The sequence below is a fragment of the Rhinoderma darwinii genome, chromosome 3 (assembly GCF_050947455.1).
Source record: "Rhinoderma darwinii isolate aRhiDar2 chromosome 3, aRhiDar2.hap1, whole genome shotgun sequence".
NCBI lineage: Eukaryota > Metazoa > Chordata > Amphibia > Anura > Rhinodermatidae > Rhinoderma > Rhinoderma darwinii.
The window spans coordinates 383,312,680-383,424,559 of record NC_134689.1 but is presented as its reverse complement, the minus strand read 5'-3'; the positions used below and the strand labels follow the sequence as shown (position 1 = coordinate 383,424,559).

General features: G+C 44.3%; 4 protein-coding genes across 6 annotated transcripts; 2 read left to right on the top strand and 2 right to left on the bottom strand.

The window, feature by feature from the left end:
* Positions 1-2,227: 2,227 nt before the first annotated feature.
* SFTPC (surfactant protein C) lies at positions 2,228-8,808 on the bottom strand. The gene is made up of 5 exons (XM_075855415.1): positions 8,668-8,808; positions 7,673-7,825; positions 6,700-6,819; positions 5,493-5,600; positions 2,228-2,905 (listed from the first exon to the last, which is right to left on the bottom strand). Exons 1-5 carry the CDS (start codon positions 8,704-8,706, stop codon positions 2,789-2,791), a joined length of 537 nt encoding a protein of 178 aa, XP_075711530.1. The 5' UTR covers positions 8,707-8,808; the 3' UTR covers positions 2,228-2,788.
* A 20,005-nt stretch (positions 8,809-28,813) lies between these two features.
* On the top strand, positions 28,814-54,075 carry REEP4 (receptor accessory protein 4). The gene is made up of 8 exons (XM_075858860.1): positions 28,814-28,998; positions 42,704-42,776; positions 43,348-43,424; positions 44,495-44,615; positions 47,730-47,843; positions 48,079-48,208; positions 48,290-48,450; positions 50,937-54,075. The coding sequence occupies exons 1-8, from the start codon at positions 28,967-28,969 to the stop codon at positions 51,000-51,002; spliced, it is 774 nt and encodes a 257-aa protein (XP_075714975.1). The 5' UTR covers positions 28,814-28,966; the 3' UTR covers positions 51,003-54,075.
* A 5,418-nt stretch (positions 54,076-59,493) lies between these two features.
* Positions 59,494-65,367, top strand: NUDT18 (nudix hydrolase 18). Of its 3 annotated transcripts, none has more exons than XM_075858858.1 (4): positions 59,494-59,771; positions 61,384-61,541; positions 62,812-63,025; positions 64,269-65,367. In XM_075858858.1, exons 2-4 carry the CDS (start codon positions 61,386-61,388, stop codon positions 64,808-64,810), a joined length of 912 nt encoding a protein of 303 aa, XP_075714973.1. In that variant the 5' UTR covers positions 59,494-59,771; positions 61,384-61,385; the 3' UTR covers positions 64,811-65,367. The 3 variants fall into 3 exon arrangements, with proteins under 3 accessions (XP_075714973.1, XP_075714972.1, XP_075714974.1); XM_075858857.1 differs by lacking the exon at positions 59,494-59,771 and adding an exon at positions 60,573-60,629; XM_075858859.1 differs by lacking the exon at positions 59,494-59,771 and adding an exon at positions 60,641-60,802.
* A 10,137-nt stretch (positions 65,368-75,504) lies between these two features.
* FHIP2B (FHF complex subunit HOOK interacting protein 2B) lies at positions 75,505-100,361 on the bottom strand. Its single transcript, XM_075858856.1, has 17 exons — positions 100,155-100,361; positions 97,698-97,776; positions 95,015-95,223; positions 91,440-91,544; positions 88,049-88,171; positions 87,135-87,254; positions 86,066-86,268; positions 85,870-85,981; positions 85,707-85,783; positions 85,336-85,525; positions 84,054-84,214; positions 83,794-83,910; positions 83,624-83,702; positions 81,574-81,720; positions 81,000-81,140; positions 79,990-80,090; positions 75,505-79,253 (listed from the first exon to the last, which is right to left on the bottom strand). The coding sequence occupies exons 1-17, from the start codon at positions 100,197-100,199 to the stop codon at positions 79,151-79,153; spliced, it is 2,112 nt and encodes a 703-aa protein (XP_075714971.1). The 5' UTR covers positions 100,200-100,361; the 3' UTR covers positions 75,505-79,150.
* Positions 100,362-111,880: the final 11,519 nt, after the last annotated feature.

Sequence of the window (111,880 nt, the reverse complement as noted above, 5' to 3'; positions counted from 1 at the left end):
ACCAAATATTGCCACCCACTGTGCCCCTGAATATAATTCTGCCATACACTTTGTCCCTTAATATAATACATCCATATATATGAATGAATATAATACCTGCACAATTTGTATTTTCCCAGAAACGGCATTTACCTCAGTCGCAAATTTTATCATATTTGCAGGACAAATAATGCAGCGTGTACTCTATTTTGTCCAGCAAAATTACGGAAACCTGATGGAACCCATTAAAGTTGGACGCTGTTGGCGTCCGTTATTTAATGGATCCAGCACTTTTGTTATTTTCGTTATTCTGTTCCTATGACAGAACAGGATAATGGAAATTCCAGTGCAGATGTGAACAGAGCCTAAGCAGTAAACAGGGACCGCAGCTCTGCCTGGTACTGTGAACCAATGTTGCTCCTTTCTTATCAAGGAACGGTATTTTCACCATTTAACACAAGGGAAGCTGAAATAGGAAACCAATAACACAAATGTTGTGAATCTGCAAAAATTTGGGGGGTTCACCTTATTTCTAACGGTGAGGAATCGAAACACAAAGGGCCAGATGTACTAAGACTCGTGTTTCAGAGGAACGTAGCATTAAGTTACGAGTCATTTAATAAATTAGTTTATTCCTGCAGATAGGTCATTAGTATGAAAAACCACCCCATGTCCTGACAACTCCTTTAAGCCACGCCCCCTTTTGTAAAGTGTCATGCGAAATGAGCTATGTGGGGCGACTGGTGGTCCCTTCCCCTTCTGTTAAGCCCCATTCACTTTTTGCTGAGCAGCGTAAATGCATCAAAAGTCAAATTTTATTCTTTTGCGCAAATTGCGATTTTACTACGCCATAAAACTGTCATAAACCATTTAATACATTCCCCCTCAAATCCTTTTATAATAAAATAATTAGGTTTTATTTACATAAAACATTTAATACCTTTCGGAAAAAAACTTTTACTGTAAATAAATTACCAACGGATCCTTGTATTCTACAATGTACATGGAGGAAATAAATAAATACATTTACATGAACAAGGCAGACATATCTATAGTCTATAATGAAATCATTTATCTAGTGCTAATGCATGATGGGACAATTAGATCAGCCGTCAGTATTAATCAAGTCTCGGAGGGCTGGCAATGGAAATTCCTCCTCTCAGGGTTTGCCATAATTTTAATAGGGTTTGGTTGGTTTGCATTGGGTTACTATTATGTCCCATATTTCTAATGTAACTGTATTGATTTGCATTCACACAGCTTTGTATACAGCCATACATAACTAATTGCTTCTCGGCCTTTTGGCGAAGATAAATCGTAGCATCTGTTCGTATCAGTGGTTCAGTCCACCATTTCTATGGAGCAGGTACGATATACATGGAGTGTAAGCTTCTTGGTTTACGCAGATTGGCCCACCGGCTACCTGTAGGTGACCCAATCAAAGCCATGAGGTTGGGTTGTTTGACAGCCCAAATGCAGAAGTGCCCCCGGAGTGGTGACCCTGTGGTGCTCGAACTCACGCGGGGTGGGATTCCACTGAGAGATGGCACATTTGCACGCATTTCACTTTCTCACATACGAACCCACTCGCCCTATTTGCCTGGGCCTTCTGGCTAAAGACAGTATGAAGAATTTTTATAATTCCGGCCAGATGTCCGGGGTGTATTCACGGCATACATTCTTATTAATTTAACTTTTTGTCACTGTGTGTTCACTGTCCATGTTTGTTTGTCACAATGACTTTTCAGGATGTGGTGCCCTTATAGAATATTCCTCATGTGGTTTAGAGGGACGGTGTGTGTGGGCATCAGCTTCCTCACTCCACTGCAACCATGGCTCCCCCTTTTGGGGGACCCAAACCTCAAATTTGGCTCCTGGTGGACACTGGCGTGGCAGCCCAGGTGGAAGCCAGGAGCAAGAAGGGCTCCTCTTAAGCTTCGGAGAAGGAAGACCATCGTTCCCGACTCTGGCGCAGAAAGTTGGGGATGGTTTGTTGGGCCCTACTCCTTTTGGAGAGGGCTGGTGTTACACCGCGTACTTGTGCACCTTTTCGTGTGACACGCTGCACGTTTTTTGCACTTGGAAGAGAAAGCACGTTCTCGGGCTTTCAAAAAAAATAAAATACAGCCATACATTACTGCACGTATACAGATTCACATCATAATGTATCAAGTCAGTCCGAGCTGAATGCTGAAAAATTTATTTAGCAAAAATCTGATTTAAATGTAATTTTCCATAATAAGTTTCAGACATGAGAAAAGACATATTAAACGTACAGGATTATATCTAGCATCCAGGAATGGAGCTTCTAACAGAAGAAAGCAGGCACATGCAGGGATACAATGTGTATACTCTTACTAGATGATGTGCCATAGCTCAGTGCAACCAATCAGATAACCATTTATACCAGTACCATGTACTTAGACCTAAAAGAACTCAGATAGTATTGGTTGCTATGGGTTACAACATATCATGCCTCATTACTGAATGGGTAGTGGTGACAATATGGCAGTCTATATTTATGTAGTAAGATGTGTGGTACCGAGGGCATCAATCAGCTGTGGAAGTCATTTTACAAGGGACCATATGCATAAGTATAGTGTACAGTACACATGCAAACGTGGATATATATATATATATATATATATATATATATGTATATATATATATATATGTATAACTTGAATGAACATTCGTACAGGTCTCTAGGTTACGTAGCATATGTGGACGTGGCAGGTAGAGGTATGTGGACAACACAGATGTTCATGATGTACAGGAGAATGACTGGGTCACAAAATTTTGAGGGCATCTATGATGTCCAGTAGACTGGCAGATCTCCACACAGCACTCGGATGGCAGTGCCCAGGAAGGCAGGATCACTCACTAGCTTAAGGGGGTCATTTTGTTTGACAGCCTCAGAGCCCACCTAAGTATAAAAAAAAACAATGTAGGGTGATGCAAAAAGCATATTACTTATAGGATGACACAGTTATCAATAGCTTATAGGAGCTCAACTAAGATGTAGAGAAGGGGGCGGTGTCTGTCAGCACAGTGCTGACTGATTCTAATAACAACTAGTAGAGGATTGAAGTTGCAATTATAATACAAATCTTTCCCCACATTGTGTATTTTACCCCCCTGCTCTTTTCTTTGTGCTTACTTGGATTAGTCCACATTTATAATGAGAACATCCGCATGGCAGCCCACATAAACTCTTGAAGTTATTATTAATTTCATTGTTAAATAAGAAAATATGGTGTTTTAAAGGGTGCACTGAGGAACATCTGTTGAAGAAATAATTTAAAATATATATCAAGGGCTAGGAATTTATACTTAATAAAGGGGTTGGCCACTAACCTAAGAGGGAGTTCACACAGAGTTTTCTGATGAGTTTTGACGCGGAAACCGCGCCGCAAAATGCGCCAAAAAACTGCCAAAAATGCCTCCCATTGATTTCAATGGGAGGCGGAGGCGTTTTTTTCCTGCGAGAGGCAAAACCGCCTCGCAGGAAAAAGAAAGGACATGCCTTATCTTCGGGCGTTTACGCCTCTGACCTCCCATTGACATCAATGGGAGGCAGAGAAAGCGTATTTCGCAGCGTTTTATGCCCACGGCGCTCAATGGCGTGCAGGCAGAGGAAAATCTGCCTCAAAGTTCCAGACGGAATTTTGAGGCAGATTTTCCGCCTGCAAAAAACTCCATGTGAACCCAGCCTTATGAGAACCAACACAACCTTTTTATGTAAAACTTAAATATAAACTTTATTGTTAAACATAGTTAAAAAATACAAAAATACATTTAAAATAGAGCATACAGCCTTCACAAAAAGAGAGGGAGTCAGAAAAAGCACGGTAGATGAAATGGATATACAGACTGTGTCAAGGTCTTTCATGACGGGCATACAATGATATAGATTGCTGGTACATAACAATATAAATAAATCTAAGTAGCCATAAACAATAATCAAGTACACAGGTATGAATACATAGTATAATGAATAAATGTGTGTCGTTAATCCTAAATAGGAAATACATACATGGTACACTAAAAGAATGCCAACACCAAAGAAAAGAACCGGAGCCAAATACACCAACGCGCACCCGACACGCATTTCGCAAGTTTTATTTAATTTTTTTTTTTGTGTTCACTAGAGGCCACTGTTGCATCTTATTTATATTATCTTTACTAAATGATTTACGCTTGTTGGTTACACCTGTCAATACTCTGGCTTCCCTAAAGTCAATTGTAATGTGTATGACCTCACATCATGGTTCTTTATTTACTTTTTTTGCAATATTCATCCTGGCCTGTGGTTAGCCAAGAACTCTATGTGCCCGCCCCTTTTCTCGGTCACCTGGTCTTCCGGTTGGCAATAGCAGTTCGGGTTTCTTTGACCTATCTCGTTAGGTCTTGTGTATCTATTCATGATGCGGAGGCCTTACCTTCATGTGAGTACATATCCGGTTCGTGTAAACTTTTTCAACCAGGTGTTTGGAGTATAGTGGGAGGTCGTTGGGGTATTTAGGGGGGTTTACATTTGCTATGACGTCATTCCATGATGAAGCTTCGGCGAAACGCACGTCGGGTGCGCGGTGGTGTATTTAGCTCCGGTTCTTTTCTTTGGCATGTATGTACCATGTATGTATTTCCTATTTAGGATTAACTACATACATTTGTTCATTATACTATGTATTCATACCTGTGTACTTAATTATTGTTTATGGCTACTAAGATTCATTTATATTGTTATGTACCAGCAATCTATATTATATGTCTGTCATGAAAGACCTTGACACAGTTTGTATATCCATTTCATCTACCAGTGACATCAGGGGCCACCCCTGGAGTGGAATCCCCATCCACAGTGTTGCCGACGCTGTGACGGGATTCCATTCCAGGAGAAAACCCCTGACGTCTCTGTCCATTTATGGATAGTGACGTGAGGGGCTTCTCCTACAGCCGAATCACCGGCCACCACGCCGGAAACGCTGTGAACGGGGATTCCGCTTCAGGAGTTGCCTCTGATGTCACTGTCCATATATGGACAGAGACATCGAGCGATCCGTCCAGGAGCGGAATCCCCAGCCACAGGGGGGATTCCGCTCCTTCAGGCAGCCATGGTGGTGCTACGTATCTACAGAGGTGGAGGTGCCAACTACAAGTTGGCTGCAAAAAAATCTCCTTCTCATATGCACTTTGTGTGAGGAAGAGGAGGAGAAAAAGCATGGCCACAGTGGTTCAGAGGAGTGTCGCGGCACCCCTGGAGGGTTCTCAAGGCACCCCAGTTGGGAACCACTGAACTACAGCAACACAATTGTTAGTTACGCGTGCGATCATCCTGAGCTGGAACCGGAGAAGAAGGCCGAAGATCTGAATACTTTATATTAGTAAATATGTTATTTTTCCCCCAGACACAATTTAAAACCATTTTATAGAAAACTGGCCAACCCCTTTAAATCTTAAGAAAGAGCTTAATAATTCTGCCCTGTGATATCTGTCGTATAGCATTTTACCTTGCTCAGCACATTTTCACCAATGCTCTGAAGACTCTGTATGCGTTCTGGTTCCATAGGCGTAATGTAACATGCGTGTCCAGGGCGTGGGCGAGTGCAGATCAACAGCTGGAAATAAAGACACAATTTATAAAACCTCAATATATGCCACTTCATCATCTACCTATTTGTTAAGCCTAGATTGAAGCTCTTGGACCCCAGTGAAAAATCTATACCTAGGACCATGACTATAGGACAATTTAACCTTTTTTATTCCATCATACAATACAGTGTATGGGACCTATATACAATGGAAAAAAACCCTCTGAGCAGTTTATGATTGTAGGCGGCTTTACCGCTGGGACCCACACCGATCGTGAGAACAGGGCTTAAACTCCTAGATCCTCCTCACTGTACCCTCCGGATTGAGGAGGAGCATATATGGAGCAGGGGTCGAGCATGTTTCCGCCGCTGTATTCAATGTCTACCAGAATGACGGAAACAGCCAAGCGATGTATTCGGCTGTTTCCCATAATCATTGAATGGACTGGCAGTGCACATGCTCAACCGCCGCTCCATTCAATGTACTCCTAACTGCGGTCGAGCAGTGAGGAGGATCTGGGGGTTCAGGACTCCCTTTTTCACGATCGGTAGGGGTCCCAATGGTGGGGCCCCTAGTGATCAGAAAAATATCACCTATACTGTGGATAGCTGATAATTTATGATTTTGGGAATACCCCTTTAACTAATAACTTTTCCAGATCAGCATGGATAACTCTATTCACCCTATTATCGATCTAGACCTCTAGAGATACTAGGAACTAACAATTAAGCCACTCTAGACCTCCAGGTATATTACAAGAATACTATAACTGACCCCTTAACCACCATTTGTATACATTTGCACTTTATTACATGTAAAAAGTTGGAAAAGTAAGTATAATTGGGGGAGGGAAAGAGGAGAATTTTGCACCTCTCTGTCGTGGGTACCAACACACTTGGAATCTCCCCTTTTAAAAATCCTGTATTTTGTCCTGTATACAATATAAGGTATTCAGTGAAATTGCTCTGTATAGCAGGAATAAACTTGATAAGTCATTGTGCCTAGATAATGCTGCTGTTCACTTGTAAAATGAGGACCTCCACCCCCTACCTCTCCCGAGTAAGTGCACCGTTGTGACTGCTACTTCTGAACCCCCTAGAAATACATCAGTAATGGCCACAGTACCTTGCTGAAGTCATACACAACACTAGCTGAAGTGTTAATTCCAGTGTCAAGGTGAAAGGTCGCCACGCCGCCACTTTTTAGCTTGGCATCCGCTCCATCATGCAGAGACATCTCGAATATCTAATATCATAGAGAGACAAAACCTGAAATTATTGTGCCACATATTCATCCTGTAGAACTGAACTGTGAAACTTACTAATAGCGAAAGAGGGATATAGTAAATGGGTCATTCCTAGTGACCTGAACAAAAGTAAAATGATTGATACACCTATTAAGATCAAGGGCAGACCAACTAGAGTAGTGGACATAGCAGATGAAGCCTCAGAGTTGTTGGATAGTTGGTAATCAATATCTCTGGAAAAGTGGGCCAGTAACCCGGGCTATGTGGGTATTAGGCCAGTTTAGAGAGGGTATTTATATGTATATGTCTGGCGCAGTGTTACTATCCGATGGGGATTATAAATTCCCATTCACATACTGCAAAAGTACATTGTTTTAGTTGGATGTGATAGTAGGTGTATTCTCAACTACACTCATTGCTCCCCATGTGAGTAGAGGAGAGTACGGTAATTCAGTAGAGAACTTTATAGATAAATGCTCAGTTGACTAGATTAGATAGAGAATCAATAGCGTATGTAACACTACTGTAATATCACTGTATCATATGGCATTGAGTGTTTACAAGATAATATGGATCATTCATTGAGTCATTGAGCGATAACTTTATACAAGTTATACCAGAGCTTAGTTATTTGTATCAGAGTTTGATATGACCCATCCTGCTCTGCTACATCTATACATTTGGTAACCAGCTTATAATAATGTAAGAGTAGTATAGCATAGTATAATGCAAGAATAGTCATAGGAAGCACCTGCAGTTATAGCATTCTATGGTAGTTGTTTATCTGTTGCTATTAATTTTGGTTAGTTATTTATAAAATTGTTCCATTAAAAGCTCCCCATCAATTCTAACCGTTTCTGTATGTTTCTGGCTCATATGTAGACCCATCAAGAGGACCCCAAGAAGAACCACGACCAGGACTACCACAACCAGCACCACACACAGGAGCTTCTTAAAACCGCCAAGACATGGGATTCGTGGGATGGGAAGCAGCTCTGAGTATACCTGGAAAAAAGAGAGGATATTAAATGAAGATATATAGATCAGCAAAAAAATATTTTGATATCAAGAGATCATTCTCCACTATGAGCATAGAAGAGCATTCTAAACCATGATACCAGTAAATTATTCTCCACTATGATTTTAGAAGAGCATTCAAACCATATCAATAGATTATTTTCCACTATGAACATAGAAGCGCATGCTATTAGTAGATTATTCTCCACTATGAGTTTAGAAGAACATTCTAAACCATGATATTAGTAGATTATGCTCGACTATGATTTTAGGAGAGCATTCTAAACCATGATATCAGTAGATTATTCTTCACTATGAACATAGAAGAGCATTCTGTTAGTAGATTATTCTCCACTATGAGTTTAGAAGAGCATTCTAAGACATCATATCAGTACAATATTCTCCACTATGAACATAGAGGAGCACTCTAATCCATGATATTAGTAGATTATTATACAACATGAGCATAGAAGAGCATTCTAAACCATGATATTTGTAGATTATTAGTTACTATTAGTTTAAAAGAGCATTCTAAACTATGATATCAGTAGATTATTCTCCACTATGATCTTAGAAGAGCATTCTAAGCCATGACATAGGACAATCATGCTTTACTATAGGCTCCACAGAGCATTCTAAACCATAAACTCAACCTAAATAATAAAAAAGAGAATTCTAAACCATGAGATCAGGAGAACTTTCTAAATCAACGGGAGAACATTTTCTACTATAAAATTTGCAGATTATGGTCCGAGCCCTATCACAGATACCCATAGAAGCTATATTACTAATCTGAGCATCACAGTGATTAGTCTACTAGGTTCACTCACCGGTGGTGTGTCCATCAACACAGTCTTGCTTTGCTCCATGGCTGTCTGTTCCTTCTTTGTTATCAGCAGGCTGTATCTTTATTCTAGGTCTTAATCCGTTATATATACCTGGACATGTAGTAGCGTCATTACTGTAAAGTGCTCCTCAACTGCCTTTGAGAGTGTTTACTTATCCATAAAAAATATTTAAGGAACAGACATACTTCTAACATTTCAAGAGGTTTCATTAAAACATTTTCTGCCAGGTACACTTGGGTAATCGTTATCGTTCTGCAACCAACACAGTATTAATTTATTAACCCCTTGTTTCACAGTAACCTAAATCAGGTAACGACAACCTTTGTTCCTCTAGCTTTTGCACAGCTACTAGTCCCAGCATTTGGATGGAAAAATTCATTTCTTGACATTCATTTGCCACAGGTATAGTTATCTAGCATATGTTATGGGAAAAATTCATAATTTGGCATCCTAATGTAATATTCAGAGCAATAACTGGTACCAATATTTGTACATACACCGATCAGTCATAACATCAAAACCACTAAGAGGTGAAGTGAATAACATTGATTATCTTGTGACAATGGCGCCTGTCAAGGGGTGTGATATATAAGTGAGCAGTCAGTTCTTGAAGTTGGCAAGCGCAATGAGCGACTTTGTCAAGAGCCAATTTGTGATGTCTAGGCGACTGGGTCAGAGAATCTCCAAAACGGCAGATCTTGTGGGGTGTTCCTGGTATGCAGTGGCCAGTACCTACCAAAAGTGGTCCAAGAAGGGACAACCGGTGTACTGGTGACTGGGACATGAGCGCCCAAGACTCTTTAATTCGTGTTTGTAGTGAAGGCTAGCCCGTCTGGTACAATCGCATAGAAGAACTACTGTACTGCAGAACAAATTGCTAAAAAAAAAGCTACTTCCGGGTGCATGTGCATCTCTTAACTGGAGAAGAGATGTTACCGGGTTGCACTATGGGAAGACAAGGCAGTGAAGGTAGTATTAGGCTCCAGGTAATGTTCTGCTGGGAAATATTGGGTCCTGGCATTCATGTGGCTGTTACTTTGACATGTACCACCTACCTAAACATTGATGCCAACCAAGTTAACCCCTTCATGGCAACGGTTTTCCCTTAGGGCAGTGGTCCCTTTCAGCAAGATATTGTGCCCTGTCACATTGCAAAAATTGTTCCGGAATGGTTTGAGGAACATGACAAAAAGTTCAAGGCGTTTACTTGGCCTCCAAATTCCCCAAATCTCAATCCGATCGAGCATCTGTGGCATGTGCAGGAAAAGCAAATCCGATCCACGAGGCTGTACCTCACAACATACAGTACTTAAAGGATCTGATACTAAAGTCTTAGTGTCAGATACCACAGAACACCTTCAGAGATCTTGTGGAGCCCATGTCTCGATGGGTCAGGGCTGTTTTGGCGACACGGGGGGGAAGGACCTGCTCAATATTAGGCAAGTGGTTTTAATGTTATGGCTGATCAGTGTATAAGGTGTCAAGTCTAATATGCAGTTGTATATGGAGCAGTGGCATAACTACCGCTGTAGCAGCCATAGCAGCTGCTACGGGGCCCGCGACATGAAGGTGCCCGTGCCGCCCGCCGACACGGGCTCCCCCCATGCCCGGTGGCGCCACTAGCAGCCGACACTACGGGGCCTGCACCGCCCGGTCCCTAACATTTATGGGCTGGGTGGCATGGGCCCCCTCATGCCCGGTGGCGTCACTAGCATCGGAGGGGACCCCGTTGCTAGCGACAGCCACATTCACTTGTATCTGCCTCCTCAGGACGCAAATACAATTGATTACTATAGGCTGCAGGCCACGTTAGGCCTGCAGCCTATAAGGCGCTGAGAAGACTCCCTGCGCAGGCCGGCGTGATAATGTCACCGCATTGCGCTGGCCTGTGCAAGCGTCCCGCCCTGAGAATGTGCAGCGCTCCGTCCGTCGTGGGAACGGGGCAAGTTAAGTACAATATATTTTATTGGGGGGCTGTGAGGTAATATACAGATGGGGGGAATTTCTGCATAGTACTATACACAAGGGGGAGCAGGATGGTACTATATACAAGGAAGGGGCGCTGTGTGGCACTATGTTCAAAGGGGGGCGCTGTGTGGCACTATATACAAGGAGGGAGCAGGGTGGCACTATATACAAGGGAGGGACGCTGTGTGGCACTATATACAAGGAAGGGGCGCTGTGTAACACTATATACAAGGGAGGGGGGACTGTGCAGCTATATATACAAGGGGAGGGCTGTGTGATACTATATACAAGGGGGGCTGTGTGGCACTATACACAAGGGGGAGTTGTGTGGCACTATATACAAGGGGGTTGTGTGGCATTACTAAAGGGGGCTGTGTGGCACTACTAAGGGGGGCCTGCGTGGCACTATATACAAGGAAGGGGCGCTGTGTAACACTATATACAAGGGAGGGGGACTTTGTGGCAATATTTACAAGGGGAGGGCTGTGTGGCACTATATACAAGGCCTAATGCATCAATGTACAAAGCCAGGTACATACAGCAAAGTGTATATGACTCAGAGCAGGCTACAGGAGATGCCACAACAGTCACTAAAGACACTCGGGGCTACCTTAACTTGTGCCAGAATTCTATTTTGTTGTTAGATTGAGCTTTTCTACATTCACTACTTCACAAGAAGTGCCGATCTTCCACTAGTTATCATTAGATGTGGCGGCATGCGACATTATTGGTGGTTAGGTGGTAGAACCCAGACATCCAAGCTTTAGCCTTACATTGCTAATCTAATTGCCCCCGAGAGCGAACTCCTCAAATTGCCTGCATGTCCTCTTTAGTTTAACGACAGATTCTGTTGAAAATGTCAGGATCTGCCAACAGCAATCTAAGGGCTTATTCAGACGAACGTATAATACGTCCGTGCTACGCGCGTGATTTTCACGCGCGTCGCACGGACCTATGTTAGTCAATGGGGCCATTCAGACAGTCCGTGATTTTCACGAGCGTATGTCCGCTGAGTAAAACTCACGACATGTCCTATATTTGCCCATTTTTCGTGCATCACGCACCCATTGATGTCAATGGGTGCATGAAAACCTCGCACGGCACACGGACGCACTTCCGTGTGCCGCGCGTGATGCGCGCTACAGTAGTCAAAACTATGAATGAAAACAGAAAAGCACCACGTGCTTTTCTGTTTACAAACATAAAAACAGAGTGCCATAATGATGGCGGCTGCGCCAAAATCACGCAGCCACGCATCATATGCTGCCACAGAGCTTTTATGGACCTTTTGCGCGCGCAAAACTTTTTTGAAATAAAACGACACTGTAGTTATCAGTATCATAGCGCTTATTAGATTATTTAGGAGATAGCGCATTAATAAACTTGTGACAGATCCTTTTTAAGTCTTTGATGACCATTGATAAAACATCTGGTCCACTCAGTGGACGTCCAGGCAGAACAGAAGGATAATTTCCATTGCAAGGAGATTATAAAAACTCCCGGTCAGAACTGAGACATTTCCAAAATACTTGCACAAAATTCTTGGCCAGAACATTATACTCAGTGGCGTCATGAGCACTACGTATCCTGGACTTCTGGCCCCGTGCCCTGGGTGAGTGTCAGTTCTAACTGTATCTGTGTCCTCAGAATGCGGCTACAGTTGAAGCCTATGGTAGAGCATCCTCTGCCTTGTAGGACACAGGCCGTTTTAGACCAGTGTACTACAAGATGCCAGGACCACACATCAGCATCCCGGCACAGGCGGCAAAATTATATCGCTGCATCAAATTGCCTGCGTATGTTTATTGACTTCACAGGCAAGAAGAGGCCTGAACCGCTCCGCTCGTCAGGGGATCGGGGTAAGGTGAGTGAGTATAAGTTTTTTTTCTGGGGGGCACTATTACGTATTATGGGGCACAAATGTGAGCATTTTTATTGTGTGGGGTAACAAGAGGGATAATTATGACTGTTTTGGGGCACAGGGGGCATTATTACTTTCTAGGTGCACACAGGGGGCATTACTTTCTAGGGGGAACACAGCGGCATTATTACTGTGTTTTGGGAGAGAAAAGGGGCATTATTACTGTCAAGAGAGGATTATTATTTCCTAGGGTCACAAAGGGGCATTATTACTTAGGGGCACAAAGGTAAATAATTACTATCTAGGGGAACACGAGGCATGTTAATACTTTCTAGGGAGCCCAAATGTGGGCATTTTTTACTGTCTGGTGTGCACGAGGGGGGTCATTTACTGTGTTGAGGTATTATATGTCGCGATCTGTGGGTATGTGGACCCACTGGGCTGTACCGCCGTAGCGGTATAGCAGCTGGCCTGCAGGATACCAAGTCAATGTCTATAGTTCGAATATGGGTACCTGTGGTAATTCAGAGAGTAGCGATGGTTAGGCTCGGATGGGACCTTGGCAGCAGGCACACACCAGGCGCGGTGTAACACAGCAGATGTAGTAAATGGCACCACACGACTCCAACTCTCTACGACACAGGAACAAGGTAGCACAGGATACAGGAAACAGGTAGCAGGTATGGGAACACTGGGAACTGGAAAACACTAAGGGACCATTTGCAAAGACTAACATGGGTAAACACAACAACGCTCAGGCAATGAAGGAAGGGGCAGGGACCTTCTTACCGTCCAGGATGATCTGGGAGCAATCAGTCAAATCTAAACATGTGTGTGCTCTGGCCCTTTTACGTCTGAGAATGAGCTCAAGCGTGTACCCTAGTGGTCACTGCAGGACAGGATGGCTGTATCTGCTGGCATCTCTGGAGAGGAAGACTAGATGAGCTCCACTAGATCTTTTCTGATTAAGTTTGCTGCAGACCCAGAGTCTAGGTATGCCGAGACTTGGTGCGTCTTCTCCCCCAGACCAAATGGTTACGGGAATGGACAGTTGGAGAACTTCTTATCTAGCGCCATCCCACCCTAGTGTTGCCTCTCCAACCAATGCTAGGCATTGGAGTCTCTTTTGCTTCTGAGTACATGCACGCACTATATGGCCTCCGAGGCCACAATACAGACAAAGTCCAGAAGTGCGTCTGCGGAGTTTCTCCTGGACTGACAGTTTAAGCAGGTCCACGTGCATAAACTCCCCTGGTGTGGATCCTCCCTCCCGACTAACCTCTTGGGATCGCTCCCGGATCCGAATGTCAATACAAGTGGCCAAACATATGAGGTCATCCAGGGTAGGTGGCAGCTCACGAGCAGCAAGTTCGTCCTTAATTTTTAGAGACAGTCCCTGCCAGAAGGTAGCCCCCAAGGCTTCATTGTTCCAGGACAGCTCTGCCACCAGGGTGCGGAACTGAATGGCGTACTCCCTGACAGAGGTGTTCTCCTGGTGAAGGGTTAGGAGAGATGCAGCTGCTGAGGAGACTCGGCCAGGTTCCTCGAACACTGTGCGAAAAGACTGTAGGAAACCCTGGAAGTCGCGGGTCTCTGGTCCCTGTCGTTCCCAGATAGGGTTTGCCCATGCTAGGGCCCTGCCAGTAAGGAGTGATATGATAAAAGCGATCCTTGCGCTCTTCATAGAAAATGCACTGGTGTGGAGACTGAAGTGGATCTGGCACTGGTTCAGAAATCCCCTGCAGGTACTCGCATCTCCCTCATAGCGAGGAGGTAGTGGCAGCGAGAATCGAGGATCAACACTGGTACGGCCAGGAGGTGCAGCAGGAGGAACAGCCAGAGCAACAGGGACAGATGCTGAGATGGCTGTAGCTCGTGCGTCCAGCCGATGCGTTCACCGCCTGGAGGAGTTGGTCCTGACGTAACTGGCAGACTAGCATATCTGCTTGCATGGTTTGTGATGTTGTCATGGTCTTGGATTGACCAGCGGGGTCCATGGCCTAAACGTACTGTCGCGATCTGTGGGTATGTGGACCCACTGGGCCGTACCTCTATAGCGGTATAGCAGCTGGCCAACAGGATACCAAGTCAATGTCTATAGTTCGAATATGCGTACCTGTGGTAATTCAGACAGTAGCGATGGTTAAGCTCGGATGGGACCTTGGCAGCAGGCACACACCAGGCGTGGTGTAACATCAGATGTAGTAAATGGCACCACAGGACTCCAACTCTCTACGACACAGGAACAAGGTAGCACAGGATACAGGAAACAGGTAGCAGGTACGGGAACACTGGGAACTGGAAAACACTAAGGGACCATTTACAAAGACTAACATGGGTAAACACAACAACGCTCAGGCAATGAAGGAAGGGGCAGGGACCTTCTTGTAGTCCAGGGTGATCTGGGAGCAACCAGTCAAATCTAAACATGTGTATGCTCCGGCCCTTTAAGACCGGGAATGAGCTCGAACGCATACCCTAGTGGTCACTGCAGTACAAGACAGCCGCATCTGCTAGCATCTCTGGAGAGGAAGACGTCTGCAGGATCATAGGAGTCTGCGGTCTGCCACCGCGGACATTACATTACAACTGTCGACTGGGCATTATTATTGTCTAGGGGGCACAAATGGGGCATCACTACTTTGTAGGGTCACAACGGTTGGCATTATTACTATGTAGGGGCACAAAAGGGGCATTATTGCTGTGTGGAAGCACAAATTGGGCACTATTACTTTGTTGGACACTAAGAGAGCACTATTACTGTGTAGGGTCTAAAGTGGGTACTATTACTGTTTAGGAATACTGAGAAAATCGCTATTACTATGTAGGCACTATTACTGTGTGTGGAACAAATGATGGCACGTTAAGGCTCTGTCCACATCTCTGATCGTCAATTCCGTTATTCTGCTGCGTCAAAGGAACTGACGGAGTGAGTTTCAGATCCGACCCATGATTGACCCCATTGACTTATAATAGGGGCTGGCAGGTTCCGTTATGGTATCTTTTTATTTATTTTTTAAACTTTTTTATTGAATTTTCATAACTTTTTTTGTGCAGTTACAAGCAACAAGGTATGACATTGCCCATACCCGAGATAAAGTACATAGTTATACATATCCTTTACATTTGGTGATAAGGCAAAACCAATTACAGTGAAATTACATAGTATTTTCAATTGCAGATTATACAAATAAAACTTGTAAACAATTAACACAAAAACTGTGGTAGTCTTTTTTTTTTTTTATCTTTTCCCGTTATGGTATCTTTAATTTTATCAGAAAAATAGCGCTGCATGCTGAGCTACTTTTTAGTCAAATGTGATGGAATCTGCAATGGAGGCTCCATAGCAAGCCCCCAATGCAGATTTGAATAAAGTCTTTGCTGTGTGGGGCACTTTTACCTTCTGGGGCACCACTACTGTATGGGGCACAGTAAGGGGCACTATCTGTTTGGCACTATTACTTTTGGGGGCACTATCTATCTGCCACTATTGTTTTCACGCCTCTGTCTGTGTGCTATTTTTTGGGGGGTAACTACTGTATATTTATGACAACATTATTTTTAAAGTATATTATTTGCAGATATAGTAATAGGCACAAATTCGGCAGCAATTGGCACAGAATTGGAGGTAGCTGCAGGATGGGGAGTTTGTGTATGTTGGGAACAGTTGGGGAGGGTGCTGGAAAGGCAAGGAGCCAGAGATGTCTGGGCAGCAAACTCTGCAGACACAAAGCATGGCAAGTCTTCATGGCGGTCTGAGCGAGATGCAGAAGACTGGGAAAAAAAACGACTCCAATCAGAGTAGACGTCACCATTGGGTCTCTGGATATAACGGTATTTTAACCCCTTAAGAACACGACCTATTTTGGCCTTGAGGACAGAACAATTTTTTTATATTTCCCTCTTTGCATCCCAACGCTCATAACCCTTTTATTTTTTGTACGACGTAGTTGTATGAGACTTTGTTTCTTGCGGGACGAGTTGTACTTTATGTAGGTACCATTTTTTGGTACAAATACATTATCGTTTAATTTCTATACATTTTTATTTTGGCGAAAATGCAGAAAAAAAGCAGTTCCGCAGCAGTTTTAATATATATTTTTTTTACACCATACACCGGTCATTATAAATAATATTATACATTTGTTGTACAGGTTATTATGGTCGTGGCGATACCAAATATGTCTATATTATTTCATGTTTTGGGACTTTAAAAAGTTTAAAAAGTAAAATTTAAAAAGTTTATTTATTATAAAAAATTTGTGTTTGTTTATTTTTTTTACTTTTTATTTATTTATTTATCATTAATTTTTTTTACATTCATTTTACCTTTTTTTTTTAATCCCATAAAGGGATTTATCATTTTGATTTTGTAACTGTAATGTACTGGCATAGATCTATATGCCAGTACATTAGCCTGTTACTGATTGTACACAGGCAGTTGTTAGGGCATATCTCAGTATGCCCTAACAATAGGAAATATGTTCAGACAGCCCTGGGGTCCTTCAATGGACCCTGGGCTGTCTGGCCATACGAGTTATGGGCTTTGTTCCCGTCACAGTTATTTTCTGTGACGCGATCAAACTGCAGTCCCCCCTCCTTGAACGCCGTGATCAGCTTTCATCGCGGCATTCAAGGGTTAACGGCTGAGAGGGGAAGTTTCTCTCTTCTCCGCTGTTAGAGCAGGGCCGTGGCTGTGTATTACAGTCATTGCCCCGCGATCGATCGCGTGCACAGACGGCTGTCACACAGGACGAGAATGCTCATCCTAATGTGCCAAGTACTCGCCGCTCAGGACGAGCATTCTCGTCCTGTGTCGGCAACCAGTTAATCACTTATGTGGTCTGCAGTCATGATGTAGAGGTATTTTTCATTAATAGTATGGTGGTATTATTCAGTCATTATGCAGTAGTAATATGTGGTTAAGGCATGGTGGTATTATTCAGTAACAGTATGGGGGTATTATTCAGTAACAGTATGGGGTTATTATTCAGTCACTATGTGGTTATGGTGTGGTGGTATTATTCAGTAACAGTATGGGGTTATTATTCAGTCACTATGTGGTTATGGTGTGGCGGTACTATTCAGTAACAGTATGGGGGTATTATTCAGTCACTATGTGGTTATGGTGTGGCGGTACTATTCAGTAACAGTATGGGGGTATTATTCAGTCACTATGTGGTTATCGTGTGGTGGTATTATTCAGTAACAGTATGGGGGTATTATTCAGTCACTATGTGGTTATGGTGTGGCGGTATTATTCAGTAACAGTATGGGGGTATTATTCAGTCACTATGTGGTTATGGTTTGGTGGTACTATTCAGTAACAGTATGGGGGTATTATTCAGTCACTATGTGGTTATGGTGTGGCGGTATTATTCAGTAACAGTATGGAGGTATTATTCAGTATCAGTATGGAGGTATTATTCAGTAACAGTATGGGGGTATTATTCAGTCACTATGTGGTTATGGTGTGGTGGTACTATTCAGTAACAGTATGGGGGTATTATTCAGTCACTATGTGGTTATGGTGTGGTGGTATTATTCAGTAACAGTATGGGGGTATTATTCAGTCACTATGTGGTTATGGTGTGGTGGTATTATTCAGTAACAGTATGGGGGTATTATTCAATCACTATGTGGTTATGGTGTGGCGGTATTATTCAGTAACAGTATGGGGGTATTATTCAGTCACTATGTGGTTATGGTGTGGCGGTATTATTCAGTAACAGTATGGGGGTATTATTCAGTCACTATGTGGTTATGGTGTGGCCAGGGCCGCCATCAGGGCTGTACAGCTGGTACTGCAGTCAGGGCCCTGGCCACAAAGCTGGAAGAATGGGGCCCGCCTGCCTCTTAGTAACTGTAAACATTTCTGTCAGCGCCCCAGCGTTAGTTACTTGGAGAAACGAATGGACCCTTCAATGTAATAGGGCCCGTTCCTTCCTCCGAAGTAACTGGCGCTGAGACACTGAGAGGACTTATAGAAGAGGAAGATGCAGCATGAGAAGCAGAAGCTCCGTGTGGAGAGAGCCGCCCTTCAGGCGTATTTTCGTAATCGCAGCAAAAATGGCGCAGTATTGCCGTGATTTTAAAAATCCCCGCAAAACTGCCTCATGTGTGCCACGATTACAGAAATTGCATTAAAAAAATGGCACAAAACATTAAAAAAAAAAAGTGCTTTAAGACTATATTCTCACAGTGCAGTCAAATCATGTTTGCCTGCGATTTTGCAAAAATTGTGGCAAAAAATGGGACTTGACTGCACTGTGTGAATAGACCCTAAGGCTACTTCAGACATGGTGGATTTGTCTCCTATTTTCGGTGCGAATTGCGCACTTAAAATCCACTACAAATTACAATACAACTGACGTGAATGGGATTTTCAAAACCCCATTCACATGCAGCAGAAAAAACTCCTCATGGGCTTTAGGGCATTCTGCTGATTGTTAAATCAGCAACATGCCCATTATGATGCAAAATTGCCACGCATTTCTCCCTTTACAATGCAAAGGGTTAATTTTCTGCAAATCTTTAGCAAAATCTGTAAAGATCAGTTCACACATAGCGTAAACACTACGGATTTTCCACAACGGATTTCGTTGCGGAAAATCTGCAGCATAATACAGTAATACATATTTGAACAAATCTCATCCACACGCTGTGTAATGAAATGCACTAGAAAACCGTTGATAAATTGACCTGCGGTGCGGTTTTTTAATCCGCAGAATGTCAATTTATGTTGCAAAATATGGGGGTATTATAGTGGTATTATTCAGTCACTATGTGGTTATGATGTGATGGTATTATTCAGTAACAGTATGGGGGTGTTATTCAGTCACTATGTGGTTATGGTGTGGGGGTATTATTCAGTAACAGTATGCGGGTATTATTCAGTCACTCTGTGGTTATGGTGTGGCAGTATTATTCAGTAACAGTATTGGAGTTTTATTCAGTCACTATGTGGTTATGGTATGTTGGTATTATTCAGTAACAGTATGGGGTTATTATTCAGTCACTATGTGGTTATGGTGTGGCGGTATGTTTCAGTAACAGTATGGGGGTATTATTCAGTCACTATGTAATAGTAATAAGTGGCCATGGTGTGGCAGTATTATTCAGTAACAGTATGGGGGTATTATTCAGTTACTATGTGTTTATGGTGTGGCAGTATTATTCAGTAACATTATGGGGGTATTATTCAGACACTATGTGGTTATCGTGTGGTGGTATTATTCAGTAACAGTATGGGGTTATTATTCAGTCACTATGTGGTTATGGTGTGGCGGTATTATTCAGTAACAGTATGGGGGTATTATTCAGACACTATGTGGTCATGGTGTGGCGGCATTATTCAGTAACAGTATGGGGGTATTATTCAGTCACTATGTGGTTGTGGTGTGGCTGTATTATTCAGTAACAGTATGGGGGTATTCTTCAGTCACCATGTGGTTATGGTGTGGTGGTATTATTCAGTAACAATATAGGGGTATTATTCAGTCACTATGTGGTCCCAATGTGGAGGTATTATTCAGGGACAGTATGGTGGCATCATGCAGTCACTACGTGGTGGTAAAAAGAGGTCATGGTGTGGAGGTATTATTCAGTAACAGTTTGGTAGTATTATTCAGTCACCATGTGGTGGTAATATGTGGTCATGGTGTGGCAGTATTATTCAGTGACAGTATGGTGGCATATTGCAGTCACTATGTGGTCATGATGTGGAGGTATTATTCAGTAAGAGTATGGTGGTTTTATTCAGTCATTATGCTGTAGTAATATGTGGTCACGATGTGGAAGTATTATTTAGTAACAGTATGGTGGTATTATTCAGTGACTATGTGGTGGTAATTTGTGGTCATGATGTGGAGGTATTATTCAGTAACAGCATGGTGGTATTATTCAGTCACTATGTGGTGGTAATATGTGGTCATGGTGTGGTGGTATTATTCAGTCACTATGTAGTGGTAATATGTAGTTATGGTGTGGCAGTATTATTCAGTAACAGCATGGGGGTACTATTCAGTCACTATGTCTTTATGGTGTGGCGGTATTATTCAGTAACAGTATCGTGGTATTATTCAGTCACTTTGTGGTTATGGTGTGGCGGTATTATTCAGTAACAGTATGGGGGTATTATTCAGTCACTATGTGGTTATGGTGTGGTGATATTATTCAGTAACAGTATGGTTATATTATTCAGTCACTATGTGGTGGTAATATATAGTTATGGTGTGGTAGTATTATACAGTAACAGTAAGGTGGTATTATTCAGTAAGTATGGTTATGGTGTGGTGGCATTGTTCAGTAACAGTATGGGGGTATTATTCAGTTACCATGTGGTTATGGTGTGGCGGTATTATTCAGTAACAGTATGGTGGTTTTATTCAGTCACTATGTGGTTATGGTGTTGTGGTATTATTCAGTAACTGTATGGGGTATTATTCAGTCATTATGTGGTTATGGTGTGGCAGTATTATTCAGTAACAGTATGGGGGTATTATTCAGTCACTATGTGGTTACTGTGTGGTAGTATTATTCAGTAACAGTATGGGGTATTATTCAGTCACTATGTGGTTATCGTGTGGCGGTATTATTCAGTAACTGTATGGGGGTATTATTCAGTCACTATATGGTTATGGTGTGGAAGTATTATTCAGTAACAGTATGGGGGTATTATTCAGTCACTATGTGGTTATGGTGTGGTGGTATTATTCAGTAACTGTATGGGGTATTAATCAGCCACTATGTGGTGGTAATATTCAGTCACTATGTCGTTATGGTGTGACGGTATTATTCAGTAACTGTATGGGGGTATTATTCAGTCACTATGTGATTATGGTGTGGGGGTATTATTCAGTAACAGTATGCGGGTATTATTCAGTCACTCTGTGGTTATGGTGTGGCAGTATTATTCAGTAACAGTATTGGAGTTTTATTCAGTCACTATGTGGTTATGGTATGTTGGTATTATTCAGTAACAGTATGGGGTTATTATTCAGTCACTATGTGGTTATGGTGTGGCGGTATTATTCAGTAACAGTATGGTGGTATTATTCAGACACTATGTGGTCATGGTGTGGCGGCATTATTCAGTAACAGTATGGGGGTATTATTCAGCCACTATGTGGTTGTGGTGTGGCTGTATTATTCAGTAACAGTATGGGGGTATTCTTCAGTTACCATGTGGTTATGGTGTGGTGGTATTATTCAGTAACAATATAGGGGTATTATTCAGTCACTATGTGGTCCCAATGTGGAGGTATTATTCAGTGACAGTATGGTGGCATCATGCAGTCACTACGTGGTGGTAAAAAGAGGTCATGGTGTGGAGGTATTATTCAGTAACAGTTTGGTAGTATTATTCAGTCACCATGTGGTGGTAATATGTGGTCATGGTGTGGCAGTATTATTCAGTGACAGTATGGTGGCATATTGCAGTCACTATGTGGTGGTAATATGTGGTCATGATGTGGAGGTATTATTCAGTAAGAGTATGGTGGTTTTATTCAGTCATTATGCTGTAGTAATATGTGGTCACGATGTGTAAGTATTATTTAGTAACAGTATGGTGGTATTATTCAGTGACTATGTGGTGGTAATTTGTGGTCATGATGTGGAGGTATTATTCAGTAACAGCATGGAGGTATTATTCAGTCACTATGTGGTGGTAATATGTGGTCATGGTGTGGTGGTATTATTCAGTCACTATGTAGTGGTAATATGTAGTTATGGTGTGGCAGTATTATTCAGTAACAGCATGGGGGTACTATTCAGTCACTATGTCTTTATGGTGTGGCGGTATTATTCAGTAACAGTATGGGGGTATTATTCAGTCACTTTGTGGTTATGGTGTGGCGGTATTATTCAGTAACAGTATGGGGGTATTATTCAGTCACTATGTGGTTATGGTGTGGTGATATTATTCAGTAACAGTATGGTTATATTATTCAGTCACTATGTGGTGGTAATATATAGTTATGGTGTGGTAGTATTATACAGTAACAGTAAGGTGGTATTATTCAGTAAGTGTGGTTATGGTGTGGTGGCATTGTTCAGTAACAGTATGGGGGTATTATTCAGTTACCATGTGGTTATGGTGTGGCGGTATTATTCAGTAACCGTATGGTGGTTTTATTCAGTCACTATGTGGTTATGGTGTTGTGGTATTATTCAGTAACTGTATGGGGTATTATTCAGTCATTATGTGGTTATGGTGTGGCAGTATTATTCAGTAACAGTATGGGGGTATTATTCAGTCACTATGTGGTTACTGTGTGGTAGTATTATTCAGTAACAGTATGGGGTATTATTCAGTCACTATGTGGTTATCGTGTGGCGGTATTATTCAGTAACTGTATGGGGGTATTATTCAGTCACTATATGGTTATGGTGTGGAAGTATTATTCAGTAACAGTATGGGGGTATTATTCAGTCACTATGTGGTTACGGTGTGGCGGTATTATTCAGTAACAGTATGGGGGTATTATTCAGTCACTATGTGGTTATGGTGTGGCGGTACTATTCAGTAACAGTATGGTGGTATTATTCAGTCACTATGTGGTTATGGTGTGGTGGTATTATTCAGTAACTGTATGGGGTATTAATCAGCCACTATGTGGTGGTAATATTCAGTCACTATGTCGTTATGGTGTGACGGTATTATTCAGTAACTGTATGGGGGTATTATTCAGTCACTATGTGATTATGGTGTGGTGGTATTATTCAGTAACAGTATGGAGGTATTATTCAGTCACTATGTGGTTATAGTGTGGCAGTATTATTCAGTAACAGTATGGGGTATTATTCAGTCACTATGTGATTATGGTGTGGGGGTATTATTCAGTAACAGTATGCTGATATTATTCAGTCACTATGTGATTATGGTGTGGGGGTATTATTCAGTAACAGTATGCTGATATTATTCAGTCACTATGTGGTTATGGTGTGATGGTATTATTCAGTAACAGTATGGGGGTATTATTCAGTCACTGTGGTTATGGTGTGGGGGTATTATTCAGTAACTGTATGGGGGTATTATTCAGTCACTATGTGATTATGGTGTGATGGTATTATTCAGTAACAGTATGGAGGTATTATTCAGTCACTATGTGGTTATGGTGTGATGGTATTATTCAGTAACTGTATGGGGGTATTATTCAGTCACTATGTGATTATGGTGTGGCAGTATTATTTAGTAACAGTACGGGGTATTAATCAGCCACTATGTGGTGGTAATATTCAGTCACTATATGGCTATGGTGTGGCGGTATCAGTAACAGTATGGGAGTATTATTCAGACACTATGTGGTTAAGGTATGGCTGTATTATTCAGTCACTATGTTGTAGTAAAATATGTTCACGGTTTAGCGGTATAGTTTTGGCCTTGTATAGTGGTATTATTAGTAATATTGGGCTTCTTATAATGTGTTTTTATTAGTAAACCTATGGAGGTAATATTTGGTCCTGGGATAGCAGTATTATTTTAAACTATATATGTATATAAATCATTTTGATTTGAGGGGGGGGGGGGATACGTTTTGGAGCTTGTGCCCCGGATCTTTTCCTAGCAATGTCCCTGATCGTATTAGCTTGTAATATCAGCCACTGGATAGAGAAATATATACTGTACTGCAAACAGAGCTAATAAATACGTAATACTAAGTGCACGGGTGGGCAACTGGTAGTCAATTATTAGCACCGTCCCGCAGACCATGGTCATGCATCTGTGGCTCCAGCATTCCTCCCAGGATCTGGCACGTCTGCAATTGATGGAGATGGAGAGCCACCTGTTGCTTAAGCCTCCTCTAAAGTGTCAAACACTTTCCCAATACTACTCATCGATGATCTTCACTTACACAACACACACAAGTGCTACACAAACAACACACAAGTGTCTTAAATGCACCTGAGTGCAGAGCAAACACACAAGGAGAAGTGAGCGATGTTTACTGACTTCTAGGACCACTCTTCAGCGAGACAACCCCCCCCCCCCCCCAGTTCTAGCCGCTTCTTCTTACCTGGGCGTACCGCACGATGTGCAATTTTTGGTGCGTTTATAATGGCGTTTTTTTGTGTGACCAGATGTTACATTAAAGTCTATAGTAAAATCTAAAATGCATCACACAAAACTCTGTTTTGGTTTCTGAAGTTTTTGGGGCAACTTTGTGGTCAGTGGCGTTTTCTCCCAAGTGCAGCGTGCTCTGGGTATGGAGTTTTTTAGGCATTTTCCACATAGGCTTCTCTATACGATTTCAAAAACACCAGGAAAAAAAGCATGTACAAAATGAGACCAAATTAAACACAAAAAACACCACCAAACATGCCATAAAAAAAACCGCACGTATTTTAATAATGCTAGCTTTTTTAGCAGCGTTTCTTGATGTCGTTTAAATTGCCTGAAAAATTGTGTGTGAAGGCGGCCTCATGTTCACACATAATAGCATTTTACAACCAATATCTCCACAGAAAACCAAAGTAAATTTCTTTTTGAGTGGATGGAAACAGTTACATCCTGTCACCGCCATTTTGTTATCCAAGATGGCTGGAGGAACACTTGCTTGACTGTTTCCATAATGCCTTTGGACTTCAATGGAGAGACACAGCTCTCCCTTTCCTCACCTCCTGTTTGAGACCAAATAGATGGGGGTCCCAGAGGTGGGATATTTATGATATCCTTAGGTATTGTTATTAACCCTTTCCCGACATGCGCAGAGTGCCGATGGTTGACATGGCAGCCTGGGGGCCTAATGAAGGCCCCCAGGCTGCCAACTTTGTGCTCATATAAAGCCCTTTCAAAAAAAGCCCTTTTCCCATTGTCCCTCAAACACAATGTAGAAAAAATAAAACATTAACATAATTGGTATCGCTGCGTTCGTACAAGTCCAAACTTTAACAATATGACATTATTTAACCCCCATAGTCAACGCAGTAAAAAAAAAATGAAAATGCCAGAATCACTGTTTTTTGTTCCAAAATGGTATCAAAAGAAACAACAGCTCACTCCGCAAAAAAAAAAAAAGGCCCTTATACCGCTCAATTGACGGAAAAATAATGAAGTTATGGCTCTCAGAATTTGGCGACACAAAACATTTTATTTTTAACAATTAGTTTTTTCCTTGTAAAAGTAGTAAAACACAAAAAACAATATAAATTTGGTATCGCCGTAATCGTATTGACCCACAGAATAAAGTTAACATGTCGCTTTCACTGTACGATGAACGCCATAAAAGCGAAAAAAAATAAATCTCCAGTTTCCCACTACATTATATGGTACAATAAGGCTGGATTCACACGAGCATGTTCGGTCCGTAATGGACGGACGTATTTCGGCCGCAAGTCCCGGACCGAACACAGTGCAGGGAGCCGGGCTCCTAGCATCATAGTTATGTACGATGCTAGGAGACCCTGCCTCGCTGCAGGACAACTGTCCCGTACTGTAATCATGTTTTCAGTACGGGACAGTAGTTCTACGGAGAGGCAGGGACTCCTAGCGTCGTACATAACTATGATGCTAGGAGCCCGGCTCCCTGCACTGAGTTCGGTCCGGGACTCGCGGTCAAAATACGTTCCGTCCATTACGGACGTAATGTGCTCGTGTGAATCCAGCCTTAATCAGACTAGAGGGTCTGCCCCCAATGATCAATAATGGTCTATCCTAAGTACCACCAGGGACTGGAAGAAATAAACATCTGGATATAAGGAACTGGGGCCCCAAACAATGATTTTTTTCCAGTGTAAATGCACAAAGAGATAAACGCTAAAAATACAAGGGTGTGTTCACACGGGCTATTTTCAGCCGTTTTTCGGGCCGTAAATGCCCCGAAAAATGGCTAAAAATACAGAGGCTGATCGTCTCCGAACATCTGCCCTTTGATTTCAACTGGGGAAACGGGGTTTCGTTTCCACGGGGCATGTTTTTTTACACGGCCATTTGTAAAAACAGCGCGTAAAAAGAAGCCCCGTAAAAAGAAGTGCATGTCACTTCTTGAGCCGTTTTTTGAGTCGTTTTTCAATGTCTCAAAAAATGGCCGTAAAAACGCATCAAAAAAACGCTTGAAGCTTTAAAAATGGCTGAAAATCAGGGGCTGTTTTCCCTTGAAAATAGCTCCGTATTTTACAGCCGTTATTCGTTTGCCATGTGAACATAGCCGAACGGTGAAAATTGGTCGTTCATACAGAAAAATAATTGAAGAGTAACGCCCTTGAAACGGCACTAGCGCAGCGGAGAGACTCACTGGCACCCTGTTCGGTGCGGTTGTCAATTTGTTGTTGTTGCGTGTTAAACGACTGTTTACCTGCAAAATTCATCAATAACAAAGAAATTGATGATTTTGCAGTTAAAAAGGCGGTTTAACCGTAACAACGCGCAGCCATTAACAAGCAATTTTAAAACCTCCCCATGCAGGATGCCGGTGGTCTGTCGGCTGCATTGCTGCCGTATCAATGTTGCTTCGTGGGGCCTTACCCTAAAAAAATAAATGGTTGTCGTCGGGTTTTCACATTAAATTACATTGTTATTACGTTTTTAAATGGCTGTGTATAATACAATAATTGTAATGGTGTAAATGTCCATCGTCAATGCTGTAATCAGGGGCATAACTATAGGGGTGCAGAGATTAAACTGCACACTAGCCCTGGTGACTGATGGGGCTTAAAAGGCCCTTTGGCCCATAGGTCCAGTTAAATGTGCATTTAACCCCTTAACGCCGAAGGACGGATATATCCGTCCTCAGCAGCTGCTAGTTCGCGCAGGACGACGGATATATCCGTCCTGTGATGGCGCGGGTACTGACAGTGTACCCACGCGATCAGCGGCAGGAGCACGGCTGTTATACACAGCCTGGCTCCTGCTGCAACTGCCGAAATCGAAGCGCGCTCCGATTCCGGCAGTTTAACCCATTAAATGCCGCTGTCAATAGTGACAGCGGCATCTAATGTGTTTGACAGAGGGGGGAGCTCCCTCTGTCACCCCATCGGCGCCCCGGCAAAGAAATCGCGGGTCGCCGTCGGGTTTCCATGACAGCCGGGGGTCTAACAAAGACCCCTAGGTCTGTCTTCAGCAAATGCATGTTAGGCGATGCCGGAGGCATGACCTAACAGATTGCCTGTCAGTTTTACACTGACAGGCAATAATGCATTGGTATACTAAGTATACCAAAGCATTATATATGCGATCAACAGATCGCATAGTGAAGTCCCCTGGTGGGACTAAAAAAAAAAATGTCAATCAGTTAAATAAAGTTTCTGGAAAAAAAATAATAATAATTACAGTCAAAATCAAATAAAACTGCCCAAAAAGTGGTATTATTTAGTAAAAGTGTCAAAACAAATAACACATACACACACATATATGGTATCCCCGCGATCGTAACAACTTGACCAATAAAATGAACACATTAATTAAAATGCCGGATGAACGGCGTCCAAAGAAAACGCAAAAGACAACGGCAAAATTCTCTCTTTTCTCCCATTCCCCTCATAAAAAATTAAATAAAAGTTCATCTATAAGTCCTATGTACCCCAAAATAGTACTAATGAAAACGACACCTTGGCCCGCAAAAATCAAGCCCACATACGGCCACATCGACGGAAAAATAAAAAAGTTACGTCTCTTGGAACGCGGCGATGCAAAAACAAGTAATTTTTTTCTAAAAGGCTTTTTATTGTGCAAATGCAGGAAAAAGATATAAAACCTTTACATATTTGGTATCCCCGTAATCGTGCCGACCCGTAGAATAAAGTTAACATGTTATTTACGCTGCATAGTAAACGGCGTAAATTTATAACGTGAAAATTAATGCTGGAATAGCTGCTTATTTTCAATTCTCTCCTAAAATAAAGTTAATAAAAGTTAATCAATATATTATAAGCATCTAAAAATGGTACAATTACAAAATACAACTCGTCCCGCAAAAAACAAGCCATTATACGGCTATGTCGACGGAATAAAAAAAAAGTTACGACTCTTGGAATCTGACCGTGAAAAAAAACAAAAAATAATCCTTGGTCATTAACGCGCAAAATGGCCCGGTCATTGAGGGGTTAAAAGAAACAAATAATAATCCAAAAACCGCATGCGCTTTGGTGCGTTTTTTGATGTTTACAGTTTTTGCATCGTGACCAAATACTAGTGACACTGAACAGTCCATTGTAGGCCAGAAAGGGGGGCGCACTATAACTAGACCGCAAGGATTAATGGGGCTAAACCAATAGACTTCAAAGACAGGGGGAACCTAACCAGCTCTGCCCGCTCCTAACCGACAGTCTATTAATCAGTAACCCACGATGCGTCTCCATGGTGACGGTAGAAAGGGCGTGGACGGTCCCGCCTACTCGTATTTCTGATTGGCTAAACTTTGTTTTCTTCCAAGTTTGAGTTGCTGTGGCCATACACAAGTTCTGCGGAAGCGGAAGTGCTGAGACCTCCGGAGAGAGTGACAACGAGGGAGGATGGTGTCCTGGATTATCTCCCGGGCGGTAGTGTGAGTATCCCGGTCCTTCTCTGTATATACACCGCCATATGCCGGCTACTGGTGTGTCACGTACGTGTCACACCCTATCCTGCTATATAAACCGACGACGCAGCCTGTGAAACTACAAGTCCCAGCATTCCCTTCCAGCATATGACACGTAAAGCGTCCTGGGACCTTTCCTTGTCTCCTCTGTAGTTGTACACGGTGAACTGTCCTGCCTGCCCACTGTGCCCAGCCAGGTGATACGTGGCATGGACGCCCCAGGCATTACTAATGTGTCATATGTTTCACAATGTGAGGGCTGGAAAAGCTGGGTGACAGCCGATATGTCATGTCGTCCATTGCACCTCTCATAGAGGTTGGCCAACTAGGCACATTTGGCTTTCAGCAGCCTGGAAAAGCTGGGTGGGAATCCCTGCGATAGGTGCAGCCTGCAGTGGATGATGTTTTTCACCCAGCTTTCCCAGTTTCCTGAAAGGTGATTGTGACTAGTTAAGTAAAATGTGAGAGCCAGGTGTGTATAGCTTCTATTCAGGAGTCTGGGAAAGCTGGGTGATTATCCAGTACTGGGGGTCTGAGGGATTGCTGGACTATTACTAGGGTTGCCCTCTTACCCATATGTCCTGTTAGGGCTTCTTGATGTCCTGGAGGGATGGACTTGCAGTCTTGGGACCCACCTCTATTAGCCAGAGGGAACTTGTCATGGGTTGAAGACGCAGCGTGACTCTTATTTCATGATCACCTGTCAGCGTCCGTTGAATAATAGAGCATGTCCTATTTTCTTCCGTTTTCACGGGACACACGGCTGCAGCTTGGATGCGAAAAAATGTAGTTTTTCACATCCGATTTTGCACTGGTTTGTGTGAATGTGGCCTAACGGTAAGTTCACACGTAGCATAAACACTGGTGGTTTTCCGCAACGGATTTCACTGTGGAAAATCTGCAACGTATTACAACAGTAGCAAAGTGGACGAGATTTGAATAAATCTGCGGTTGTGGTTTAACCCCTTAATGACCAAGCCATTTTTCAAGTTTTTCCATCGTCGCATTCCAAGAGCTATAACCTTCTTATTTTTGCGTCGATATAGCTGTATAAGGTGTTATTTTTTGCCGGACAAGTTGTACTTTTTAATAGCACCATTTTGAGGTACATATTATTTATTGATTAACTTTTATTTGGGGGGAAATAGAAAAAAACCTGAAATTTCGCCACTCTTTTTCGCGTCTTAAATCTACGCCGTTTACCGTGTGATATAAATAACACAATAACTTTATTCAGCGGGTTGTTACGATTGCCACGATACCAAATTTGTAGAGTTTTTGTATGTTTTACTACTTTTACACAGTAAAAACGCTTTTTTTTCTAAATGATTTGTTTTTGGGTCTCCATATTTGAAGAGCCGTAAAGTTTTTATTTTTTCGCCGATGCGGTTGTATGAGGGCTTTTTTATTGCGGGAAGACTTGTAGTTTTTATTGGTACCATTTTGGAGTAGATGCGACTTTTTGATCACTTTTTATTAAATTTTTTTAAAGTCAGGATTCACAGAAAACAGCAATTTTTCCATATTTTTTTATTTTTTTTACGGCGTTCACCGTGCGGGTTAAATAATGTAATCGATTTATAGTCGGGGTCGTTACGGACGCGGCGATACCAAATATGTGTAACTTTGTAACTTTATTTTGTTTTTTTAATAGTAAAGCATTTTGTAAGGGGAAAAGCTGGGTTTTTCATTTTTTTCACTTTTTTTTTAAATTAACTTTTATTAAACTTTTTTTTTTCACTTTTTTACTAGTCCCACTAGGGGACTATAATATGCGATTCTGCGATCGCATTTATAATACTTCAATACTTTTGTATTGCAGTGTATTACTGCCTGGCCGTTTAACACGGACAGGCATCTGCTAGGTCTAGCAGGCATTCACTCCAGGCAGACCTGGGGGCCTTTATTAGACCCCCGGCTGCCATTGGAGACACAGACACTCGGCGATCGTATCGCCGGGTGTCGGTGGGGGAGAGAGGGAGCTCCCTCCCTCTCTCCAAAACCACTCAGATGCGGTGCTCGCTATTGAGCACCGCATCTGAGGGGTTAAACGGGTGAGATCGATACTAATATCGATCTCACCCGGCAGAGCAGGGACGCTCCCAGCCCTCAGCTGCCTCTGGCAGCTGAGAGCAGGGAGCTTTGACAGCTCCCTGCTCTGTAAACGTATTCCGATGCCGCGACGTAAAAAGTCTATGGCATCGGAATAAGGCCCGTTAGTGACCGACGTAGAAACACCATGGGCCGGTCACTAACGGGTTAATCGGTAGCATGTCCGTTTCTTCTGCAGAATCACTGCACTTCTGTGGCGGGTTTTCCCCATTGAGTTCAATGGGGAGGTAAAACCCGCAACAAAGAGGCACGTGTTGCAACTTCTGTGGCGGGAACGCTGTGAATCTGCCACAAAAAATCACAAATGAGAAAAAAAATCCCACATTTTTTAATTTTAAAATGAATAGAAAAAATATATATTTACTACCTCCAAAGCCCTAGCGTTGCGATCCTGTCTTCTGAGCGCAGCCTGGCCCCCTGGGATCACGTTTTCATCCCATGTGACTGCTGCAGCGTCATCACAGGAGGCTGCAGGGATGTGTTGCTATGGCAGCGCCAGTGAAGGGAAGTATTGGCCTTTTTTCCTGGTCTTCTTTCTGCAGCGGTGATGGCGGATAAAAACTTGCGCCACAATTTGATGTGGTCTGTCGGTCAGAATTCCCTGCGGGTTCCAGGTCAGAGATACTGTGAACTTTTAAGCAGCGTATCCGACCTGTGTGAACATGTCCTATAGATGAGAAAACAATTGTGGGCCATTTCCGATCTTTTAATTGACAGGGTACGAGGCGTGGAATAAGACTACACATTCTCTTGCGACCTACATTTAATGGGGGAATTAGCTTTCAGAACATGCGTTCTACAAGACGTATCTTAACCCCTTAACGCACCATGACGTAACTGCACTCACCCGCTCTATACGCTGTGGGTGTCCACTGTGTTATTATAGCTGAGACGTCGCTCTAACGGCCAGGAACAGCGATCACGATGTTCCTGGCTGTTAAACCACTTGGATGCCGCAGTCCATAGCGACGGTGGCATCAGAGCCATTAGAAAGAGGGGTGAGGCCCCTCTGACAGCCCATCACCCCCCCCCCCCCCCCTAGCTTAATTCCCTGCAGACCGTGGAAACCACAGTTGTGTGCATGAGCCCATAGAAATGAACGGGTCCGCTATTCACCTGCAGATATGCGGGTGAATTGCGGCCACTAAAACGCGTTCGTGTGCGTAACGCACAACTTTCTGTAAAGCCAGGTTCCCGCGGGACGGATACGCTGCGTGAAAACCACGCAGCGTACACGACCTGGAACCTGCCGTACATTCCGTCCGAAAACCGCACCACATTGTGGTGAGTTTTTTCGGACGGAAATTCTGCTGGGAAAGCAGCGGTAAAAACCGCTCATACTTACGTAGGTCGTCGTTATGGCGACACATCCCCCATCGCGGTCTGGTCCGGCCTCCCTGGATGATGCTGCAGCCCGTGTGATTGGCTGCAGCAGTCACATGGGATGCAACGTCATCCCAGGAAGCCGGACTGCAGGGAGGAGGAGGGCGTTCTGGCGAAGTATTTTGTTTTATTTTCTGTAATTGCGAGTTTTGCGGCGTAATCGCTGCGCATGCGCCCGCAAAAGTCGCAACACTTAGTTTCACAATTGAAAATCAACAAAAACGCAGCTTAAATTGACATGCTGCGAAATTAAACTCTGAACCGCAGGTCAATTTATTAATGTTTTCGATACGTGGGCACCCAGCCTAAAAGTTCTGTGAAAAATGCAACAAAATGCTGTGTGTGAATTGAGCCTTAAAGGGGTTTTCCAATAATCACAGGATAGGTGATAAATATCTGATAGGTGGGTGTCCGATTGCCCGAGACCTCCACCGTGCCCGAGAACTGCTTCCCTTGCCGTCCCTGCGAGCCCCATGTGAATGGAGTGGTACTGCGCATGCTCGGCCACCGCTCCATTCGTTTCCTATGGGGCTGCTGGGCGCCATCTCCGGCATCCCCATAGAAAGTGGATAGTTGATAAATACTGATTATGGTAAAACCCCTTTGATATACTTTTTCCCAACTCCGTAAGCAGTTCTTCCTGTTGCCTTATGACGGACATTTATGGCACACCTACTGGATATGCCAAAAATGTCTGATATATGCTGTTCTTCCCTCCTATCTCCTGAATGGGGGGGGGTGGGGGGTTCCCTGACCCGCCTGGCGAGGCAGCTGCCCATTGATACAGAGAATCAGTGCAAAGCAGGACGGGTCTCATTAGTCCGGCTGCTGTAACCCCCAGTGATCAATTATTTCTGATCGAGAAGCTGCGTGGAAAAGTATTACGTGGCACCTGTGTAAATGAACGGGCATTTATGGATGACAGAGCAAGGTCCATATACCCTAATAGGGTGGCATATGGACAGGGCTTGTCCACCTTGGACAACCCCTTTTAACCCCTTCCCTCTTTAGCCACTTTTGACCTTCCTGACCAAGCCTCATTTTTCAAATCTGACATGTTTCACTTTATGTGGTAATAACGTCGGAATGCTTTTACCTATCCAAGCGATTCTGAGATTGTTTTCTCGTGACACATTGGACTTTATGTTACTGGCAAAATTTGCCCGATACATTCAGTATTTAATTGTGAAAAACACCAAAATATAGTGAAAAATTGCAAAAAATAGCATTTTTATCAATTTAAATGTATCTGCTTGTAAGACAGGCAGTTATAACACACAAAATTGTTGCTAATTAACATCCCCCATGTGTCTACTTTAGTTTGGCATCGTTTTTTGAACATCCTTTTATTTTTCTAGGACGTTACAAGGCTTAGAACTTTAGCAGCAATTTCTCACATTTTCAAGAAAATTTCAAAAGGCTATTTTTACAGGGGCCAGTTCAGTTCTGAAGTGGCTTTGAGGGCCTTATATATTAGAAACCCCCAAAAAGTCACCCCATTTTAAAAACTGCACCCCTCAAAGTATTCAAAACAGCATTCAGAAAGTGTTTTAACCCTTTAGACGTTTCACAGGAATGAAAGCAATATAGAGGGGAAATTTATAAATTTCGTTTTTTTTTGCAGAAATTCATTTTGAATCCATTTTTTGTGTAACACAGAAAGTTTCACCAGAAAAATGCAACTCAATATTTATTGCCCAGATTCTGCAGTTTTTAGAAATATCCCACATGTCGCCCTAGCGTGCTTATGGACTGAAACACAGGCCTCCGAAGCAAAGGAGCACCTTGAGGATTTTGGGGCCTTGTTTTTATTACAATATATTTTAGGCACCATATCCGGTTTGAAGGACTCTTGCGGTGCCAAAACAGTGGAAACCGCCCACAAGTGACCCCATTTTGGAAACTACACCCCTTGAGGAAATTATCTAGGGGTATAGTGAGCATTTTGACCCCACAGGTTTTTTGCAGAAATTATTGGAAGTAGGATGTGAAAATGAAAATCTACATTTTTCACAATAAAACGTAGGTTTAGCTCATTTTTTTTTCATTTCCACAAGGACTAAAAGAGAAAAAGCACCACAACATTTGTAGAGCAGTTTGTCCCGAGTAAAACAGTACCCCACATTTGATCATAGACTGCTGTTTGGACACACGGCAGGGCTTAGAAGTGAAGGAACCCCATTTGGCTTTTGGAGCTCAAATTTAGCAGGAATGGTTTGCGGATGCCATGTCGCATTTGCAAAGCCCCTGAGGGCACAAAACAGTGGAAACCCCCCACAAGTGACCCCATTTTGGAAACTACACCCCTTGAGGAAATTATCTAGGGGTATAGTGAGCATTTTGACCCCACAAATTTTTTGCAGAAATTATTGGAAGTAGGATGTGAAAATGAAAATCTACATTTTTCCCAATAAAACGTAGGTTTAGCTCATTTTTTTTCATTTCCACAAGGACTAAAAGAGAAAAAGCACCACAACATTTGTAGAGCAGTTTGTCCCGAGTAAAACAGTACCCCACATTTGATCATAGACTGCTGTTTGGACACACGGCAGGGCTTAGAAGGGAAGGAACCCCATTTGGCTTTTGGAGCTCAAATTTAGCAGGAATGGTTTGCGGATGCCATGTCGCATTTGCAAAGCCCCTGAGGGCACAAAACAGTGGAAACCCCCCACAAGTGACCCCATTTTGGAAACTACACCCCTTGAGGAAATTATCTAGGGGTATAGTGAGCATTTTGACCCCACAAATTTTTTGCAGAAATTATTGGAAGTAGGATGTGAAAATGAAAATCTACATTTTTCCCAATAAAACGTAGGTTTAGCTCATTTTTTTTCATTTCCACAAGGACTAAAAGAGAAAAAGCACCACAACATTTGTAGAGCAGTTTGTCCCGAGTAAAACAGTACCCCACATTTGATCATAGACTGCTGTTTGGACACACGGCAGGGCTTAGAAGGGAAGGAACCCCATTTGGCTTTTGGAGCTCAAATTTAGCAGGAATGGTTTGCGGAGGCCATGTCGCATTTGCAAAGCCCCTGAGGGCACAAAACAGTGGAAACCCCCCACAAGTGACCCCATTTTGGAAACTACACCCCTTGAGGAAATTATCTAGGGGTATAGTGAGCATTTTGACCCCACAGGCTTTTTGCAGAATTTATTGGAAGTAGGCCGTGAAAATGAAAATGTAAATTTTAACCAATAAAACGTAGGTTTAGCAAAATTTTTTTTCATTCCCACAAGGACTAAAGGAGAAAAAGCACCACAACATTTGTAGAGCAGTTTATCCTGAGTAAAACAGTACCCCACATGTGGTCATAAACGGCTGTTTGGACACACGGCAGGGCTCAGAAGGGAAAGAACACCATTTGGAGTTCAAATGTAACTGGAATGGTTTGCGGTGGCCATGTCGCATTTGCAAAGCCCCTGAGGGGTCAAAACAGTAGAACCCCCCCCCCACAAGTGACCCCATTTTAGAAACTACACCCCTTGAGTAAATTATCTAGGGGTATAGTGAGCATTTTGACCCCACAGGCTTTTTGCAGAATTTATTGGAAGTAGGCCGTGAAAATGAAAATGTAAATTTTAACCAATAAAACGTAGGTTTAGCAAAATTTTTTTTCATTCCCACAAGGACTAAAGGAGAAAAAGCACCACAACATTTGTAGAGCAGTTTATCCTGAGTAAAACAGTACCCCACATGTGGTCATAAACGGCTGTTTGGACACACGGCAGGGCTCAGAAGGGAAAGAACACCATTTGGAGTTCAAATGTAACTGGAATGGTTTGCGGTGGCCATGTCGCATTTGCAAAGCCCCTGAGGGGTCAAAACAGTGGAAACCCCCCACAAGTGACCCCATTTTGGAAACTACACCCCTTGAGTAAATTATCTAGGGGTATAGTGAGCATTTAAAAAAATGTTTCAATTAAAATCCATGGATGTGTGATAAACTTTGAAGCACTCTTTTATGCACAGGCCAGGTTTGTCGGGACAGGTTTCACAATGATAAGTTGTGTCTCGTCTTCTCCCTCTGTTGTAACACACTTTACACCTTTTTTGGCTCCTTCCCTTTTTACCAGTGGGGGGGATTTCGCCAGGAAAGTGTTGCCCTGGTACAATACGTGGACCATCGCTTCTAGAAGTACTGGGGCTCTCCCCTTCCTGGTCCCCAAATACAAGGGCCTTGATAACCGCTTCTTGAAACTGAAGGAATGTCCCTGTCCGGCCTGCACATCGGTATAGCACGTAAGCGTTCTACAATGCCATCTGTACCACGTGCACGGCCAGCTTTTTGTACCACGTCTTTGTTTTACGCATGGCACTGTACGGCTTCAGTACTTGATCAGAGAGATCAACACCTCCCATGTACTTATTGTAGCCGAGGATGCAGTCTGGCTTGGGGGTCATTGTGGTGCTACCTCGGACAGGGACAGGGGTGATGCCACTACCGTGTATTGTGGTCAACATAAGGACGTCCCTCTTGTCCTTATACTTGACCAGCAACAAGTTATCGCTGTGTAGTGCCCTGCTTTCTCCTTTTCTTAGGGGTTGCCCAATCAGATTTTTAGAGAGGCCTCTCTGATTTTTGCGCACGGTGCCGCATGCTACAGTACTTCTGGTGGAGAGGCATTTAAATAGTGGGATGCTGGTATAGAAGTTATCCACGTAAAGGTGATAACCCTGGTCCAGCAGTGGGTGCACCAAGTCCCACACTATTTTTCCACTAACTCCCAGGACAGGGGGGCATTCTGGAGGTTCTATCCTGGTGTCCTTCCCTTCATAAACCCGAAACCTGTAGGTGTACCCTGAGCTGCTCTCGCACAGCTTGTACATTTTAATTCCATACCTCGCCCTCTTGCTTGGCAGGTATTGGCGGAATTTTAGTCTCCCCTTAAAATGTACAAGGGACTCGTCTATTGCTATGTTCTTTTCGGGGGTGTACACTTCCTGAAATTTGGTGCAGAAATAATCAATCATTGGCCTGATTTTGAATAGGCGGTCGTATGTGGGGTCATCACGGGGCGGGCACTGTGCATTATCATTATAATGCAAAAATTTCAGAATAATTTCAAATCGTGCCCGGGTCATTGCCATGTGGTATAATGGGGTGCTGTATAAAATGTCCGCACTCCAGTATTGCCTAATCTCTGGTTTTTTTTACTAGGCCCATATGTAGGACAAGGCCCCAAAATTTCATCATCTCCGCTGCCTCTATGGGGGTCCACCTAGCAAATGATGACGTGGGGTTTTGGGCTAAAAATTGTTGGGCATATAAATTTGTTTGGGCCGCCATTACATTAACAAAATCCTCAGTGAAAAACAGATTGAAATAGTGAATTTCTGCGAGGCCTACAGTCTCAAATAGAATTCCAGAGCTCCCTGTGAAATCTGGAATGTGAGGCTCATAATTATCAGGGGGTGGGTTCCACAGGGTATCGCTCATTTGGGGGGTTGCCTCAGCTGATGTCCTGGGGCGTCTTTGCGGGGGTTCCTCATCACTGGATGAGGATGATGAGGTCAAGATGAATGGGGCAATTTCCTCTTCTCGCTCGCTGGCCGATTCAGTGTCAGAGGCCAGGATGGCGTATGCCTCCTCAGCGGAGTAGAGCCTTTGAGATGATTGGGCCATTTTTATTAGGGGGGTATGTAGTGCTTCAACACGTGTAATACTCTTTATAGAGGTGGTTTTGTATGTTGTGCTTTTACACGTGTAATATGAAATTTATAGGAAAAAAAAAAGAAAAAGAAGAGAAGAATAAGAAAAATTTAGGAGAAAGAAATTTATTGAACGTTCAATATAGAACTGTAAAAAAAACTGAGCTACAACTGTGTCGCTACGCTATCAGAAATTTAGTGAACAAATTTCAGTTAAAAAAAACTGAATGTATGTCACTAAATGGACGCTGACTATAAGATGTAAATTTATACTAAAACTGTCGCTACGCTATCAAAAATTTAGTGAACAAACTTCAGTTAAAAAAAACTGAATGTTCGTCACTAAACGGACACTGACTATAACGCTATAAATTTATACTAACTGTCGCTGCGCTATCAAAAATTTAGTGAACGAACTTCAGTTAAAAAAAAACTGAATGTCCGTCACTAAACGGATGCTGACTATAAGATGTAAATTTATACTAACTGTCGCTACGCTATCAAAAATTTAGTGAACGAACTAAATGTCCGTCACTAAATGGACGCTAACTATAAGAAGTCAATTTATTCAAACTGTATAAAAAAATATATAGCTAGAACTTCTGCTATATATCTTTTTTTACAAAACGGACGTCAGTAAACGTCCGCTACTCTAATGCTAGTCTTTTTTTTTTACAGTTTTATAAAATGAAGAAAAAAAGGCCAAAAAAAAACCTGCGTAAACAAATTACCACTGAGGCTGATTATTAGACTCAGCACTCAGTAGCCGCAGGGCGCACGCAAAAAAAAGGTGCAGTAATAAAAAAGGCCAAAAAATAAAAAAAATTACCACGGATGCTGATCAGTGATGGCGGTCACTGATCAGCACTCAGTGGCCGCAGGGCGCACACAGGGAGGTGCAAAATACAAAAAAAAAGGAAGTCCTGTGCCAAAAATTGGCGGTCAGTGATGGCGGTCACTGATCCGCACTCGGCGGCCGCAGGACGTAAAAAGGGAAAGATGGGGAGGGTGGGATGGGGGGGGAGGGTACAGGGATAAGAAGTTTAGGAAAAAAAACAAGTGCTGCTGCTAAAAAAAAAAAAAATCAGCAGCAGCAGCACAGTTGATGATGATGACGGTTCACTCTTCTGCAGGAAGCAGTCGGATGAAGACGTCACAGCAGGATCGCAGCACAGAAGGCCTCAGATTCGGTAAGTTGGCTTCACAGACGGTCACACCAGCTCTGCTCACCGTTCCTAACCGGAATGAGGTGGGCAGGGCTGGTGTAGGGTGTTTCAAACACCCGCCATGGCTGCGATTGGTCGGTCGGTGCTGACCGACCAACCATAGCGATCTGGGGGCTGGCATCACCGCCATTTTTTACATGGAACATGGTAGTCATTGGTGCTGTCCTAGACAGCACCAATCACCACCATATCACTGTGCCCTGTGGCACAGTGATTGGCAAAAGCCGCAAACAGCCGCAATTGGCCGGTCTGAATTGAACGGCCAATGGCGGCGATCGCCGATGCGGGGGGGAGGCGACACCCCCCTGGGCATCGTGTACAGATGTCCTGCTGTTATGAACAGCAGCCATCTTTACTTTAAAACTTTTATTTTTGATACGGTAACCCCTTCTGCATTTGACGTACATGTACGGCAAGATGCGGGAAGTCAATGCTTTCCATGACGTACATGTACGGCAAATGTCGGGAAGGGGTTAAGAGAACTTGCGTGATTACAAAGAAGCGTAGGAGTCCTAGCGTAAAATATGTCAGTTTTCCAGCATTAATTTATATTTGTCTTATTTATTAATAATGGGGTTTTTAAACTAAATTTGTTTAAAAAAAAAAAAAAAAAGACCTCCTACAAAGCGAAGCACCGCTGCGTGTGAACAGTGATCTGCCTGGGCATGGTCTCTCCCAGCCTGTGCAATGTGTAGAAAGGCTTCACCCACTGCTGCCATGTCATACAATGAGGGTCCCTGTGTCCCCCGCACGGACCTGTCAGAGCCTTGGCGCTGCGTACTTTAGGTCTGTTCTATTCTGTTTCTAGTATAAATGCTTATTTTTCTGAAGATGACAAAGTCATAATCTAGGTTAACGGCTGCCATTTCCATTCTAATTCTCCATTAGTGAGTCCGTCAGTCTCATTAATGAATTAGTTTTATGACATGCTGTGTATGCTAGGCAGTTTGGAGTACGTTCTGACTGTTGCCTAGCAACCAGAGCTGCAGTCAGCAGGTGACCACACCGGAGCTCCTATGTCTGTTGTCACCGCCATTCTTCTGACACTTCCTCCCCCCAGAGCTTTATCTCTCTGCTGGAGTTTCCATTCCCTGCCAACCATTCTTATAATTACACTTTCCACCTACAAGTTATATGATTGACTGGTTGGCTTCATATCTCGGCTATCACAGCCTTTTAGGATTAATCTATAGAACACAAAGTGTTAGGGCCGCCAGTGACATCATTGGCGACCATTGTTTTTAGTAGACATTGGTCGTCCTCTAGAGCCAAAAACGGTGTCCGACATGGATATCCTCTTTAGCGAATAAAGGGAAATTACTAGGACGAGCAGATGGCCTTATGATGTCCGCCGTAAGAAACTGTTACATCCCAAAGGTGGACATGCAGATTAGATCAATGCCGGCTGAATATGCCGATTTCGGCATGATCAGCCGACCATCTAATGTGTATGTATATGGGGGCCTCCCGACTGCCTTGACAGCAGATGTCTGGGGTAAGAAGGATCGGGTGGTTGGATTCCAATATGCCCGATCCTTTTGTTCTCAGGGGAGATAAGTCGCCGACAGAGTTGTCTGTGTATGAGGGATCGGGAGGAATGGTTGTCAGCTGTCCAACCAGGAGCTATCTAATGTGTATGATCAGCCTAACTCTCCTTAGGCTACAGTCACACGAGCGTGACAGATTTACGCGTGTAAAAAATGTGCGTTAATCTGGTCTGTGTGCGTTGCGTTATGTATCAGTGTGTTTTGCGAGTGGCACGTGTTTTTCACACACTCACAAAGCACTTCTTTTTTTTTTTTTCAATGGAATTGATGTGCAAATTACGCACTGCACATGGATATGTATCCGTGTCCGGTGCGCGAAAACACCAATATAGGACATGCAGTGAGTTTACACGGCGGACTCTCGCTGCGTGAAAGCTCCTGCATGTGTGAACGGCCGCATTGACATCAATGGGACGTGTTCTGGGAGTGATTTCCACGCGCAGCACACGGACGAGTTTTATGCTCGTCTGAATGAGCCCTTAGACTTCACATAATGACCGTTTTCCACCTCCCTCATGTCACCCTCCAGGAAGCTGAGATATGAGGAGTTGTTTGCTGGGGTGCTCACACTGTAAGCTGTTGTAGCTCTACCATGGTCTCGCTGGGACATAGAGGTGTATCTGTTACAGTGCCCCCCACCTACCATGTGCCATTTATAATACTGGTGTAGCAGAAGGGCCAAATAACCCCCTCAGGTGCCACTTTTAACTATAATTACTCCCTGCTGTGACGTGGAGGGGACGCTGGTCAATTTGGCAGAAGCCCCTTTCCTCGGGCTCAATAGAAAGTCTGAGCCTGTACACCAACTGCCGATCCGATATGAAGCAGCACAGCGCTCATCCTACCGCTTCTGCCGCTTCGTGCTCGGACCCCCACCGATCAAAACTTATGACGTGTCAAAAGTTGTTTTTAAAAGTTTTTAGTTGCTTTTTACATAGTGTTTCTGAAGGGTCAAGGGGCAGAATTTGATGATTTTCTGAAACTAGATCCAACCGGGGGCCACGTCATGGGCAGGAGCAGGGACAACTAAAGCTGCTCTGTAGTGAGGACCATAAAGCCACCCCCGTATCTCTGCCTCCTGGGTGTGTGGCATGGCATATTAAATATTTTGGCACTATGCCAGTTTAAAACAACGGTCTGATGTATATGTGGACATGAGAGGATTGAAAGCGTGCGTCATCGTCTGGAGTACAACTGGGGTCCTGCAGTTCATTGCCAGCCAGCGAGGGGTATAGAGGGTATATATCTCTGGCTATAGATGGGCTCAGCGGCTTGTCTGATCCCCAGAATATCTCATCTGTATACGGCAGTCTGATCCTCTGGATTGTCCATAGCACGAGAGAAATAAATACATGTTTTCTTCTTTCCCTGAGCTGAAGTTGCATATAAATCAGGGGTCGGGGGTGCAGAATGCAGTGGGCAGTGTTCTCTGGGCAGCTGGGTGGATACCAGGCTCGGCGTGTACTCAGTCTGACTAATGCTGGCGCATGTTTAACGACTATTTTGGGTATTTCATTGAGCGTCTTCCTGGGTGTGCAACGTGTTGTGTCTCGTAAACTCTCCCTGTATACAGTACGGTGGGTTAACAATTACACAACCTCACCCATGAAGTAGTCATATGTGCAATGTCTGGTGTGGGTGTTATGTTGTGTTTTTTGTGTTTTTGTTTTTTTTGTTTGTTTTTTTTGGTTTGTTTTTTAGTCCATTGTTTTTATCACGTGTCAAAAGTTGTTTTTTTTTTTCCCCCGTAGGCTTGTCTTTGGTTTATTGTATCCTGCCTATTCATCATACAAAGCTGTGAAAACCAAGAATGTCCGAGAATATGTGAGTATAACAAGAAGGTCACATATACATTAGAGCAGGTTTTGCCCGGGGAAGCTGCAATGATGAGACGTTTTCCCCACAACGGGCATTCGCGTTTATTGATGTGAATGTATTACATGGACGGGCCGAGCACGTGAAAACTGCAGCTTATTAGTGGCTTCTAGAGGGGGATCCCGAACAGAGGACCTCCGACTATGCGGTTCATAGGCCCTAACCAGACGTATGGACGGGGGTGGGCCTGATGGGATAATTTTATAGTTGGCAACTAAAACTTGTTCTCTTGGCCCCGGACATGAAATACCTATATAGTATTGCTGACTCTCCTGTTAACCACATGCAGTATGCAGATTCTGGGGTGGGGAGAAGCAGTTAACCTCCAATCTGGCGCTGCTTATCCCAGCAGGGGGACGACTTGGGGAACAATAGGATCAGAAACATTTACGTTTTTTTTGCAGCCCTTGAGAATTGTACAATCTGACAATGTGGTCCCCGAACCAGAAAAGGTTGTTCACCCCGTCCCTACAGCAAATAATGCAGCACAATGGATGTAACGATCGTTCTGTCTTCTCAGGTGCGCTGGATGATGTACTGGATCGTCTTTGCCCTCTTCATGACTGTAGAAACTTTCACTGACATTTTCCTCTCCTGGTAAGGGGGCTGCCATCGATTATTTTACCATAGACTAAAAAAGGGAACCCTATTTCATAAAGGGAGTCTTATTATCTCAGACTAGTGTATTGGACTTCTAAGATCTTATTATAAGAGTGACTACACTTTCATTAAACTTGTGAAATGTCATAGAGACATATCAAAAGTTTGGATCGGTGGGGTCCGGGTGCCGAGACCCCCACCGTTTCTGAAACGTAGGTGCGGAAGCGCTCAGCTGAGAGATTTTGCTCCTTTTGGCTGTGATCAGCGCTCCTCGTCAGGCTGAAGACGGTGATGATGATGAGCGCTGATCACAGCCGAAGGAGCAAATCGCTGAGCTGAGCACTTCTATACCTTCGTCTCAGCAACAGTTTGAAAGTGAAGTCACTCTTCATACTCTGCCCCGCAAAATTCATCACACCACACGCCTCACATCAGAAAATGGTAGGACCTTTTTTTAAAAATGTTTTTATTGTTGGCAAAGTATCGTTTCGGTGTCGTGAATCGCAATACTACACTAAGTATCGGTATCTAAGTCCAAACTCTGGTATCGTGACATCCCTGATACATTTCTCCTGCATAACGAAACGCAGCTCCTCCCAGAAATCGGCTAAAACTTATTTTTCGGTTGTCTTTATCCTTTTTAACATGACTCCATGGTAGAGTTTCGTCTGAAGGCCAAAATTAGTTGCATCCGGAAGTCGTAAATCGGATTGTCTGGTTTGAACAACAATTTGCTGTGTGTGTGACCGGACCCTCTACAACGAGTTAGGACCCCCCGGTGATCAACTACTATTGTTACACAGCAACTTGTGAAATCAATGGGCTGTGGAGCTGGGTCCTACGGAGGGAAAGCGGCTTTTAGCTCTGGCTAATAATAAGAGGAGTGGGGGATCGCCTTGTATTACATCCAGATGCCCTAATAATACATAGAGGCCTTCCAAAGCAGACATTGCATATAAAATGACATACTGATAACTCGCCTTGAATGCGGTCTCTGCTTTTTACATTTCATCTAGACCTGTCCTATATTATATACTGTTTTCTCCCATCCCGTTTTTCCTGGACAGGTTCCCGTTTTACTATGAGATTAAGATGGCCTTTGTGGTCTGGCTGCTGTCCCCATACACACGAGGAGCCAGCTTACTGTACAGGAAGTGTGTGCATCCTGCCCTGTCCCTACGGGAAAAGGTACTGTATACTATAGATTTTCTCACCACTAACACTGCCGTGCGACCGCCCTGAGGCCGCTTGGTAGGATGTCTGTGCTGCCGGCTGTGTGCGTAGACCAATGGGTTTGGAACAATCATCCACTATAGGTACAGGAATCTACACTTCAAGGACAGGAATATCTGGTCCCAGATAAGATATGACTTTATCTGATGGCAGATTTGCCCACCTGAGAGTTGTGGTCTTTAAAGAGGCTCTGTCACCAGATTTTGCAATCCCTATCTGCTATTGCAGCAGATCGGCGCTGCAATGTAGATTACAGTAACGTTTTTATTTTTAAAAAACGAGCATTTTTGGCCGAGTTATGACCATTTTTGTATTTATGCAAATGAGGCTTGCAAAAGTACAACTGGGCGTGTTGAAAAGTAAAAGTCCAAGTGGGCGTGTATTATGTGCGTACATCGGGGCGTGTTTACTTCTTTTACTAGCTGGGCGTTCTGATGAGAAGTATCATCCACTTCTCTTCAGAACGCCCAGCTTCTGGCAGTGCAGATCTGTGACGTCACTCACAGGTCCTGCATCGTGTCGGCCACATCGGCACCAGAGGCTACAGATGATTCTGCAGCAGCATCGGCGTTTGCAGGTAAGTAGCTACATCGATTTACCTGCAAACGCCGATGCTGCTGCAGAACCATCTGTAGCCTCTGGTGCCGGTGTCCTCGCTCGTCTGACACGATGCAGGACCTGTGAGTGACGTCACAGCGTGATCTCTTGAGAACACGGCTGTGTCTGCACTGCCAGAAGCTGGGCGTTCTGAAGAGAAGTGGATGATACTTCTCGTCAGAACGCCCAGCTAGTAAAAGTAGTAAACACGCCCCGATGTACGCACATAATACACGCCCACTTGGACTTTTACTTTAAACACGCCCAGTTGTACTTTTGCAAGCCTCATTTGCATAAATACAAAAATGGTCATAACTTGGCCAAAAATGCTCGTTGTTTAAAAATAAAAACGTTACTGTAATCTACATTGCAGCGCCGATCTGCTGCAATAGCAGATAGGGGCTGCAAAATCTGGTGACAGAGCCTCTTTAAACAGGCTCTGTCACCAGTTTATAAGTGCCCTATCTCCTACCTAATCTAATCGGTGCTTTAATGTAGAGAACAGTTGTGGTTTATTTTTGACCAAGTTATGATCGTTTTTAGTTTTATGCTAACTTGTTCTGAATGTCCAACTGGGTGTTTTTTTTAACTTTTCACCAAGTGGGCATTGTAAAGAAGAGTGTATGACGCTGACTAATCAGCGTCATACACTTCACCATTTATGCCCACTTGTTTCACTGCACAGCGTGATCTCGCTCCGATGAAGGACCTGCGGGAGGAAGAGTCAACAGACATCGCCTCCAGGACGTTTATCCGAATCTGCATCGGATGGAGGCGATGTCTGTTCCGTCTTCCTCCCACAGGTCCTTCACCAGAGCCATGGAAGTCCCATCACAGCGTGATCTTTACCTCCGACGGAACCCCTCAAAGAAAGGGCAACACTGATGTGAACAGGCCCTTACCCATCTTCTGCTGATGGGTTAGGTAGCATTACATTTTAAGAGAAAAGGACTTTAGATGTGACCTGTTTTTTTCTTTTTGGAGGAATATGCTCTTTTTAAGGGTTGTCTGCTTTGGACAATCATTAGCTTATTGTCAGGGACCCTTCTAACAAATAAACAGTGTCGTCCTGCTCAAGCCCCCTTTGATCAGCTGTAATCTATGGGGAAACCTGGCAGTAAGTGTTTAATTTCCCTGCAGCGCCCCCACAGGGGAAATTAAAGGGGCTGTCCACTACTGGACAACTGATGACCTGTCCACCGAATAGGTCCTCAGTACATGATCTGTGGGTGTCTGACACCCAGACCCCGCACCGTTAAACCGCTCCGGCTGCCTCCGAGCCCCGGACGTACATGCCGGAAGCAGTTGGCACCGGCCACTGAATAGCGACGAGCTGCCGTACTGCAGCTCTTCTCCTATTCAAGTGAATAAGAGCAGAGCTGCAGCAGGGTCGCTATGTTATGTACGGAGCCAACTGCTTCCAGCTCTGTACATGGGATAATGGACCATAACGTCCGGTGCCCGGAGATAGCAGGAGCTGCTTAACAGTGCGGGGTCTGGGTGTCGGACCCGCACCGATGATATACTGATGACCCATCTGGTGCATAACCCCCCTTAAGCCTTACACAGCGGTCCTTCAATGTACTGTACTCCTAAGGCAGGTTCTCCAGTGCGAGAGACACTCTTTGTAACCCCTCTCCTCTCTGGCCAAGTATACTGAACCCCCTTCTTTATTAAATCAGAATTCCCTAATGGACAAGGCCTTCAATTTTTAACTGTAGAAGTTGATTGCTTTATAGCTGCTGATCTCTGGGCTGATCTCTGAAACTCTAGCTCCTCCCACGTTACCGAACTACTGCTCTCAGCATAGCTTGTCAGGTTTCCGATCATTATTGGGAATTGTAGTTCCAGATGAAGAGCTTCATTTTCAAAAAAATCAAGCAGTAAAAGCTCCTGCAATGATGGTCATTAGGGGAAGTATTCCTGCTCAGTTTGGTATATCCCAGAGGGAAGTCCCGTGTAGAACATTCATACTCGAATAGGACTAAACATGGGGTTAGTGGGACTAATTCTGAAATAATGCAACAACTACAGCAGTGCAGGGCAACCCCTGTACAGCCCCCCAAACTCCTTGTAGGAGGGCCGCACTTGATGAAACCCCTGTCAGTTGCTTTCCTTCAATCAGTGGTGACGAGGAGACCCGCTTGCTGGCAAAGCATTCACCAAGTGCTGCCCACGTCCTTTATACAGTGGCTGAGGACGTGGCAAAAAGCATTACCGATCGGCAACCTCTACTACATGTTTGTTAGTGTTCCTCTCACTTCTAGGTCGTGCAGATTCTCTGTGTATCTCAAGTGTTAGAGACACGGCCGTCATCTGTGGCAGCTCTGCCCCCCGGGCTGCGTCTCTTCTGACCTGTTCTTTACCTGACAGAACAGCTGCAGAAGAGTCTGAAGACCAGCGAAATACCTGTGTATTAACCATCTCTCTGCCGCTTCCCTTAGATAACGTAAGTCTTCTTTCTTTCACCAGGAGATAGACACATATATTGTGCAGGCAAAGGAGCGAAGCTACGAATCCGTTGTCACTCTTGGACGAAAAGGTCTAAACATAGCGGCCAGTGCGGCCGTGCAAGCCGCCAGCAAGGTACCTCCGCAAGGGCAATATTTAGAAATATTTATTTACTCCATCACTATTCCGTAAATGTCTATGATCTAAAAATGCCTTTTAGTTAAGGGCCACGCACTGTAAATGTGCAACTTGGGCACCCAACCTGCTCCTGCTAGATTGCAGGTGCAGGGGGATTAAGCTTGAGTCCGCACCACCCCGTTGTAGTAAAAAACTGCTTTATAAAATGTAAGTTTCTGCCTGCTTTTTCCAGGGACAAGGAGCTCTAGTTGGACGTCTACGCAGCTTCAGCATGCAGGATTTGAGGGAGCTCCCAGATGATGCTCCCATACACTACAGAGATCCCCTATATCCAGAAGCTGACCTCCATCGCCGCCCTATTGGTGAGGTTTTTTTTTTTTTTTCCTGTGGCTTGACATATAATTATGTTTTGTCAGCATTGTCTATAAACACTTCTTTTACAGGTTATTCAACTCAGTCCCAAGCCGATAGTGACTCCATGGATGAAAGGTGGTCAGACACTGAAAGCAAATCCTCAGCGAGAACAAGAGGTAGCCTACCACAAAAACCACTGCAGAGGACTCAGAGTCTGAGGGTGTCAAAGAAGAAGGGGCTGTCTAGGGAGGTGAGGAATAGTAATAACCTAACGTGTTCTATACACAGACACACAGCCTACCGTTACCACTGTACAGACAGTGTGTGATCGCACAGCATTCACCTACTACTGTCCTGAATGTGCTGTTATACACAACGCAGAACACTACTATACTGTATGTACCATGTCATACGCGCTGCTACTACACCACCATGTAATACACACTACTACTATACTGTATGTACCATGTCATACACATTGCTTCTACACCACATGTCATACACACTACTACTATACTGTATGTACCATGTCATACACATTGCTTCTACACCACATGTCATACACACTACTACTATACTGTATGTACCATGTCATACACATTGCTTCTACACCACATGTCATACACACTACTACTATACTGTATGTACCATGTCATACACATTGCTTCTACACCACATGTCATACACACTACTACTATACTGTATGTACCATGTCATACACATTGCTTCTACACCACATGTCATACACACTACTACCGTGTTTCCCCGATAGTAAGACACCCCCGATTGTAAGACGTATCGGGGGTTTCAGGGGGGTCGGCTAATATAAGCCGTACCCCGAAAGTAAGACATATGTCTTACTTTCGGGGAAACACGGGGGTATTGCCGCCTCCTGCCCACTTCCACTCCCACTTAACGCCGAAGGACGGATATATCCGTCCTCAGCAGCTGCTAGTTCGCGCAGGAGGACGGATATATCCGTCCTGTGATGGCGCGGGTACTGAGACTGTACCCACGCGATCAGCGGCAGGAGCACGGCTGTTATACACAGCCTGGCTCCTGCTGCAACTGCCGGAATCGAAGCGCGCGCCGATTCCGGCAGTTTAACCCATTAAATGCCGCTGTCAATAGTGACAGCGGCATTTAATGTGTTTGACAGAGGGGGGAGCTCCCTCTGTCACCCGATCGGCGCCCCCGCAAACAAATCGCGGGTCGCCGTCGGGTTTCCATGACAGCCGGGGGTCTAACAAAGACCCCCAGGTCTGCCTTCAGCATCTGCCTGTTAGGCGATGCCGGAGGCATGACCTAATAGGTTGCCTGTCAGTTTTACACTGACAGGCAATAATGCTTCGGTATACTAAGTATACCAAAGCATTATATATGCGATCGGCACATCGCATAGTGAAGTCCCCTGGTGGGACAAAAAAAAAAAAAATGTAAAACAGTTAAATAAAGTTTGTGAAAAAAAAAAAAAATTTTTTTTTTCCAATATAAGACATACCCCGAAAGTAAGACATAGTGGGGCTTTTGGGGATAAAAAGAAAGTAAGACACTGTCTTACTTTCGGGGAAACACGGTACTATACTGTATGTACCATGTCATACACATTGCTACCACACTACTACTACTACTACTACTACACTGTATGTACCATGTCATACACATTGCTACCACACTACTACTACTACTACACTGTATGTACCATGTCATACGTGCTGCTACTACACCACCATGTCATACACACTACTATACTGTATGTACCATGTCATACGTGCTGCTACTACACCACCATGTCATACACACTACTATACTGTATGTACCATGTCATACACCTTGCTACTACACCACACTACTACTATACTGTATGTACCATGTCATACACCTTGCTACTACACCACCATGTCATACACACTACTACTATACTGTATGTACCATGCCATACACCTTGCTACTACACCACCATGTCATACACACTACTACTAAACTGTATGTACCATGTCATACGCGCTGCTACTACACCACCATGTCATACACTACTACTATACCGCATGTACCTTGTCATACACACTACTACTATACTGTATGTACGATGTCATACACGCTGCTACTACACTACACCACACTACTACTACTACTATACTGTATGTACCATGTCATACACATTGCTACTATACTGTATGTACCATGTCATACGCGCTGCTACTACACTACACCACCACACTACTACTACTACTACTATACTGTATGTACCATGTCATACGCGCTGCTTCTACACCACCGTCATACACACTACTATACTGTATGTACCATGTCATACGCGCTGCTACTACACTACACCACCACACTACTACTACTACACTGTATGTACCATGTCATACGCGCTGCTTCTACACCACCGTCATACACACTACTATACTGTATGTACCATGTCATACACCTTGCTACTACACCACCATGTCATACACACTACTACTATACTGTATGTACCATGTCATGGACACTATTACCACTGTACTGTATGTACCATGTCATGGACAATACTACTATACTTAATATATGACATGGTATACATTGCCTAACACTACCACTATATTTTGTGTACTGCTATACTTGTACGTACCATGTCGCACACACTGTATATGTCACAACTTCACATTGCTACTATCCTGTATCGGCTGATCCGGGCACGGTGCACAGAACCACGCCTCACCACTTCTCTATTTCTACGAGTTATAGGCATCTGTCCGGAGCAGCAAACCTCGCGCAAAGAAGAAGACTGCACAGGTCGACTTAGAAGTGTAATTTACAGAACGATCTTGAGACGCCGCACGGCATGATGCCCGTACATCCTTCTTTTTACAAAGCTGAAAACACTGAATTTTAAACTTAATTTAATGTTCACACTGGCTGTGTGTCCGGTTGCAGTTTCACGGCGTGTGTGTATATCTTTTGTAAATATGTGAACGTATGATACCTCTTTCCGCCTGTGGTTTATACATGTCTTGTGTGTGTATATATGAGGGCGGCATTCTGTTTTGTGATTACACTAATTTTCGGTGGTCTTCCTCCTAGTTACCTACCTCATAGGTAAAAGCCATAGATGTCCAGATGCCTCGCTAACCCCGTCTTCCTGTCCCCAGGACCCCTATTTGGTAGTGCTGCAGGGGTCCGGACTGAATACTCAATATGTCCACCTCTGTTAATGGCCCAATCTTGGATGGGGAAAAAATGGCTGTATAGTTTAATGGCCGACACAAACAATCTCCTTTGTCTCTCTATCACACCCATCTGTCTGTCGCTACTGGGACTGGCCGGGTCCTTATGACATCACTTCTTTGTACTTTAATTTTCTCCTTGTTTCCGCCATGTTTTCTACACCGGTGCGTACCTAACTTCTGCCAACGTCTTACTACTACAATACCATATTTGTCGGGCACCCTACTTGAACTGGCCTCTGCTTTGGCGTAATGCAATCTCAGTATCACATTACCATTGCCCTAACTGAGATCCTGGCCTCATGATGCAATGGATTTTTTTGCTGCTGGGCATATGGTAGATGATGATCGTCTATGTGGAGATTGATTTGGGGTACTCCTTGTTCCCCTAAACTCTTGATATTGCCGTAGGCTGTGGGGACATGCTGGGATTTGTAGTTTGTTTTTTTTACAACTGCTGGAGAGCCATAGGTTACAGACCAGTGTCCTATGACATGTCCACCGTTGTCTGCTGGATGAATGACCACACGTACACCGAGCTAGACCTTCGCACGAACCGATGCACTAATTTTCTTTTTAACGTTTTGAATTCTGTCATTTTTACTAGTATTATCTGATCATTGAGATTAAAGGCTAATTTTTTTTTATTGATAAAAATCGATAGGGCTAGGAGAAATGATAGGTTGACATTGTAAAATGTATGCAAATTGATTTCTTAGTTTTTGTTTTTTTTTCCCTCTTGCAAGATTTTTTTCACGGTTTAGAAAAACATGACTACTCTTTTCTTTTCCAAAAAAGGGCGCCACTCTCGTCCATGAGCTGAGCGCAGTATTGCATCTCATCCCCATTCACTCAAATAGGCTAAGCTGCAATACCACAAACAGCCCATAGACAGGAGTGGCGCTGGTCCTGGGAATAAACAGCCATGTTTTCTTCGTCACATACAATCCCTTTTTAAATGTAACTCTGGTTTAAAGGAATATAGGGTAATATATTGAGGCATAATGTAATCCCATGGTATACCTTTGCAACCGTTTTGGGTTTTTTCTTTATTGTTCCAGTACATCTGAAATTTTATTTGTAGCAACTTTGCAGATTGTCTTCATTACACATATAATGCTGTTACTACAGCTCCAGACCTATGTGTCTCCATGGTAACCGGCTACAAACAAACCCTGTGAGGTCTGACCCTGCAGTCCTATTGCTATCTGTCTGTCCCCCCCAAATCTTTACTAAGCTACCAAACGTTAGTAAGAAGTGGAGGACAGATAGAAAGGAGTATGACTGCAGCATCAGACTACACAGGATCTCTTTGTAGTCTGTTACTATGGAAACCTAGGTCTTCATAGTAGCTTTATACACAAAGCGATCGTCTTTAATTAAAAATCTTCTAATTGCACAGTTGCTTCATTTTTTTTATTTCTGATGCATTGAGCAATGTGGACCTCTCGTTTAATATTAGCTTGTACCTCCGGATTGGTCTCCGAATCAGTGGGGGTCTCAGCTGTTCTGTCCTCACCAATCCGTCATTTATGGCCTATCTACGCCATAAATGTCTGTTTTTGTTCATTGAATTGTATGTGTGTCCTTATACAGCTTTTGCCAAATAAATTGAAAGCTCCTATATAGAGCAGGGAACATGAGGGATTTGTTACATCACAGAATGACACAAACAAAATCGAGACGGTGATGCCATCAGGAGACATGCAAACCTTTAGTATCTTCATGTTTGACCAATGCGTTGTCATGTCGCCATTGTAGTCCGGCACCATAAATGTAGCCTTTCTGAATGACTGACCTTCGTCTTAAAGAAAAATTCATGCTATTGTCTTACACTGAAGACCAAAGCTCTATTGGTTGACCAAAAATAGAACGTTCGCCAGTGAATTCAATTCCTTGAGTCGTCCAATTTATTAAAGGAACACTTCAAGCAAAACTACTGTGCAGGATCTTAGGGGGCGGGGCCTGACATAAGAGAAACGGTCTGTTATGCACCACTCCCTAAGACCCTGTACTAGGTAGAACATAAGCTTTGACCAGAGTATCCCTTTAAGGTCTATTATATTTTTCCATGCAGGAGCTCCCATGTCGGTTGTCACGCAGCTTTCACAGACATGTTTAATTAACAGCTGACAACTCATGCACTTAAATTTACTGGGGGTTTTAGAAGAAGATATTTTGGGCTTATTTTCCGGGATCACATGGGTTAAAGAGATTGCACTTTCTTGTGTTACACTATGTTCTTTGTATGGCTGAAATTCTAATCCCACCATGCTGCACAGACGGTTACAATGCCCCTTTGTCTTTGTATGTGTATATATGTATATGTGAGATGTCTATACAAACAGAGCTTGCTCAGGGGTCCACTTAAAGGAACAGCGTGAGCATTCCCCAAAGATGAATTCCATTGCTGGTGAAAACGCAGAGATTTTTTTTTTTTTTTTTTTTACAAGTGCCAAATTGAGTCTCCGCTCACTGCCGATTCTGTTGTCCTTGGTTGAACAAAATGTCCTTATGTCAAGTGTCTGTTCTCAGATTACCCCGGTATATGGGTCGAGGAGCTCTCACCTCAAGTGCCTGATCTTTCTTACCTTTTATATATTTGGCTGTCTGTTTTGTTTTTAATACCCCAGAAAATAAACTTTTTGTTTTTGCTTAAATTGTGTATTTGTGGTCATTGTGGGATGTGATTTATGAAAGGCTTTGTGCGGGGAGACAGGAACCTATATAAAATGACGTATTTGCGCTATATAGTAGCCACCAGCAATGTTTGATCAGTTAAGGTGTGACACAAATAAATGTGGTTTTATTTTGTTTTGTTTTTTGACCCGGAAGTAAACTGAAGTCTCAACCATTTGCATGATCTGCAATTCACTAGTATACATCTATTAAATAAATTGCAGAATTTGTAAGGAGGAGCCGGTTGGAAGACATGAGTCCAGGTGCGGATAACTTGAGTTCCCTATGACTGCTCTTCCTGGCACTGTTGTCTATGGCGCCTGTTGAGAGGTTCATGTGCTGACATTTATAACGTTCTACTTAATGCCCGGAGAAAGGCTCTACTAACTCCAATGTGGATGCAGCTGTAGTGAAAATATTTTGCCCTGGCTGCTCCCCCCCCCCCCCCCCCCCCCCCCCCCCCATTCCCAGCTCATGCCAGCTTCTAAAAGGAGCAATTTGGGTAATAGCGCTGTATCAGAGCTAATGATTCGCTTTTCTGATATACAAACAGGTTCACCAAAGATGGGCTATGGCTATATTCATGTTCATTAAAAATGGACTCCCTGGGGTTTGTGCAATTTGTCTCTAGTCGCCCAGTTCTGTTGCTGGTGGGATAGTTTATACAAATGCATTGCAGCCGATCATTATCTTAAATGTATGGCCGACTTAAAGGGCATCCCGTCTTGGGTCTGTATTTGTTTAGAGGCTCTGTCACCACATTATAAGTGCCCTGTCTCCTACATAATCTGATCGGCGCTGTAATGTAGGTGACCGCAGTGGTTTTTGTTTAGAAAAACTATCTATTTTCACCAAGTTATGACCTATTTTAGCTTTATGCTAATGACTTTCTTAATAGGCAACTGGGCGTGTTTTTAGTTTTGACCAATCAGCGTCATACACTTCTCTCCATGTAATCAGCACATAGTGATCCTGCGTTGTTCACTACGTGCGGTCACATACTCACACATTAACATTACTGAAGTGTCTTGAGCGTTAATAGACATCACCTCCAGCCAGGATGGGATGTCTATTCACAATCCCGACACTTCACTAACGTTTGTGTGGGACTTACAGCAGAGCAAGCGTAATCTCGCTGCAACGTTAATGTGTGAGTAAGTGACCGCACATAGTGAATGACGCTGATTGGTCAGCGTCATACACTTCTCTCCACGATGCCCACTTGGTCAAAAGTGAAAACACGCCCAGTTGGGCATTAAGAAAGTCATTAGCATAAACTAAAATCGCTCATAACTTGGTGAAAATAGTTTTTCTAAATAAAAAAAACACTGCTGTAATCTACATTACAGCGCCCATCTCCTTATGTAGAAGATAGGGCACTTAGATGTGGTGACAGAGCCCCTTTATTCATTTTAAGGTGGATGAAGGAAGACCTGAACTATTTGGGTTTCAAATGCAGTACGTTGGGGGTCGTGTCCTATATAAATGAGCGAGGCATGAGGCCATCAATTTTGCGTGTATTGTGACTGGTCAGTGTGTCCATGTGGGTGGTGAGTGTGCCTCCATGTAAATTGATCTGATGGGTATGAGCCTTACATAGAGGCTTGATGGTACTGTAGTTTGGGCTGCCAGTTTGGGCCCTCTTGCTTCCAGAGGCTTGATCCCTGGGAGTTTGGCCAATCTGTGGGGTAGGGTCGCGGGGAAGTGACAAAAGGTGGCAGGGGCAAAGTAGGGAGGCAGAAAGGTGCAACGGAGCAGGATCTCTGTGTAGGAAAGGAAGCGGAAGCATACCTACCAACTTTTAAGTATCGCAAAGAGGGGTAATGGTTGTGGCGCAGCAAATTGTTTCCCATTTAAGCCACACCTCTAATCCTACTCAATCCCTGCCCATACACACCCGCTTCAGCCCACACAGTATGATGTTCCCATAATGCCTCTCACAGTATAATGCTCACACTCATGCCCACATGGATGCCCCCATACAGTATAATGCCCCCACAGCTGCCCCATACAGTATAATGCACCCACAGTTGCCCCATACAGTATAATGGCCCCATAGCTACCACCATACAGTATAATGCCCATGTAGCTTCCCCCATAGAGTATAATGACCCTGTAGCTTCCCCCATACAGTATAATGTCCCCTTAGCAGCCCCTAGTGCCAGTGACCACAGATAAATTGCCAGTGCTCATGTAGATAGTGCCCATGTAGATTGTGGCACACCCCACTATAGTTATCGGGACTCCCTCTAGGGGTGGAATCCCCAGCCAGAGCTTCGGCAACGCCATGCCTGGGGATTCCGCTCCGAGAGGAGCCACTGACGTCACTGTTCATATATGGACGGTGACGTCCGGGATTCCCTCTAGGAGCGGGTTACCCGGCCATAGCGTCTGCAACACTTTGGCAGGGGATTCCTCTATAGAGGAGCCACTAACATCACTGTCCATATATGGACAGTGATGTCAAGGGCTTCCCTGGGCTCAGCGCTTAATGTAGCTCTGTGCCCGGAGAGTCTTCTGTAATAATGCTGAAGCAGGGAGCTGACGGTTCCCTGCTGCAGCATTGGGCTTAACTATATCTGCGCCATGATGACGCAGGTACAGTTGACACCAGGAGTCTGGGACATACCACCGGCCACCTGGACAGCGCCCGAAATCCAGGACGGTTGGGAGGTCTGATGGGACGGCACAACGTGGTAGGGGAGATGCAGACAAATGATCAGGGCCCCTGTAAGGGAGCAATGGCTTGGGGAGACAAAAGATTGCAGTGGTACTCTGTGGGAATGGGAGGACACGCACAGGCACAGGCACAGGCACACACACGCCTACCTTTATACAGGTAGAAGAATATCACAGACACAGTTGATTCAATGTTCAAACTTTACTGGAGATAAACTCTCTTGGAGAGGCAGAATTCTTGAACATTACAAATGCAATAACACAGTCTCCTAATAAATGCAACTATATCTATTGGCTGACAACCTGGTCATTACCAGCCCTTGATGGCTTGCGCCCCACATGGCAATCCTGCACTGAGGCCTATTCAGAGGCTCCCGCCCCGCATGGCAATCCAGCACTGAGGCCTATTCAGAGGCTCCCGCCCCGCTTGCCAATCCAGCAGTTAGGCCTATTCAGCGGCTCCTACCCCGCTTGGCAATTCGGCAGTTTACAGCCCTCCAGTATGGTGCCATCTAGTGGCCAAAGTAAATTATTACAGCAGACACACATGCAATACATACAAGGCAAAACAAATAGACAATAGAACAGACTTAATAAAAAGCATACACTCAGTTCTTTTACGTAAGGGGAACATATTCATTACATATTCCCCGGGTTTAACGAGTGCAGTTCCCTGCACTCACATTTCTTGTCCACCAGGCATTCAGTCCTTCTGCCACGGATGCTGGGACAATCATCTCCCATCTCTGTGTACCTGACTCCACTTCAGCTTCCTTTATGGGCTCCACCAACTGAGAAGCACTTGTTAAATACTGGGCATGCCCCTCTCTGGGCTGGATACAGAAGCCAAGACCAGAGCCCTTGAGTTGATGGCACTGCACCGCCTTGCCACACACAGGACCATTTTTCAGTGCTGATGTTGGTACCTGACAGGAAGGTCCTCTGCTGGCCCCCGCTTGACTGGGCTTGTCAGGTTCTGGCTGTACTTGTAAAGGAAGTTCTGAAAGAGTCATCTGTTGACTGGACTTGCCGACTACTGCATAACTTTTGGCTCTCAAACTCTCTGCAGCGGCCACTTTCTTCGGCTTATAGGAACACAGACGTGGCCGTTTCTGGTGAGGGTCAAACCCGTTCCCCTTAACTGGAGCCCTTCCTGGAACAGTAACATCAATAGCCAAGACACCCTTTTCTCCTTCGACTAGCACAAACTCTACCGTCTCTCCCTCTACGAGACTGCCAGGGCACGTGGTCATACCGCTTTGCTTCAGAGCCGTTCGGTGGACAAATACATCTTTATCAGCGACACTCCGGCTTATGAATCCATATCCCCTGTGAGCATTAAACCACTTTACTGCCCCTTGCACACGGACAGCTTACCCTTCTCCCAATGCCTGACTGTCCTTTAAGCTTGCCAGCTGACCAGTTTGTCCCATCAAGCAGTGCCTGGCAGGTGCTCCTGTAACTGTCACGTAGCCTTGAGCAAAAGTCTGTGCTGCTAGCCCCACAGCAAGGTGTTTTTGTTCAATTGGAGCAACATGTTTTCTGTGGCCTTTTAGAGACTGACACCTTCTGGCCAAATGTCCAAGCTGACCACTCCTCCAGCCACTACGAGGGCTGACTGTTTCCTCTCTGGGGTCATGGACCCAACCTCCACTGCTTGTACTTGCCTTTATTAGCTGGGCAATCTCTGCTGCAAGTTCTTCTAGCCAGCCCACAGCATCTTCGGCAAATTTCAGGAACACTGTCACAGGGACTGTGGGTACACTCATGGATGATGCAGGGGTTGACCCATGGAGACGGATCCTGCCGACTACGCCAAGTTATGTAGGGGGTTCTTGATAGACTAACGGATATGACAACCAGTCTTATGATAATGCTTTACTTTGATCCCAAACAATACAACAAGACTTCTTGCTTCAGAGAGAAAATGGTCACTTAACAACTGCGAACTTAGTCCATTGACTTTCTGACCCAGTCTCTTGGTTCTTTCACAGTATTAACTTTATACAGGATATTATCCCCAACAATAAATACAGTCACTTTTCCGTTCGCCACAGTGTCATGAGTTTAAGACTTGACTGAACAGCAATTATAGGTCTGGAACGCCCCAATGCCCTTCTGTCCTTATAGGAGAGTAATACCAATCCCCCCTAGCTCTGCTATCAGTCAGCAATTCACCATGGCAGTCTAGATCATGAGTTCATGAGGAAGGGCGCACTTATCTCCTGTTGTGATTTTCTTTACTGAAGTCCTCCTGATCCAGCTCTCCAATCTCTCTCTCTCTGTGCTAATCCTGTCAGGCTCCTCTCTCACTGACATCCTCTGCACTCCCTCCAATGGCGGCTCCCTTCTCTCCTCAGCATTCCCGCTCTCCTCCTACTCACAGGGTACCCTCCTTGTTCCCCCACATTCCCTCTCTTGTAGGGAGAACCTCCATCCTGCAGCTTCTTGCCAGGCTCAGGCACTGGGAAACCAAACTCTCTCCCTACCAAGCTGCAGCAGTTCTCTCTCACTTCCCTGTGGCACACACACACACCTTCCTGTTTCCTGACAGGCAGCTCTATCTCACTTCCCTGTGGCACGCACGCACACACACACCTTCCTGTTTCCTGCCAGGCAGCTCTATCTCACTTCCCTGTGGCAGGCAGGCACGCACGCACGCACGCACGCACGCACGCACGCACGCACGCACGCACGCACGCACGCACGCACGCACACACGCACACACACACCTTCCTGTTTCCTCCAGGCAGCTCTATCTCTATCTCACTCATACTGCAGTGACCCCTAGTGGCTTCACCTAACATGGCAGGCAGGCATGCAACTGATAACACATAGGTGTAAACATCACCTCACACAGGAGGGAACGCAGAACGCAGGTACCAACAAACATGAAGGCTACACTGGCAGACAGTTCAATTTAAAGGGGCAGCATCACCCGCTTACATGATGATGAACTGGTCCTGGGTCCCTGCTGGAACCTCAAAATGACATCAAGGTCAGTGTTTTGTGTGGTAGCCAAGTTCAAGGTCCTCAGGCGCGTCCAATATGTCACTGTGTGTGGCAGTATGCGCTTCTATAACGGAGCGCAGTCTGAAATACGAATACAATGTGTTCCTCCATGTAGAGCACAGCTAAAAAAAATTTTTTTCAATACCGTAAATGCTACTGAACTATAGGCGCTATTTACGCCTTATTTTGCAAACAGAAAAGTGGTAAAAAGTTGCAGCTGGGAGGCTATCCCGCCAGGGCTGTAACTATAAAGGGAAACTGTCACTAGGGCAGACCCCTATGATAAAAAGAAGGCTCCTGCACCATGGGAGCATGAAACCGCATGTACACAGGTTATTCCATACGACCCCTATAGGGTAATCAGATCTCACATCTAATTGGTTGCTATTTCACTCAGCTTTTCCAGTATCCTGAATGGCATGTAAGCCTTTTTATTCAGCTGTATGACAGGTATGAAAAATGTAAGCTATGAAAAAATTCAGGAGTCTGTAGAAGCTGGATGATCACCCCCGTGGGAGCATTAGTAACTGCTCATTTAGTTCTTACCTAGTTTTCCATTAACAGATATAACTGGTTTCGCCTTGTATTTACTGGCGTTTTTTTCTCCTTATATTTAGTAAATGAAAAGTCTAATTTTACATGTAAAGTCCAATAGAATAAAATACACATGCAATTTTCCATTCAGTTATGCAGTTTCTACACAAGTTCATGTCTCTTTAAACTAAGCCACGCCCACTAGTGTGGACATTTAGCAACAGCCAATCAAATGAAAAGTCTAAGTCAGCAGCAACCAATGGGTGCAGGGAGCAGCCCGGCCCAGTACTTCCGGGTTTGGTAAGATGAGGTTAGAGAATGAGACAGCTGAGACGTGAATGAGACAGTCGGGTGTGACTGCTGAGAGCTCTGTGCTGGATCCGCAGTGGCCAGAGGAGAGTCCACATCATTCATATAAGCCTCATTAGAGGGGTCGTCTGCAACCTGTGGCTCTCCTGCTGTTGTGAAACTACAACTCTCAACGTGGGCGTGCTTTCCTAGACATTAAATGGCAACCACCAACAGCGGACGGTCACCCAACTTTCCCAGACTCCTGAATGGCAGATCTGCCTACTTTTACAGCCATTTATAAGCACAGGATGTATCATCGCATAGGCAGATGAGCCATTCAAGTGTGTAGAAAAGCTGGGAGTGGTAGTCACATCGGGTGCCTACCCTACTACATTGGACAGTTATGTAAAGCTGATGACAATCTATTATATATGTGCACAGTTAGACCCGCCGGATGACCATTCTATAGAAGGCAGAGGATTTGTCATTGTTTGTGGAGGGGAGAAGCGGCGCCATGGTGTTGGAAGCCGCTTATCTCTTCATCCTCTCTGTGGCCGATCTTCTTAGCTATTGATGCTGCACTATTTTGACTGACAGCTTGCTAATGTGTATAGGCGCGACAAAACGGGTCCTCTGATCAGCATCCCCCTCTTTTACCCAGAGCAGCCAATCACAGACAAGCGGAGAGTCCCACCGCTCAGGACTGTATTAGTAGAGTCCTTTACTCCCTGGAATATGGGTATCCCAAGTGACGCGTTCTTCATGTGTTTCAGACATGTCTTCTAGTCTGGAGGAAGAGCTGAGGACTCTCTTAGATGGAGGGGCTGTTCCGCTACCAGATAAATATGACGTGGCCCCCGAGAGCCCACAGCCCCGGAAACTGAGGCACAATGTATGTTATATTGTCATGGGGATTCTACTGAATGAGCAGGTGAGAACATGACTTCTGGGGACTGTACGGCACACACAGAGTTAAAGGGGTTCAAATGGATTTAGAAAACCCCTATAAAAGATCTCTACACCACAAACGTCCACATTGTCATATATACCCATATACACTTAGGCCCCATGCGCACGACATTACGGATAATCTGAGCACCCGTTCATTTCTATAGGCCACGGTCACCTTATATTTACGGATGTGTATCCGGGCGGTAGAAATGATCTGCAAAATATAGAACATGTCCTATTCTTGTCCGCAATGGACTTGCCCATAGAAGTCTATGGGTTTGGGCAAAATTGCGGACGGCTACGGATGTGCATCCGTAATTGCGGAAGTGTTGCTATGCGACGGTAAGGCATTCCACAAGGAAATGGCGCCTGAACGATCATGTGACCTTTTCAAGGGGTTGGGTCACGTTAGTGACATCATGTGTAGCCTCCCTTTTTTGTGAATCCAGAAATACGTATGTACTCCTGACCGTATTTGCGGACAGCGTGCCAGATATGCGGATGACTACGGATCTGTATTTGCGGTCAGAAAAAGTCACTACAATCGTGTGCATGGGGCCTAGGGGTACGTTCACACAGAGTTTCTTGGCACTGATTTCAACGCGGAAACCGCACCAAAAAACGGGCAAAAACCGCCTCCCATTCATTTAAATGTGTGGAAAACAAACCAGTAGTGGGAAAAAGAAGCGTCATGCCCTTTCTTCAGGCGTTTTCGTCTCTGACCTTCCATAGAAGGCAGAGAAAGAGGTCTTCGTGGCGTTTTTTTGCCCGCAGCGCTCAATGGCCGCGGGAAAAAAATGCAGCAAAAGACGCAGCAAGGCTCAAGGGGGAGATTTATCAGGACTGGTGTCTCATACGCCTGTCTTAATAAACAATTCGTTTAAGTAAGATGCAAATACCTCTTAATAAATGTGTCGCATCTTTCGTGGCGATTGTGGAGTAACGACCGCAGCCATTTGCTATCCATCACCCCATCAGAAATAAAGTAAAAAAAATGTATACTCGCCTCCCCTCTTCTTCCCCTCCGGGTCCCCTCGTACAAGGCCTGGACGCCGAGCAGCGACTTATATGTGACCCTGCCCGGCCTCCGTACATAATATGACCTCGTATATTAAGCAGAGTGGGAAGCGACTACCAAGGGGGATCTCACTTTGAAGGAATTGGTTTGTCCGTGTCATATATGGATTGCCCATAGGTTTTAGTTATAGCCATAAAATAAGCCCCCCTTAAACTCTCGAAATGTTTTCCAGGATGAGGTGCTGATGATGCAGGAGGCCAAGGCGGAGTGCCGGGGGAGCTGGTACCTTCCCGCCGGGCGGCTGGAGAGAGAGGAGAGCCTGGCGGAAGGTCTGTGCAGGGAGGTCACAGAGGAGACGGGACTTCTGTGCCAGCCCCTCACCCTGCTGGTTGTGGAAGAGAGAGGTGCAGCCTGGGTACGATTTGTATTCCTTGCTCAGGAAACGGGTACGTAGAATTTTAGGGTTTTACGCCTCGAATTCCGCCTGAAAAAACGCCCCTAATACGCCTACAAACATCTGCCCATCACTTCCAATGGGTTTTACAGTGTTCTGTTCCCACGACGTGTTATTTTACGCGTTGCTGTCAAAATACGGCGCGTAAAAAGACGCCCACGAAAAAGAAGTGTGTGTCACTTCTTGGGACGTTTTTCATTGACTCCATTGAAAAACGGCTCCAATAACGTCCGTAAAATATGCGTAGTAAACAAAAACGTCTGAAAATCAGAAGCTGTTTTCGCCTGTCAGGCTCCTCTCTCACTGACATCCTCTGCACTCCCTCCAATGGCGGCTCCCTTCTCTCCTCAGCATTCCCGCTCTCCTCCTACTCACAGGGTACCCTCCTTGTTCCCCCACATTCCCTCTCTTGTAGGGAGAACCTCCATCCTGCAGCTTCTTGCCAGGCTCAGGCACTGGGAAACCAAACCCTCTCCCTACCAAGCTGCAGTTTGGTCACTGCGTGTGAACATACCCTCACAGTCAACGAGGTGTATCAAAAGGGGACCTGTCTCCGGGACACCTTTAAATACGAGCAACTGTAAAATAGGCGTGAGCTGATCTGTGTATTTACTTATTATACAGCATCCCTCGCCCACCCCATATTGAAGTGCCAGGTGGTCCCAGATGCCAAGTCTACAAAAATCCCATGATCCCTTGGTGCTTCCACAGGGGACAGTGTGGGCTCAGTGAGATTCATCGAACACCCACTACTTTCGGGAATCCTCGCAGGAGACCTAATGATAGCTTCTCTTTAAAGACCATCTGCCCCCTGACAGTGCTCTATGTTATAGGGCATCAGAAGATTAGTGGGCCGAAAGACATCACATGCCAATAAGGTCGCATGTGCCCCCTCAGTACTTCTAGTGATTGCTCTCTCGGGCTGCTCAGACTCATTCATTTTTAAAAGAGTCTGAGCCGTCCTAAGGAACAGACATGCGAGTCCCTTTGGTCACTAAGAAGCGCTCCCATGACCTGCTTTGTAACTGCTCAGGGGGCTGGGGCACGACAGATGCTCTGTAACACAATACAAGGTCCACATACTGTATGTAACCCATAATAACCAGTTTAATTTAGGAAACTTCTGGTGGGGGAGGGGAAGAGGCCATTGGCAATGTATAAATACCCTTGAAAGTCTTAAACATGCTTCTTGTCGGTTGGACAATCCTGAGTGATACTGATAAATTTCTTTGCAGGTGGCGCTCTAAAATCTACTGCCTCAGCAGACAAGGAATCTCTCCAGGCCTCGTGGTGGGACACAGTGTCACCCCTGCCCTTGCGTTGCAGGGACATTCTTCCTCTCATCAAGCTTGCCCTCGAGTACCGCCGCCTGCCCTCGCATCCATCTATCCTTCCACAATTGTGCCCATCGCCCTTTCTTGTCCTACGTCTACTTCTCATTTGTAGGTGTTCCGGAGAGTTGCAGATCCTCCAGAGCTCCACTGGACCTGTCCATCTCCCTACCATTGTTTGCACTGCACGTATCAGTAGTATTCTCACTCCATTGCTTCATCTGCTACAAGATCCTCCTCAGTCATACGGTATCTTAGGAGTTCAGCATCAAGGTGGGGATAATGCAGATGGAGCGTGTTTTAATGTCATGGGGGTATTTCATGGCCCTGAACCACCCATGGTCCAAACAGGTGGTCTCAGCTGGGCCGCAGTTCAGGACGAAGAGCTGAAGAGCCGACTGGAACTAGCATTGAAGAAGAACATCCTGCTGCCTTTATATAGCTGAGTCCCTGATATCTTCTCATATACGCAGAGTAGGAATCCAGCCAAATCACATATCTTTTCTCTGATGTCCATATGAACAAGGCCGGTTGACATCATATGTAAAATGTGGGTCACACCTGATCTATAGCTCTGGAAAATAATTCTGTTTACCATAGAAAAAAGGGAATTATTTTATATGTATTATGAGTTGTGTTGTTCCTCTGTTATTCCTCCTGGAAATGTATAAATAGTGAAAACTTGTATTTACCATCCCTCTTGTCAATAACGTGTGTTCCTACGCAGTTCGATTGGACAGCGGCACTGTGTGTAGGGAAACACCACAATGACAAGGGGAATGGTAACACCCAGTTATCAATTTAGTTCTACATTTCCAGGAGGCACAACAGACTTTATTCATACATTTCCAGTTTTATGAAAATACGTTCCAGAATTGGAATTTTATGGGGAATACACGTCAGGATTGCGGACAGGTTCTCTTTAATATTGTAGTGTTCGGACATTTGATCAATTAAAGGGCCGGCGTGATAAATAAAATACAATTTATAGTGATCTATCTTGGCTTTGCTATGGGAAACACATTTATTTGCAGTTGCCTCAGTATATTGAGATCTATGCCTACACTGTAAACACATTCACGTATGTGATGCCAGGTTAATGTTTTTATATAGACGTGTATGAAGTATATAAGAAGCCTGTAAACAACATACGGGTGTATATGGAGATGTCTATTGTTTTTTATTTATAAGGGATGATTATAATGAATAACACATACTGGCAATGGTCACTTGCAGCAGAAAAATCACCAATGTATATGGGCTTATCAGTGAAAATGTACCCTACGTTGTTAGGTAATGGGGTGAAATTCACCGTAAACATCCAGACCAGAACGAGCACGCTGCAGATATGTGGCGATTGCCGGGCGGAAAATATTCATCCCCATGATTTAAATCTGATCCACTTGCCGGCACCAGTCTCCGCTGCGGATTTTCCGCCCACAAATGCAGCCAGAAAGTCTGCAATAAATCTGCTAAGTGTGCACAGGGTCTTACCGCTCAATATCTTCTCTCAATGTGGATTATAAACTTTTATCAATGATTTCTATCAAGCAGATTACAACGTTTCCTACCAAATCTTCTCACGCAGCTATGCGGGCAATGACATTTACTGACGTACCTAGGAGTTACTGGCGAAGCTCTACCATGCAAACATGCAAATTTCACTAAATCACTTGGAGGATCTCAACTGGGCGCAACTTCAACTTGTCCTTTAAAAAGGGCCCCGCAAATCGCGATAAGGGGATAGCCCTTTTGTACCGATTTAATATACTACCCCTCTATTTGCAGCCTAAGGGTATGTGCACGCGGGACGGATCCGCTGCGGATTTTCCGCAACAGATTTCATTGTGAAAAATCCGCAGTGTATTACAGTAGCAGCAATGGAGGGAAGAAATCTCTTCCACACTGCAGGAAAAATCAGTGGAGAAAATGCATGAATTGACCTGCGGTGCATTTTCTTTTAATCGGCAGCACGTCAATTTATGGGCTGAATTGTTGCAGTTTTGTTGCGGTTTTAGGTAAAAGTCTCATCAAATAGCAAATGTTGCCATTTTTGCGGCGAAAGAGCTGCGATTCTGCCGCAAAAATCACAAATCTGAAAAACATAAAAATCTTTTTCTTCTCTTAATTGAATAAATAAAAGTCTATACTTACTCCCGTGGCGTTGTTATAGCGACGGCTCCTTATTCCCCCCGGCTGTTCTCCGCACAGCCCGGCCTCCTGGGATGATGTTTCACGGCAGAGTCATCACAGGAGGCCGGGCAACCCAGAGATTATCTCAAATATTATATTCTCCCGTGTCCTTAGGGAAGAACCAAAGCCACACGTCCTCTTCTCCTCCCCACTCTTCCCACTTTCTTTCTACGTGGCCTGCTCGACCGTCAAGCTTGGACATAGACTAGGATTATACAAAAGAAAACGCTAAAATACCATTACAATATTTCGATCACTGTCTCCTTCGGTGAGACATCTCGGATACATCATTTCCTAGCCTAATATTCCCGTCAACTATTGTTCTTTTCCTACCTGAGAAAAAGGTTTAAAAGACTCTAAGATTAATATACACGGCTGATTTCTGGGCCACATATTCATCCTCACACCTCTCGTCTTCTCCCCTTTGTTATGTTAATTTAAAGGTTATTGAAAATGTTTATTAGAAACATTTTGGAAGTGGGGGTGGAGGGGAAGAGCTTATACATTTCCTGGGACGAAGCTAAAGACTGCAAAACATTTTTTTTCAATAACTGCTCGAAGGTTTCCATCACTGCAATAGACTTTGTATAGAGCGGCCGGGTGCATGCTCGGCCACCGCTCATTTCAACTGCTTCCAGAGAGCGGTCTCGATGCTGGGGGAGAACACAGGACTCCCCTTCCGGCTATCAGTGGGGGTCCCATTGGTCAGACCCCCACTGATCTACCATACCCCTTTAAAAAAAAACCTCATGATAATCTAATAGTATACCAGATATAGAACAACTTACTGTTGGGGGCGTGGCCTGGTAATGGCGCCGAGCGGACGTGTGGACTGAGAGCTCCGCTACAGACTTCATCCCAGCACGCTCTTTAGCATGAGAAGGCAGAGGCAAACGGCACCCTGATGAGCAGGAGAACACATAGGCATACAGGCACACTGTCCAGATCACAATCGAGGGCACTTACCGGAGGCATTCACAGGTATTTTGGCGACACTGAGGGGAGAGAAATCCAAGATGGCGCCGCCGGGCCCTGACCGCCGGACCAGGGGAAATGGAAGCACAGTACAGGACGCTTCCCCTACAGCCCCCCCCCCCCCCCTCTCCAGCCCAAACCTCCTCTCCTAGCCCCTCTTCACCTCAGAATACTACAGGCCTAACCACGCAAATGCCTGCGATAGATATGATCTCCGTTCCAGGGAATATGCTTATGGAGCTAAAACAACAACTTGCTGCAGTTCCAACAAAGGGGGACATGGAAGCTTATGTGAGCAGACTGGAGACCACGTACAAATCCGAGATATAGGCGCTGACATGCAACCTTTCTCAGCTTACAGACCAGGTACAGCGCATGGATGGAGATATTACAGCGACATCTCAGGCACAAGCATCTCACCAGTCGACACTGGAACAACATACTCAGCAAATCCATATGCTGTTTAATATCGCTGAAGACCATGAAAACCGCAACCGTCGGAATAACTTGCGTGTACGTGGCCTGCCGGAGACATATAGCACTACCTCTATAGTTCCTACCCTGAAGGGCCTATTCAACTCTCTCCTGGGACGTGAGCCTGAATCTGCTCTGGAAATTGATAGAGCACACCGCACTCTGGGTCCTAGAAACGCAGACCCTGATAGGCCGAGAGATATCTTGTGCCGGATTCACTATTTCACGCTGAAGGAAGAAATATTACGTAAAGCCAGAGATAAAGGCGATATCTTGTGGGAGGAGACGAAACTACAACTCTTATCTGATCTCTCCAAAATGACTTTGGATAAGCGCCGAAACCTGCGTCCTTTATTGGATGTTCTGCGGGAGCATGGGATTCCATATTCTTGGGGATATCCGTTCCAGCTTCAAGTGAGGAAAGATGGCGTTCTCTTCGTCCGGGAACTAGCCGACATCCCAGAGTTCTGTGAGGCGTTAGACATCCCAAGAGTCTCCATATTGGACTGGCCCTCAATTCCGTTACTTCCCCAAAGAGCGCACCAAGGACGTCGCGGTAGATCTCCAGCCATTCGTGGACGGCGTCAGGAGCGACGACAGATGGAACCGGTCCCAGAAAATTAAGTGGTGGTCGCGAGTTTATATACTCACCCGCATGTAGCATACTTATAAGGCTTTTCCGGCTTTGACACGGAACTCTCATGATTATATGTTTGTATTCTATACATTTTGCAGGGACACAGGTTGAGGGTTCATGATGTTTTCTAAAGAATCTAGAATGACTACCTTGACGCGATATGGTTTTACATAACTGTGCTCTGGTTAGAGATAGACGAGGTCCATTAGCACTTTACATAAATGCTTTACTTTAATGGTGTACTGTTCCACTATATGCCTCTGAATGTATATATGAGGTCCCTCACCATCTTGTATATCATATCAAATTGCCTTAGATACTACCGCATAACGGGTGTTCTCCATAGCTCCTTTTGGTGCTATACTGTTCTCTTGATACTTATTCCTATTGTATTATTTCATGTTGCTCTTTCTGCTATATTTTCTCAGTAACAGTGCTGGGGTGATAGTCTAGCGTTCGCTGGGTTCCTGACTAGTCACTCTTCCACTTAGGGATTCACTGGTTCGCCAGTGTTACTTTGTTTGTAATATCTCTCTGATTTAGTCATCAGAGAGTGGGTTTTCACCCTTAGGGTATGTTCACACGGCCTATTTACGGACGTAATTCGGGCGTTTTTGCCCCGAATTACGTCTGAAAATAGCGCCTCAATAGCGCTGACAAACATCTGCCCATTGAAAGCAATGGGCAGACGTTTGTTCACACGCGGCGTAATTTACGCGCCGCTGTCAAATGATGGCGCGTAAATAGACGCCCGCGTAGAAGAAGTGACCTGTCACTTCTTTGGCCGTAATTGGAGCCGTTATTCATTGACTTCAATGAATAGCAGCGCCAATTACGTCCGTAATGGACGCGGCGTTCAAGCGCCTGCACATGCCGTTACGGCTGAAATTACGGGGATGTTTTCAGGCTGAAACATCCCCGTAATTTCAGCCGTAACGGACGCCCTCGTGTGAACATACCCTTATTCCTTACTTCATCTCCGAAGTTCGTTTTATTTTTTATTTTTATTTCAATTTCTCCTATACCTAACCTTATCCCCCCTCTTCCCCTCTCCCTGCCTTCTTAGTGTGAGGGGATGACCTCCCTAAAGATGTGCACCCTGAATGTAAGGGGATTTAACCCCTTAATGACCAGCCTATTTTGGACCTTAATGACCAAGCTATTTTTTACGTTTTTCAATCGTTGCATTCCAAGAGCTATAACTCTTTCATTTTTGCGTCGACATAGCTGTATAAGGTCTTGTTTTTTGCGGGACAAGTTGTATTTTTTAATAGCACCATTTTGAGGTACATATTATTTATTGATTAAAGAGGCTCTGTCACCAGATTTTGCAGCCCCTATCTGCTATTGCAGCAGATAGGCGCTGCAATGTAGATTACAGTAACGTTTTTATTTTTAAAAAACAAGCATTTTTGGCCAAGTTATGACCATTTTTGTAGTTATGCAAATGAGGCTTGCAAAAGTCCAAGTGGGTGTGTTTAAAAGTAAAAGTCCAAGTGGGCGTGTATTATGTGCGTACATCGGGGCGTGTTTACTACTTTTACTAGCTGGGCGTTCTGATGAGAAGTATCATCCACTTCTCTTCAGAACGCCCAGCTTCTGGCAGATCACGCTGTGACGTCACTCACAGGTCCTGCATCGTGTCAGACGAGCGAGGACACCGACACCAGAGGCTACAGTTGATTCTGCAGCAGCATCAGCGTTTGCAGGTAAGTCCATGTAGCTACTTACCTGCAAACGCCGATGCTGCTGCAGAATCATCTGTAGCCTCTGGTGCCGATGTGTCCTCGCTCGTCTGACACGATGCAGGACCTGTGAGTGACGTCACAGCGTGATCTCTCGAGAACACGCTGTGACTGCACTGCCAGAAGCTGGGCGTTCTGAAGAGAAGTGGATGATACTTCTATACACAACGCCCAGCTAGTAAAAGTAGTAAAAACGCCCCGATGTACACACATAATACACGCCCAGTTGGACTTTTACTTTTATACACGCCCAGTTGGACTTTTGCAAGCCTCATTTGCATAACTACAAAAATGGTCATAACTTGGCCAAAAATGCTCGTTTTTTAAAAATAAAAACGTTGCTGTAATCTACATTGCAGCGCCGATCTACTGCAATAGCAGATAGGGGTTGCAAAATCTGGTGACAGAGCCTCTTTAACTTTTATTAACTTTTTTTTGGGGGGGGAATAGAAAAAAATCTGAAATTTCGCCACTCTTTTTTGCGTCCTAAATCTACGCCATTTACCGTGTGGTATAAATAACACAATAACTTCATTCAGCGGGTTGTTACGATTGCAACGATACCAAATTTGTATCGTTTTTGTATGTTTTACTACTTTTACACAGTAAAAACGCTTTTTTTCTAAATTATTTGTTTTTGTGTCTCCATATTTGAAGAGCCGTAACGTTTTAATTTTTTCGCCGATGCGGTTGTATGAGGGCTTTTTTTTTGCGGGAAGACTTGTAGTTTTTATTGGTACCATTTTGGAGTAGATGCGACTTTTTGATCACTTTTTATCACATTTTTTTAAAGTCAGTATTCACAGAAAACAGCAATTTTTCCATAGTTTTTTATAAAAAAATTTACGGCGTTCACCGTGCGGGTTAAATAATGTAATAGATTTATAGTCGGGGTCGTTACAGACGCGGCGATACCAAATATGTGTAACTTTTTAACTTTATTTTGTTTTTATAATAGTAAAGCATTTTGTAAGGGGAAAAGCTGGGTTTTTCATTTTTTTTCACATTTTTTTTAAAATTAACTTTGTTAAACTTTTTTACTAGTCCCACTAGGGGACTATAATATGCGATTCTGCGATCGCATTTATAATACACTGCAATACTTTTGTATTGCAGTGTATTATGCCTGTCCGTTTAAAACGGACAGGCATCTGCTAGGTCATGCCAGAGGCATGACCTAGCAGGCATACACTACAGGCAGACCTGGGGGCCTTTATTAGACCCCCGGCTGCCATTACAGACACAGACACTCGGCGATCGTATCGCCGGGTGTCGGTGGGAAAGAGAGGGAGCTCCCTCCCTCTCTCCAAAACCACTCAGATGCGGTGCTCGCTATTGAGCACCGCATCTGAGGGGTTAAACGTGTGAGATCGATACTAATATCGATCTCACCCGGCAGAGCAGGGACGCTCCCAGCCCTCAGCTGCCTCTGGCAGCTGAGAGCAGGGAGATTTGACAGCTCCCTGCTCTGTAAACTTATTCCGATGCCGTGACGTAAAGAGTCTATGGCATCGGAATAAGGCCCGTTAGTGACCGACGTAGAAACACGATGGGCCGGTCACTAACGGGTTAATACTCCTAGTGTTTGACAGATATCTTGACTCATCGTCCGGTAAAAGCTCGGTACCTAGGTCACATTTGTCAGCCTTATCATCCACATTACATGCAATGCAGTTGGTTGATGTTTGGCGCACGCTCCACCCGCAAACCAAAGATTACACCTATTTTTCTGTGTTACATAATTCATACAGTAGAATTGATATGTTCCTTCTCAGTCACCATCTCCTCACGTGGAAACCCACCACAATGATTGGGAACGTACTATGGTAAGATCACGCTCCGGTGTATCTGATTTTAGACATTCCGGATAAGCCAAAACATTTTAAGAATTGGAAGCTGAATGACAACCTCCTAAACGACACAGTCTGTATGACCGCAATGAAGAACTCTATTCAGTCCTTCATTCTTAATCATACAGCTGACACAACAGCCCTACCACTGCAATGGGAGGCGTTGAAATGTGTGTTAAGAGGAGTTCTCATTCAACATGGGTCACGCCTGAAAAGGGAGAAAGGAGCCCAAATGACTAAATTATTAGATAAGATTCACGTCCTTGAAACCCAACATAAACGCACGCAACTCCTCACTACACTATCAGAGCTCGGCCTAGTAAGGAACCAACTCAGGGAACTGCTTGACCAAGCTTACACTAGGTACAGAGACAGGAATCGGAAGTACTTTTATGAACTCGCTGACAAATGTGGACGACCTCTCGCAAGGGCGCTGCATCCCAGATCACAGGCTGCTTATATCCCTAAATTACACACAGCATCAGGGCAGGTGGTTTCTGATCCCAAGGACATCACTATGGGTTTTCAACAATACTATTCTTCCCTATACAACATTAAGGTTAGCTTAAATGACATTCCGGTGGAAACATTACAGTCCAAAATAGATGAGTACTTGAACGAGACTCCGGTCCCTACTCTTTCCCATGCAGACTCTGATATGTTGGAGTCCGATTTCACAGAGGACGAAGTGCTGCAAGCTTTTAAGGATTCTCCATTGGGAAAGAGTCCGGGACCTGATGGTTTCAATAACAAATTTTACAAAACATTCCAGGAGTTTCTAATTCCCTTTTTAACAAGGTTTTTCAACTCCATCACTCCAACATGCGGCTTCGCCCAACAGTCGCTTGAGGCACACATCACATTGCTACCAAAACCGGGGAAAGATCCTACGTCTTGCCCTAACTTCCGCCCGATTTCACTGATCAACGTAGATGTCAAATTATTTGCATCACGCATGTCTCCTATCTTACCGTCTCTCATCCATGATGATCAGGTGGGATTCGTTACGGGACGAGAGGCAAGAGACAATACAAACAAGACCATCCTTCTCATGTCTTATGTACAACGACAACAGATTCCTACATGCCTGCTCTCTCTGGACGCCGAAAAGGCGTTTGACAGGGTAAGTTGGCAATTCCTTGGGAGGGCATTGTCACAAATCGGTTTGGGTAACAATATGCTTGGAAAAATAATGTCTTTATATACAAAACCTACAGCCAGGGTGCGCGTGAATGGGCTATTATCAGATCCACTGCACATTTCAAATGGTACCAGACAGGGATGCCCGTTATCCCCTATCTTATACGTGCTCACCATGGAACATTTGGCTAGTGCATTGCGGAAAAACTCTTCCATAAAAGGAATAAACGTGAGATCAATGCATACCAATCTTGCCTTATATGCAGATGACCTCCTCTTGTATGTAACTGAACCTATTGTGACTTTGCCATCCATCCTTAAGGAATTCGAACGTTTTAGTCAGCTCAGCAATTTCAAAGTCAACTACTCTAAAACTGAAGCTTTAAATGTTTCCCTCAGCAGTGAGTTGGTTGAACACTTAAAACAAAACTTCCCATTCAAATGGCAGCAAGAATCTCTAAAGTATCTGGGAATCAATATTCCAACGAATTTGACAGAGTTGTTCGGTCTGAACTACACCTCTCTATTGCATCGCACACTGAAAGATGTGGAGCAGTACTCCTCGGCTCGCCTTTCTTGGTTTGGCCGAATCAATGCGGTAAAAATGGACATTTTGCCTAGATTTTTATATCTATTTCAGACGGTTCCGATTCTGGCAACTCAACCCTACTTCCGTCAGTTACATAGAAGCATAAATAAATTTATTTGGGGACCTAAAAAACCCTGAATAAGCCTGAAAGTGCTCTGCAAACCAAAATCGGAGGGAGGGGCGGGGCTACCAGATTTTAAAAAATACCACTCTGCAGCATTGTTGATGAGAATCGCTGACTGGTTTAGATCATCTACTCACAAACAATGGGTCCGCTTGGAATTTGAAATTTCCCCTTTGCGACTAACATCTCTCCCTTGGACGGCCAAACAGCTCAGAAATACCTCCATGCTACCATTGTTAACTCAAAATTTTTTAGTGGCTTGGGATAGGGATGCGGCGGCGCTTAAATTAACCCATTGTCCTGGTCCTTTTACTCCTTTATTTGACAATCCAGACTTTACACCGGCAGTGGGAGTCGAGGAATTTCTTTCTTGGAAGAAGCAGGACAATGTCAGACTAGCTTCTACACTTACTGACACTCATGAGCTCCCCACTTTACTGTCCTTGAGGGAATCGTGTCCTCACAAAAGACTATCTTGGATGGAGTATCTACAGCTTAGGGCATACATTTCCTCTTTCCCAGACAATGAGGCTATCACCTTAGACAAAACAGCATTGGAAGTCTTTCTACTGATACCCTCTATACCGACCAAACTGTTATCAACAATGCATGTCTTTCTACGTGACTGCTCTGAGCTGTCTCAACTTAGATATGTACAGGCATGGGAGCGCGAACTGGGGTTTCATATACAGGATGAGGATTGGCAAAAAATTTTTTGCTCACCCATAAACTGCCATCAGCCTGTTACACACAGGAAAAGAATTTTAAAAATTCTCACCCGTTGGTATCGATACCCGGTCTTGTTACATAGAGCCTTTCCCTCCGTGTCTGACCAATGTTGGCGCTGCCTTTCCGCTTTGGGAACCATGTTGCACATATGGTGGGAATGTCCCAGATTATCTCCATTTTGGACTAACATATTCGAACTATATAATGTGCTGTTTGATTCTCAGACTCCTATTGAACCTGCCATTGGACTACTGTCCCTTTTGCCAGGCAACGTCACAGCCTTGAAAAAAGGTATATTCAGGCACTTTCTCACTGCAGCTAGGTGCGTGATTCCTAGACACTGGAAATCCATGAGATGCCCCTCTCTCCGTGAATGGGTAACCGAATTAACTCATATCATGAGAATGGAAGGCCTCTTGGCAGGAGACAATGGCAAACGAGACAGATTCATGGCTACATGGAGGAGCTGGATTCTGTTTGCGGAAAGCGAAGCCCTTCCACGTTGGCTGGAAGAACACACCTAAATTTCCTTTGGCGGTCGTACGTCTTGATTAGAGGCCACCCCTCTCCACTATACACCTTACCTGTCCCGCTTTCCTTCCTTCTTCCTCCGTTTATTTTGTTTTTCTTTTCTCCCCCCTTGTTTCTTATTCTTGCACTATTTCATATAATATATCAGATTGATTATATTGTACTAATTCTTGTGTTTATTTGTTCCTCATTGAACGGTTCTTACGCTAATGTACATTTCTTGATGCGGACAATGTATACACTCTTTATGTATTGCATTTGCATTGTATTCAAATATTTAATTTAAAGTGGTTCAGTTGAACTGCCACTCGTTCAAATGCACTGAAGTTGTTATTTGTTTGTACTGAAAATTCAATAAACTTTGATAAAGAAAAAAAAAAAAACTTACTGTTATAATTTTGTTGTTTTATCAATTCAAATTCTGTGTGAAGTTACTGCCACTAGGTGTCTCCATTCCGGTAATCTGCTTTCCACCCCCTGTTGTCAAGCAAAATCTGTCCCTAGTTACAGAATAGAGAAGACGGACTGCAGAAAGTGGGGGTTTGTTGCTACGCTGCCTGCCAATAGACGTCTATGGAGAGGGGAGGGGGAAGAAGGGAGCACAGAAAAATTTACACAGACATGCTGCCCATAAAAGTCCATGGGGAGGGGAGCGCAGAGAGAGAGAGAGAGAGAGAGAGAGAGAGAGACACACACACACACACACACACACACTACCATAGAAGTCTAGGGAGAGGGGGAGCAGGGAGAAGTGAAAGAGACACAGACATGCCTTCCATAGTAGAATCTCTTCTTCTAAGGCTGGATTCACACGAGCGTGGCGTTTTTGCGCACGCAAATTCGTGGCATTTTGCCTGCGCAAAAGGCACTTAACAGCTCCGTGTGGCCTCAGCATATGATGCGCGGCTGCGTGCTTTTCGCTCAGCCGCCATCATTATGACACTCCGTTTGGATGTTTGTAAACAGAAAAGCACGTGGTGCTTTTCAGTTTTCATTCATCCTTGTCACAGCTGTTGCGCAAATCACGCACTTCAATGGGTGCGTGATGCGCGAAAAACTCCCAAAGAACGGACATGTCGTGACTTTTTTTCAGCGGACTCACGCGGAGTAAAAGTCACGCACATGTCTGCACGGCCCCATAGACTAATATAGGTCCGTGCGACGCGCGTGAAAATAACGCGCGTTGCACGGACGTATTTCCCGTTCGTCTGAATAAGGCCTAAGTGTGCTGTGTATAGAAGACATGATAGCAGTCAGGCTTCGCTGATGAATTTAGAGAAAACTGAGAATTAGAGATAGAGCCTGCAGAGGGGAAAACTGCTAAAAATTTAAGAATACAAGTCATATAATGGCCAGAAATATTATTCCTCATGTACACACATGTGAAACCTTGTTCTAAAAAGTCACATGAAAAGTTAAGATAAGCTTTAACTGGTCTGGTTCCCGACCGCTGGCTGTGTTTTTACGGCCAGCGGTCAGGGTCCTTAAAACCCGAGCCATAGACTTTTTACGGCTCAGGTTCTAGCTTGCTGCCCGCGCGATCGGACAGCTGAATGCCGGGTCTCCGGCTGTCAGTGACTGCCGGGGACCCTGAGAAGATAGAAGCAGCTTTCGCTGCTTCTTGTCTTCTCTGATCGCTTGTACACAGCGCTCAATGTGCGCTATGTATAGGAATAGAGGCAGCGGCCGCCGCAGCTGTCTCTATTCCTCCCGGTGTTCATGTGACTGGCCACATGATCGCTGGGATGCCGTTACTGACAGACTGCTGCTGGGTCTTACTAGACCCAGCACAGCCCTATTAGTGACAATGGTCACTATGAGAGGGCTGATTTCCCCTGTAACTGGGGCTGCGGCGCAGAAACATGGTGTAAAAGAAAGAAAAAAATATATATAAAGTTCCCCAAAGGTCTTTTTTGACCTTTGAGGGACAGACCATAGTAATAAAAAAAATAGTAAAGTAAAGTGCAATTTTTTTTTATAATAAGTACACATAAAATACCCACGCCAAAGAAAACGGTTCCCCTCCTGCCAATCATTGTCGTAACGATAGCCCGGACCCAATTACCCTAATATAGACATGTAATATATTAATATTTACAGTAGACAATGACGATCACAAATAAAAGGTCTATTTTAGGGTAAAACTATGTTATTACCCCAAAAAATAGCTGAAACGTAAAAAAGTGTATTTTTTTACTATTATTTTCAAACCTTATGAATAAAAGTTCTAAAATAGCAAAAAGGTGTATAAAAACGATAAAAAAAAGAAACCTGCATTGTCTACGGAAAAAACATCGCAAAAATCACGTCGTTAGCCCAACAAATAAAAAAAGTTATAGCCATTTAACGAACGCGTGCTAAAAATGGCTAAACGGCGTCTGGTCCTGAAGGCTCAAAATAGCCCGGTCCTGAACTGGTTAAGCATTGTGTGTAGTTAGCTCTGCTATATTGTGGGATATAATCAGCATGTGAGTATTGCAGAGCAAAAATTCACAAAAAAACTATTGTTTATAGTGACCAATCAGGTCACTGATATCATTTTCCATAGTACCGTAGTAGAGAAAGGAGTCATAATCGGATTGGTCACTAGGTGGTGACACCACTGCTTTAGGGTGGATTTACACGAGCATGTGCGTTTTTGCGCACGCAAAAAACGCGGTGTTTTGCATGCGCAAAAGGCACTTAACAGCTCCGTGTGTCATCACCATATGATGCGCGGCTGCATGATTCTCACGCAGCCGCCATCATTATGACACTCTGTTTGGATGTTTGTAAACAGAAAAGCACGTGGTGCTTTTGTTTGCAAACATACTTTTGACTGCTGTTGCGCGAATCACGCGCGTCCCACGGAAGTGCTTCCGTGAGCTGCGCGTGATTTTCACGCACCCATTGACTTCAATGGGTGCGTGATGCGCGAAAAACGCACAAATATAGGACATGTCGTGAGTTTTACACAGCGGACTCATGCGGCATGAAAATCACGGACAGTCTGCACTGCCCCATAGACTAGCATAGGTCCGTGCGACGCGCGTTGCACGGACGTATTACACGTTCGTGTAAATCCGCCCTTAAGTTGTTCTCGTTTTATGAATCTCCCCAGGTGTGCCCGTCTCCTGGCTGTAATGCTAGGCTCATATCAATACAATCCATTTTGGGATGAGGCTGCCACATCTATCAAGTGGTTTTGCTGACATTTTGTTTACTCCCACAATTGCCTGTAGGACGATGGATAAACTGAAAGAAAAAGGACATCCACATAAACACATTTATTTACATGGAGCAGTGAGGTTCTCAGTGGAAGGACGGAAGAGGTACAAAGAGAACTGTATGCGAGGGAAGGGAAAATATCAGAAGCAAATGCCAAACTAACTGCCCCCTAGAGAGGGCGATTGTACAACTGACCACCGGATAACTGGAAATGAAGAAGAAAAAAGCCAACAATCACACACACTGCATGTTAAAATGAATAAAAGAAATGGTACAAACAGGATGAAGTTAATGTAGCTGCACGGTACGTAAACCAAAGATTCTGCAGCACCTACCAATACAGCCACTAGGGGGCTGTGAGAGCTGGTGAAATAGACCCCATCATTGTGGTAGCCCAAAAAGCTGTCATATTATTACAATAAAACGGAAGAGGCCCAGCTCCTCCAAGCTCCAGGGGAAGCCGGGGCTTTGGAAATAAGGCACAATAAGGTTAAAAAGAGACATAGTCTTAGGTGTCTCCACAACGGAGACTTTAGATCTATTGCACTTGAATTCATGTCTGTTTCCAGGTTACATTAGTGTCACTCTAGAGTTAGACGTGGAGCGGATGGTGGGTCACACAGGCTGCCGCCGCCAGCTCCTTGCAGAACTCCTCCAGGACTACGACTCCTTTGCACAGAGTTTCATGTCCCAACCTGAAGGGAGAAATATTGCTAAATACAGCAGCTTGATGACATATTCATAGCCATTGTCTGCTGTGTTACATGCGATCATATGGCCGTATGTGAGGTCGGTGTTCCTTTTCACAAGTTTTTACAAGAAACCGGGACAGATTCTAGAGCGTGGTATATTAATACGACTTCTTTGAAAAAATAATTTCTTCTATTTGTTTGGCAAAAAAATAAAAAACACAAAAGGATCATGGATCCCGGATACAGCTGTGTAAATGCAATTCCCTAATATGTTTAGAGGGGTTTCTCCTCTTTAGACAATTCCTACTTGTTAGAAGGGACCATTGACAATAAGTCTATCACATAGTTTCCCTCTGCTGGGACCCGCAGCGATCAGTAATCTGTGGGGAAACATGGCAGTAAGTGTTTAATTTTCCTGCAGCGCCACCACAGGGGAAATTAAGCATTACACAGTGATCATTCAAATGAGTAGGTTGTCTGTGAAATGCAGGACAGGTCCTCCAGAGCGAGAGACGCTCTTTGCAACCACTCTCCGCGCTTGCCAAGAGGTGAGAATCCTGAACAGAGGACCGTATTCGCTAAGAGAGTACATCAAATAGTTTTTCTAAATTAGACAACCCCTTTAAAAGGTTCTCCAAGGCAGAGCTTCATTGCACACAATGTGGACTAGTGGGATCTTACGCTCTCAAGGAATCAACGATTTGAAATTGACAATTTGGAATACGTAAGATATACTCACGGTTCAAGAGGGGTTTCCCCTGTCAATTGTCTTCTGACCAGTCGCAGCATCTCCTGGAAATTTGATATTCGCTGAGACCGCTGAGCGAGGTCAGCAACCACCTACAGGTAATAACAGACATCCATACAAGAGATAAGTAAAAGGGGGATAGACACAAAGGAGGGGAGCAACAGTGAGGGGATCAGATGGAGCAGGGCTAAATTGACCTTTAAAAGGGTTGTAAGCTAGAAAACTCCCTTTTAAAGATTAATTTAGCCTTTTTTGAGCAGGTCTCCCCCTGAAAAAATACAATAAAGTACCTATATGTGTCTGACTAGTCACCAGATGATGCTACCGTAGCTCAGTTGTCGTTTTCTCCTTTTTTCATTTTTATTATCTTACCCAGCTCTGCGCAGTATTGTTATTGTGATACTGCCAGGGCTATCTGTGGGTGGGATAACCATGTAAAAGACTACAGTTCCCATGATTCCTTTTTCCTCTCACAGACATTGAATAGATTTACAGCAGCCTGCATGCCCCTCTATTACAATGTGTAAGGTAATGCTGTAATTATAAACTGCCTGCTACTGAGACACAGCTCTGGTGTTCTACTACTAGACTCTGCAATTTCTGCTGCCCAGCATGTGAAACACGATCCCTTCAGTGTACGGATGGGAGAGAGGTTACATAACCACATGTTCAGTGTAGGGAGGAGGAGAAGGTAGATAACCACGCACTCAGTGTTTGAAGAGGGGAGACAACCACATGTTCAGTGTACAGAATGTCACACAAGCAGGAGATAAGCACCAAGAGGAAGGTCATGTGGCTGCATTGGAGTCTGCCTTACAGAGGCATTTCAGCTACAGAAAGAACATTAGTAAGTGACTGATCTTACTGCAGTTAAGTCATCTGCACATCGTTTTTAAAGATCGGAAACCCTCTAAGATTTATAATGCCTCTTATGATTTTTTTTCTAATAAACCCAATGTAAAGAGATACTGACACAAATAAAATGCCTCTGGATGACTCACCCGAACAAGCACAGAGAAGAGAGTACGTGCACCCGGGGCTAGGTTGATGAAGGGATTCAAAAGATACTCCTGGATGTGTGGGTGAGGGAAAAGGGCTATACGGGTGAGCAGAGAGGTGACCTGCAGATTCACTTCATATGGCTGAAAGACAGAACAGTGGATAAACGTGGTTTGACGGACATTAATACAAATCAGATTGAATGTTATTTCATGTGGTATACACATAAAGACACGTCATTTCAATGTGGCTAACAAAAGTGTATGGAAGAATGTGAGTGAACGGGACCGTGCTGCCGTTTCGAGCACCTAGTCCTGCAGTGGACTAATGTACTTTCATTCAGTGTGCAGATCAGCACGGTACAGATAAGACACACAGAATTATAGAGGTAAAATATGGTAGTGGTGAATACAAATGGTTTCTTAGAAATATTAAAGGAGGTTTCACCATTGATCTCAGTGGCTTCCACCATTAATTGAATGAGAGATGAATTGTCAAGATACCTAAAACAAGACCAATTGATTTAGACTTGCCACTACTATAAAAACCTACACAGACATATAGGAGCGACATTACCTGGTCCAGGACACTCCCCAAGCGATCAAGCAGAACCTGAAGAAAATGACCCTCGTAAAATTCGTCCTGTGCTGAATGACCTGTGCTTAGTGGTTGTGGTGACACCGGCCACCCCCATGATGATGCATGTTGACAGCAGCTTGTGTACTGTGTAAACAATAGAGAAGGATGTCACTGCCATTCACAAACCACAAATGTCACTAAATTCACCACCACAACCACAGTTCAAGGCTTCGCTCATATCTGCGTCAGGGCTCCGTTTAGGCGTTCAGTCTGAGCTTTCCGTCAGGGGAACCCATGAAGGGAACCCTGACTGAAACAAATGGAAACCATGGGTTTCTGTTTGCATCACCATTGATTTCAATGGTGACGGATCCGGTGCAAATGGTTTCCATTTGTCACCGTTGTTGAAGGGTTCCGTCATTTTGACGGAATCAATATCGTAGTCGACTGCGCTATCCATTCCGTCAAAATGACGGGAACCCTTAAACAACGGTGACAAACGGAAACCATTTGCACCGGTTCCGTCACCATTGAAATCAGTGGTGATGCAAACAGAATCCTATGGTTCAGACAGGGTTCTATTCACGGCTTCCCCTGACGGAAAGCTCGATGGAACCCATGAACGGAGTCCCGACACAGATGTGAACGAAGCCTAAGGGGTTGTAAAGTTTGGGGATATTGTTTTAGTAGTGTTGATAAAGGGGCTGTAATTGCAAGGTGCGGGGCATGGTTTATTAACCCCTTGGCGACATGCCACGTTGCTGTCGCCAAGGGGAAGTATGGAGTGCGCTCATGGGCTGAACGCGCTCCATACTCGGCGGGTGACGGCTGTGTTACACAGCTGACACCTCACTACAGCGGGTGGAATCAAAATTCAGTTTGATTCCGTCCGTTTAACACCTTCAATGCTGCGGTCAATTGTGACTGCGGCATTTAAATTGTTAGAATCAGGGGGGCGCCCCCTGAAACACGTCATCGCGCCCCCCTGCGGTGCGATCAGCCATTTACAATGGTTGTTATGGCAGCCTGGGGGCCTAATAAAGGTACCCTGGTCTGCCAGCTTTGTACTCCTTTAAAGCTCTGTCTCTGGCAGGGCTTCAAAGGAGACTGACAGTCTCACAATATACTGCAATACATTAGTATTCCAGTATATCATGCAAGCGATCCAATGATCGCTGGTTCAAGTCTCCCAGGGGGACGAATTGAAAAAAAAAAATAAAAAAATAAAAAAATAAAAAACAGTTGAATAAAGTTTTTTTTTATGTTTCAAGAAAATAAAATATTAAAAGTTCAAAAAACCCCCCTTTTCACATTTTTCCCCTAAAGTAATGCTAAAAAAAAATAAAAGTTAACATAACTGATAATTGGTATCACCGCCTCCGTAAAAGTCTGAACGATCACAATATAGAGTTGTTTAACCTGCTCTGTGAACGGCGGAAAAAAATAAAAAATATATAAAACACGCAAATTGCTGTTTTTTGGTCACCTTAGCTGTAAAAAAAAAAAAAATTAAATAAAAAAAAGTGATCAAAAAGTCGCATATATCCCAAAATGGTATCAATGAAAACTACAGCTCGCCCCGCAAAGTTTAAGCCCTCACATGGCTAAATTGACGGAAAAATAAAAAAGTTATGGCTCTCAGAATACGGCAACACAAAAGATTTTCTTTTTTTAGCAAATAGTTGTTGTTTTTTTTAGTGGTAAAACATAAAACAAAACATATAAATTTGGTATCGCCGTAATCGCATCAACCTGTAGAATAAGGTGCGCATGTAGTTTTTACCGCCTGATGGATGCCGCAAAAATAAAACCTCCCAAAAAATGGCGTAATCGCAGTTTTTTTCCCCATTTCACCCCACAAATAATTTCTTTTCAGATTCCCAGTACATTATGCGGTACAATAAATGGTGCCATGACAAACTACAACTTGTCCCGCAAAAAACAAGCCCGCAAATAAACAATGTCATCCCTTGCCGGGAACTGGAACAGTAGTAGGGACCGGACCTGCATGTGAGCAGAATACAAACACTGTGTAGAGCCGTCTCACCTGTATCTGAGCATCCTGCAGGTAAGTGTCAAACCCGGAGTCCGAAGATTTCATCTCCTCCGGAAACAGTGACAGGAAGCTGTAAAACACCGGCAGGAGGTTCATGGCACTTTCATTTTTTCCCTTGCTGGGTTTATCTCCATCCTCTATTCACCTTCCGGTGTCCTCACCTCCTGACGCTCTGCTCTGTTCCTGCAGATTCTGTACCTTGGTCTTGGTTTCCATTACTGAGCCTCAGGCCTGTATCCGGAAACCCATCTGTGAAATAGGGGTCTTCCTCCAGCTCACTACAGGCGAGAAGAAGCGCATTATCATAGGGAACTACATAGGAGTTCATAGTGACCCAGAATGATGGTTTTCGGTAATGGGGATGGCTTCTTTCCACTCCACCATTGCATATGTACACTTAGGTAGAAATGCTGCCACTTACTCTACGCCTTCAAAGGCTTCGCTGTCGTGTACTCGGCTCTCCTCATGGACTGCAGACAGGTAGCCCCTTGACTCCAGGTTACGTAGCACCAGTCTGTACATACAGATCTCCTCGGGTAACTGTAGAATCTCCTCAAAGAGTCGCAATGTAGTAAGACTTATCTGAGCAAACATAAAATCCTTGTAAGTATCATTCACACTCAGTGCTATACACACACGACAGCTTATCAGTTGCATAGACAATCCTAATATGACCTTGAAACACCTCAAATGATTTGTTAAACAATGCAGGCTATTCAACGCTTTTCGCTTGCGCAACTTTTACTACTGGAAAAATTAAATGACGTGCGTTTACGTGTGGTGATTTCTCGATATGATGATAAAATTGTAATTGTAGTCACATGGTACAGAGGAAGGACACCAAAGTCTAGATGAGTGATTTATATTCCCAGACCATCATACAATTGCATATACTGTACACAGCACTTTGCGGATCTTACCATCAAAATTTTACAATACTGCAATCGCAATTTCGAATATTGAAAGGGTCATCTACGAGTATTTACATGTAGACGATCATAAGCAACAATCAAAATGAGTCGAATGGTACGCATAATCCAAGTCTGTTAAGGCACCCTAAAGGGTTATTCCTGACATTTATGGCACATCCCACAATTGTCACACGCACCTACTGTATATTAAGAACCCAAAAACCTGTTTGGTGAGGCAGCCACCAGCCTCCCTATCCAGGCAGAGCATGAACGGAGAGGTGGATGCTTGCTCGGCCGTTTCAGTAGCCCCCATAGAAGTGAATATAGAAATTCACTCTTTACCTGGCCATTCTGGCTCCCATTTTTTTATTTTTTTTTAAACACTATCATTCCCAAAACGCTTGCCATGTAAAAATGACTTGAAATGGTATGGAATATGGAAATGTGAGAGTAATCTTTAAAGCATAGTGCATGCTGAGCTATTGTAACCGGGTATCCGACAGAACCCATTAAAGTTAATGGTTTCTGTCGGTCGCCAGTGGTGTCCGTCGTGCAACAGATCCTGAGCTTCTGATGGAAAAGGACAACGAAAAGCTGAACGCAGGTGTGAACCCAGCCTTGGGCTGTTTTGGTAGAAACATAATAACTCTTTATTTTTTAATATAAGGTTGATCCCTAGTATTGACAATTGCAGCGCTCTCAGATGTTGCAGAGTTGCATCTGTCATCTGGTGTAAGTTTGCTACATCTATATGTGCTGTATCTGAATGTGACAGGCATTTGCACTTGTTACCTCATCAGACAAGTGGTCACACCTCTGGATGAGCTGAGCCCGCAGCTGGGACCCATTGTCACTCCTTTTCTCTGGGCCTCGGTCTTCTCCCAGCAGGAAACTGAGAAGTCGTTGGGTTATTGGGGAAGGGCTGAGGCGCTGGAGCACTGCAGAAAGGAGAGCAGTGCTGCGGAGGATACGAAGCTCTGATCTGGAACGGGAGAAAACACATCTGTCACGGTAACTCTGCTATGCTACCAACTTGGTAACCCCCAGGTTAGTAGCAGATCCGTCTTTCTGTCTGTCACGGTACATTTTATGTAGACATGCTGCATTAGAAATAGCTGGAAAAATATCATCCAACACTTCCAAACCTATCCATAGACACTAACACATGGAGAAGTTCCTCTTGGAGAATCCCTCTCAGGTAACAGTCTGTTATGGACTCTGCTATCGTCACAGCGATCATCTATGGATAAACGACAGTGTTCATAGCAAGAATATGACCATATATGCGATTACATGTGCAGGGCTACATCGGTACAAGGGTCTCACCTGATGGGACTCCTTTAAGAGGCAATTACAATATTCAACCCAACAGAGAAACCTCCTGACAGCGGACACTTCAGGTGGCATGGCATTGTATTCCTCACTGCTGACCTGAGTCCTGCAAACCAAAGGTAATGTCAAGGAACATATGACATTGTGACTCATTAATTCCCTGCTTTCTTATATAGTGAATTACTCGGACCTCCAGTCTGTACCATCTGTAGCTGTAATGTCACACGGATGAGTGCTTAGGGGGATCTCGTTGTGTAGCTCACACAGACGTTGTGCCACTTGCTGGCTCAGGTCACTCAGGGCAATGAGACGCGCTGGACCCTCCTGCTGAGCTGCACGCAGAACCCCGAGGAGCGCCTCCCTTGCACGCACTGCCAGTCCGCCGGTCTGTGACTGAGAGATGACAGGTTAAAAGGGTTGGTGGTTTAGATAACTAATTTTCAAATACCACATCAGTGAACTCAGAGTTAAAAGAGCATATTCCCTGATTCAGGACCCTCAGATATTAGTAAAAAGTGGCTGCAAAGAACATCTCTTGCTCTGGAGGACCCAGCATGTCTGTGCAAACCATGGACAGGCCATTGATTTTAAATAGGCACCATCTAATACTTAATTTCCCCTGTGGTGGCGCTGCAGGAGAATTGAACACTTGCTGTTAGGATGTCCCATAGATCACACCTGATCGCTGGGGGTCACAGCTGTAGTAAGGCATGTGATCAGCTTATTATCGGGGGACTCTTTTAACACAACCAATTTAATGATAAAGTACTCACATTATATAGATTTCCATATAAGCAACATGATTTGTTCTATGAATTCTCTTCTCTGTATGTTTCCCCTCCTCTATATTACATTGGTAATACAGTCCATATATAATACAATTTTGATTGCCTGTTGTATTTTATTGCCCACATCATAAAAAAAATCTTTACAAATTGTGTAAATCTATACCAAATCATAAAGAAGTGCTAACTGTAATCTTAAAATTATTTCGCCAAATATCCTCCTACTCTGTGTCTAGAAATTTTCCCCATATCGTTTTCCTATTCAATCCAATTATGTGCAAATATTGTATCATCTACCCAACCGTTCCTTAAACTGGTGTACCATCTCCCATTTATCACCTTAACGTCATTGTTTTCTGCATTTAACACATGGTATAACGGATGTAAATATCTTTTTGGAAGTGGCAAGTTGTTCCATAGTTGAGCGCCCTTCGCTGTAGAGATAAAGGGCTCCTATGGATTAGATTATGTTACCTGACACAGACACAGTCTCAGCACAGCTTTGAATAGGGACTGTTTAGGTTTCTGTTTGTTAGATCCTGCTGCTCCTTCTTCCTCGCTTGCCGCAGACAGGGCGCCCTTCACATTCTCACTCTGTAATATAAAAAAAACATCACAGGCCCATTCACTCTACTACAGAGTCACCATAAATCCAAAGATATCCTATACTTAAAGGGGTTGTCCGAGATTAAATGACTACGTGTTAATGCTTGTAATTTATAAATGTAAGTACATTTGTAATATACTTACGTTTTCAAAAGTGGCCCCGTTTCCAGCTCCTGCCGTGGGGTACTTGACGGGTGACGTCACTCTCTGCACTGGCTCTGGCTGCTGTGTTGATCTTCAATTCTTTGTCGGGTATACGACACGTCACTTGTGACGTGCCGTGTATGGGCTGTTCTGCTGCACAGCCCGTAACGCGCATGCGCAGTCCCTGCTGTTCTCGCGGTTCTCAGGATAACAGCAGGGACCGCGCATGCGCGTTACAACAAAACAGCCCATACAGGGCACGTCACAAGTGACGTGTCGTATACCCGACAAAGAATTGAAGATCAACACATCGGCCAGAGAGTGACGTCACCCGTCAAGGTCCCCACGGCAGGATCTGGAAACGGGGCCACTTTGGTTAATGTAAGTATATTACAAATGTATTTACATTTATAAATTACAAGCATTAACACAGTCATTTTATCTCGGACAACCCCTTTAAATGGGGTGTTCCCATCTATCAGACATTTATGGCATATCCAGGCGGGATGGGGCCCTGGGACCCCCGTTCCGAGGAGATGGCTGTGCCATAAACGTCTGAGATGAGCATGCACCATTAATTCAAGTACAGATGTGACTTGTAAACATAGCACTATGAATGTGTCTGGGCATGGGGATACCTCTAGGACATGGCAGAGGAGTGATGGGTCCTTCTCTAGTTTGCTGCAGATAGCAATCAGGAATTGCAACTCTTCCTTATGCGCTGCGACCCCAACAGTATCTCCACCCAGTGCAATCAGCTTCTGTGAACAGAAAGACAAAAGTAATATAGAACTGCATAACACCAAATATGCCAAAGGAGAGAAATAATGTGTTATAATTAAAGGATATATTTCTTTTTTTAAGTGTCCCAATGCATCTTGAATGAAAAATGAAACAATTTTGCAATAGGTCGTAATAAAAGACTTCCTATCGTTTTGTGTCCACAGCTCTATGCAGACCAGCACATTTCCATGGTAACAGACAAACAAACAAACCCGGTGTAGTCTGATCCTGCAGTCATTCGCTCTTTCGTCTGTTCCCAACTTATGCTAACATACATTGGTAGATTATCAGAAGTAGGGGACGGATGTAGGAAAGTGGACATAGCCTGTAAAGGAGTTGTTCGGAGAAATAAATAGGCCATCAATATGTGATTGGTGGGGGTCCGAATTCCAGCACCCCTGCCGATCAGCTGTTTAAATGCAAGAAATCTGTAATACCGTGCTCCGAATGTGTCGGCATTGTACAGTATGGAGCTGTGTAAGAAATGAAGGAAGAGCGCTGCCTCCCCTTCAAACAGCTAATGGTCAGCGGTGCCAAAAGTCGGACCTCAACCGATCAGATATTGATGGCCTATCCTGAGAATAGGCCATCTACTTTATTTCACTGCTCAACCCCTTTAACCCGTTAGTGACTGGCCCATAGACTTTTTACGTTGCGCCATCGGAATAAGTAAACAGAGCAGGGAACTGTCAAATCTCCCTGCTCTCAGCTGCCAGACGTAGCTGAGGGCTGGGAGCGTCCCTGCTCTGCCTGGTGAGATCGATATTAGTATCGATCTCACACGTTTAACTCCTCAGATGCGGTGCACAATAGAATGCACCGCATCTGGGTGGTTTTGGAGAGAGGGAGGGAGCTCCCTCTCATCTTATCGCCGAGTGTCTGTGTCTCCCATGGCAGCCGGGGGCCTAATAAAGGCCCCCAGGCTGCCTGGAGTGAATGCCTGCTAGATCATGCCGCAGGCATGACCTAGCAGATGCCTGTCCGTTTTAAACGGACAGGCATAATACACTGCAATACAAAAGTATTGCAGTGTATTATAAATGCGATCGCAGAAAAGTTTAATAAAGTTAATTTAAAAAAAAATGTGAAAAAAAATGAAAAACCCAGCTTTTCCCCTTACAAAATGCTTTACTATTAAAAAAAACAAAATAAAGTTAAAAAGTTACACATATTTGGTATCGCCGCGTCCGTAACGACCCCGACTATAAATCTATTACATTATTTAACCCGCACGGTGAACGCCGTAAAAAATGTAATAAAAAACTATGGAAAAATTGCTGTTTTCTGTGAATCCTGACTTTAAAAAAATGTGATAAAAAGTGATCAAAAAGTCGCATCTACTCAAAAATGGTACCAATAAAAACTACAAGTCGTCCCGCAAAAAAAAAAGCCCTCACACAACCGCATCGGCGAAAAAATAAAAACGTTACGGCTCTTCAAATATGGAGACACAAAAACAAATAATTTTGAAAAAAAAGTGTTTTCACTGTGTAAAAGTAGTAAAACATACAAAAACGATACAAATTTGGTATCGTTGCAATCGTAACAACCCGCTGAATAAAGTTATTGTGTTATTTATATCACACCGTAAACGGCGTAGATTTAAGACGCGAAAAAGAGTGGCGAAATTTCATTTTTTTTTCTATTTAACCCCCAAATAAAAGTTAATAAAAGTTAATCAATTAATAATATGTCCCCCAAAATGGTGCTATTAAAAAAATACAACTTGTCCCGGAAAAAAAACAAGACCTTATACAGCTATGTCGACGCAAAAATAAAAAGGTTATAGCTCTTGGAATGCGACGATGGAAAAACTTAAAAAATGGCTTGGTCATTAAGGGGTTAAAGAGGCTCTGTCACCAGATTTTGCAACCCCTATCTGCTATTGCAGCAGATAGGCGCTGCAATGTAGATTACAGTAACGTTTTTATTTTTAAAAAACGAGCATTTTTGGCCAAGTTATGACCATTTTTGTATTTATGCAAATGAGGCTTGCAAAAGTACAACTGGGCGTGTTGAAAAGTAATTTTGTGGGTGTGTATTGTGTGCGTACATCGGGGCGTGTTTACTACTTTTACTAGCTGGGCGTTCTGAAGAGAAGTAACATCCTCTTCTCTTCAGAACGCCCAGCTAAGTCGATCTTACCTGCAAACGCTGATGCTGCTGCAGAATCAACTGTAGCCTCTGCTGCCGATGTGGCCGTCACGATGCAGGACCTGTGAGTGACGTCACAGATCTGCACTGCCAGAAGCTGGGCGTTCTGAAGAGAAGAGGATGTTACTTCTCATCAGAGCGCCCAGCTAGTAAAAGTAGTAAACACGCCCCAATGTACGCACATAATACACGCCCAGTTGGACTTTTACTTTTCAACACGCCCAGTTGTACTTTTGCAAGCCTCATTTGCATAACTACAAAAATGGTCATAACTTGGCCAAAAATGCTAGTTTTTTAAAAATAAAAACGTTACTGTAATCTACATTGCAGCGCCGATCTGCTGCAATAGCAGATAGGGGCTGCAAAATCTGGTGACAGAGCCTCTTTAAGTCTCATTAAGCAGACAACAGTATTTATGCAATCCCCTATTATAATATTGTGGCTTTAAAAGGCAATCCAATAGAAATAACAGATGCACAAACAATTACTAAACTGTCTGTTATTAAATCTCTAACCTGAAAACGATGTGAGAATGGGTTCAGCACTCACCCGCGTGGTCAATTTATCGTGGAGCTCTTTGCCAACCTTGATTTGAAACCCATGCACGATATGCACCCATGATGCCAATCTGTGAGGCCCGCACCAGAGGGGACTGCGATAATGCACTATTGTGTCTGTGCTCACCTGATGGCAGATGTCGGGAAAAAAGATGGATCGGGCATGCTGGATTTCAACATGCCTGATCCTTAGTTCACACAGGAGATAGGGCTCTGCTAGATGAGGCTTATGCCCCTCTCCCCATTGCAGTAAACGTACATGGCTGAGCCAAGAATGCATGTTTATTGCACCGCAAAAAAAGTCATGAAATAAATAGATGTTTCATATTTCTGCTGCTCCGGAGTATTCCTTGAGGAGGGTGGTGGAGGGCCAGATTAGGGAAGTGCTGCTTATTGGTATACGACATGTGAATAGAAGTGGCCTTTAAAACCTGTATGTAAGCCAATTTACCGGAGCACTAAAAGGGTCTTACGTTTTGTAATATTTAGTTTCTATAAACGACATAGTGTAACACGAGAGTGAATTCTAACTTACTTGTACGGGTCGGTGAACATTGATATAGTGCAGCAGGGGGCGCTGCACCTTGGTCAGGAGACGACTGAAGAATAGCAGAACTTGCTGTCTCATCCCTGGAGGGTACTGCGGGTAAGACAGAGATAACAGAATGTTATGAAAAACAAACATAGAATGAATAGGATACGACAACAAAGACGTGTCCTCTAATAATCCAGATATACACCACATGACGGAGTAAACACGTCAGCCATAGTCGCCTGTCACTTATCTGTAATCTTACCTATATGGCCATGTCATGGTAAATGCGCTCTGTTTCAGTCAGAAATGCAGCAACGTGACTGCAGGCGATGTCTGTCCACCACTCATACACACCTGTACTTTTATATTTGCATTTACAAAATCCTTACATGACTTTTCCGGTAATAGGTAAATAATAAAAAGTTCTGTCACTTTCTAATGTACTGTGTGTTTCAGTTGCTTGCCCTTTTCAAGATCTCTGCTTGCTGTGAATAAATGGTAACATCGGGAATGCGATTTCTCATAGCTGAGAGTTTGCTACAATTGTATCTAGTCTATGCCATCCTGTATCAGCTACACATATCAGCACCACAAATTCCCCCAGACCTGATAGTTTGCTACAATGTATCAGTGTAGATAAAATGTATCAGCCTGGTGTCCTGTAGCGCTCTTAGGCCTCATTTACACGAGCGTATTATACGCGCGTGCGACGCGCGTGCTTTTCACGCGTGTCGTACGCACCTATAATAGTCTATGGGGCTGTTTAGACGATGCGTGAATTTTGCGCAGTGCGCGTGCGTTGCGTAAAACTCACGACATGTTCTAAAATCGTGCGTTTTTCGCGCATCACGCACCCATTGAAGTCAATGGGTGCGTGAAAACCACGCATGCCGCACGGAAGCACTTCCGTGCGAACTGCGTGATTCGCGCAAGAGCTGTCAAACTCCTGAATGTAAACAGAAAAGCACCACGTGCTTTTCTGTTTACAAACATCCAAACGGAGTGTCAAATTCGAGATGAGCGCACCGAACTTCACCGGGTTCGGCAAAACTCGTTTTGACCGAAACCGGTAAAAAATGTTCGGGTACGCGACGTCAGGAGACAGTCTCTGTCCACGGTGCTGAAAGCGTTAAACTGGTTCAGCACCATGGACAGTGACTTCCGCTCCGAAAATCCATGAACCTGTAAAAAAAAAAAAAAGACGTTCTGACTTACCGATAACTCCGGTCCGACCTCCCGGGATGACAGTTAAGTCCAAGTGACAGCTGCAGCCAATCACAGGCCAAGCACAGGCTGCAGCCAATCACAGGCCAAGCACAGGCTGCAGCCAATCACAGGCTGCAGCGGTCTCATGGACTGCGGCGTCATCCTGGGAGGTGGGGCCGGATGACGAGAGAGGGACGCGTCACCAAGGCAACGGCCGGGAGACCGGACTGGAGGAAGCAGGCAGTTCATGGTAAGTTTGAACATCTTTTTTTATTCACAGGTTGGTGTATATTGTGTTCGGCATTCACTGTCGAGGGTGCTGAAAGAGTTACTGCCGATCAGTTAGCTCTTTCAGCACCTTGGACAGTGACGGGCGTCGACTAGCCTCATCTCTATGATGGCGGCTGCGCGAAAATCACGCAGCCGCGCATCATACACGGATGACACACGGAGCTGCCAAGTGCCTTTTGCGCGCGCAAAACGCAGCGTTTTTTGCGCGCGCAAAACGCACACGCTCGTGTAAATGAGGCCTAAAGAAGGGGTGGGAAACATCCGGACCGCAGGATGTATAAGGCCTGCAGGATCATTTGGTCCAGCCTGGCCTCACTCAGACCGCGCTGCTGCCGTGTCATTCGCTACTTGGCTCCGTCTGCCCTACTCACTCACATTTAGGACCAGCAGAAGGGCGGACGGAGCCAAGTTTGGCGGCGGCAGCGGTGGTTTCAGTGAGGTCGGTGTGTTCCAGTCAAAGATTGGATCCGTCCGGTCACCTGACCTGAGTCAGTGACGTGAGGTCAGGTGACTGGACTCTGCCGGCCCAAGAGTGGACTAGTCCGGTCACCTGACCTGAGTTAAGGTGACCGGACTGGTCCACTCCCGGGCTGGCACAGTCACGTCACCTGACCACACGTCAGGAGTGAAGAGGCAAAGTGAGCAGTTGTCCGGGCCACCTGTTTCAGAGGGGGCTCCTGAGCACAGGACGATCAGCATCAACCAGATAGTGGAACAGATATTTTTTTCTCCACTCTCAGCGGTAGTAGTCACCAGGCAGACTGCTCTGCCCAACCATCATAAAGCTGCACCAGACAGTGCTGGAGCCTGGAGAGGTGAGCAACACCTGGACACCAGGTATTTATCTCCTAGACCACCAGGGACTTTACTATAAACCCATTCACTGCCATAAACTACCAGTGATGTCTCTGCTAACCTTTTCTCTCCTCTAGACAACTAAGGATGTTTCTATTAATCCTTTCTCTCCCCTAGACTGCAAGGGATTTCTCTATTAAAGTCAGGTGACTGGACCACTCCCGCAACAGCACGCCCCGACCTCATTCTGGCTGCCGCTTTGTCATTCCCTCCTTGGCTCCAGCCGCCCGCCCTTCTTACTCTAAGTGAGGTGCAGGCGACTTAAAGGTTTGTTTTTTTCCATTAAGGGCATTTATGATGTATCCACTGGATATCTCAAATGTCAGATAAATATGGGACCACCTCTGGGTTCCAGATCTATCTCTAGAACGGGGCCTCTAAACTCCGTTCTACCTCTTTGGGTTGTGCTGAAGCTTGTGATTTCCGACCATGAATAAGAAAACAGCGTAGTTTGCTGAGCTACTCTGTTTCCGCATGTCCCATAGAACTGAATAGTGGATACGGAAACAGCGTGGCTCGCATGCTGCGCTGCTTCCATAACTGCTATTCAATACTATGCGAGTTACGGAATTAGCCTAGCCCTGCGTGCCACGATGTTTTTCTTCTTCATGGTCAGAAATCAGCGGGTACACAGAGCGGTAGAACGGGGTTTGGGGGCCCCATTCTAGAGATAGGTGCGGGTTCCAGAGTGGGGACCCGCATCTATCAAACTATGTCATAAATATCCCTGATGGAAAAAACCCTTTAAGTTTGTAAGTCAGAACAACTTACTGCTGCGAGTTCTTTTCAAAACTTACCATTGCAAAGAGTCGACTGCGCTCCAGACTGACGGACACATCATCAATACCGGCTAACATCACACGCCTCACCACAGAGAAGCAGTTCCAGCCAACACATTAGGGGTGAGTTAATTAACGGTTTGACCAAATATAGCAGGGTCATTTTTAAGTTGATAATTTTGTATGGCCCGCGAATGATATAGGTGAGAATACGGACAGAATAGAGAGAGCCGCCCGCAGGATGGAGAGAGCCGCGCGCATGCGTGGCCACCTCTCCGCCTCACCAGGGGGGACAGGGTCCAGGTGCGGGTCCTAGAGCCGGGACCTGCATCTGTCAGACATTTATGGCATATACTGTCTATTTGCCATAAATATGAGATTCTACGTATTACATGATCTACAGAATTGTTGACTCTCTGATTCCATATTGATATGTGTCAATACCTCAGCTTTAGCCAGGGTGCAGAGTGTTTCCAGTATCTTGTGTTGTAGTAGATACTCCATGCAGGGTCCTGTGTTGTCGACAGGTCCGCTGCTATTCGCATTCCCTGGGTCTTCTCTGGTCCCAAACTCATTTTCCTCATGCACAAGGATGTCCAGAAGCTGACGGAGCCGCCATGGGATGTCTGTGTTACGTGCTGGACAGGACTCATCTGCAAAGACAGAGAAAGTTTGACATGTCCTATAGAACCACAACGATCTGACGAGGTGAAGGAGCTGCGGGTTACATCCATGAACACAGTTATTTCAGATTGTATATTGTGCTTTCAAAACATACTGCAAATATTAGGTTCTGTTCACACTGCCATTTCTGTTATAAAAGGAGCCATGACAGATACCATTGACTTATAATGTGTCTGTAAGATCGCCACTGTTTTACAGGTTAGATTAGAGCAGCAGACTACACTATTCTGGCCATCTGAGAGCAACAGAAACCTAATGGAATAGACCCAGTGTGAACAGAGCCTTATCTGTGCCAAAAAACGAGGCTGTTACAACAGGACGTGCGAAAAAACAACTTGTTAGGCTTCGTTCACATCTGTGTTGGGGTCCGTATGTGTCGGTTTGTGTCTGTTCAGGGTCCCGTTCTCACGGAAAGCTCTGACGGAACGTCAGAATGGGACCCCAACGCTGATGTGAACGAAGCCTTATCCAGCTTTCCTTGAAACAGAGGTAAAGAGTTGAAAAATAATATTTAACCCCTTAATGACCAGCCTATTTTGGACCTTAATGACCAAGCTATTTTTTACGTTTTTCCATCGTCTCATTCCAAGAGCTATAACGTTTTTATTTTTGCGTCGACATAGGGGTATAAGGTCTTGTTTTTGCGTGACAAGTTGTATTTTTTAATAGCACCATTTTTAGGTACATATTATTTATTGATTAACTTTTATTAACTTTTTTTTGGGGGGGGAATAGAAAAAATTCTGAAATTTCGTCACTCTTTTTCGCGTCTTAAATCTACGCCGTTTACCGTGTGATATAAATAACACAATAACTTTATTCAGCGGGTTGTTACGATTGCCACGATACCAAATGTGTATCGTTTTTGTATGTTTTACTACTTTTACACAGTAAAAACGCTTTTTTTTCAAAACTATTTGTTTTTGTGTCTCCATATTTGAAGAGCCGTAACGTTTTTATTTTTTCACCGATGCGGTTGTGTGAGGGCTTTTTTTTTGCGGGACGACTTGTAGTTTTTATTGGTACCATTTTGGAGTACATGCGACTTTTTGATCACTTTTTATAAAAAAAATTTAAAGTCAGGATTCACAGAAAACAGCAATTTTTCCATAGTTTTTTATTATTTTTTTTACGGCGTTCACCGTGCGGGTTAAATAATGTAATAGATTTATAGTCGGGGTCGTTACGGACGCGGCGATACCAAATGTGTAACTTTTTAACTTTATTTGGTTTTTTTAATAGTAAAGCATTTTGTGAGGGGAAAAGCTGGGTTTTTCATTTTTTTCAAATTTTTTTTTAATTAACTTTATTAAACTTTTTTTTCACTTTTTTACTAGTCCCACTAGGGGACTATAATATGCGATTCTGCGATCGCATTTATAATACACTGCAATACTTTTGTATTGCAGTGTATTACTGCCTGTCCGTTTAACACGGACAGGCATCTGCTAGGTCATGCCTGCGGCATGATCTAGCAGGCATTCACTCCAGGCAGCCTGGGGGCCTTTATTAGACCCCCGGCTGCCATTGGAGACACAGACACTCGGCGATCGTATCGCCGGGTGTCGGTGGGGGAGAGAGGGAGCTCCCTCCCTCTCTCCAAAACCACTCAGATGCGGTGCTCGCTATTGAGCACCGCATCTGAGGGGTTAAACGGGTGAGATCGATACTACTATCGATCTCACCCGGCAGAGCAGGGACGCCCCCAGCTGCCTCTGGCAGCTGAGAGCAGGGAGATTTGACAGCTCCCTGCTCTGTTTACTTATTCCGATGCCGCGACGTAAAAAGTCTATGGCATCGGAATAAGGCCCGTTAGTGACCGACGTAGAAACACGATGGGCCGGTCACTAACGGGTTAATAACTTGACAATAAACAACAACTCAGGAAGGTATCCAAGAGTATGTATACTTTTGCAACCAGTTTTTTTGTTTATTGGGTCAATGCGTCTAAAATTTAAAATTGAAGCAACTTTGCAAACAAATTTGATTTGTTTAAAAAATCAAAATGATCCCTCTTTTCAATAGATAAAAGGGAGGATCAGACCACAAACAGGGTTTGTTTGTAGTCTGTTACCATGGAGACATATAGGAGCTGTAGAGCAATATTAAGATTTATTTTTTTTGCAAAGTTGCTTACATTTTTAATTGCAGATGTATTGGAGGAGTAGAACAAATGTTTGCAAAACTATACATACACTCTATATATTCTATTTCTAAAGACATCCAGTAGTTTGCAAATCCCATCTGCAGCATTTAGAGGGAGTATTTTCTTATACCGGGTTGGAAATGGAGCTTGACATACTGTGCCGGACTGCTCGCTACATGGGCAGCAGAAGAAGGTGGCACAGTAGTCAAATATGGATACCCATTACCTGCAGATCGCACAACAGAGGATGTCTACGTAAGCTGGTCTTAAGACGCATAGGGATATAAGATCACTTACCGCTGGTTTCTAGGTAGTACTGGGTCACCCCTTTCCAGTGCTGTATGAAGGAATGCAGCAGGTCCTGAGCCGGCTCACGCTGGAAGAACACAGATGTAAAAAGTAGGTTCTGTAGGTTTATTCCCACAACGCTGTACATTAAACTGTGGGATTGTAATAGGACAAGCACCGATATACAGAATGAACATACAACATGATGAGACGTACACCGAGTACTGGGGGGCGGTCACTCCATACGCACGGATGTTACCTCTGAACCCCACATGGACGGCTCACCCCACACTATCGGTTCTATGGACTTTTGTACGTTATGACAGGTGGGAAGGACTAAACACATTCAGAATTTTGCTGCCAAGGGAAATAATGCCTTGTAACAGGTAAAATGTTGTGCCATTTCAGCTGATGTTCATTGGATGCCAACATGCTGAAGAAGAGGTAAGAAGATATTGACCAGCACTGTTTCTGGGCGCACTCTCTGGCACGGTTTATTGAGGGCACTTGACTGGCTGGCATGGTTTATGAGGGTACTGTGGGAGGGTACATAGCATTGTTTATGAGGGTACTGTGGGAGGGTACATAGCATGGTTTATGAGGGTACTGTGGGAGGGTACATAGCATGGTTTATGAGGGTACTGTGGGAGGGTACATAGCATGGTTTATGAGGGTACTGTGGGAGGGTACATAGCATGGTTTATGAGGGTACTGTGGGAGGGTACATAGCATTGTTTATGAGGGTACTGTGGGAGGGTACATAGCATTGTTTATGAGGGTACTGTGGGAGGGTACATAGCATTGTTTATGAGGGTACTGTGGGAGGGTACATAGCATGGTTTATGAGGGTACTGTGGGAGGGTACATAGCATGGTTTATGAGGGTACTGTGGGAGGGTACATAGCATTGTTTATGAGGGTACTGTGGGAGGGTACATAGCATTGTTTATGAGGGTACTGTGGGAGGGTACATAGCATTGTTTATGAGGGTACTGTGGGAGGGTACATAGCATGGTTTATGAGGGTACTGTGGGAGGGTACATAGCATTGTTTATGAGGGTACTGTGGGAGGGTACATAGCATTGTTTATGAGGGTACTGTGGGAGGGTACATAGCATGGTTTATGAGGGTACTGTGGGAGGGTACATAGCATTGTTTATGAGGGTACTGTGGGAGGGTACATAGCATTGTTTATGAGGGTACTGTGGGAGGGTACATAGCATTGTTTATGAGGGTACTGTGGGAGGGTACATAGCATGGTTTATGAGGGTACTGTGGGAGGGTACATAGCATGGTTTATGAGGGTACTGTGGGAGGGTACATAGCATTGTTTATGAGGGTACTGTGGGAGGGTACATAGCATTGTTTATGAGGGTACTGTGGGAGGGTACATAGCATGGTTTATGAGGGTACTGTGGGAGGGTACATAGCATTGTTTATGGCTTACTTATTATGTATGGACCGGGGACTCTTTCTATGTGACATCTTATGGGGGAACATTATTTGCCAGGTGCCGCTTATAGGGGCACATACTCTGGTTGACTGTATATGAGGCTCTTTTGGCCTGGGTATAAATGTACTCACTGGCTGACACGGTTTTTGAGGGAATGGTCTTGCTGGTAAGATTTATGTAATGAGAAATTCTGGTTGGCACGGTTTATGGGGGAACATACCCTTGCTGTCACTGGTATACACTCTGGTTTGCACGGTTTATGGGGGTACTCTCTGGTTGGCAGTTTATGGGGGTACACAATATAGTGGGCAGTTTATGGGGGCACACACTCTGGTTAGAACTGTTTATGGGGGCACACTCTGGTTGGCAATGTTGATAGGGGTACTCTCTGGTTGGCAATGTTTATAGGGGAACACACTCTGGTTTGAACTGTTTATGGGGGTACTCTCCGGCTTGCACTTTTTATGGGAGTACATACTCTGGTAGGCACTGTATATTGAGGTACACACTCTGGCACGGTTTATGGGGGTACATACTGGCACTGTTTAGGGGGGTACACTGGTTAGGGGGGTACTCTGTGTGGCACTGTTTATGGGGGTATTCTCTGGCTGACCCTGTTTGTGGGGCCAATTTCTTCTATTTGGGGCACTGTCTACAGAAATGGATGCCAACCTGTGGCTGTCCAGCTGTTGCAAAACTACATCTCCCAGCATGCATGCTGGACAGCCACAGGTAAAGATGTCAGATCTACAGCCTCCCGGAAAGCAATGATAAATCAATAAGCCTACACTTGGCCACTTACTTCACGACAGATGTTTGCACAGTGTTGTACATTGACACGTAGCAGAGTTATTATATACGCTGCCTCCCGTAAAGTGACATCACGTGACCTCGTATTACCGGGCGGCACCGGAGGTGTGACATAGTACACATTAATAACACGTCACATGTCCGCTCGGGTCATGGACAGGCCCGCACTAATCCTCGGCCCCGGTTATTACTGACGCCTCTCACCGTTTCCACGACCTGCTGCAGGAAAGCTTCCAAGCGGCTCCACATTGTCCTCACTTGTTGTATTCGTGCAATTCACCGGCTGTGAGCGACTTTAGCCATGGTTCCCAACGGCGGACCATGGTGTCATTTCTCCCGGTCAGGCCTAGTCCGGTCACCGGTATTTCCTGAATAGTTCCCCGTCCCACCCTCTCCCGCTCCGCCCACTGCACACTTTTGGCCCGCCTGGGCCACCATGACGCCGCTGCAATGATAATATCTCCCTGGTGATAAGGAATTATTATTAGCAACTTTTTTTTCTCATTTTGTTTCCTGTAAAATTTTTCAAGGACATTTCCATTAAATATAAGTCCTTGAGTCGTCCACTTCAGTATTCAGCCGGTCTTGTTTCAGGGAAAGCTGGGTGACAACTCCTGTAGTGGCGGCTGCAGGGCATCTAAACTAATAGAGCACAAACTTACCAGTTTTTTGTTGTTTTTTTTGCGTTGGTTTTCTGACTTTTTCTAAAATTACAATTGCCAAAAAAACGCAATTGTTTTTTGTGGTGCGGTAATGTTGCGTCTTTCTCTCACACCGTTACCGCCCTATGTGTATATACTGTTGCGCTGGTTTCAGTCAGTCGTAAAATAGTATTAGGGCGCTGAATACTTGTAAAATGGTCGCTAAAATACGCATATTACAGTCATATGAAAACGGCACTTGTCGCTTGTTTTCGTCTCATTACTGACGACCTCTAAGAGACGCCTCTGGGCTCCTTAGTACGGAGTCGTACAGGAATTCGAGGCATACGGCGGTACAATAGACGGCCCATGTTGCTCTATGGCAGCCCTATTATGGAGCCATAATAAGCCGTGTACATGAGCCCAAACCAGCGTGTTACACCAGGCTATTGTAAACACGTGACAGATGAATGGCCGTCCATGTTATACATGCCATGATGTCCATATTTCCTTAAAATAGAACTTTAACCCCTTCCCGCTTTAGCCACTTTTGACCTTCCTGACTGAGCCTCATTTTTCAACTCTGACATGTGTCACTTTATGTGGTAATAACTCCGGAATGCTTTTACCTATCCAAGCGATTCTGAGATTTTCTCGTGACACATTGGACTTTATGTTACTGGCAAAATTAGCTCGATACGTTCAGTATTTAATGATGATAAAACACCAAAATTTAGCGAAAAATTGCAAAAACTTGAATTTTTCTCAATTTAAATGTATCTGCTTGTAAGACAGGCAGTTATAACACACAAAATTGTTGCTAATTAACATCCCCCATATGTCTACTTTAGATTGGCATTGTGTTTTGAACATCCTTTTATTTTTCATCCTGATCCGGCGCCATCTTGCCGGCGGTTATGGAAGCCATTCAGGCTCCGCCGCCGGGCGGGTCCTGAACGGCTTCCGTGCTAGTCAGACCGTGAGGCCAGTATTAGGCCTTCGGTTGCTATTCCAGCCACCGGAAGCCCGGCAATTTCATTGCCGGGGTTCCGATGAGCTGCAAACACCTTAAATGCAGCGATTGCGTTTGAGCGCTGCATTTAAGGGGTTAATGGCGGGGATCTAAGCTAATTTCGGTCCCCCGCCATTACAGCCGGATGTCAGCTGTAAGATACCGCTGACATCCGGGGATGATGGCATCGGCTAAGCTTCTGAGTCGGTGCCATGCATTTGGCATTTGGATACGGCAAAATGCGGGAAGCACTAGCTTTCCATGGCATACCCATACGGCAAATGTCGGGAAGGGGTTAAAGGGAATGTGTCGCTAGAATTTTTATTTTTTTTCAGTTAAACAATTAGTATTTAAGTGATTACACATTGTTTTAATTTTTTTACAAGTCAAGAAATATTATAAATTAGATTCTAATTTATAACATTTCCATGTGCTGGCCACTAGAGGGAGCAGTTCCCAAAATAGCAGCATGGTCACTGTGGTAAAGCAAACTCATTGCTTTATGCTGCAAATTTGGGGTGGACACACTCTCTCTAGTGTCCTCACACAATCCCCCCTCCCTTCTTCTGGCTAGTGCCAGGAGAAGGAAGGGTTTGAATCTTCAAACCTCCTACACTGTGTGCCGCCATTTTCTGAGTGACTGCACAGTGGTAGGAGGATTAGATACAGGGCTCAGCAGACAGTATCACACGAACATACATGAACATAATACACACATCACACACGAACATAAATTACCTGCTCCTGCCGCCGCCTCCGCTGGTTTACGCTCCTCTTCCTTGCGCCTTTGCTGCGTTGAACATATGGCCAGAAGCCGCGGCAAGAAGTCGTCATCTTACTGTCCGGCAGCGGCTTCCAGTCCACATGAAAATGGCGCCAGATTTCGCTCTACGAAGGAACTTCGGTTTGGTTAGTGTGGAAGCGGCGCATGAGCCACACAGACGGCGCACGCAATTGAGAAAGGAACGGCTCCGGTTCGCATTCTCTATGTGGATGTATGTGCCGTATTCCATCTCTGTATGTGTCGTTAATCGACACATACAGAGATGAAAAAAAAATGGCAGCCCCCATAGTGAGGTAAAAGTCAGAAAACATTAAAAAGTAAAAAATGGGAACAGAATTAAATAAAAATGTTGTTAATATTATATTAAAAGCAATATAATAATAATAAAAAAAAATCACGACACCTTCCCTTAAGGCCTCATTTACACGAGCGTGTGCGTTTTGCGCAGGCAAAAAAACGCAGCGTTTTGCGTGCGCAAAAGGCACTTGACAGCTCCGTGTGTCATCAGTGTATGATGCGCGGCTGCGTGATTTTCGCGCAGCCGCCATCATAGAGATGAGGCTAGTCGACGTCAGTCACTGTCCAGGGTGCTGAAAGAGTTAACTGATCGGCAGTAACTCTTTCAGCACCCTCGACAGTGAATTCCGATCACCATATGGAGTAACCTGTTTAAAAAAAAAGAGGTTCGTACTTACCGAGAACTTCCCGGCCGTTGCCTTGGTGACGCGTCCTTGGTGACGCGCCTCTCTTGACATCTGGCCCCACCTCCCTGGATGATGCGGCAGTCCATGTGACCACTGCAGCCTGTGCTTGGCTTATGATTGGCTGCAGCTGTCACTTGGACTGAATTGTCATCCCGGGAGGTCAGACTGGAGGAAGAAGCCGGGAGTTATCGGTAAGTCAGAACTTTTTTTTTTTTTACACGTTCACGTATATTGGGATCGGAAGTCACTGTCTAGGGTGCTGAAACAGTTTAACTCTTTCAGCACCCTGGACAGTGACTGTCTCCTGCCGGGTTCGGTCAAAACTAGTTCGACCGAACCCGGTGAAGTTCGGTTCGGTCATCTCTAAGACACTCCGTTCGGATGTTTGTAAACAGAAAAGCACATGGTGCTTTTCTGTTTACATTCAGTTTGACAGCTCTTGCGCGAATCACGCAGCTCGCACGGAAGTGCTTCCGTGCAACCTTCGTGGTTTTCACGCACCCATTGACTTCAATGGGTGCGTGATGCGCGAAAAACGCAGATTTTTAGAACATGTCGTGAGTTTTTTTCAGCGCACTCACGCTGAGCAAAACTCACGGACTGTCTGCATGCCCCCATAGACTTGTATAGGTCCGTGCGACCCGCGTGAAAAGCACGCGAGTCTCACGGACGTATATCACGTTCGTGTAAATGAGGCCTAAAAGGCCAAAAGGGATTAACCTACAGTTGCATCGTGTCTGCCATCTGCAATGCAGGAGTATTGCAGTGTAGTACTGAAGCGAGCAGAAGATCGCACAGTCAAGTCCTATATTAGGATTAAAAAAAATAAAGTTTATAAATAAAAAAGAAACGTTTAAAGTAAGAAGACAAATAAAAAATGTTCCCAATAAAAATCCCCATTTAGTGCTAAAATAGTGAATTTTTTTTTTTTTTACTGTATACATATTTAGAATGTGATGATGCAAAAAAAAATTAAAAATTAAAAAAAAAATTCCTAGGAAAATGCATTTATTGTGCCAAAATAGTAAAATATATATTGGCGTAAACGTAACAACACATAGAATAAAATGAAAGTGTTATTTATACCTTACAATGAACGGTGTAAAACAAAACAATGTCCGGAATTGCAGTTTTCGTTCTCCTTTCCCCGCAAAAAAAAGTCTACGGCTGGGTTCACATGGAGTTTTTTGCAGGCGGAAAATCTGCCTCAAAATTCCGTTTGGAATTTTTAGGCAGATTTTGCTCTGCCTGCACGTCAATTTTCGCTGTGTTTTTCGCCCACAACCATTGAGCGCTGCCGGCAAAAAACGCTGCGAAATACGCTTTCTCTGCCTCCCATTGAAGTCAGAGGCATAAACGCCCGAAGATAGGGCATGTCCCTTTCTTTTCCCCTGAAACGGTTTTTCCGCTCGCGGGAAAAAAATGCCTCCACCTCCCATTCAAATCAATGGGAGGCATTTTCGGCCGTTTTTTGGTGCGTTTTCCGACGCGGGTTCCAAGTAAAAAAACTTGTCGAAAAACTCTGTGTGAACGCCTCCTAAGGGTATGTGCACACACAAAATAAAAAACATCTCAAAATATGGAGCTGTTTTCATGGGAAAACAGCTCCTGATTTTCAGACGTTTTTTAATCAAAGTCGCGTTTTTAACGGCCGTTTTTGGAGCTGTTTTTCTATAGAGTCTATGAAAAACGTCTGTCGGAACAAAACGCTGTTTTTCCCATTGAAACAATGGGCAGATGTTTAGAGGTGTTCTGCTTCTGATTTTTTCGGGACGTTTACGGCCCGAAAAATGTCTGAAAACACTCCGTGTGAAGATACCCTAAAAGCTAATGAGTTATAGGTACCCAAAAATGGTACCATTGAATAATATAAGTCCTGTGAAAAAACAAGCCCTATGTCAATGAAAAATAAAAATTGTTATGGCGCCACCATTGGGACCCCCACGGTCACTAGAACGGGGTTCCTGAGCCCCACATTCCTCACTACTTGACAGCAGTGAGGAGGATTTTGAATGGATCAGCATGCATGTCGAAGTGACGGGCACGGGACCCTCGTTCCAGTGACCAGTGAGGTCCCATTGGTGGGGCCCCCAGCGATCATACATTTATCACTGTGGATAGGTGATAATTGTTCTTAGTTGAGACACCCCTTTAAGGCTGAAAATAGGCTGCGTCTGAAGACCTAACAGACCTGGCAGCTCCAGAATATCGGACTATCATGGGCAGCTGAACAGTGAATTTCAGACGTATTTTTTTTTTTCTGTTGAATTGTATTGTGGATCATGTACCTATGTCCCCCCCCCCCCCTTTCTTTCTTTTTTTTTTTTCCTTCTCCCTCCTCTGTCTCTAATGTCGTCTATAGGATTTTGTAAGTTGATGCAATATCTTGGGCCTGCGGGTCCTTGTCCCCTGCCCCTTTTTTTCTTTTTGTACCCCTGATTGATATGTTCCTTGTTTTGAAAAAACAAATACATAAAGAATTTACAGAAAAAGAAAATAGGCTGTGTCCTGAAGGGTTTAAGGGCTATGTACACCTTTGAAAATGATTATTTTTTATAAAAAATGTAAATAAAAATGTCAGTCAGTGTGATTGGTGCAACTTTCAAATTTGTTTTTTTTTACAGGTAATTTTATTAAGACCTCATAGCGAACAGCGGTACAAATACAGAAGTACCAAAATAATGTTGCATACAGTAAGTAATACAAGTACCAAGTGTATAAGGTCAATTATTAACAAAAAACATACGGACACATTTCTTTACATATTGATATGCATATATATTAGAGAACAAATACAGAGCTCATTCAGAAAAGCGTGTAACTTGTCCGTGTGATGGCCGTTAAAACAACGGCCATCTCACGGACACATGTATTTCAACGGCCGTTGTTTCAATGGCGCGAGTGTAGGGTCCATGGAAAAATAGGACATGTCCTATTTTCTTGCGTTTTCACACATCCCTCCATAGACACTAGTCTATGAGGGATCCGTGATAACGCGTCCCGCACAAGTGCACGTCGGACTTGAAAAACTTAAATTTTTCACATCTGAGGTTGCACACGCTCTTCTGAATGTAGCCTAACTAACAGCCTTTCCTTATCAGGAGAAAATGTGCAAAAAAATCTGGTGGGGACCAGTTAATGGTAGAGTTTAGTGGGGGAATGAGGGACCGCAGAGAGATGTCGGCAAATTCCAGGTCCAAGCAACCCGAGCAATGTCAAGTTATGAGCTAGCATGAGGATTGGCTATCCAAGAATTCCACACTTTCAAAAACGTATCTGGGCATCCACGTGCTTCATAAGTGAGTTTAAAAAGTAGAATTAACCAACGCAATCCATGCGGACAATGTAGGAACATTTGGATGTTTCCAATGCAGGAGTATTGTGTTTTTTAGCATAGAACAATAGGAGTGTCATGAGAGATCTAACCGCCACAGTAGGTATAAGTTCTTCCACCAGTAATAAAAGACAAGTTCTGGGTTCAAGTATATGTGGGAGTCCTACTTTAGGCTCATGAAAATCCATGACTTCAGCCCCAAAATTATTAATAATTGGACATTCTCAGAACATGTGTAGGAAGGAGCCCTCAGCTCATTGGCAACGTGGGCAGACAGGAGTAGGTAAGTGTCCAATTCTAAATAATTTGGAAGGTGTGTAGTAAATTTGGTGGAAACATTTTAATTGAATAAGTCGATCTCTTGTAGATATCAAGAGATCTATTAGAGCAGACAGCATTTCTTTATGATCATCTGTAGAAATGTAAGAAAGTCTGAGACCATCGGTCCAAGGCTCTATCAAGTTTATTGGAAGATACAGTTAACAATTGTCTGTAAAGTGTGGATAATGGTTTAGCCAATATCACCCAATCCTCCACCGGGGGGAGTACATAGTCTGACATTATATCCTGCAAATCCAGTCTAATCTGGAAATAACGGAACCTGAGATGAGTCGGGATCTGGTGTTAGGATCTAAGTTGTGCAAAAGTAGTACTTTATTGTCTACTACTATATCCTCCAAGGTTAATATACCCAGGGTTGCCCACTCACTAGGGTTAAGAAGTCTTCGTAACTGTGGCAGAAGGGGGTTATACCATAGTGGTGTCCTAGGTGACCAGGACACCGCCTGAGTTAAAGAGTGCTAATGATCTCTGCCAGAGTAGTCTGCATTGGGACTTTAAGCATGTATCCGGGGGGGGAGGGGGGGGGGCTGTCTAGAATTCACCAGGGCTTTATAGGAGCCGAGAAGTGAAGCTTCCAGCTCAGTACAGGGATAAAAGTGTCTATGAGTAAACCACCAGCCAACATACACCAGTTGGCTAGCAAGGAAGTAGAGATATAGATTCAAGAGGACCAGCCCATCCTGCACAGTGGGTAGTTGTAGTGTGCCCAGAGCAATTCTAGGATTACCCCCTGCCCAAATCAAAGATCGAAGATCTTTGTCAATATTAGAGTAGAGCGATAACAGTAGCCATACTGGAGAATTGTAAAAGAGGTACAAAAATCTAGGTTGGGACTTCAGTTTAAACAAATTAATTCTGCCTGTAAGGGGGAGGTTTTTCAAAGTCCATCTTGAGACGCTGTATCAAATGAGTGATGTTATCAGGTATGAACCTACAAATATCAGCGCGAATCACTATGCCTACATAGGTAATATTGTCCACCCATTGCAGTGGGAAAGGAAGTACAACTTCCCTAGCTTCACCGTCTACCGCCATTACTAAAGATTTGGATCAATTCTCATGAAGGCCAGAGAAGGACGTAAATAAATAAAATAACATCGCCTGTAGAAATGGACCTGGATGATTGAGGAATAGTAACATATCATCCGCGTAGAGAGAGACACGTTCCTCCCTTCCACCCATCTCAATGCCCTTTATATCAGGAGAGGCTATTATAGCTAGCGCAAGTGGCTCAACGGCCAATGCAAAAAGGGAAGGGGATAGTGGGCAACATTGTCTAGTCCCTTGGGCTAGTGAAAATGAGGAGATGTGACAATTGGTTATAATACTTGCTATAGGTTGGGAGTATAATAACTGTATTCATGGTATAAATCTGGGTCCAAATTTGCCTAGTACAGACCACAGAAGACCACTCTACCGAGTCGAACGCTTTTCCAAGGTCTAAAGAGGCAACCATTCTGGAGCTACCCGAACCTACAGTAGATGATATGTTAGTAAATAGCCTTCAATGGTTAACACCTGTGGCCTTCCCTGGCATGAAGCCACATGGGTCCGGATGAATAAGATGAGAAATCATTTTTTGGAGATGTATCGCTAAAATTTCGGCTAATATTTTAATATCACAATTAAGGAGTGAAATATGCCGGTATGAACCACATTCTTTAGCATATTTACAGGGCTTGGGGATCAACTCTATAAGAGCCACTCTCATAGAAGGGGGGAGGGTATTATTCTCATCGAAGGATTTAAAAAGAGTAAGTAAATGAGGGGCAATCCGTTCAACATGCAATTTATACCACTCTATTGGCAGGCTATACAGACTCTGGGGTTTCCTGTTCGGAAAGGAGCTAATAGCCTCTGTAATCTCCTCTAAAGTCAGATCAGCGTCCCGAAAATTAACATCCTCTCTATACAACCTGGGGAATACAATAGTGTCTAAGTATGCCTCCAGGTCAGGTGGATTATTTTGAACCTTAGAGGAGTATAAATCTGAGTAAAATTTAGCAAAGACATCATTGATGGCAATGGGGTCACTAACAGGAATCCCAGTACAAGAGGTGATTTTTCGAAAATGGGGTTCGGGGCGGTGTCCTCTCTAGCTAAGCGAGGCAGCAAAAGACCATTCTTATCTCCCTGTTCAAAAACCCTCTGCTGGGAATATAAAGTTTTCCTCCTGGTGAGCTCAGTTAATAAGAGGGTATCTTCATGTTGTTTTGCTGAGAAGGTAGTAAAAGCTGAGTAGTCTGTAGTCTTGAGACAACCAGTTCAGCCCCCAATACTATACATTGTTTAGCTAGTTCCCTTCTATGTGAGGAGATTACCCATATAACCACCCCTCCAATATATGCTTTGAAGGCATCCCATACCAAATTGCTATCCGTCGAACCTGAATTAGTGTTCCTGAAATTAGTGTTCTCTTTCTAAGGAGGTTGCAACTTCAGCACAGGAGACCCATAGGGGACTCAATCTCCTGATCTTACGTATGGCAACTTCAGAGAATCCCAGAGTGACCATAAGGGGAGAGTGGTCCGAGATTCTCCGAGGGAGGTACCATGCATCTACCACATATACTAAAGAGGCATCATTTGCAAACGTCAAGTCAATTCGGGAAAAGGACCTATGGACGGGTGAACGGCATGAGTAAGCTACAGAATGAGGGCAACGAGCCTGCCAAATTTCCCGTCAGTGATATGTTGTGGCCCAGTCAGCCAGAGGGGAACCACAGCCCGCTACTCACCCCAGTTTATCTAATTCAGAGCACAGCAAAAGATTAAAGTCCCCGAGGAGTAGAAGAGGAGCAGGACCAAATTCTGTCACCAGAATTATGTCAGTGAGTAAGTGGACAGTGGCCGAAGGAGGAATATAGACATTCACTACAATAAAGGATGTCAAATGGATCTGGCATAACAGCACAATGAATCTCCCCCTAGGATCTATCTTAACAGATGTAATCTCACATTGTAAAGATTTGTGAACCAGCAAAGAGATGCCACAGGAGTAACTGGAATAAGAAGCATAATAGCTATGCCTGACCCAAGGTCGTACAAGAGCTCGCAGTTTGGGACCAAGTAAATGTATAATGTGCGGATTGTATGTGGAGAGAAAATTAAAAACGAAGGACCTTTTAAATTTGTCATTAAATCCTCTCACATTCCAGGAGAGAATTTTAAGATGGCGTAACGTCTCCATGAGTGATATGTAAGTCAATACAGTCCCAGAGGACAACAATATACAGGGGTTGAATATAGAAGTTGTGCCCACTATGGGAATTTTCAATTCCAGCACTACCATAGATCACCAGTCCACATGGTCAGAGAATTTATACATATACAAGCAGATAAGTATGAAGGAGAAAAACAAGTAAACCCAACCCAAACCCACCCTACCCATCCCCCCCCCCCCGACCTCCAGAGAGGTTTCATTCACAATTGCATTATGTAGCAAAAAACAGAAACAGAACTACAAGGTATGCCTAATTGGTTAGTGAAAAGAGACAGCCCCCTTCCTCTAGAATGCAGCAAGGATTCTCAAATTAAACTAATAGGCTCAATAGAGCTACAACATGGAAGACAGGAGTATTACGGTAATATATCCAAGTCCTGGTATATCTCCCGACACCCTTCACGACGGAAGACATTAGCGAGGAAGATCAAAATCTTTACATAGGAGCAAAGTTAGGAACACGTTCCATGGTATAGTATAGTTTCCCCATGTTATATTTCCGTTCAGTTTAGGGAGATATGGTAGCACAGGTGTAAAGAGATTATATATAGAGTCCATGGCGTTCTAACCAGGCAAAGACGTCTTCCGGCTTATCGAAGAATATTGCAGAGCCCTTGTGCACCAATCTGAGTTTTGAAGGGTATACCATAGAATAGAAGATTTGTTTCTCCCTCAAATATTTATTGGCCTCCGTAAATCGCTGCCTCCGTTTTTGTACCTCCAATGAATAGTTGGGAAAGACTCTCACGTCCTGGTTGGTATGTTTCAAAAGCCCCTGTTTCAATCTATCCCTGTCTTTGAAATTTAGAAACTTGGCAATGGAAATACGTGGCATCGCCCCAGGTGGAGGAGATCTAGTCGGGATTCCATGCGAACGCTTCACACAGAACATAGGAGAAAAGGCAGTATCCCCAAATGTTGATTTGAGCCAATTTTCCAAGAATGTAGCAGGGTCTGGCTTTTCCGATGAAGTGGATGTTACATCTATGCAAGCTGTTCTCCATGTCATCGATTTTAGCCCGCCATGTGGACTGTGGCTTTTCAAGAGTGTCGACCCTTGATCTCAGTGGAATCATTACATCTTCCAAGTCAGAAATACGCCTCTTAGGCTCGGTAACTCTTTCATGCAGTTTATGCACATCAGCTCTGAGAAGACCAAAGTCCATCTGAAGGGCATCAATTTTCTCGAGATTCCATAATAGCCTTCAGCAGTTCTAACATGGACCGTTCAGGAGGGGAGTCGACAGAATAAGAAGGAAAGGCGGAGGCCTCAGAAGACCGCGATATGCGGGCCCCATATGCCGGACCAGTGGATTTGTCCATCTTGTCCATCATTTTTCTATTGCTTGGAGAGGGCTATTATAGGAGTACCCCTAGCAGCAGGATGGTGGAAGAACAGAGAATCACCTCAGATCAGTGCACAGCCAAACATACGTTAGAGAATTATATGCATGGGGAAGGGGAAAGATCCTTCATGTGTCTCATTATATCCAGATTACATCTGTGCAGTATAGGGAGGGACAGAAGGGAGGTCACAGCGTAACGAGAATGTCGGTAGCTGCTAAAGTCACTCACCGCTCCTGTGCACAAAATAGCGGCTGCGTCCTCAGGAGCGTCTTCTCCACAGAGGGTCCAGTCTTTCCTGGCCCTAAGTTGTAATAGGTTGTCAGGGCAACACTGATGGCCTTGATGTAGGGCCCTGGTAATTTTACTGCGATCCTCCCCGGTCTGACCGGAAATGGCTGCAGGCCGGCTTCCGCCCGAAATTTAAGCCGGGGATACGGTCCCCTCACTAGGCCCGAGAAAGTTCTCAAATTGTGCCTCCCGACAGAGGCAATGCAGCAGGAAAGCTGCCAAGTGAATGATGGGCTCCAGGAGAGAGGATGGAGGC

What these genes read in the sequence shown, in the direction of transcription:
- SFTPC (XM_075855415.1), bottom strand. Translation starts at nt 8,706, where the DNA reads ATGGAGCAAAGCAAGACTGTGTTGATGGACACACCACCG. An exon ending in TGTTGATGGACACACCACCG is followed by an intron (nt 7,826 to 8,667) that starts GTGAGTGAACCT and finishes TCTTTTTTCCAG; the next exon opens with GTATACTCAGAGCTGCTTCC. An exon ending in GCCAGAAACATACAGAAACG is followed by an intron (nt 6,820 to 7,672) that starts GTTAGAATTGAT and finishes CTATGATATTAG; the next exon opens with ATATTCGAGATGTCTCTGCA.
- REEP4 (XM_075858860.1), top strand. Translation starts at nt 28,967, where the DNA reads ATGGTGTCCTGGATTATCTCCCGGGCGGTAGT. An exon ending in CCCTGTCCCTACGGGAAAAG is followed by an intron (nt 44,616 to 47,729) that starts GTACTGTATACT and finishes TTCTTTCACCAG; the next exon opens with GAGATAGACACATATATTGT. An exon ending in CCTCCATCGCCGCCCTATTG is followed by an intron (nt 48,209 to 48,289) that starts GTGAGGTTTTTT and finishes CTTCTTTTACAG; the next exon opens with GTTATTCAACTCAGTCCCAA.
- NUDT18 (XM_075858858.1), top strand. Translation starts at nt 61,386, where the DNA reads ATGTCTTCTAGTCTGGAGGAAGAGCTGAGGACTCTCTTAGATGGAGGG. An exon ending in GGATTCTACTGAATGAGCAG is followed by an intron (nt 61,542 to 62,811) that starts GTGAGAACATGA and finishes AATGTTTTCCAG; the next exon opens with GATGAGGTGCTGATGATGCA. An exon ending in ATTCCTTGCTCAGGAAACGG is followed by an intron (nt 63,026 to 64,268) that starts GTACGTAGAATT and finishes ATTTCTTTGCAG; the next exon opens with GTGGCGCTCTAAAATCTACT.
- FHIP2B (XM_075858856.1), bottom strand. Translation starts at nt 100,199, where the DNA reads ATGTGGAGCCGCTTGGAAGCTTTCCTGCAGCAGGTCGTGGAAACG. An exon ending in GAAGCCTTTGAAGGCGTAGA is followed by an intron (nt 83,911 to 84,053) that starts GTAAGTGGCAGC and finishes TCTCGCCTGTAG; the next exon opens with TGAGCTGGAGGAAGACCCCT. An exon ending in TGCAGGATGCTCAGATACAG is followed by an intron (nt 81,721 to 83,623) that starts GTGAGACGGCTC and finishes TTGTTTACACAG; the next exon opens with TACACAAGCTGCTGTCAACA.